Source organism: Callithrix jacchus, chromosome 2 (genome assembly GCF_049354715.1).
Source record: "Callithrix jacchus isolate 240 chromosome 2, calJac240_pri, whole genome shotgun sequence".
Lineage (NCBI taxonomy): Eukaryota > Metazoa > Chordata > Mammalia > Primates > Cebidae > Callithrix > Callithrix jacchus.
Genome location: NC_133503.1, coordinates 87,115,190 through 87,259,368, shown reverse-complemented (window position 1 = coordinate 87,259,368; position 144,179 = coordinate 87,115,190). Strand labels below are relative to the sequence as shown.

The 144,179-nt window shown below is 37.7% G+C and overlaps 3 protein-coding genes and 1 long non-coding RNA gene across 5 annotated transcripts; 2 read left to right on the top strand and 2 right to left on the bottom strand.

Moving 5' to 3' along the window:
• Positions 1–20,973: 20,973 nt before the first annotated feature.
• LOX (lysyl oxidase) lies at positions 20,974–36,701 on the bottom strand. Its single transcript, XM_002744654.6, has 7 exons — positions 35,798–36,701; positions 35,337–35,445; positions 33,858–33,995; positions 32,160–32,316; positions 28,633–28,728; positions 28,177–28,292; positions 20,974–24,606 (listed from the first exon to the last, which is right to left on the bottom strand). Exons 1-7 carry the CDS (start codon positions 36,426–36,428, stop codon positions 24,600–24,602), a joined length of 1,254 nt encoding a protein of 417 aa, XP_002744700.1. The 5' UTR covers positions 36,429–36,701; the 3' UTR covers positions 20,974–24,599.
• Positions 36,702–61,628: 24,927 nt separating this feature from the next.
• LOC108590584 (uncharacterized) lies at positions 61,629–88,509 on the bottom strand. The gene is made up of 2 exons (XR_001910156.4): positions 87,820–88,509; positions 61,629–62,939 (listed from the first exon to the last, which is right to left on the bottom strand). It is a non-coding gene; the product is annotated as an uncharacterized LOC108590584 (long non-coding RNA).
• Positions 88,510–88,582: 73 nt separating this feature from the next.
• Positions 88,583–112,629, top strand: ZNF474 (zinc finger protein 474). Its single transcript, XM_078365828.1, is given in 4 exon segments — positions 88,583–88,721; positions 107,823–108,610; positions 108,612–108,822; positions 108,825–112,629. Coding segments are annotated over 3 exon segments (1,053 nt in total). The 5' UTR covers positions 88,583–88,721; positions 107,823–108,034; the 3' UTR covers positions 109,091–112,629.
• Positions 112,630–116,125: 3,496 nt separating this feature from the next.
• On the top strand, positions 116,126–139,146 carry ZNF475 (zinc finger protein 475). 2 transcript variants are annotated; one of them, XM_054252018.2, is made up of 4 exons: positions 116,126–116,212; positions 131,621–131,730; positions 135,758–135,938; positions 138,979–139,146. In XM_054252018.2, exons 3-4 carry the CDS (start codon positions 135,764–135,766, stop codon positions 139,128–139,130), a joined length of 327 nt encoding a protein of 108 aa, XP_054107993.1. In that variant the 5' UTR covers positions 116,126–116,212; positions 131,621–131,730; positions 135,758–135,763; the 3' UTR covers positions 139,131–139,146. The 2 variants fall into 2 exon arrangements, with proteins under 2 accessions (XP_054107993.1, XP_017825209.3); XM_017969720.4 differs by lacking the exon at positions 131,621–131,730.
• The last annotated feature ends 5,033 nt before the right edge of the window (positions 139,147–144,179 follow it).

The window sequence follows — 144,179 nt, the reverse complement described above, 5'->3', positions numbered from 1 at the left end:
GGTTGTCAGACCCTATCAAGTTTTTAAAGACTTATAAGCACTAAAATTGCACTATTAATATACCTGAAGTGTATGTTCTTGGTGTTCTTGAGTGCGTGGATTTATGCTCTGCACTTTAATACCTGCAAGCCTCCCTCCCTTGATTTTTCAGATCTCTGTTCAAAGGTCAACTTGCTAGAGAGAACTTCTCTGACTTCACTTACAAAGTATCAGCTGGTTCTGTCCTCCTCTTTGCTTTTTTTTCTATGACATTCATCACCTGACATACATAAGTTTGCATAGTTTTCAGCGTCCCCCATCTAGAATATAAAATTTGTGGATTAGGGGCTTATTTTCTTTTCTGCCATGCCCCAATTTTGAACATGGTTGATACATAGTAAGTGCTCAGTTAAATATTTCCTTTCTAAAATATCTATACGTTTTTCAGTTTATCGGCGACTCATATGGTTAAAAGCTGTAGTCACCAGTTAGGAGGCTATTAAAATAACCTAAGTGAGAGATACGGCGGCTTGGGCTTGAGTAGTAGCAGTGGAGAATGAGAATGAGAGAGAGGGTGATGGATATTTGATTATAGAGAAAGGAATGAATCAATGCCCTATAGAAAGTATAGTAGAGTATGTGGAATAAGAAACAGTATGATTACTGGGCAGCATTAGGGTTACATTTGAACTTTACTCTCATTGATTTAAAATGAGAACAATCAGTATAGGCATTTATATTTTTATTTCTGTGACATGCTTTTTTTTTCTGTATCTATTTTGGGCTCTTGATCTTTTTTGTTATTGATTTGTGGGAGCTCATCATATGTTAAAGGAGTTAGCCCTTTGCCTACCATGACTTGCAAAGAGTTTTCATTTTGTAATTTACCTTTTAGCTTTGTTTAATATTCAAACAGAATATTTGATTTAATTTATGTTATAAATGTGATCTGATCTTTTACATGCTAATTGGTAGTATATGTGAAGGTTATGAACTTCTATATACTGATAATTTTCTCAGCCACCTTACAAAACTCTCACTGTTTTTAATAGTTTCTCTGTTGTTTCTCTGCATTTATCCAGATTCAGAATTATGTCATCTAAAAATATTAATAATTTTACTTTTCCTTTCTAATTTTCATAACTCTTTCTCTTTCTTAATTAGAATCGCTAGAAAAACATACAATAATAGCATTAATAGTAGAACACCTTTTTTATTTCTGACTTCTTTTATTTTCTGGGATTTACTGTCACTGCACTGTTGTTTCTTCCATTAGGAGCTCTTTGCTGTGCTGAGATTACAGTATCTAAAGTTGGATTTTTTTTATTGTTATACGTTAAGTTCTGGAGTACATGTGCAGACCTTGCAGGATTGTTACATAGGTACACACATGCCATGACTTTAATGGGAATAATTCTAGTGTTTGACTTGCAATTTAGATAGATATGATGTTAAGATCTATTTCTCTTACTGAAATGTATTTTCTTTAATTCAAGAGTAGACATCGAGCTTTATCGGATACCCTTGAAACATTTATGAAAATGATATGTTTTTTTGTTATTCTTTAAGCATTTCGTGGAATAACTCTGAAAGAACATTTGTGCCTGGTGCATTCTGTCAACTCTGTCTATTTTTTCTATACTACCTGTTTCTTTTTCTATTTTAATTTGAACTCAATTTAAATTTTTCTTTAAAAGTAACCATTTTGTCTCTGTCTTACATATTACTTGCAGAGTGAAACAATGTAACCTCTTGATTTATTTTATTTTATTTTATTTTTATTTTTTGAGATAGAGTCTCACTGTCACCCAGGTGAGTGCTCTAGCACGATCATGGCTCGCTGCAGCCTCCAGCTCCAGAGCTCAAGTGATCCTCCCACCTCAGCCTCCCGAGCAGCTATGACTACAGATACATGCCACCACACCTGGCTTTGTAGAGACAAGGTCTTGCTGTGTTTCCCAGGCTGGTCTTAAACTCCTGACCCCAAGTGATCCTCCCGCCTTGGCTTCCCAAAGTGCTGGAATTACAGGCATGAACTACCGCACTTGGCATCTCTTAATTTTTAAAATGACCTCTACTAGTTTGAACTATTTTGCCCTTTTCCTTATTTTGCATATTTGTGTTTTATACTTCTTTTCTAAATTAGTTAGTTTACAATTTTCCTAAAGAAGGTATACATTTTTTCTCTGTGTGCTCTTTTAGCCATATCCCATGGGTTCCAATGTATTGTGATTTTTAGGGTACTGTTATCTACCTTTTCAAAATTGCATTTCAACTGTTTTCTTAATTTTCCTTCTGTACTATTTTGAAATTTCTTTTGGGATTAACCTTTACAATTAAAGATACGTATTTTCTTAAAATTTAAATGAATCTCAGTTACTCTATAGGCCTACCAAATAATATATAGGCCTCAGAAGTCTTTCATCATTCTTTTATCTTGCATGCATTTATGTCAGATATTTTAATTCTGCATTTTAATTTGATCTCCAAACTAGATATTATTGCTTAAAACAGTCAGTGTTTATGCAGATTTACCCACATGTTTACCAGTTTCTGTGTTCATCAATTTTTCTTTGTCTCTGTCCTTCTTTCTAATAATATTTTTCTACTTTCTTAAGTACATATTTTTCAGCATTGTACAATGATGATTTGTTAGTGGTAAGCCATCTTAGTTTTTGTATGTCAGAATAATGCTTCTATTTTAGACTCATTCTTAAATAATACTCTAATAGGGTAATAATTTTCTTCCATTACTATGAAAATATTGCACTGTCTTACTAGTTTCTTTTTTCTTTTCTTTTCTTTTTTTCTTTTTTTGAGAATAAGTCTCCCTCTATCACCCAAGCTGGTGTGCAGTGGTGCAATTTTGGCTCACTGCAATCTCCAACTCTGGGTTCAAGTGATTCTCCTGCCTCAGCCTCCTGAGTAGCTAGGATTACAGGCACATACCACCACACTCGGCTAATTTTTGTTATTTTAGTAAAGACAGTGTTTCACCATGTTGACCAGGCTGGTCTCAAACTCCTTACCTCAAGTGATCCGCCTACCTCAGCATCTCAAAGTGCTAGGATTAATGGGCATGAGCCACCAGGTCCAACCTATCACTGTTTCCTGACTTTCTTTTGTTCCTGTTAAGTCAGCTCTCTTGGTCACATTGTCATTTTATAGGCAACGTTTGTGTATGCCACTGATTCTTTTACGATATGAAAAAATTTTATTTCTTAACAGAGGCTCTCTTTACAGTTCTAATTTTGTATATTATACTTAATAATACTCCATGGCTTTAGAACAAGGGTTAGCAAACTTTTTTGTGACAGACGAGGTTGTAAATATTCTAGACTTTGCAAGCCATAAGGTCTCTGCAGCAGCTACTCAACTCTGGTGTTGTAGCACAAAAGCAGCTATGGATAATATGAAAACAAATTATTCATTAGATTTTTTTCTTTAACTTTTAAGTTTTGGGATGCATGTGCAGATTTATTAGGTAGGTAATCTGCTTCACAGGAGATTGGTGTGCAGATAGTTTTGTCTCCCTGGTAATAAGCATAGTACCTCATAGGTAGTTTTTCTGATCTTCTCCCTCCACCTGCTCTCTACCCTCAAGTAGGACCCAGTGTCTGCTGTCCCTCTCCTAGTATCTATGTATTCTAATTGTTTAGCTCCCACTTTTAAGTGAGAATGTGCAGTATTTGATTTTCTGTTCCTATGTTTGCTTAGAATAATGGCCTCCAGCTTCATCCACATTGCTGCAAAGGACACAATCTCTCTCTCTCTCTCTCTCTCTTTTTTTAATAGCTTAATAGCCATAGTATTCTGTGGGGCATATGTACCACACTTTCTTTATCCAGTCTACCACTGATGATCAAAATGTTGATTCTATGTCTTTCTATTGTGAATAGGACTGCAATGAACTTCCATGTGCATGAGTCTTTATGGTAGAACAATTAATATTTCTTTGGATATATACCCAATAATGGGATTGCTGGGTTAAATAATAGGTCTCTTTCAGGTTCTTTGAGGAATTGTCACAACTACTTTCCACATGGCTGAACTAATTTACACTTCAACCAGCAATGTATGTGTTCTCTTTTCTCCCCAACCTTGCCAGCATCTATTATTTTTTGACTTTTTAATAATAGCCATTCTCACTGGTGTGAGATGGTGTTGCATTGTGGTTTTGATTTACATTTCTTGAATATTAGTGATGTTGAGCATTTTTTCATATGCTTGTTGGCTACATGTATGTCTTCTTTTGAAAAGTGTCTGTTCATGTCTCTTGCCCATTTTTTAATGGAGTTTTTTTTTTTCTTGTAACTTTAAGTTCCTGGATTCTGGATATTAGATCTTTGTTGGATGCACAGTTTGTAAATATTTTCTCCCATTCCATAGGTTTTCTCGTCATTCTGCTGATAGTTTTTTTTGCTGTGTAGAAGCTCTTTCATTTAACTAGGTCCCACTTGTCAAGTTTTCTTTTTCTTGCAATTGCTTTTGGTGTCTTCATCATGAAACCTTTGCCAAGTCCTATGTTCAATATGGTATTCCCTGGGTTATCTTTCAGAGTTTTTATAGTTTTAGCTTTTACAATTAAGTATTTAATCCATCTTGAGTTGATTTTTGTATCTGGTGTGAGGTAGGGATCTAGTTTTCGTCTTCTGCATATGGTTAGCACATTATCCCAGCACCGTTTATTGAGCAGAGAGTCATATTCACACTGCTTGTTTTTGTCAACTCTGTCAAAGATCAGGTGGTTGTACATCTGTGGCACTATTTCTGGGCTCTCTATTCTGTTCTGGTCTCTGTGTCTGTTTTTGTACCAGTACTATGCTGTTTTGGTTACTGTAGAACTGTAGTATATTTTGAAGTCAGGTAGTGTGATGCCTCCAGCTTTGTTCTTTCTGTTTAAGATATCCTTGGCTATTTGGGCTCTTTTTTGGTTTCATATGAATTTTAAAATAGATTTTTCTAATCCTGTGAAAAATGTAATTGGTAGTTTGATTCTATAAATTGCTTTAGGCAGTATGGCCATTTTAACAATATTAATTCTTTCTATCCATGAGCATAGAATGTTTTTCCATTTGTTTGTGTCATCTCTGATTTAATAGAACAATGTCTTATAATTCTCATTGTAGAGGTCTTTCACCTCCCCAGTTAGCTGTATTACTAGATATTTTTATTTTTGTGGTAATTGTGAATTGGATTGTGTTCCTGATTTGGCTCTTTGGCTTGTATTTCATTGGTGTATAGGAATGCTACTCATTTTTAAACATTGATTTTGTATCCTGAAACTTCCCTGAAGCTCTTTATCATATCAAGAAGCTTTTGGGCAAAGACTGTGGGGTTTTCTAGATATAGAATCATATCATCTGCAGACAAAAATAGTTTAACTTCCTATTTGAAGGCCTTTTATTTCTTATTCTTGCCTGATTGTACTGGCCATGACTTCCAATACTGTGCTGAATAGGAAGGACATCCTATTCAACTGCCAGTCTTTGAGCCCTGATGTGAGAGAGGACATCTTTGTCTTTGCCAGCTTTCAAGGGGAATGCTTCCAGCTTTTGCTCATTCAGTATGATGTTGGCTGTGGTTTTGTCATAGATGGCTCTCATTATTTAAAAAGATGTTCCTGGCTGGGCACAGTGGCTCATGCCTGTAATCCCAGCACTTTGGGAGGCTGAGGCGGGTGGATCACGAGGTCAAGAGATCGAGACCATCCTGGTCAACATGGTGAAACCCCGTCTCTACTAAAATTACAAAAAATTAGCTGGGCATGGTGGTGGAGAATTGCCTGAACCCAGGAGGCAGAGGTTACGGTGAGCTGAGATCACGCCATTGCACTCCAGCCTGGGTAACAAAAGTGAAACTCCGTCTCAAAAAAAAAAGAAAAAAAAAAGATGTTCCTTTAATGCCTAGTTTATTGAGGCTTTTTAACATAAAGGAATGTTGAATTTAGTTGAAAGCCTTTCCTGCATCTATTTAGATAGTCATGTGGTTTTTATTTGTAGTTCTGCTTATATGATTAATCACATTTATTGATTTGCATATGTTCAACCAATCTTGCATCCCAGGGATAAAACCCACTTCATTGTGCTGGATTAGCTTTTTGCTGTGCTGCTGGATTCAGTTTGCTAGTATTTTGTTGAGGATTTTTGCATCTATGCTCATTGAGGATATTGGCCTGAAGTTTTCTTTCTTTGTTGTTTCTCTGCCATGTTTTAATATCAGGATGATCTTGGTTTTATATAATGAGTTGGGGAGGAGTTCCTCATACCCAATATTTTGGAGTAGTTTCAACAGGAATGGCACCAGCTCTCCTTTATATATCTGGTAGAATTTGGCTGTGGATCCATCTGGTCCTGATATTTATTTGGTTGGTTGGCTTTTTATTACTGATTCAGTTTCAGAACTTATTATTGGTCTATTTAGAGAGTCAGCTTCTCCTGATTCAATCTCAGGAGGTTGTATGTGTCCAGGAATTTATTCATTTCTTCTAAATTTTCTAGTTTGGGTGCATACAGGTGTTCATAGTAGTCTCTGATGGGTGTTTTATTTTTAATTTATTTAGGTGGAGTCAATGCTAAAGTCCTCTTTGTTGCTTCTAATTTATTAATCTAGCCAGTGGTCTATTTCTCTTATTAATTTTTTCAAAGAACCAAAACCAGAATTCATTGATCTTTTTGTATGATTTTTGTGTCTCAATTTCCTTCATTTCAGCTCTGATTTTGGTTATTTCTTGTATTAGTTGTGATGTTAGTGGTTAATTTGAGATCTTTCTTACTTTTTGATGTGGGCATTTAGCACTATAAAGTTCCCTGTTAACAGGGTCTTAGCTGTGTCCTAGAGATTCTAGTATGTTGTATCTTTGTTTAAATTAGTTTCTAAGAACTTATTGATTGCTGCCTTCATTTCATTGTTTCCCCTAACATTATTCAGGAGAAGTTTATTTAAATTTCCAGGTTATTGTATGATTTTGAGTGATTTTCTTAGTATTGATTCTTATTTTTATTGCACTGTTATTCTGAGAGTATAGTTAGTATGATTCCAGTTTTTTTAATTTTCTGAGTATTGTTTTATGTTTGATTATATCGTTGATTTCAAAATGAGAAGAATGTGCCAAGTGGCAATAATAAGCATGTATATTCTGTTGTTTGAGGGTAGAGAGTTCTGTCTGTTAGGTCCATTTGGTCAAGTGTTAAGTTCAGGTCCTGAAAATCTTTGTTATTTTCTGCCTCATAATCTGTCTAATACAGTCAGTGGAGTGTTGGAGTCTCCCACTACTATTGTGTGGGAATCTAAGTCTTTGTAGGTCTCTAAGAACTTGCTTTATGAGACTGGGTGGTCCTGTTTTGGCTCCCTATATATTTAAGATAGTTAGGTCTTCTTGTTGAATTGAATCCTTTATCATTATGCAATGCCCTTCTTTATCTTTTTTGATCACCGTTGATTTAAAGTCTGTTTTGTCTGAAATTAGGATTGCAACCCCTGCTCTTTTCTGTTTTTCATTTGCTTGGTAGATTTTTTTTTTATCCCTTTGTTTTGAGCCTATGGATATCATTGCATGTGAGATCAGTCTCTTGAAGGCCCATCTTGGGTCTTGCTTCATTATCCAACTTGCCACTCCATGCCTTTTAACTGAGGCATTTACCCCATTTACATTCAAGATGAGTATTGGTATGTATGGGTTGATCCTGTCATGTTGTTAGCTGGTTATGCAGGATTGTTTGTGTGGTTGCTTTATAGTGTCACTGATCTGTATACTTAAGTGTGATCCTGTAGTAGCTGGTAACAGTCCTTTTCATATTGAGCACTCCTTTTATAAGCTCTTGTAAGGCACATCTGGTGGTAATGAATTCCCTCAGCATTTGGTTGTCTGAAAAGGATCTTATTTCTCCTCCACTCATGAAACCTAGTTTGGCCACATACGAAATTCTTGGTTGGAAATTTTTTTTCTTTAAGAATGCTGAATATAGACTACCAATCTTTTCTGACTTGTAGGGTTTCTGCTGAAATGTCCACTGTTAGCCTCATGGGGTTCCTTTTATAGGTAACCTGCCTCTTCTCTTTAGTTGGCTTCAACATTTTTTTCTTCATTTGGACCTTGTAGAATCTGATGATTATGGTGTCTTGGAGATGGTCTTGTATAATATCTCACAGAAGTTCTCTGCATTTCCTGGATTTGGATGTTGCCCTCTCTGGTGAGGTGGGGGAAGTTTTCATACATGATATTCTGAAATATGTTTTTCAAGTTGCTTACATTCTCCCCATCTCTTTCAGAGATGCCAATGAGTTGTAAATTATGTGTCTTTACAAAATCCCATGTTTCTTGGAGATTTTACTTTTTACTTTTTTATTCTTTTTTCTTATTTTTGTCTGACTTTATTTCAGACTGCCAGTCTTTGAGCCCTGAGATTCCTCCCTCAGCTTGGTCTATTCTGCTGTTAATACTTGTGTTTGCACTCTGCAATTTTTATAATGTATTTTTCAGCTCTATCAGGTCAGTTTAGTTCTTTTTTTATAATGGCTATTTCGTCTGTCAGCTTCTGTATCATTTTACTATGATTCTTAGCTTCCTTGGATTGAGTTTCAACATTCTCCTCCATCTCAATGATCTTCATTACTATCCATATTCTGAATTCAGTTTCCATCATTTCAGTAATTTTGGCTTGGTTAAGAACTTTGCTGGGCAAATAGTGCAGTCATTTGGAAGAAAGAATACACTCTGGCTTTTTGAGTTACCAGAGGTCTTGTGCTGGTTCTTTCTCATTTGTGTAGGCTGATGTTCCTTTAGTCTTCGAAATTGCTATCCTTTGGATGGATTTTTTGCTTTTTTTTTTTTTTATTCCTTTGTGGATTTGATTATGGTATAAGGCGTGTTTGGTTGACTAGCTCTAATTCTAGTCAGCTTCTCGATCTTGGAGGAGCCCCCTCCAGTTGCTGTCTCCATTTTTGTTGGGTGTCCTGATCCATGGGGCTACCTCAGGCAGCGGCCACAGTTGGCAGACAAGCCATGTTCTTGTCCAATCAGCCCTCGTCTGTTGTCCATGTTCTTCCTGAGAAAACACAGGGTTGTGCCTGGTCACAGAGTTCAGTGCAAGCAGGACCATTGGGTTGGAAGGTTTAGCAGGTGTATCATGTCTGGCTATAGGAGGCAGGGGTGGATGGAGTTGCCTGCCTTGCCCTCCAGATGTTTCCAGGGTTTGCCCCTTGGCAAACTCATAACAAAGTAGGACTGCTGAGCCAGTAGCTTTAGCAGGTGTTACCTGCCTGTCTGCCAGTGTCAGGAGTGAGTGGGTTCCTGTGCTCTGCCATTGGAGTATTTCCCAGGGCAACAGTAAGCTGCACCCTCTAGCTGAGTTCACACAAAAGTGGGGTCACTAGGCCAGAAGCTCTAGCAGGCATTGCCTACCTGGCTATCAGTGGCAGGGGTGGGTGGGCTGGCATAATTTGCCATCTGGGTGCTTTCTGAGACAGCAGGAGGCTGCACCCACCATCTGAGTTCACACAGAAGTGGGGCCCCAGGGCTGGAAGCTCTAGCAGGTGTTGCCCACCTGGCCACCACTGGTGAGGGTGGGTGGAGTGTCATACACCCTGCTGTCCAAGTGTTTCCAAGACAACAGGAAACTGTACATTCCAGAGGAGTTCACACAGAAGCAGGAACCCTGGGACAGAAATTCTAGCAAGCATTGTTCTCCTGGCTATCAGTGGCAAGGGTAGGTGGGATCCAACTGTTGCCCTGCCACCCAACTGTTTCCTAGTACATCAGGAAGCTGTACCCTCCAGCTGAGTTCACATAAAAACAGGACCACTGGGCTGGAACCTCTAGCAAGTATTGCCAAATTGACTACCAGTAGCAGGGTAGGTGGAGTGGCCAGCCAAGCTCAGGCTGAATCAGAACTGCTGGGCCAGAAGCTGGCAGCAAGCCCCATCCAGCAACGTGGGATGGAGCAATCTTGCTGCTCCCAGGCACCGCAATTGCAGCTTCTTTTATGGCTATTGTGCCGATGCTGGTCTGCTCCAGGGCCCAAAGCTTGTAGAGGTCCCTTTGGACTCTATTGTTGCCCCCAGAAAACATCTGAGTGGCTCCCTGCCTCAGTCAAGAAGTGTGGCAGAGGTGACTGGGAGACCCAGGGAGAGTCTCCTGTTCCATCTTGCACAGTTCCTGTGGAGAGCATGAATCCCCCTAGGGGCTCTCATTCACTCATCTTTCCTGTACTGGAGAGGTTCTCTTGGCTCCGCACTGAGCCCAGACAGACTGGTGCCCAGCTTCGTTCCTCTTTGCTGTCTGTGTTCCTCTGCTGCCTTACCGGATCCCCAGTGTGGTTTCTCAGATGATCGGCCTGCAGGATCTGTGTTCACTAGCCCTTTTGTTTCCTGTCCATGAGTGTGGCACACTTGAGCTGTTTCTAGGTTGCCATCTTGCCTTGAAACACACTGTAACTGTGTTTCAATGAACTTTATCTACAAAATCAGGTGGTATGCCTGATTTGGCTCATGATTCAAATTTATTGATGCCTGCTGTAGATAGTACCTTTTACTGCCTTTTCTGAGTAATGATTACATTAATATATTTCTTTTTCTGTCAGCTTCTTTTCCTCTACTATTATTAGCTGGCAGCATTATGTTTCTTAGATTTTACCTTTATATTGATAAATCTAATAGGCAGATAAATATATTTATTTGCTTTACATTACATATTTTGACCCCAGCTATAAAAATATGAAGAAACAGCACATACACTTTTATTTTGTTCCCCTCTCAAATTTGTTTGTTATGCCATTTCTACCTTATTAATGCTTATGGCATTTCCATTCTATAATACCACCCAAATCTTTGTGGGTCAGGTGACTTATTGAAGATCACACAGCCAGTAAGTGATGAAGCTAGGATATGAACTTGAATAAACTTTGCTGTCAATAACTGTTATTGTCTTAGCCTGTTCAGGCTGCCCTAACAAAACACCATAGATTGAGTGGCTTATACATGATATACATTTCTTTTTCATGGTTCTGGAGGCTGAGAAGTACAAGATCAAGTTTCTGGCAGATTTAGTGTCTGATAAGGGCCCATTCCTCACTCATGATGCCTTCTTGCTGAGTTCTCACATAGTAGAAGGGGCACACAGGCTCCCCTAGACCTCATTTATAAAGGTACTTACCCAGTCATGAGCACTCCACCTTGCTGTCTAAACACCTCCCACCAGTCTCTTAATACCATCGCCTTGGGAGTTAGGATGTCAACATATAAGCTTGTAGGGGAGAGACACATTCAGACAATAGCAGCCACACTTTTCTGAAGCTAGGATAATCCTGATTCTAAAACCAACAAGGATGGTGTGGGTGGGAGGAGCCCAACCATTTATAAATGTAGATGTGAACATGACAAATAATTTAACAAACCAAATTCTATACAATTTTAAAAGTTGTCAAGCATTATTGTGTTAAGTTTTAGAAAGTAAATTTGATTAAATGTATCATTCCAGTAAAACCAATAAAGATATTTTTTCATCCCAATAAAAAAACTCAAGAGATACTTAGTAAAATATGTTCATTTCTAAGAAAAGCATTAAAAATCTAGGGAAAGGATGATATTTCGACATGAAAATGGATGTCTTAGGCAAACAGCCAATATTGTATTTAACGGCAACATATTGGAAGTTAAGAACACAGTGAAGATGGTTGCTATTATCATCTTCATGTAATGTTGTTGTGAAAGTTGAAACCAGTGAAAGGAAGAAATAAAATTAACATTGGAACTGCCTCTCTTTATTTGTAGGGGATCTTCCTACTAATTTTTTTGTTTCCTGTTTGGTCAAGGAGTAAGAGTTTTGTTTTGTTTATACCTTTATCTTTATTTAAAGTATCCAAATCCCCTAACCACTTTCTTCAGGACTTATTGTTGAAAAGCAGGTATCTCTTAAGTGAAAAATTAGAGAACCTTTCACTCAGCTCCCCAAACCTCTGAAAGTTCTTGTCCATTTTCTTTCTGTCCATTCTTCCTCTCTTCTTTGACTGCCCATTCTATCTTTTCTCTCTCTTTTTCCCAGTTGTAGTTTTATTTGTTCTTTTGAGGCAGAAAAAAACAGCCCTATATATATGTTGTAAGAACTTGTCTGGAAATTTAGGGCGGATGTTTTCTTGAGTGATTATGAACTTAGGGTAGAAAAATGACCAGCTGAATATAAATAAGGAAGAAAAGAGGATGAGAAACAGCTAAAAAACAATCAAATAAATACTAAAACATAGCCCCGCTACATTTGCAAGTAGGATTTTACAGTTAGATCAATTTGCAATCAGTAAATATCAGCCACTGATTCTTGAGAAACTCATCTGGCTGCCAATAAACATTCCTAACCATTATCAATCTTTTAGTCATTTACATAGAATTAAAATTTTAGGGAGAAGGCACCATTCAATTTATCTGGCTTTGGACCTAGAGCGATTTATTGCTTGCTGTGGAACATCATGATTAATAATTCCATGTGTGGGATGTCTTCCCCAAAGGAAATTACGGTGCTAATTTTGTTCTTTCTTTTTTTCTTTTAATTTCAACACTTTATGTTAACCAAGAAGCCAACTTTGTTTAAAAAGTAGGAAGACAAGGTGTTGTCCAAGAAACACTTTGTCTTGTTAGACTTGTAGCTGTTTCTTACAAGTCGGATAAGAGAAGATGCATCTATGTGAATCTATAGAAAGGAATCAAGCACTGTCAGAGATAGAAAGGTAAAGTCCCTGTGTGTCCACAGGGCATTTCCTTTACTCCTGGAGAAATAATAGATCTAAGGGAAATAGTCCGTTGTCTAGAATGGCCAGAGAAAAGAATGCATGAAAAACAGTGGGATATGAAACCAGTGAAGAGGGCAATTGGGACCAGATAAAGGGAGGCCTTAAAAGTCAGTTAGGGTGCTTGAAAGTTAGTTACAGGAAATTGAGAAACCAAATTTAAAATTGAAAAATCTGAGGAAGAAGAATGTTATGTAAAGCATGTAATATAACCACCTTGCCAAGTGTCCTTAGCTTTCTTGTCTTTCCAGTAACCTAACCTCTTTGAAAATGTTCTAGGTCAAAGTTTTCCCATGATATTTCAAGTCAACAGATCATTTGTATAAGGTTAAAATTACCCTTGACCATAATGGGAGAAAAATACACATACACATGACAAAAACAGCTCCGAAAACAATGTTTTGGCTTTTCTCATGAAAGAGCACAGCACCTTGAATATCTTTCATGAAGTTCCAAAACTATCTCAAATTACTATCAGAAGAAAAGATAAGGTTTATTATCATGTTTTCAGATTATTACTTAGTGAAGTTCATTAATGAAAGAAACAAATAGTTCAGTTCAAATGAAAAAGCATATATGCTATTTGGATTGTTCTCAGTTCTGTTTTGTGTGTGTGTGTGTTTGTGTATGTGTGTAGAGATGGGAATCTTCCTATTTTGCCCAGGCTGGTCTTGAACTCCTATCCTCAAGTGATCCTCCCTCCTCAGCCTCCCAAAGTGTTGAGATTGCTGGTGTGTGCCACCACTACTGGCCTGCTCTCAGTTCTTTAAAAAAATTACTGATTTTGATAATGAATCTGACAATGTTCATTAATGGCTGCTAAAATGATGAAGTGAAACTCTGATGGGGAATTTTATAGTAGATGGATCAGACTGACAACATTGAACCCACTGATCATTCTTAACATCACAAAAAGATAGCCAGAGACACCATGGGCTTCCTCACATCATATAATTATGAGGGCACGACACCACACCACCAAGTCTCATTGCATCTTAAAATCAAACCTAACCCCTATCTGGTCAAACCTCTAAATATGACTTTTTAAACTAGTAAACACAGAGAATAGAAGAATGTGTTAAATGACATCACAGGATATAATAGCAAAATCCAGAATGTGGAGAATTCTTTAAGACATAATGCCTACTTTTTTTCCCATGCATTAAGAGCAAGACAAGGAAAAACATTATAAAAGGAAAATATATATTTATATGTTTTAAAGATATTTAAAATACATAGTAACCACATTCAATGTGAAGAACTTGTTTGAGCCTGATTCAAGCAAACAAACTTTTAAAAAAAAGAATTGAGACAATGAGTGAAATTTAAATGCTAACTGGAAATTTAATGATATCAAGGAACTATGACCTTTTATTAGGTGAGATAAGGATATATTAGAAAGATCCCTGCTCTTTTAGAAATACTGACTGAGGAATTTAGATAATTGGATTATCTTTAAAATAATAAAGGATTTGCTTTAAAATAATAGAATGAGCATGGGGTTTGAGAAGTAGCGGATAAAGGAATGCTATGGACATGTGCTGATAACTGCTGATGGAGAGTGATGTGTACGTGAAGTTTCAAAAGAATATTATAATGTTTATATGCTTTAAAATTTCCATTAGAAAATAATGCATGCTATCCAGAGAAAATTCATAATATGCAGAAAAAAATGTAAAGAATAAAATAAAATATTTCATTTTCCAAGGCTTCAAACTTATCCATTACTAAACTTTTGTTGCATTGTCTGTGAGTCTTTTTTTATGTAAATGCATTCAAAACACACATGTAGAAAAATTTAAACGAATGCTACTCTATTTATATTACAGCAGAGCATTTTCTCATACCTCCAAATTTAAAACTGCATCTTTAGAGGCTGCACCATAATTCTTCTTATGGTAGGATCGAAAGTTAACAATTATTTATGTGGGTTTTTCTAATGATTACACTGGTTTGATTCTGCTTCATAAATCTTTAACTGTATAAAGATTATCTATGAATTTGATTATATATTATAAACATACATATATATATATTTTTTTAAATTTGAAAGAGCATCTTGCTCTGTCACCCAGGCTTTAGTGCAGTGGCACAATAACAGCTCACTGCAGCCTCCAACTCCTGGACTTAAGCAATCCTCCCATCTCAGCCTCTTGAGTAGCTGAGACTACAGGCACGCACCACCAATCCTGGCTAATTTTTAAATTTTTTGTAGAGACAGAGTCTTTTCAAAGTTTCCCAGGCTGGTCTCAAACCCCTTGACTCAAGCAATTCTCCCTCCTCAGCCTTCCAAAGTGCTAAGATTACAAATATGAGCCACCGTGCCTGCTGGCCTTGATTATATTCTTAAGAGCAGTTCCTCAAAGTGTAATTATTGCCCAAGAGGAATTACTTAAGGTTCTTGATATATATTGTCAAATTATTTCCATTAAAAAATGATATCCATTTAACCTCAAGCAGTTTATTACAGTGTTATTCTCTCACTTCCTTGATAGCATTATAAGGTAATATTATTTAAATCATATTTATTTGTAATGTTCAGTCTTCTTATAGAATGGCATAGTATACTTCTCTATTTATTCAACAAAGATTTGGGGTTTTCTTCACAAGAGCACCAAGTCAGGATTATTTCTAGTTATAAGCAAAACCTTTTGAAAAGTACAGTTTTTATTTGGTTATTACTGGCTTAGGAAAATTTTTGTATCTTGTACCCAATTAGATTTTTGGGTATATATTAATTCTAAGATATTTGATTTTCTTGAGTTTTCTTTGGAACTGTCATAACTTGAGCTCTGGCTTAGCTTCTTGAAGCCTCCCAGTCATCTGTAAAATGAAGAAAATAATAGCTCCTACTTCATAGCTGTAAGAAGACAATGAGATGATGATGATGATGATGGTGTGTGTGTGTGTGTGTGTGTGTGTGTGTGTGTGTATAAAGCCCTATGTCTAGAACATAGTAACAACTCATTAAATATTTAATACCTATTGTTATATATCTGGGCTGTCTCACAAAAGCTAACACACTTCCCCTTAACTAGCTTCTAAAATTATTAACCATTGTTATTTATATGAGACTGCATTTGTAGAAATTAGGCCTCTCATGTTGTAGGGGCATTTGATTTAACATTCTTTAGATAAGCCCCAAAACAGTGGTAAATTTTGATTCTCTGAACTGACTGTGTTTCTGAAGCACTGGTAGCATGATACGTCAGTGAAATGAGCATTATTATTTATGCCAACCAACTAAAATTATTTCAGTGAAACCAGGATGATCTTCTAGAAAATTCAAATGAGACCAACATTGAGGTTAAAGCACTCCCACTGGCCCCGTGTTGCCAAGTCACTGAAAGAGAAAGAGGATCCCCTTAACTACAGATGATCCCCTGTAGTTAAAACTGTGAAACACTATACATGAAGACAGCAAAAAGAAGAATATGTAGTTTTTTTCCAAATCTCTTTTATGCAGAAGTATTCCCCCAGAGAAAATAGTAGGAGATGGGGCAACAAGACTTTGTGAAACTCACTCCTGACAAGCCTTCTCAAACTCTGAAAGAATAACAGGGTAACTCCCTGTGGACTAAAAGGCATCTCTGGTCAGTCTAGGCCTTGGAGAAGGTTATTTTCTTGAGCTTGGAGGTCTGTTATTTCCCAGAGAATAGGTTGCCTAAATTAGTGAGGAAACTATACCATGTATGTGTTTTTTATTCCATCCCTCTGACCTCATCCCCTTACATCTCTGATCTGCAAGGCAAATTTAATGCAGTCACTGATATTCTTGGACTCAGGTTGAGGAACCTCTGGGACGAGTTGTCACTCCTGTCCGTATCTCCCACCTTACCCCAGCAAAAACTACATGTAAATTTTTATATATCCCCGATTAAAAGGAATGGTGAGAGTTCCAAGAGAGAATACTGGGAGATGGATGGATATAGCTGACTACTTGTCACTCTCATTCAAGCTTCTCATGACCTCTGCAGTTCTTGAAGAACATGGGTATTTTGCTGCACTATTCTCTGAAGTTTTCCCTTCCCCTCTCTCTACCCAGCCATTGGACTGTGCTCTCTCTATAGTGTTTGTAAGTGGGTTAAGAGTACATTGTAACAGAAGTAAAGAGTTCAATGCCCTAATGTTCTTCCAGAGGGAGACTCACACTGGTGGTCGAAGACTAACAACAGGTAGAGGGATGCTGAAGGTAGTCAGTGAGAATGAGTAGCAATTGTAAAAGCAAAAGCTTAAAAGAATGGCTCTCTCTTGTTCTTATCCTTTTTCTCTTTGCCTTGGCCTACCCTTTTGTAACTCCAGCGTGACCTGTTGAATAAGAAAGAATTTGGATATTCTCTCACTTGCAAGAATGGGCTTTCCTCCTAAAATGCCCTATTAAGACTTCATGAAACACAGATGAGGTAAGAATGAGCAGGCTAGTTAGACCTGCCAATAGGGGAGGGAATTACCATGGAAGTGGAGAAGAAGGTGGCATTAGTTCTTTCTGGAGAGAAAGTCAGGCCTTAGATACTAAGAATAAGGGGGTTTTCAACAGAAATCAGGTAGGTGAGCAGCCTGGAAGGAAAGATTTTGAGTTGGATTATGTAGAAGTTGATTTTATTAATCTTTTTCTGGACATAAATATGGTGGCTTGATGGCCCTGGTAATTTACTCACTGGCAATATCCATAATAAGTCACCCACATCTGGGAAACCATTTTTCCTTCCTCCACCTTCCCATCACACTCACACATAAGGCAAAATGTAGTCATGTGAATAGGATTGAAGCATCCTCTTACTTGACCTCACCGTTTTGACCACAGTGATTTAAAAAATAAGAGTAATTGAGTCAATTTGGTTCAGCTGGAGTATCTACGATGACTGGGTCAAGGATTCGTAAATGAGACAAACTGAGCCTGCGAAATGCTTCACCTAGGCTTTTCAAACTGAAGCACAAGTTAATGCCACTTTTTTCTGGTCAACAAGCTGTATAGATATGTACCCTGATCTGCAGGCAACCAGGGTTCCATCTTCATGAAACCTCAGTGAAATCAAGAAAACAAAGTGGATTCACAAAGAAACAGAGAATAGACAGCAAGAATGTGATCTTACTGGTGTTTGATTTCCTGCTTCCATCTGCTCCTGCAGCAAATTTCACCGTTGGGTTACATGAACCTAAAATTCCTCTTTTGACCAGCTAAGCTTAAGATATATGCCTGTCAGCAGGAACCAGAGTCCTAAAACAAAAGTGAAGTGATCACAGCTACCTGACTGCTTTTTATTCGCAAATCTTAGCCCCAGTACCAACCCAATTATAAATCAGTTTAAGAGGTTTTTTTCCCCCCTAATATCATCATTCTAAAAAATAATGTCAAAAATAATAATAGAAAATTGTTGACTTCAATATTAGCTGGATGTCAAGGGTATAGCTCATCAGTTTGCAAATGACTGGCTGGTGATATTAGCTCCAAATTGTTAAGACTCAAAATCTATGCATTAATTCACTAAAGACATATATAATGAAGACGCAACGTTATTTGATTCATTTTTAAAAAATGAATGATCTCTTATCAGGCTCTATCATTAAATTTTTCTTTAGCCCCTATTTATACAATTGTGTCAGGAGCTCTAATTTGACTTGGTATGTAAATTGAGAACTGGCAGTATGGTTTCTAACAGTGACACAGGTATATTCTTGGTAATTGTTGTAATGGTTTTCCTTTTGGTTTTGTAGCTCTATTTTTTTCTCTCTCCAAAGTTGGTGACTACTTCCCATAGTTAAGAAACAAACAGATTACTGGTAGCAAATTTTAAATATATGAATACATCTTCCAAGTCATTTATTTTGAATTGCATTTTTCTCTGCCGATAATGGGAAGTACAAAACTTTACTTGAAGACTACTTAAGTTATGCAATTATGCGTAACGTAATTTTAAATATACAGAATGAATGAGCTGTGAATTAAAGATTGTTTCACCTTAGTGTTATCAACAACTAAGATTTGTGAGGGAAGAGATTTTAATAAGTGATACTTAAAAGCATTCAAGTTATCTAACAAATAGAAAAGACCTATATTTCCTTCTAAAATACAGCATGGTTTAGAGAGTTAAATAATCCTTTCCACTGAAAAGGTCCTATTTAACCATGTTCTGTAGTTTTTAGAAAATGAGGCAGGAGGGCTAGGCATGGTGGCTCATGCCTGTAATTCCAGCACTTTGGAAGGCAGGTGGATCGCAAGGTCAGGAATTTGAGACCAGACTGGCCAACATGGTGAAACCCCATCCCTACTAAAAAATACAAAAATTAGCTGGGCGTGGTGGCAGGCACCTATAGTCCTAGCTACTGCTGAGGCAGGAGAATCGTTTGAATCTGGAAAGCTGAGGTTGCAGTGAGCCAAGATCACGCCATTGCACTCCAGCCTGGGTGACAGTGCGAGACTACGTCTCCAAAAACAAAGAGAAAAACAAAAGAAAGTGAGTGAGGTAGGCAGTAAATTAGTGAATTTCTGTATCCGGTATCCTTGTGTCCTATAGCTCAAATGCTGTCACATTTATTTTAAATATTTTAAATACTTTGTAAATGATCTCATTTCTACAAATTTAAAATTACGTAAGTTGGTTTATCCCAGAGTTTTCCAAGCAAAAATTGTGTATTATGATAATAAGTACTATTAAAAAAAAAAGACTTGTAACAAAACAAATTTAAGATACACTAGATAACAAAGCGTTTCTCTCTCTGGTTTTTTTGTTTGTTTGTTTTTTGTTTTATCGGTATTTAGTAGAGACGGGGTTTCACCATGTTAGGCTTGTTGCAAACTCCCGACCTCAGGTGATCCACCCTCCCTGGACTCCCAAAGTGCTGGGATTACAGGTGTGCACCACTGTGCCCAGCCCAAAGTAGTTTCTTTACTGCAGGATTTCTCAGACACTTATATATGTTCAAAAGTATTGTGAATCTTCCAAAGTATGGAGAAGATAACGTTTCTCATACTTACTTAATATTGGATCCTTTTTTGAATATCTTGTGAAACTGGAACTCTTTAGTACGTGCTTTAGGAAATCAATGTTCTCCTAATTCTATATAAATACTATTTACTCTTCAAATTTAAAAGGAGTATGGGGAAAGGGCTCTGATTTTAAGCTGCAAATTACGATGATGAAAGTGATTTATTCAACCTGTGTGTTAATCCTCTACTAACATCTGTGGTAAAGAGTAGAAATACTAACAAATGCATCACATGAAGGCAGACAGTTTTTCAGACAAAAAGGAAAACTCTACCTAGCCCTATCTTTGGTTACTGAATTAATTAATGAACATTAATAATAAATTAATAAAGTAATGTTAATACTTTTTAACATATATAAGTGTCTGAGAAATCCTGCAGTAAAGAAACTACTTTGGGCTGAGCACAGTGGTGCACACCTGTAATCCCAGCACTTTGGGAGTCCAGGGAGGGTGGATCACCTGAGGTCAGGAGTTTGCAACCAGCCTAACATGGTGAAACCCTGCTCATCAGCTCAAAACACTGTACACTGATGAGACAAAGGAAATCATCTTTTGAATTAATAACAAAAGCATATCCAGATGCTTTGCCTTGAGCAGGAGATAGAAGCAGGAAATATGTGGTGTCAGGTATCACTGATATTCTATAACTCAAATCTGAAAATTGATAGCCCAAGTCTACATCTGTTTTACCTGCAAGACTCCTTAAGGATGAATTGTTTTTGTGGGTTAATTTTGTGAGTTGTTCCTACAACACATTTGCCCAAAGTTTGGGACTATTTGCCCTCTCAGGTAACCAGATTATAGGTTAATCTGGTGTATGTTTAAATAAGGATTACTATGATAGAAATGTGTCTCTTTACATAAATAATTTGTAGCTAGAGGTAGATGTATCCCATAAATGAATGTGTGTCTATGTATGTGTGTTTTTATCTATAGTCAGATATATTTCTTGTAAACCCTAATTAAAGCAATGCGATTGTTCTTGCAATGCCTGCTCTGTGTCCTCATAAGTAGCTGGTAATGGTGAAAAATGTTTATGTATGACAGTGTCTACTTAAAACATCAGCTAGATTTTTATCCATCATAGACAAATTCCTATTCATGTGATCTTATTAACAATTTGTTAATACAAAAGGCAGTTAAGCAAAACCACCAACAGTACCCATGGCTCACAACATTTTAACCTAAAATGAAAATCAGATGATTTATATAACAACAAATGACTACTACAGACACTTGAAATCATTTATTCAAGGCATTTTTATATAATCCTGCAATCATAGTATAGATGTATAATAAAAGAATATGAGAATGCAAAGAAGAATATAAAGCCAATGTCCGAGCATTTAAAATAAGAGTTCTTCCGAAAAGTTACAAATGTCTTACAAATAACATTCCTGAAAATTTGGGGAGAAGCTAAAACTTCATTAAAAACATAACACCAAATGACATGTTACTTAGTTTATAGCAAGCAGTTTTATATTAATTTAACGTTGATACACCACAAGCTAAGACTCAATGCATTTTACATTCAGATTTAAATAACTCGGCACCATTTTAGCTTAGAGGATAAATGAAATGTTTAGTGTTTAAAAGTGGCCCAGGAATTTTGATAGCTAGGAATGAGACTTAACTCACTGATTGAATATATTTATTGTGAATGTGATTTCAAAAGAAAAAAATATATAGAGAAAAAAGGGTACTTTTTAGTTATCCGTTAATACATTGATTGGTATCAAAACAAATTATTTTAAAAACAAAGTATCTCCCTACCAGGAATTCAATATTTTCATGCAATCTGATAAAGATCAACTCTCAGTGCCAGGAAAATTTTAATGAATTGCATTTCTTCTAAAATCTGAATATTGGGAATGTGTATAAGTGTGACTATCCTATGACATTTCAAAGATGAAAAAAAGTTACTACAAATAATGCCTAGTGAGTAACTGGATGATAGAAATTGTAAATAAAGTTATTATATAAAAATATACAGATTTTCTGGAAATAGGCAAGTTTTATACTCACATATGTTATGCTACTGTTGGAAGGCTGAGTTCTAGCCTCAGAGGTCAAATCATCTTTAACCCAGGCTGTGGCCTGAATCATCGTGAGATCCCTAACATGGCATATTGTAAACTCACTCATAAACTCAGAAATTACGTTCCTGTTTAGTTTGTTTTTTCCCATCCTTTTTAGTGTTAAAGCCAAATTCCTCTCAGTACTCAACACTTTTTTTTTTATCATGTCCATTTCCTATTTTTTTTAAATGTATTTAGAGTTTGGTAAGACTGGTCTGTGTTCTTTACTAATCAATAACCTTCACCAACTAGTAATTATCTTTGAGTTTTGGCAGTTATTCAGAGAAGAGAGTCAAAATTTAAAATAGTTCAAAGAAGTTCAAATATATTAAGTGTTAAATCAATACATCAAATTATTTGGGTGTTGTTTAGAGGTGCCAGGAGGGGGGTGCATGTTCACATATGGAATAAGGAAATATTTTTAGCTTCCTAATTGAAAAAAAATTGTCAAAATCAACCAAATAATAGGTGCTATATTTAAAAGGCAGACATTTCAGGGATTAATAATATTTTTAATTATTAGAAATACATACATGCATATAATTAACCTTTAATTTATTTTTAAAAATAAATTATGGTCATGAAAAACAATAGTGCTTAAAAATGAACTTGTATAAACATGTAATATTAGTTCTTGAAAATGAAATAAGATTAACCTTATGGGTAATAATGACATTTTTAATACTTACTGAGGTTATGGACTGTCTTTTTTATGTCCCAATGTGTAGCATGTGAGTACCTGGCATATATTAGGCTTTCAAAAGATGATGGATGGATATATATATAAAAGGCCCAATGAATGATTGTAAATGTGTCTTCTCCTATATATCCATGATGAAATTGCCTAGGTTTTAACACAAGTTTAAGAATCAAAAAAATGATAGATCTGAAATCTGTAGATGCCAGTCTGGCTCAGTACTAATATTGACAGTAGTTTTTTTAGTTTGTTTTTTAAAAAAAAGTATATTAAAATATCTCTATTAGAAAAGATTACAGTTTGAAAGTATCATTCTACAATCTTAGAACTAAAAAGCAATTTAAGGCAAGGAGGTACATCGAAGAAGCTATTCCACAGCTCAGTTACTAGCTCAACAAAAGCTCTGTCTGTATTGTCTACTGGTAAGTGTGTGCCCTGGTGGATAAGGATCATATGTACCGCTATATCCGCCAGCTGATGACTGTCCATCTCTAGCCCCTCTAACCATGCTATGCACCCAGCAAGTGCACAGTGATTACTAGTGATTGACATTAACTTTACAACTCCATGACATGTAATACACGATGTCAATGCACTTTTAAAATTCCACCTAACGTGTTTTGGCACTGGAAAACCTTACTTGAGATTTTAATACTGGTTAATGTAGGAAAAATTCTGCTTAAGCACCACTAACTTAAAAGTGTAATTTCATTTCCTTCTGCACCTTGAATTTAGGAAAAAGCAAAATTCTCAAAATTCTATTATGGCACATGGTTTCACAGTTTAAAATGAAATCACAGCTGTCTCACAATGCAGCACAGTCCTTGGTTTTGCAGAAGTATATTTTTCCTTTATAACCAACCCTCAAGTATGTAATGCTATGTGCTTTGCTAATTCAGACTATATCTCAAACACACAAATACACAAACATGGGTGACTGATTTCCGAATAACCCAGGATGATGTTTCTGTATTGCTCACTTATTATGTCACCTGTTCTAAATAATATACAGTTTTTAGCATTCCTCTCTTTAATAGCTGAACATCTTTTTTAAAAAAATCTAAAAAAGTTGAAAAATCTTAAGATGTTTTTCAGTTTTTTTTAAGTTATTTGAGAGATAGCCGTGGTTTAGAGAGGACTTCTCTGTATGATTTTTATGTCAGCAAAAAAATTATATCTTTGGCAAATACTTTAATATATTTAAATGCATATTATCTCTGGATGTATCACATCAGTCATCAAAATGACTTCCCAGTTTCACGGCTGCCTTATGTATACCAGTCCCCAGAATGGTGATATTAAGAATCCCACTTACAACATCTCTGCCCACAGGAAAGATAAAACAGTAGAGGGCAGCCTCAAGAAATATCAGACAGGAATTGGGCAGTTCCCTTACTTAATTTGCTCCAAAACAAAGTTGACTCAAGTCAAAATGAAATTGTGAACTTGAAAGAAAGAAAGTTATCTTCTTATTTTTTAAATGTAAACATAATTTTTATATAGGGATGTAACTATCTGAATACATGTATTGCCATTTCTCAACTATATGGTAGTATTTCCTGACACCAATGGTAATGTGTTTGTTTCTTTCTCAGCACCAGATATGTCCATATGTATTTAAACAGTAGGAGCAGTGTTTCTAAATTCATCTATGTTATGACATATATAAACCCATTATTATTATGTTTCACTAAAGTTCCAGCACTTTAGAAAAGTTTCAGTTCAAAGTCATTTTGGCTCATTCATTTAAATAATACTGACCTTTTGCACTACAATTTCAAAAGAAGCATAAGAAATTTGGATTTCTTTGAAAGAGACAAATATGCAATTACAGAATTGAAGCACTGTGTTAATTAACAAAGTGATGTGAATAATAAACTTTAAAAACTTCCCACATAATGATGACTTAATTCTTCAAAATCCAGTTATGTGCTTTGTTATTGAAAACAGTCCAAACAAAAATTCTTTTGTTGTTTTCTGTTCTCTTTTTCAAAATACATAAATCCTACTGAAGTTAATCTAGTTTTTCCCACTTCAGAATATCAGGCACCGATTTATCCATTGGGAATTTTGCCTTGCTTTCTAATACCTAGATTAAGAAGACAAAATAAGACAAATTATTAACCTGATAATGTAATGAATGAGTAAAAGAGACAAATTTAAAGTCAACCTTTTAAAAACTTATGCAACAGTTTCCCTCCATCTAAGCAGCGATCATGTTGTGAAATTATGCACTAGTACATCATTTTAATAATGGTTTGAAGATAGCGACTATGTCAACAGAAGAGATGCCTGATGCCTACACTCTTCACATTTAGAGGCAAAGAAACCGCTTCTGAAACACTCAAGAGTACAGCAGGACTTTTGAGACCAGCAGCCCTGGTACAGGTGAGTTCATTCCATGGAACAAGGGTGGCAAGTCCACCAAGAAGCAGAGTCAAGGCCTCTGCTCCATCTTGAATTAGTCCTTCTCCAGTGTGACTTTGGATGTAGAATAATGCATTAATAGGCAGAAACTGGACCAAAACTAATCAATCAAATATTACTGTCTGTAAATGTGATCATAGATCTTCATGTAAGAAACTAAAAATTCACTTATTCCAAATCATGAACTATCAATTTCCAAACAGTAAATTTTGTGAGGAAGCAAAAAAATTACATAGTATCTTATAACTGAAAGGGGCCCCAGAGTCACCTGGTCAGTACATTTTGTTTCAATGAGGAAAATGAAGGAGGGAGGGTACATTAACAGCACACAACTATTTACTGCGTGGCTTTTACACATCAACAGAATGCTCCTAAACATCTAGCAGGAAAAGCAATCAGTGAACTGATAAATGACTCTTCAGAGTCACACTCACTGCTGCTTAGGCAGCCATCCACCAGACTGACCTCATGGCCTTAGTCAAGTTACACTTCCTGCTCAGAAAGCTTCAGCCTCCCACTGCCTCCAGAATAAATTTTAGCCTGCTCTTCAGTGCTCTGTTCGATCTGACCCCAACGTACTTTTCCACCCTTTTGGCCCAACTCGCAACTCCATGAAATTTATGCTTTAGCCAAACTAGAAGACTTTTTTTTTTTTTTCCAAACATGCCATGCAGTTTCCTCCTGCCATGCAAGTTGCCTGTGACGTTGACTCCCCTGGGGTTCCTTTCCTTAACTCTCCCCAGTGTGTTCCTCAGACTTCAAGACCCAATTCAAATGTATCCTAACGTTACTCCTGAAACTCAGCCCAGAGAGACCTCTCCTCTCTCTGAACTCTGATTCCTAGGAAGGGAGGTCTGAGGTGAAAGTCAAAATATAAGAAGCAAGCATTATTCTCCTGAAGATGTGGGTTTGTTATTTTTTTTCCCTCAAGTATTCTATACTTTCCCCAATATTTGCACTCAGAATAAGTATGATATTTTATTATGATCACTAATTATGGGTAATTTCACTTTTTCATATTTTCATCTGATCATATGGATTATAAACATTCCACTTCAACCACTTCTGCAGTTTGTTATAGTCAGTAATAACCAGTTAAAAAATAAATCAACTCCTTTGGCAGGCTGAGGCGGGTGGATCATGAGGTCGAGAGATCAAGACCGTCCTGGTCAGCATGGTGAAACCCCTAAAAATACGAAAAAAATTAGCTGGGCATGGTGGCGCGCACCTGTAGTCCCAGCCACTCGGAGGCTAAGCCAGGAGAATTGCTTGAACCCGGGAGGCGGAGGTTGCAGTGCGCCGAGGTTGCGCCGCTGCACTCCAGCCTGGCACCTGGTGACAGAGTGAGACTCTGTCTCAAAAAAAAAAAAAAAAACAACTCCATATGGATGACCACATCAGGAATCACTCTTGTACAGTCATCTTGCTGGAGCAATACAATAATATTTATTTCCTCTAAATATCTGGCAATATCCAGTCCAATGGATTCTACTGATTAAAAGCAAGAGACATTCTATGCAACAGTGGCCTCACCTTTCCAGGCCTGTTTCTAGTGGAAAGTCAGTAAGACATACTTGGAAGTTACCAAACTTACAGCAAAGGTCCTTATCTCACCACATTTTATTTTACCCCCATGAAACTTTTTATATTGTATCTCTGTTACAGTTATATGTGTATTTCTTCTCTCACTTCCCTACTCAGTGCCTTTACTCAAATTATTTGAGAAAGAACTTCATTAAATGTTGAATGAGAGGCTGCAAAGTGGCACACCTGTACCTAACAATGGGTATACAACAGTGGGCAAGAGACTAGATCCCAGCTATCACTGTGTGGAGCAGGAGACAGACAGTAAACAAAGAGATTCATAAGTAATTAACTGAAAATAGTGTAATAAGTCTACAGCAGTATAGAGATTAGAGTTTAGGAGTCTTATTTATCTTCGCATTATTCAGTAATATCTTTTTTAGGGCATCAACAGACAGTACAAAAATAAGAGTGCAAGTGAAAAATAAATGGAGAATGGATAAATAAATTAAGGAATTATAAAAATTAAGAAAAATTAATTCATTTATTTAAGTGTTAATTATTTTAGCTTAAATTATACTGATGTTCTGGGGGAGGGGGATGGTTAGTTATAACATAACCAACCCTACACAATATGGGCCATAAAACCTGCTACGTTTTCTGTGCTGTAGGCATGTTCAGAAGAATATATGTGATTTTATTTTTTCAGTGCTATCCTTTGCTATCACAGGCTTCATCTATCTCTAATGTTGTGACTTGTAAAGCACAGCCTCTGCTTCTTTACGTATAGAGTCCTCGGTTTTGTATCAGGAAGAAATTTCTATTAATTATGGGTTTCTAGTATATCTCTGCTATTCCTGTCTGTATGATCCAGAGGCACTAGTGGTTTTCCAGTGACAAAGCAAAGCTGATGAGTGTTCAGTATCATTCCAATGGAAATAGTATTCTCATTGTTGGGAAGGGATAACTCAAGTGGCATACATAATTATAATCTAACAGCCAGCACCACTTGGGGAGGCAGTGCTTAAGGAGATGGGGCAGGACAGACAGGTAAGCAGGCAAACCTACCCAACTTTCTTTCATTATTTTTATCGAAGCACCTCCCTGTGAATAGTTATATGCTGGGATTCCTTTCAAGATTTCACTCAAAGAAGAGTCTCAGGAGTAGGAATATTATGAAAAAACCTCCAAACACCTCAGTCGTTTGCAGAGTATTTTCCTAGTATCCATGGTTCTAGAACTCAAATATAAGACATCTTGATTTGTACAGACCGGGGGTCCGATCTCTTCGGTCGCTTACTTTTTGGCAGTGATTTTCATATGTACTTTGAAGAACCCTAGGATTTCCTTCAGGGACTGAGGAAGGGGCAGGAAGCAACTATTGAGCTTCCTACAAGCTCACCCCCTATATGTATTGAGCAATTTGATATATTGGGCCTTCACTAATGCCTTCTGGGTGGACACTGTGGTCTGTTTATGTCTTCTCCTGAAAACTACACTTCTCCTGAAAACTAAAAACCTTAGTACCTTCCCCTTTCCCTTGCATTATTAAAAAAAAAAAATCAGACTCCATACCATTTTCTGTCTTTGGTCTGCTTAAAAGAAAGCTGCTGTAGTAGTAGAAACAGATACATTCCATGTGTAACGTTTGAGCATGAACAAAAATTATTTGTGACAACAATTACTTAGCTAAGCAAATAATACTTACGGTGAAATTGTGCAGCCTGAGGCATACGCATGATGTCCTGTGTAGCGAATGTCGCAGCGCACAACGTTGTTGGTATAGTCAGATTCAGGAACCAGGTAGCTGGGGTTTACACTGACCTAGGCAACACAAAGAGCCTTTCTGTTAGAGTTCCTCAGTATTACTTTTTCCATAGGGCTACAACAAGTAAATTGTTAATGAGGGACTTAGCTAAATCAAGCAGGCAAGGGATTTTAACTTAAGTAAGTGGTTAAACTCTGGAGACGTTATGGAAAGAGACTGCGTATTTTCCCCTGAAGTTCTTTAAAATAAGACATATTATATTACATTGGATTGTTTAGAAATAGTTTGAGGATGTATAATTGCTTCCAATACCATAGTTATTTAACATTTGAATCCAGAGAAGAGGTCCCGTTGATCTGCAACATAAATACAGGACATATTTTCAAAGGTCTCTACCTTTAGGATATAGTTTCCAGGTTTTACATCTGTAATATCAATCCACTGGCAGTCTATGTCTGCACCATAGGTATCATAACAGCCAGGACTCAATCCCTAAAATAAACAAAATAAAAAATTTAAACTGATGGTATGTGGTCAGACTATGTTAAATAATATGCTATTATATGCAAATTAAATTTTAAGTTAGTACTTACAAGAGTATGACATAAAACTATACTTATATTTCATCTCCCTTGAGAAGTATTTATTACTCAGCCTTATAGCACCTCCAGCTAAAAAAGATACAGGACTAAAATAAGTAGTAGTACACCTCACTTCTTAAAAGTGTCATAGATCACCAGAGATAAATGCAATCTGAAGTAGCAAAATAGGCCCTCTAGCAAAATTCTAGAATTTTAATAGTTTAGGAATAAAGGCTAAGTAATAAGCAACTTAGCTCAAATGTCCTCTTAGTGAAATCCTCCCCAACTTCCCCTTTTGGAAATTACCTCTTGTACTTTGAACATCTATGATGTTTTCCATTGTGGATAGCTTTTATAGTGTTTCTCCCATTTTGCTTAGCATTATAATCAGAGGCTAACCAGAGGCTATACGTTCCCTAAAGATGGAGTCTATGTTGCATCTTTGAATAACTAACATTTATTAAATAGTAAGTTGCAGAAACAATTTTAAAAATTATATATATATGTGTGTGTGTGTGTGTGTGTGTGTGTATAGATAAATAAATTCAATTTTAGCACATGGGGTGCTATATTATCTCCATTTCATAGATGAAAAACTGAGGCACACTAAGATCAAATAACTTACAAAGGGTGTCTAGCTAGTAGTGGCTAAGCTGGTTTTGAGTTTAGGCAATCAAGGTCCAGAATCCCTTTTCTTAACTACCACACTACAGTATAGCTCATGCAGTCACTGAAATATGACATATTGTGTTGAATTGAAGGGGTAAATGCATGACTAAATTGATGAATGCCACATCACTCTATTTGATAAAATATTCACCTCAATTAGTAAATGAGCACCTTCTACAGGCTGGGAGGAGAAAAATACTACTAAATACAGTTCCTGCTTTTAAGAATATTATAGTCTGGAGAAGTTTTCTCAGATTGGAGTCTATAGCTATATTCTTGATTCCATTATTTCTTCACAAAAAGTTTTAACTTGTATTTTGATTCTAATAGTAATTTAAATTTGAAAGTACATGCTAGATTTTATTTTAACTCAATACTGCCATTCAATTCTGGCAACCAGTATTGCTTTGCTGTTTAAGATCACTTTGGTCAATGAAGTGACAGTAAAATTACCTTAACATGCTCTACCAATGGTGGTTTAGCTGCAGCTTGATTTGGGAAGAGGAGGGGAGAACTGTGTTGTCATACAGCATACAATAGCACAGACAGGCCAAATTCAAATGGGTCAAGTGTCGCAGCAGTGAGACTCATATTCTATTGTTACCATCTAGATTCCTACCTTGATCCATCTATCACTTAACAGTATGTTGAGTAGTAAACATAAAATGAAGAATTTTTGGTCTGATTCCAGTATACAATTCTGATTCTGGCAAATAATACATACTCAATAAATGTTAGCTATTACTTCTACTACTACCACAATGTTCATGACATTATAAAGGATTCATTGGATTGGATATTCATTTAAGATGGGTTTAAATAATGCTTGAATGCTTATCTTGCCTTCAAATAGATAAAAGAGCTTCAAAAAGGCTGACACTGGCACTCTAGAATTCATCAGCTGGCAGAATTTAAGAATAAGCTTTGATTATTTGAACAGGTAAACAAACACTTGAGTTACTAAGGCTATTAAGCAAATAGGCATTTCATGTAGGCAAAGTCAAAATATAAAACAGATTAAATGTATAATGTTAGCTGAAGCTATCCGAATCAGTAATCTGAGTTTTAGCAATACATGCTATTTGTTACATTAAATTAAGATCAATGCAGCTGTTTTAGTTTTGTATATATTTAATGTAAATTTTTTGTCTCAGAACACGGAGTTATTAATATATAAAAGTGTAAATCTAAAAAAGTTATACTTAGTTTTATGCTTGAATACATTTAAGCAGCATTACAATAAAAGTAATCTAAGTCATTGGGTGACTGAGAGATTATTTTTTCCTTTAAATGAAGTCCACGTGAAAGAGACATTGGTCTAATGAAAAAAAATATGTAAATCACTCAATGCAAGATTTAGTGAATAATGGTTAAAAAGGACATATACAGAAGATGATTAATAAGAAAGCTACCATATAAAATGAAATGGGGTCACCGCAAAGAAGCAGGGAACTAGAAGTGCAATAAATATCTACAATCCCGGATTCAAATTATCGAGGTGAGCTGTCCAGAGTGCCTCTCTTTGTAAATGGAGTGAATAATCTCAAGATCCCTTGTATATGTGGCTCTACAGGACATGCAGATCACAGAAAAGGGAATCTCTGTACTCACACATGAATAATGTGTGGGTAAGTTACATCGCCTCTTTCTTAAATAAGTATTGTCCTGGGGCATGTAGAAGTTAACCTTTCCCCCTCCAATTGCTACGATGGTCTAAGCTCAGAAAAAAAAAGCAATGGTAACATTTAGGTCACCAAACAGCGTTCTGCCACAGCCCTGGAATTTGCTTCCAAGATGCCAGCTGCTGATCCCTTTGTACCCCGAGTTATGTACATTCACTACCCTTCGCCAAGATCTGGGTGGGAGTCAAATTATAATGTCCTTTTACAAATTATGGTTTCATATGGAAATACTGACATAGCTTTTAACTGACACGCATTTTCCAATTATAAAACATACAAACTGCTTAGTTCAGCACTACTTTAAAAAAATCCATCCAAACAACATCTGACATCAATTATACTGTAGATTTAAATATATATGTCTGGAGAAAGAAATGGTGTCCTTCTGCTTTTATTTGCATTATTAAAAGAGACAACTTTTTAAAATGCATATAAAAAATTTATTACCCCTTCATTTGGTAACCCCAACCACTATTCTATTTTCAGCATAAAATAGAAAGAAGGAATGGTTTCACAGGTGAAAAAACATAGGCATCTTTTTTTACAGTTATTTACTAAGCCAGTCAAGGAATAGAGAATGGGTGCATATGTTGTCAACCATCCAGACTTTTTCAGAGAGCGAATTTCTGTTCTTCATTGTGGAACACAACAAGGACCCACACTGACCTGTGATCATGAATATGGGTTACATGCATAACTGAACATACTTTAAAAATAATTTGGATCGTCAAGCCATCATTTGCCTTTTCCCAATTATTTTCCATCTTGACAATATGGCCCCCAAATTGAAACACTTTATAAAAGAGAGGTGAGAGGAAAGAAAATACTAGACTCATGGAGTGTATCATCTACATTTTTCTTTGAGAACAGTCTCTGGAACCTTTTGATAAAATGTGTGTTCTTAAATAGCCTGAATGCTATTTAAAGCTAACAAATGGTAGTTACCTATTTTCTGAGGCCTGAGGTTCCTGATTTCAGGGTGCCAACATACCTGTGTGTGTGCAGTACATGCAAATCGCCTGTGGTAGCCATAGTCACAGGATGTGTCTTCTAGGCAGAAACTTGCTTTGTGACCTTCAGCCACTCTCCTCTGGGTGTTGGCATCAAGCAGGTCATAGTGGCTAAACTCATCCATACTGTGGTAATGTCTAATGTCCCACAAAACAAAAAGATGGTGGTCAGTTACATACAGAGAAAACAATGAAGATACTAAATGACTTCTCTCATGGCTTCACAAATTTGTTTTCACATAAAATTAGACCAAGTTTATCTTCTAGAAGAGAAATTCATGCTAGGTTTTTTTTTTTTTTGCCCCGCCCCCTAGGACATAAATCTATCAAAATTATAAGGTTTAACTTTGCTACTAGGACAAAAGACTTAGTTCGGTATTTTGCTTTCTTATTACACCCTGTTTTGTCTTTGAATATTAACTAGAAATAAGACAATAAATTATCTGTGCTTAAGTGAAACTTGCCATATGTTCTCTAGTATACTTCTCTTGGCTGCCACTACTGATGATGTTTCATTCCAAAAAAAAAGGCACACATGACTTGTGAGGTTTCTATGAGATTTTTAAAAATTGAGTTCTTACATATTTAAAATCATTAGTGAAAAGGAAAGGAGATATCATGGCATGTTTTATTCACCATTATTACTGAAATAGTATATACACTTTTATTTAGAAATAAAATATTTCCATTTTATTAAGAAATTAGGTGACTTATATCTACTTTTGTCATTTCATTAAATAGAAGGTGCTCAGCTGTTCATCTTCTCACATAAGGAAAAAACAATGAGGACTGGCTTGGATTTCAGGAAGAAAGCTTAAGGCCACACATCAGGATTTCCTGACACTAAACACCCAGGCAAGTTACTAAGGCAAATGTAGAATGGCCTTATGTGAAAATCCTTTATTTTATTTATTTTTTTGAAACCCAGACTGAAGTGCAGTGGTACAATCTTAGCTCACTGCAACCTCCACCTCCCAGGTTCAAGCAATTCTCCTGCCTCAGCCTCTCGAGTAGCTGGGACTACAGGTGCATGCCACCATGCCTGGCTAATTTTTGTATTTTTAGTAGAGACAGGATTTCACCATATTGGCCAGGCTGGTCTCGAACTCCTGACCTCGTGATCTGCCTGTCTTGGCCTCCCAAAGTGCTGGGATTATAGGCGTGAACCACTGAACCCGGCCAAAAATCCTTAAATTTAGGATAGAACAGGCAAGTACCTTGGGTTTGATACAGGATCTTTTAAAAGATGGAAGAAGATTCTTCTGAGCTCATGAGGTATATCATCTACATCTTTCTTTGAGAATTGTTTCTGAATTCTTGTGATAAAAAACGTGTGGTCCTTATGCAATGCTCTTTAATGCTAACTAACTGTAGATGATCTTGGCTGTAATGGACTTTAAAAGAAATCCTATCTGCAATGTATTGAAGTAAATTCTATTGAAGTCAATTGCTGTATTCTGTCAACACCTTTAATAAGCTGGACTTCAGAGTTTCCATTTCAAAAGATAACAGGATCTTGTGGTTGATGGGTTATGTTAAATTACAAAGAGAAAAATTTTAAACATAAATAATAGCAATTTTCTTTCTTTAGGTAAGAAATAAGACTTGCATTTGTGATATCAAAAATCACCTGAAAATGAAAAAGCAACACAAAGTACCCAGGAGGCCCATTTACTTACTGGTGACAACTGTGCCATTCCCAGGAATATCTTGGTCGGCTAGGTAAGAAATCTGATGTCCCTTGGTTTTTCACTCTTTGGGGAAATCTTAGCAGCACCCTGTGGTCATAATCTCTGACATCTGCCCTGTATGCTGTACTGTGATTTTGAAAAAAGGAAATTATTATATTCATAGAAAATTAAAGACAAAACTACAAATAAAACTCCATTATATAGTAGTGACAATCCTCCTTCCCCAATTAGACTATCAGTTCCAAGAGGCTAGGGCATTTTGTTTATTTTGTTCATTGCTGAATCCCAAGCTCCTGGAACAGTCCTGGAGTAGTCGGAGATCAATGAGTATTTGGTGAATAAGTAAATAAATAACCACTATGGAAATCCACAGATTTTAACAGTAAAAACATAATCAATTAGCATTAAAAATCTACATGTCAGAGGTAAACCGTGTATCTAAAATCAATTTAAGTATGATCATAGGAATGAGTGAAACCAAAGTAGAAAAAAAAAAAATCACAGATACGAACTTCAACCTTAACAAAACTTTTTAAATAGTTAATACGCTGCAAATTGAGGAAATAACTCTAAAAGAGCATACCCAGATTTGAAGGAATAATTTTGTAACTTCACTATCCCTAAACAATGGCAGTAGTGTTAAAACATCATAGGGAGTTCAATGGTGTGAGTGATGCAAGACTCAGGAATGAAAATGACCTTGGATTTCTTCACTTCCTTTAGCCTGACAATTATAAAGGGTCAAAATGGAAGAAATGTACAAATAAACATCACTGTGTTCCCACTAATATATTTAGTGTGGATATATGTTTACATGGTATTGATGACCTTATTTTACACCTTAAAACTTTTGATTACATTTTTATTAAAACATCTTTTGCTCCCTCTGCTGTTTCTCTGCAGTAAACGCATAGAACCCCAATCCCATAGTTACTATTTTATTTTAGAATAGTGGAAAAACGAAGCTTTGCTCACAGTCTTATTCTGGCTGAAGTAATACCAAAACAACCAAGTTTATTGTGGTCTCAAACAAAAGAGGAAAATTTAGTCTTTATCAAAGAGGCTACGATGGCAAATTTGCCCCCAGTCTTTTGAGGGGGTATTAGCACACTGTTGCATTACAATAAATTTTTTGAATTACTGTATAGTTGTTTTATGAAAAGTGATTCGAAACAATTGACTCCAAAGTTTAAGTATCTTGGAAAAAGAACATAAGACTTTCAGTCTCCAGGATAAAGGTTTGCTCCACCTCTCTGATTTGTGCTGCAGTTTGAGACAGAACCCACAGATATCTTCAAAATATTAACTCTCCATCCAGGTCAGCACGCCCAGGAGGTCGCGTCCCACTTCCCAGCTCTTGACCCACTTCCTAACACTTGTCTGCGGGGAACAGCAATCAGAACCAGGCACCAGAGCGCCCCCTGAAGGACAACCGGGGAGCGGGGTCTCAGACAACTCAGCCCGTACCTGGCCAGACAGTTTTCCTCCGCGGCGCATCTCAGGTTGTACATGGACATCTTCTGCACGTACGTGGACGCCTGGATGTAGTAGGGGTCGGCCACCAGATCTGGGAGACCTAAACGTCAGCAGGCGATGGGCGCAGAAGTGAGACACCCCGGCGCCCCCCGCTGCAACTCCCAACCCTTCTAGGTTGCTTACTCCTCACCCTTCGCTCACTGGGACTGCAGAGTGGGGCTGAGGGCAGCAAGAGAACCGGGGACGCCCGGGGCTGCAAAGCAATGTGAAAAGGAAGCAGGAGGGGCAAGACGCGAGGTTTGCACTAGATTCCAGGGCTGCCTCTGCAGGAGCGGGGGGAGGGATCGGATCTGCGAGGACCGGGGCCCGCCGCGCCCAGGCAGCCACGTCGAGAAGCCACACAGTCGGGGACCAGGTGCACGGGTGCTTCCAGCGGCCTTGGGGGAGCTTACCGTACTGGAAGTAGCCGGTGCCGTATCCGGGCCGGTACCTGCCACCGGGCCTGGGCCTTTCATAAGTATCGTAGTAGTTGTAATAAGGGTTGTCGTCAGAGTACTTGTAGGGGTTGTACGGGTCGTCGCCCACCATGCCGTCCACGCGGCTGAGCGGCTGCAGGGTACTGAGCGCAGGGACATCTCCCGGCGCGGTCTCGTTCTCTGCGCGCGAGGCACCGGCGTCGCGGGCTCCAGAGGACGAGTATCCAGGTTGGAACCAGTGGCGGGCGGCGGGCCTGGGGCGGCCGGCGGTGACTCCAGATGAGCCGGCCGTCCGCGCCCGCGCCGCGGCGGTGCGGTTGTCGCGGATCAGCAGGATCGGAGTGCGGGGCTGCTGGGCGGAGGCGCCGGCGGCGCCTGGGACCGCGGCGCCCGGATCCCGGCGGCGCTGAGGCTGATATTGTGAGCCCAGGCTCAGCAAGCTGAACACCTGCCCATTGTTCTCCCATTGGATCTTCTGGCGCCAGGCGCCGGGAGCCACCGGCTGCTCGCGCGGGGGCTGCCGTTGGCCGGCGGCGGGCGGGGCGCAGCGCACGAGCGCGCAGAGCTGCAAAGGCCCGAGCAGGAGCACGGTCCAGGCGAAGCGCATCGCTCCTTATGCCGGATTGGCCCCACTCGAGGAGGACGTGGCTCAGAGAAAATAAAAACGGGGCTCAAATCACGTGAGGGAGGGAGAAATCTTCAAACAAGGAGTCGAGCAGCGCACGGTTTTCTCAGTCTTCCCCAAGCAATGCCAAGGGTGGGATTAGACCCTTCCCCAGTCAAGGCGGCTGCTCGGACGTGGCACCCTTCTCTTTCCCCTTTCCCAGTCCTGGAAGGCAACGGGGAGCGGCACAGCAGTCCTGGAGAGCGGGCAGTGTCTGGAGTGAAGGAAGGAGGAGAGATTTTAAACTTTCTGGCACGTTTGCAAAGTTACACAAGCCGTTCTGGCCCGGCCGCCCCTCAGCTATTTGTTCACGTAATGCGATTGGAAACGTGCAAGGCGGACAGCTCCTCGCCACTGCCCCTCCCTCCTTCCCCTCCCTCCCCTCCCTCCCCTCCTCCCCACAGACACGTTGCACAGGGAGCGTTAAGGGGAAAGAACAAAACGGAACACACATCCTGAGACACACTGCCTTAATCTGGGGCGAACATGCAGGAATTTCAAAAAACTCAGACAGGCGAAGGCAGCCAGGCCGTGGGGCGACGCCAAAATATGCACGAAGAAAAATGCTATTAGGTCACCAGCCCTTGAGAGGCGGGAAGTCGGGAGGTTGGAAGGGTGCTGGGGGGCGAGAGGGGGGCGGGGGAGGATTGTGACTAAAGTTTATCCATAAGGGAGTTAACCAGACACATTTCCCAGTGCACACTCACTCGCTTTTATGGGAAGCGCCCTCAGCAAATAAACCCCAGGATATCAAATTTTGTTTTTCTGTGTGTAGGTAATATGAGAAATGGGTTACAAATTTGTTTCCTACAATGAATATTTTAATAACCAAAAGTGAAATTTTACAGGGAACAAAGCCAGCTAACGCTGCAGCGATGAACAAACCTGTCTCTTTTTCAAAATGCAGGCGCGATGAATAAACCTGTCTCTTTTTCAAAATGCAGGCCTGATTTGTACTTTGAGTGGAAGTGGAGAACGATCTTTCATCTCCACGGTGTCTACAAGAAAGATTCATTAAAGACTAGACCAAGTCTGCAGGAGAGAGCACTCAGAAGGCATGTTCACATATGCATTTTATGAGACTTTTTTCTTTCTTCTTCATCTTATAAGGAGGTTTGACTTTGGATTTTAAAAAAAAATCAAATCACCCCTGTTAAATACTGAAAGTCAGTAAAACACCCCATACTGTTTGATTTATCTTCCAATTTAAACAAAGGAGTTGCTGAAGAAACAGATTTTGGTAAAGAGAAGGAAGTAGGAGTGGTCAGAAGAGAATATAGGTAGGGGGATAAATTATGCTGAATGGAAGGAGATGCTTAATGGACCAGTTATTCATATACCACTTAGGATTTGGGCAGTGCTAGAAACCTGGCAATGAAAAACAGCTACTAAACGGTCTGATTGAACACTACGACTCAAAACCAGATTTTGGTGACCATTTTATTGGTCTCATCATTTGGGCTGTTGTCCAGACATACTGCAATATTCACATACCTCTTTAGTCTCTGTCTCCCTATATTTAATCACCATATTTTGGTGGTGTGGTGGACCTCTGCTGACTTGACTGCCTCACATCCATTTCCTTTTATTTCTAGTAAGAACAACCAGATTTTCCTTTAACAGGCTTCCTGCCCACCCCCTTCAGTTGCATAGTAGAAGGACTGAGCATTTATGAGACTTACCCACTTCAAGTAGTAGTGATCATGAGATCCAAGTTTGGCTAATCAAACCATCTCTCTAGATGGTCTGATTTTATCTGGGATTTGAATCTTGAGCAGAAGGACACTGTAAAAAATGTTGCTCCTTAACCTACTAAAGGAAGTGCCCAGACCAGGTGCAGTGGCTCAAGCCTATAATCCTAGCACTTGGACAGGCTCAGGCGGACAGATTATTATCATTGGTGGTCAGGAGTTTGAGACCAGCCTGGTCAACATGGTGAAACCCCATCTCTATTAAAAATACAAAACAACAACAACAACAAAATAGCTGGGTCTGGTGGCACATGCCTGTAATCCCAGCTACTTTGGAGGCTGAGGCCAGAGAATTGCTAGAACCCAGGAGGTGGAGGTTGCAGTGAGCCAAGATCAGGCCACTGCACTCCAGCCTGGGAGACAGAGTGAGACTCCATCTAAAAAAAAAAAAGTATCCACTATATCTTGCCACAGGGATCCCCCTCTCCAGGCTACTTTAGGCAAGCACATTCTGGGACCTGGTTCTTCAGCATTTCCTTTTTTCTTTCTTTCTTCCTCCCACCCCTCTTTCCTTTGTGACTGAACATGGTCAGACTCAATTTCTGTTGTTTTCCGCCTAAGAACCCTGACTTGACACTGAACAGGGTGTGGCTGCTTCTGTCAGCTAATCAGATCACATGATTCTCAGTCCAGGGTGATGGGTTTGGTTCAATTTGAGTCTAGTTAGATTTCCCCTGCCCATGACCACACAGCATCCTTAGCCACAGGGAAATATCACATGGAAGCTTGCCAATGGGTTGGCAAATCTGTTTATATGATGATTTGCATTTGATGATGAATATTCAAGTGCAGTTCCCTCTGATGGCAAGTCAACAGTGATATCTCACTCACCTTATAAGGGTCAGAGTCATCCCTAGCTGTCATTTTACAGACTTGCTGCAGTGCTTAAAATTAAACTGTTCAACTCCTCCAAACCCACTAAGAAGGATGGAGTTAAAAAAAAAAAAAAAAAAAACAGGTGTATAGATTATAATTCTGATGGACAGGCCAAATTACAGGAGAAGCAGGAAGGGAAAGAGTGTAATTATCCCTCATCTGAAAAAGGCTCTGCATGTGCCCATGAACAGCTTATTCCATAGATGAGAGAAGCCTGAAACTGCTATTACTTGACCACAGGTTCCTGAGGGAAGACCTCTGCTACACCAGACATAGTGTCAGAATGGCAGACCAAAGCAGCACTCCTAATGTGAGGGTAGAAAGTTTACACTGGATCCCAGATAAAATACCCTTGTTTCCAATCCTAGTGCTCTAATTTAAAAAAAAGGCTGTGTGTCTTTGGACAGTTGATTTATTCTCTCTGGCTTTTGTTATCTTTAGGATTCAAGGATTACCCAAATTCTAAAGTATCGTTCCTAGTTTTAAAATCACTGATTTTTGTGAATATCCAAGTTACTTTCAATTCATTAATTATAATGTGTTCAATATAATTATTAATATTTAATCAAATATTTTTTTATTTGGACTTTAAAACATTGGATGCATTTTGTGTGAGTTAGAATCTGCAGACTGCAACTTTCTCCTTCTACATATTTCTCATTAGTGAAATTCAATATATATATTTATTTTTTTTACAAACATTTTTGAACACATATATGTTCTGAAGTGTACTACATCGTAACTGTGGCTTACACACATGAGCACTAAAAATTTAGAGCTGAATGGAGTTGATCTTTTTTTCAATTTTGTTGCAACAGACTTTAAAATTCTTATCAGAGTATCAGTAAGTGACTAGAGCAGTAATGATGTGCAGTATTTAATTTTTTAAAACATTTACACACTAGTAAGAGAAAAACACATTACCCTTTGTCACACATGCTAATGAAAAGCTTAGTTGATTTTCACTCTCCTTCATTTCCTCTAAACTCTCTCCGGCTTAGGACTCTGCCAACTAAAAAACAAACATGTGGCTACCACATTTGGGGACAATACAGTGTTTGCAAGCCCTGCGGGAGATAATCTAGCCACACATTGTGTTCCCTGTTCAATAACAAAACTATTATTCACAAAATTGGAGAAACCATAGTTCCTTTCCACTCAGAACTGAGATGACAATAATGATGACAATGGGAATAATAATAAATCACAGCTACATCAAGATAAAAACAGCTTTTTTGCTTTGATAAGATCTGCAGCTGATTGCACTTTTGACCAGGATATTTTCTTCTTGGGAACAATTCTGCAGTGTGTGCCATAAGAGGAGAGAAGGAATGTTTCTCTTTTTTTTCTTTCTTTTTTTCTTTTAGTTTCTAGCCCATCAATATCAAATCTAATGTCTGGCCCACTGGCCAAGAAATGAAAGTTGTTGTAATGCTATGGTCCTGGTATTTGTTAAATGCATTTATTTTTGTGGGACATTTTATATAAATGGAAAACAGAAAGCCCAAACCATAAAGCAGGACCTCTGAATTGCAAAAGCCAGAACAGTAATGCCATAGTCAAAGGAATCAGGTTCAAGTTTAAATTCTTTTGTGTGGGGCTCAAGAAGCGCATACAAAACTTGTTCTTTGGTAAAGATTAATGGTTGTATGTGCTTTGCTTCTATGTGGTTTGAAAACAAAACATCACAGAGGATAAAATTTAAAAAGTGGAAAGTTGGAGATGTGTAAGGGGAAATTGATTGAGAAAACAGAATGCCATCTAACACAAAGGAGAATACACTGAGTGTTGAATAAGGACATTGAGGATACTTAAAAAGTAATTAAGAAATGTGACAGAATGAAATACAGAACCAGAAATCTTTTTACTTGGAATGAAATGCAGGAGAGGAGTAAGTTAGCCTTAAAGTTAACAGTGTGCTTGTGTTCCCTTCTACTACTCATCCTTGCCTTCTGCCACATACCACTTCCAGGTATTCACCCAAATATAAAAAGTAGACGGTTGAGTACACACTTGTCTGTGTGTCAAGACCGAACTGAAAAAAAAATGTATAAACAAACTGAGTAAAAGAATTCCAGAAATAATAACTTTTAAATGTATCTGGCTTGGTTACCCATTCCTTTGGGGCACCTAAGAAATGGAAAAGTGGAATTTAACTCTAAGGAATAGAAAAGTATTTCATTCAGATGTCTTTAATGCATGTTCATATGTGATGAGGTAAAGAATGTTAGTTATTATAACAAAATGGAAAAATGAGAAGAGCTGATATGATAGGAGAATGGGTCTTTTAACTATAGGGAATCAGAGTTCAAGTAATTTAGTTCTGCTAACAATAAAAATAAGAGCTCAGCCTTTTGGCAAAATTGCTTACAAGTAAAGTCCATATGATTTTATTGGGTCTGGTGGATCGTTCAATAGCAAAATGACAGTGTTCTTTATATTGTAGGCTATATAGGGTTATTTTTGTTATTAATTGATAGAATGAGGTGTGCTTCCAGTTCTAACTCTTGGCTTATTTTCTGCTCCTCAGATCTTGCTAGATTCAGTTTCAGCATCCCAGCACCCTAAAAGTTATTTATTATAACCTAAGCATGATCCTCCAAAATGGATGGGATATAAATCAGGTGGATCTTGACTTACAATTCTTTGTCTGCCTATCACATGCAATTATTAGACAGTCATCCCTCTGCTGTAACTTAACTCAATGTGCATTGCCTTCTAAGGCCCAGGGAAAATGAGATGACAGATGACTAACAACCTAATGGGAATTATCTGAGGTTTAATTTTTCCCCCCTTTCTCTTGTAAAATGATAGATCTCAGAATATTTGAGGGTGTTATGTGTGTTTGGAGTGAAGGCAGAATGGACGGAAAATGTTGATGAGGCTGTGAAAGTAAAAACCTGTTTCACAATTGTGCTTGAGGTCAACTTTGAGAATCCGTTTTCTTTCTGTTATGATTAGAATGCTACTCTTGATTACATAGCACCTAATCAAGAGAATTTTTTTTTTTTTTTTTGAGGCAGAGTCTTGCTGTGTCGCTCAGGTTGGAGTGCAGTGGTATCATCTCAGCTCACTGCAACCTCCACCTCCCAGGTTCAAGTGATTATCCTGCCTCAGCCTCCCCAGGCTGGGATTATAGGTGCGCACCACCACACCTGGCTAATTTTTTTTATTTTTTATTTTTAGTAGAGACGGGGTTTCGCCATGTTGGGCAGACTGGTCTTCAACTCCTGACCTCAAATGATCTGCCTGCCTCAGCCTCCCAAAGTGCTGTGATTACAGGCATGAGCCACTGCCCCCGACCCAATTTTTTTTTCATATAACGGCTCTTGAAGCCGTAAGTGTTTTAAACAGGCTGTTAGTTATAATTAGTCCTATAACTATATTGCAGTAAACATGGGTTTCACTGGCTTTTATTTATTTTCTAATATTTTAACGGTTTTATGGATCACACTTATCTCTTTCAGAAGGCACAGAGAAAAAGAGAAAAATTTAAGGGCTGCGTCATAAAGTTTGTGAGAACTGTGTCTCCCACAGGTCACATAATGGCACTGGACCCTTTAAGCACTATTCTAGGCTACTTATGGGAACAAGACAGGCTTGTCTGCCAGTGAGATATCTTTTGTACTTTATTCTCAATGGTCTGTATAAGTTTTGAAATAGTTAACATAAGAGCCTATAGTACAATGGCATATTGAAAAATACTAAATGCATCGATTAAATGGAATTATTAAGTGAAAATATCAAAATGAATTTCTACAGCCTTAAGTAATCTGTGGTCAAGGAGTTTCCAATGCCTGAATAATTTGACTTGAATACACAGGGTCTTTTCAAATTTGCCAAATAGATCCCTAGTCAAGGAAAGTATTAATTTAAAGAATAAGCAAAAACAAGCAATTATAAAAACTCCCTCAATGTGATCTCCCTAACAGGACAATACCTGTCCTCTCATTACTAATAATCATTTCTGTTTCTTGCCATTTACTATTCTCCTGGAACTAGACAAAGTGCTTGAATGTCACTTCTTTCTTCACAATAACCCTATGAGCTGGTTATTAATACTTTATTTTATAAATAAGGAATGTATCCATAAAGCTTAGAGAGATAAAGCATCACACTCAGTTAAAACCTGGCAGAGCTGGATCTTGAACCCAGGTCTAGCCTGTTGTAAGCACCGTGTTAAACTCTCGTCATGAGAAGTAGAAAGAAGGTAAGTAGTTGTTTCTTTCATTTTTCTTTCTTTAATTACTGGAAAAAATAAGCTTCTGGACTCATTAAAGTTTACATCACAAAAAGATTGTGGCCAGGCCAATTAAATAATTAGACTTGCAGTGACTGTTACTCTAGTGCCTATGACATGTAATAAGTGTGACGTACAAGTTAGCTGGGAAGGTGACAAGTAGTAGAAGGAACATTGACAATGGAGACAGTCCTTGGATAACTCTTACCTCTACTATTTACTAACAGTAAGTACTTGGATGAATTACTTAACTGTTATGGGACTTGGGTTTCAGCACCAAAGCTGTTGTGAGGATGAAATGTTTGTAAGTACATGCCAGAGTATCTAGCTTTTATTAGACAATGAATAAATGGTAGTTACTGCTACTTGGTATCTGGACATTAGAATTTAAAAGTTGACAAAGACAGTTGTATGCAATCATGCAAAAAGGTATTTTCTATAAACAAAGAAAAGGGAACATTTTTTACTTTTTAAAGTACCTATTTTGCTACTTTGAGGCAGGCGGGGTTTAAAAAAAATCAGTAACAAATTATTGAGATATGATTTATACAAAACAAAATGTACAACCTTCAAGTGTGAAGTTTGATGAACTTTTAAAAATGTATACATCCTTGTAACCAGTACCACTAGCAAGATACAGAATCTTTGCATTATTTTACAAAGTCTTCTTGAGCCAACTCTACCCCTGCCCCACATAACCACAGTTCTGATGTTTTATTTGCTCTAAAACTTCAAGTTAGTGGGAATTTTACAGCAGCTCTTCTCTTGTGTCTATTATTTTGCTCAGCATACTGTCTGTAAGATTCACCCATGTTGTTGCTCAATCTTGATGGGTAGTATTTCATACTATGAACATATTGTAATCGATTTATTTGTTCATTTTATGGAGGGAGGGGAGTTTCCTCCCAGATAGGGGCCGAATAAAGCTGCTATGAACATTCATCTACAAATTATCCTATGGATGTATGTTTTCATTTCTTTTTTGTAAATGGAGATAGAATTGCTGCATCTTTAGAGAAGGTACATGTTTAATTTTATACAAAACTGTCAAATGTTTTATAGTTAGTTGTATTATTTTTACATTCACACCAGCCACATATAAAGTTCCAGGTGTCTGACGTTCTTATCAATCTCTGGTATTAGTGTTTTCCACTTTAGCCATTGAGTGTGAAGTGGTATTTCATTGTCATTTTAATTTGTATTTCTTTAATGACTAAAGATTTTAAGCATTTTTGTCATATGCTTTACATTTATGGAATACCTGTTCAAATTTTTCACAATTTTAAAAATTTTTTGTATTCTTATTGAGATGTAAAAGTTTTTTATACATTCAGGATATCAGACTTATATAAGATAAATGCATTACAAATAATTTCACTCAGTCTGTGGGCTTAACTTTTCATTTTCTTAATGATGTCCTTTGAAGACTAGAGTTTGTAATTTTGATAAATCTGACATCAATTTGCACTCTTTCACTATTAGTGTTCTTTGTATCCTAAGAAATCTTTTTTTTTAGCCCAAGTCCACAAGATTTCCTTCTGTATTTTTCTCTAAATTTTTCTAATTTTGACTTTATGTTTAGGTCTATGATCCATTTCAAAATACTTTGTATATGGTATGAGGTAAGAGTTGTGGTTTATTTTTTCCACATGAATATCCAGTTGATTCCTAACTATTTTTTTGAAAGGATTACTGTTTCTCTAAGGTATTCTTTAGCACCTTTGTCAAAAGTCAATTTATATGTGTAGGTCTATTTGTGAACTTTCTATTCTGTTTCACTGAGCCGATTATCTATATGTATACTAATACCATATTGTCTTGTTTATTGTAGCTTTCTAGTAAGTCTTGAAATCAGGTAGTGAACATCTTCCAACTTCATTTTTTTCCAAAAGTATTTTAATTGTTTTAGATCCTTTGCATTTCTATGTACATTTTAATAATAACCTGTCAATTTCCATTTAAAAGACTGCTAGAATTCTGACCGAGGCTATGTTAAATCTATAGGTAAATTTGGAGAGAATTTACATCTTAACAATATGAATATCCCAATCCATGAACATGGTCTATTGCTCCTCTTATTCAGGTCTTCTTTAACTTCTTTTAGCAATATCTTAGAGTATTTAGTCTAGAAAGCTTACATCTCTTTTGTTAATTTATTTCTAAGTATTTTATGTGTTTTAAAATTATTGTAGAGGAAAATGTTTAAAGTTTATCATTGTTTGTTACTAGTTTATGGAAAGACAATTTATTTTATATATTGACTTTATATCCTCTTATCAACTTTCTCTCATCAAAATGTAAGGTGGACAATAATAAGAGACTGCAAAAGAGAACTGAAGGATATAAATAAGAGAACAAGATCAAGAAACACAAGAAATGATTCCATATAAAAACTTTTTTAAAAAATACAATTAAAAAAACCATGTCATATCAGTTAACTACTGCTATGTAACAAATCATCTCAAAATTTAGTGCCTTAAAATAAAACACAACATTATTTCACAATCCTGTAGGCTAGCTGAGTGTCCTTCTGCTATTATCACACGGACTCCCTCATATAGCTACATTCAGCTAATCTTTGTTTCAGAATTATATGTGATACATGTTTTATCTATTTATGAGTAGACCAGTTTATTGGGGAAAATAATTTTGACCACAAAAATGTCTATTGAATAGAACATGAGTAATTTCCTTTACATACTAACAATATTAGAAATAACTGGATACTTCCAAAATATTGTTGCTATTTAATCTAAAAGATTAATACTTTTCCATCAATTATGGTGACTCCTAAAAATTTGAAAGCTAAAGTGATGGCATATTATATTTGCATTTTTAATAAAGCTAACCTGTCATGGAATCAGTAACAGAGATACTTCATAGAAGACAGAAGTATTTGTGTATAATAAAGCATTGTTCATTTAATAATGGACAAAAGAGAGATAATTTTAAATAAAATATTATAATGCATTCATACATACATATAGGTCTGTGTGTGTGTGTTTTAAAACTCTGAATATGCAACATTACATGTCCAAAGTGATTGTCTGCACCAAGATTTTTTCTTTGTTGTTCTCTATTTTAGTAACCATAACCCCAGCTGACTATCCCAGAAACCTGAGATTCATCACTCAGGTCACTCTGTCTTTTACACCAACATCCAATCCATTTTCAAATATGGTTCATTGCACCTCCTTTATATTTCTTGGACATTTCTGCTCTGCCCTATCTCCATTTCAAATGCCCCTGTGCAAGTCTCCAGCCATCTCTCCGTCAGGCAATAACCTCCTAACCAGTTTCCCCACATTCACTCAGGTACACCCACCCCTGAATACTCCATATTGCACCCAGGATGATCTTTTCATAATTACAAATCTGACCGTGCCATTTCTGTCATCAAAGCAATTTAGGAATCTCACTACCTTTGAGTAAAGTAAACAATCTATACTATGGTCTAATGCTCCCTACTCTTGACTACTTCTGCAGGTTCAGTATCACCAGCACCCTCATCTCCCTACACAGCCTTACCTCCTTTAACACTACTACTAATTGCAGGTTCCAGAACAAACTGTCATGTTCTTTCAGAGCCTCAGGGCCTTTCCTTTGCTGTTCCCTTTGCACGAACTACTTTTTCCTCCACTCTTTTGCTAACCAACCTCATCTCATTCTTCAAGTCTCAGTTTAAATGTCATTGCCTCCTGGAGACAAAGTCAGCTCCTTCTCTTTGCACCTTTTTAGCATACTGCAATTCTTTGTAAAGCTGCCCTCACCTGTAATTACATATTCAATGTCTATCTTCCCAACTAAATTGTAATTTCCATAAGGATATAAATTTCATCAGTAACATATTTATCCAAGCTGTTTATTTCCATCTGTAGGAAAGATGACTTCCTTTATGTATTGTGTGTAGACCAAATACAATAGCTGTTCTTAATACATGTTAATAAGTAGTAATCATAAAAACACTTTGTTCCAACTCAGCATGGTTTCAACAAACATGCATTACACTCTCAGAATCGGTGTGCCAAACGAAAATTCATGTCAGCTCTCTCAGCATGGCAACTTAAGTATTTACTCATTTTGGAGAGAAATGGGCATAATTTAACCAGAATAGCAGTGCGTGTGCTCCAGAGAGGTCTTGGGCTGAAGAAATTGAAACCTTAATCTCATTAAAATGACAGAGTCTTGGCAGAAGTGAATGGGGAATCTTGCCCAATGCTTGACCACACCAATTTGGCTTTAGTCAGGCCCTCACATTTACATGCACCAAAAATCTACATTTCTTAATTTTAAAGGGGTTAAGGTAACTTCATTATAAACAAAACAGTTTTGTGGTACATAAATTTAGGGCTATCCCTTTTAAATTTTCATTTTTAAATTAAATAATTCATGTAACTAAGCAGTTTTTTTTACATCTTGTTGGGACTCTGTTATTTTATGAACTACCCTGTGTTGAGAATGGTGTTTAGGTATTTCCACAATGACTGCATGGCAAATTGTGAATAAGATGAGGAGAAATACTTTAAGATGATCTAACACTAAATTCTAAGGTTTATATGGTGGAATGCATGCATGAGCATTGAGATCGCGTTCCTCAAAATGCTGTGACTTAGTTCGGGAGATAACAGGGCCCCAGCTAAAAGCAGCTCCAGCTGCAGTCCAAATGGTGATATTTTAATATGTGAAGTGCTAATGAGCAGTTAGTAATCTTTCAAGCAAACCACAAAGGAAATCCACAAATTAGTACAGCACACTTAAGTTATGTTAACGCTTGTGCACACAGTCAAATAAGCTTTTTATCCTAACTGTCTCCATTAGAGGTTTTCAGAAAAAGAAAAAAAACAACTTATGACTAGCTATAGGAACAGCAACAACAAAAAACAGAAACGGAAGTTACAGTCTACTTAACACACTTTTGTTATGCTATAACCATGTACTAATAGTCAGTTATATAAGCAAGTGATTGGTGAGAGCAAAGCTGATGCAATCCAATCATTTCCTTATTACTAACAAATATTATCAAGTTGATATTTCTGGAAGTAAATAATATATTTTCCTAATAATGCTAAGTGACTACAAAATAAAATGATGCTATCTATAATATATTACATAATTGCCAGCATCTTTTTTTAAAGATGTTTTTCATTATGGCCCCCATGTTAATTTCTCAGAGTCTAAGCCATAACACTTTGTAAGAAAATGATGACCTGTTTTAAATATTCAATGTTTATTTTGCATTAGATAGAAATTCATACTGAGGATTATGTCTAAAGACTTTTTTAATGAAGACAGGCTTAAGTATGTGCTCTCTATTTTGGCATTTTTCTTGGAGACTGAGTGAAGTTTCTAGTTGCTTAATTACTATTAGGATGATTGTCTATTGTTTATCGCAGCAGTCCCCCACGTTTGGCACCAGAGACCAGTTTCATGGAAGACAATTTTTCCATGGACCAGGGTTGGGGTGGGGGAATGGTTTCAGGATGAGTCAAGTACGTTAAATTTACTGTGTGCTTTATTTTTATTATTATTACATTGTAATATATAGTGAAATAATTATACAACTCACCATAATGTAAAATCAGTGGGAGCCCTGGGCTTGTTTTCCTGCAACTAGACAGTCCCATCTGGGGGTGATGGGAGACAGTGACAAATCATCAGGCACTAGATCATCATAAGGAGCAGGAAACCTAAATCCCTCATATGCACAGTTCACCATAAGGTTCATGCTCCTATGATAATCTAATGCCATGACTGATCCGATAGGAAGCGGAGCTCAGGCAGTATGTGAGTGTCTGGGAGTGGCTGTAAATACAGATGGAGCTTTGCTTGCTTGCCCACTGCTCACCTCCTGCTGTACAGCCCAGGTCCTAACAGAGATGGTATTGGTCCATGGCCTGGGGTTTGGGAACTGTTGATTTATTGAGTAGACATTCTGCTTGGTTGGTTTGGAGCCCAAATTATATTTGCGTTACACATTAGGGACTACTTCTTGGAATTTTGAGCCTAAATTATAATAAATGCTAGATATAAACACTTATCCTATGCCTACCAGAATAGTAATGAAGGGGCAAATGGCCCCCAACACAAGTGGCAATGGTTTTTAGAATAATACCAAAAGCCAGTGAAATGTGATGGGACTGCACTGAAGCAAAACGTTAATTTTGGAGACAGGATGTTCTCCATGTAGGCCTAGATGTATGCAGTGTTGTGTGAGGCTATCTGTTATCGAAGTCTAAAAAATTCACTTGTGATATGGAGTCATGAAGTTGGTTTTTAATCCATTCTCAACAGACTCTCAATTTTTTTTAATTTTTGTCAACATTTTATAATGATTTCCAGGAGAAAAGAGGATCTTAGTAGACATGCTATTATAAGTTTAATGTCTCTACTCCCCTTCCGAGAACCCCATGTCTCCAAGACATGGCTTTTACTGGAAAACTTTAAGTTGCATGGTTTTAGGATTTACTGATAGAGGTTACTTAATATTGTGAATTTGAGAGATTCATGGGAGATGGCTCACCAGGAACGCAAAAAAATGGAATTTTTGATGTGGGTAGTGAATGACTTAAAACTGCATTGGGATATATCCTTGGAGATAGAAAAATATTCCTTTTAGGTCTGGTGAACTCAAAACCACAAAATACTTTCCTTTCATGGTGGACTTCCTCCGTTCTCTAGAATGAATGTATAGTAGGATGGAGACTTGCTGGAATTCATATGTCAAGTCCATAACTGAGTGGGTAGAAACTCTACTTTTGTAATTCCTACAGTAAACCACGAAAATGAGTCATCCTCTAGGGGGCAATAGAGTATGACTTAGGCTCAGAATTGCTGGGATCAAGATCCTGAGGGAAGGATTGGTCATGAAGGATTCTTAAAGTGTCTTATACTTGAAACATTCAGCAGGTTCAACTTTATTACAGCCCCTCAAGAATCTCCCTGATTTTTTGTGGTAAGACTAAACAGCACTGAGGTTGACCAAGGGGTGAGTGTAACTGCCCTGCTGGTGCATTACAAATGAATGGAGCCTGAACCCCAGAACTAGGGAAGATGAGAGGAGGAAGGGGTGAGGCCAGGCTGACTCAAGCTCTTGAAGTGGGATGCTCTCCAGAGAGGCTTCTGACCCTGAGGAGCCCGTCTTGCCAAGCGTTTTATTTGGTACTGTGTGCTTTTATTTGATTTCAGTGTGATTTCTTAGCTGTTCAATTCTCTACATTTGATAGTACCCAGGATGGGAGAAAACTTTTCCTAGGCCACTTTGGATTTCCCAAAACTTTGGTGGTTTGGCCTGTATCATGCTGCTTTAGTTTTGTTGGTGCAGGTCATCTAGTGGTCAACTGCTCAGGTAATAGAAAGAACTCTTTGAAGTTACCTTTATTCTCATGTTATGGAAATAAAGACCCTGGGTATGGGGAGTAAAATCCCGATGCTGATATAGTCAGCCCTCCCTGTTCATGGGTTCTGCATCCATGGATTAAACAACCACTGATGGAGGAAAATGTTCAGGAAAAAAAAATGTGTCTGTACTGAACATACAGACTTTTTTTTTATTTAGGTAGCGTTGACAGTGTATTCGATGTTATAAAGAATCTAAAAATGATTTAAAGTATACAGGGAGATATGCACAGGTTATATACCAATACTATGCCATTTTATATCAGAGACATTAGTATCCACTGATTTTGTTAACTGTGAGAGGTCCTGGAATGAGTCCCTCATAAGTACCAAGCGATGACTATATTGTCTCTCCAATGTTCTAGTGGAAACTTGGACTGACATAGGTGTGGTGGCTTTCCAGGGTACCTGTTGGTGAGCCTACCTAACCTAGATGAAGAAGAGGAAACACATGTTAGAGAGATGAAAGGAAGGAGTGTGGTGTCTGAACACACACAGCATTTTCTTCTTGGTAGAGCTGCATGAAGAACTAATGGGGGAATACGGTGACAGAGGACAGAGTATTAATTTGCAAACATTTATAGTCTCCCTTACCCCTTGTTTTCTTCCAAGGAGAAAAAAATTTTTACTGGCTAGATTTCATTTACTATGAAGAATGTGGGGTGCTGGGATAGTTCGTATGAGAAAAACAATCAAAGCATAGAAGGAGAATAAACTTGACAGAAGGCTGCATACAGCAGGGAAAGTCACTGTGGGCAGCTGGAGCTTTGGGAAAGAAGTGGTCTTAGTAAAAGGACAGTTCTGGAAGGAAGAAGATGAGAGGGAAATGGTACCAGTGATTGGATTATTTTAGAGGACTGAGTTGAGTTTGTAAAAGAGATGAGGAATAAGAAAACTATCCAGCAAAGAATGTTAAGTCATGTGGCTTATATTAACAATATGCTGTCTGTTTTCAGGCATTTTCCCCATCAAGAGACTTAGTAAAGATTCCAAATGCTTTTATTTACTATAGAGGAATGAGCCATTTGGGGCCAGGAACTCAATTATCTTTAGAATACAATTATCTAGTATAACTACTTGGAATGTTATTATCTGTTAACCTAAATTACTTCTTTTACCTCTTTGTTCACTTTATATTTTAATAATACACTTTCCTAAGTAGCAATAAATCTGAAAAAATTTTAGAAATGTATTTTTAATTCAACAAAAAAATAAAGTTCTAGCTGGGTATTACCAGGCTTTCTGCCAAGTACAGTAATTGTTACTTGTGGAATTTTCTTAGAATGGCCAAGGCATTTGACTGAATAACTATAACTCTGGAATGAGTAGCTGGGTGGAGACACCAGTCTGTTGGAAAGTTGGTGGGTTAGTTCAAGACTGTATGCTAGAATAAGAGATTTATAGGTGGATTCACTCGGCAGATCTGAGAAACCTAAGTTGTATGCTTTCTTCAAGTTGAACATTGAATTTCATTAAGCTATGCTATTTGTTTCCCCTTTCTCATAACCAATTGTTTGTTTCTTTTTTCTTCTCTTTTCGTTGTTTTTCTTTCTTTTTCTTTTGTGACAGGGTCTCACTGTTGCCCAGGCTGGAGTGGGGTGGCATGATCTCGGCTCAATGTAACCTCCACCTTCAGGGTTCAAGCAATTCTCCTGCCTCAGATTCCCAAGTAGTTGGAATTACAGGTGTCCACCCCCACACCCAGCTAATTTTTGTATTTTTTAGTAGAGTCGGGGTTTACCATGTTGGCCAGGCTGATCTCAAACTTCTAACCTAGGATGATCCACCCACCTTGGCCTCCCAAAGTGCTGGGATTACAGGCATGAGCCACCGTGCCCAGCCCATCTGATTCTTTTTTCCCTTTCTCTTCATGCTTTTTAAAACACCATGGTGATAAGCCATCTATTAAATCACACTCTTTAGAATATATAAATGCAAAGGCCACATTCAAGTCAGGTTAGGAAGTGGGCAAGAGTTGTCAGTTATTTGAGAACACACATATACTGGAAACAACCACAAAGCTATGAGGAACTGAGGCAAATGTAGGGAGCAGAGGGCCACAGGATCACTGCTCAGGCAAGCAACACACGTCCTACCCAATATGATGGAACTAGTCTTTCTTACTTCAAAAACCTGTAGTGACCTATGCTCATGTAGTTACCTTATCAGGGATGCTACTTGCCTCATGTTTCACCCCACCTATCCCATTTCCTCTAGACCCACAGGTGGAATCTGATCCTACATGCCAGAGAGGCCCAATTACAAAGCCACACCTGGAAGGAAAATGCTTTGCACTTCAAAATATTGAAAATTTAATGTGTTGATGCTCACAGAATCTGTAGAGCTTACCATGTACCTCACTGCACAGAAGCAGTTGGTCTTTTAGAAGAGTGGAATGGCCTATTGAAGGTGGCACTTATGATGCTAGCAGGAAGTTAACTCCTTGTGAGTCAAGATCCACATAGGAAACGAAATAAGCCTCAACCAGAGACCACTGTGTGAGTCTGGGCAGACAAAGGTGCAATCGGGTTAGGACTGTTTATAATACGTTGAAAATAACCATGCAAAATTCTTGCTTTCTACTCCACTATGACCAGAGGATGCAGACCTTTGATTGGCCAGGTCTTGTTTCCATGTCAATCCCTGATGCTAATCATCAGATCCACTCAAAACGAATGTTTTGAGAATTGGGAAGATGGTAATTTTACAAAAGCATATTTGATGGTAGTTACCAGAAAAAGAGAGACAATTGGCAAAAACAACTGTCATGTCATCTAGGAAGACATTGCCTCAAGTATCCCAGATACCATCATAATGCCTGAAACTCTACCACATTACTGTTGTTTAAGATTTGTCCTTTTAAAAGTGGCAAACTCTTTCTATTTATTGCATTACCCTCATTATAAAGATGAGAAGTTATCTGTCTAGAGTGGTAGAAATGGGACTGTTTGACTGAAAAGCCTCTATTCTTAAAAAAAAAAAAAAAAAAAAAAAGCAAATACAGGCACATGACATAAATTCAAAAGGCACAGTAAAGAGAGATATAGTGAAAAATGTTTCCCGTTTACTCCTGCCATTCAGATGCTAGTTAACCCCGGGGTATCTATTATTAATTTCTTGTGTTTATTTCGTGTGTAAATACTTATCCTATATACAAGCATATGTATAGAGAGATACATGTAAATATTTATCTTAAAAACACCAAAAATAGTCCTGTAACATTGTCTTTTATGCTTTTTCCTATAACCATTTGCTTGTCTTGATGGTCATTATATATTAGTACAGGCACAATAGTTTTGTTAATATCTATAGTGTTCATTGTCTGTATAGAGCTTTATTTGTTTAATTAGTCTTATATATGCTTAAATTCTTTCCAAAATTTTTGCTATTACAAGCAATGCTGCAATGAATAACCTTGTGTTGTAGGAGTTATTAAGAAATTATTTTATGCAGAGAGGAAAAGGGGGTCTTTGGGAAGTTTTCGTTTTCAAAGCTGCTCCAGAAATTTCTTATAAAGCTCGGCTCTTAGAGCCAGGTCAGCAACCTTTGATGTACAAAAGCCGGCCATTAGAGACTGGGTCCACCCAAATACGGTGATTCCTACCCTCTTCTTCCTGCCCTTGCCCCACATGTGCCTGCCAACATAGCCGCCTCCACACGTCCCCACTTGTGTAGAACACCATGGAGCCCTGTATTTGCGTATTAAAAGGCTAGGGTGGGAGAGCCAGTTTCCCTCCCCCACTATGTGAATGACATGCCCGGTTCTATCAATCCCCTAAGCCCTATGCAAATCAGATACCGCCTCCCCCAGTCTCCATATTTAGCTGGCTGGTTTCCCCCACTTGGGGTCCCTTCTTTCAGCTTTGGAGCCCCTCCCTCTGTCTCTGTAGAGGGGAGCCTCTTCCTTCTGCTTTTTCTTTTCTATTTTGCCTATTAAACTCTCCGCTCCTTTAAAAACACTCCACGTGTGTCTTCTTGTTATCTAAACCAGCATGAGTACCTAGAACCCTGGTGTTCCTCCACTCATCGGAGCCGTACCGCTTGTATATGTAGCTTTGAGTTCGTACTCATCTAAGCACGAAACACTCTTTGAGAAAGAGAATTTTTTGTAAAAAGATATGTGCACTTTTAATTTGCTAGTTACTGCCAAATTGCCCTCCAAAAGAATTATTTGCACACCTATCCACAGCGTACTAAAGCACCGATTTTCTGTATCCTCCTCAACTCAGGGGTTTGTCAGACATTTTGATCTTCATCAACCTGATAAATAAAAATCGATGTTTCATCACAGTTTTAATTTGCATTTTTATTATGGGTTATTTTGAGCATACTTTAACTGTGAAAGTATTTTGTATATTTATTCCTGTCAGGTGTTGATATCCTTTGTTACCAAGTATCCGTTGTCAGCCCTTTCCATTTGATTTACGTTAGTTGATTGTATATCAATGGAATAACCTTTTTTGATTATCTGTGTGTTGAAATATTGCCCTCACTTGGTTATAGTACTTTTATTCTAGCCAGGAAGTAAAGTTTACTTAACTTTTATGTGAGTGACTTAATTTTATTATTTTTGATTTTTTAATGATCCTTCACTTTTCTGACAGCTTTAAGAAAGCCTTTCCTATTTTAAGAGTGCAAAAATATTCTCCCATAATTTTTTTTCTAGTTTCCAGAGATGTTTGTATGTTTCTGGTTTCCGTTGTTGTATTTAAAAGTATGGCATTCTTTTTTGTGTAAAGCATTAGATTAGAATCTCTTTTTGTTTTCCCATCCAGATGACAAAACCCACAAGTATTCAAGACTGCCTTCTTGAAAAGGTTCTCACAGATGACATCTTACCAGTTCTATTAGCCATGTGCCCCGCAGGGTCTAGTCATTCCTAAGTGCCTTTCAGGCTGCTCCCTCACAGTTGGGATTTGTTTTATTTTTTATTACATCTTGTAATTGAGAGACAGTGAAGCTCGCACATCATGTAGAGACAGGAAGACCACCGAGAGAAACTTATCTTTTTACCAAGCCTCATGCTGCCCTCAATCTGATGGGGCATAGGGCTACTCACACGTGCAGCATTGCTGCTTCAGTATGAGGTGGTCTCCCATGTAGGTAATAGTGGTATAGATTGCCACACTTAATTATCTTAGCAACAGTATTCTTTTAATGTAATTCAGTTGATCAAAAAAAAAAAAAAAACCTTTTTTATATGTAAAAAAAAAGTTAAAAATAATAGTTATTATTTTAACTGCCTTCATTTTTGAACCCAAAATAATAAACTTTAAAACAGTCGTTTAAAAATTTTATTTTTATTTTGTTTATTTATTTATTTTGAGACAAAGTTTCACTCTTATTGCCCAGGCTGGAGTGCAATGGTGTGATCTTGGCTCACTGCAACTTCCACCTCCCAGATTCAAGGGTTCTCTCGCCTCAGCCTCCAGAGTAGCTGAGATTATAGGCATGCACCACCCATACCTGGCTAATTTTTTGTACTTTTAGTAGAGATGGGGTTCCAACATGTTGGCCAGGCTGGTCTCAAACCCCTAACCTCAAGTGATCCACTCATCTCAGCTCCTCAAAGTGCTGGGATTATAGGCATGAGTCACCACACCGACCTATTTTTTTTTTTTTTTTAAAGACAGAATCTTGCTCTGTCACCTAGCCTGGACTGCAGTGGCATGATCACAGCTCACTGCAGCCTCAACCTCCTGGGGTCAAGTGATCCTCCCACCTCAGCCTCCAAAGTACCTAGGACCACAGGTGCACACAACCATGCTCGGCTAATTTTTATTTTTTTCTGTAGAGATGAGTTCTCACTATGTTGCCCAGACTGCTCTTGAACTCCTGAGTGCAAGCAGTCCTTCTGTGAGCCACCAGGCCTAGCCTAAAAATATTTTGTATTAGTAAATATATTGCTATTTATTTTATTTTAGAAATCTCAGTATGTTGTTGAGTCAATAAAAAATGGGCTGCTTTCTGAGACCAATTCTCCCAAAAAATCGGTATTATCAAGTCTGTCTATAAATTACTCATGAATGCTTCCTGCAGGTTAAAGTGTTAGTGGTTTTTATGTGATAGACAATACTATGCAAGAATCCACGATCATGTGAAGACCATGCATGGCTGATCACTAGGAAGCAAAAGAAGTCATTTTTTAAAAACTAAATTGGAAATAATAGGAGGAGGTTAAACTAAACATTGATTGAAAACTCTTTTTTTGCCAAGGACTATGGTAAGTGCTACACATGCAGTACCTTATATAATCACCAACCCAAGAAGGTAGGAACTACTATTCTTCTGTTTATAAATGAGAAAACAGCCTCAGAGGTGAACTGATTTCCAGTGTCACACAGCCAGTAAGAGCAGAAGCGGGGACTGGAGCAACTGTTAGAAAAGGCAAAGACTGGAGGCTTCAGAGGTCAGAGGCCTCAGGTCTGAGAAAGCTGGAATGGAAGAAGAATGAGAGGACAAGGAGAACTCTGCTGCTCAGGTGACCTGGACCCCATCTCCCCACAGCCAGCTATCTTTCTTGCTCCCATTTGTAAGGCAACCCCAGTGTACAGCAGTGCTAGGGAGGGGTGCGGCAGGATAAGATGTGGTAGATTCTGTCTCCTAATGGCATTGGGGTAGCTCATTGGGAAAGGACAAGTAGGCTAACTGGTAAGAGGGAATGCAAGATCCCACTATTGTCACCAGTGAAGCAGCCTTTGGACCAGGCCCTAGCTGAAAGACCAGGATTTCATCCAGGTTACAAGAAGGCAGGGAGACATACAGGGAATGCCTGGCCCCTGCATCTGCTGGGACACACTAGCACTCCGACCACACAGTAGCCCCTACACAGACTTACAGACATAGAGATCAGGCTGGAACTCACTGATACAAACCAGGGGAGAAGGAAAGAGCCAGAGGCAGGAGCTAGTTTGAGGTGGCTTAAAGTCCCCAGAATTTTATCCTCTATCTATTCATCTTCTGTATATTTCTCCCAAGATTCAACTGCTCTTGAACACTCCTGCCAAGCAATGCGTCAGGCAGTCAGTAACCACATGAACAATTCTTCCTGATGTTTCGACACTGATGGCTCTCAGAAAGTTGGCAACTGTTTGGAAAATTGTATTTGTTTCTGAGATTTTAGGTGTCTAATCTTTAAAAAAAAAACTGAAGTCCTAGAATTTCTAAAGTCTTATATTACCTAGTTTGAACTTGAGAAATTGTATGAAAGCAGTTTTAAAACTTATGTGAGACTCTGAGTAGGATATGGACATATTTTCAGAAGCTACCTAAACTTGCTAAAATTGATGTTTTATCACAGATAACTTTATATTGCTGTCTCAAGAAATTGATTATTAGATCATTTTGTTTCTAACAACTAGATTTTTACCTGGGTTTAAAACAAAGTATGTGAGTAAATAGGAAAAACATGACAAAATTTTGTTAATAACAAGATCTCTGAAAATATATATTATACCCTGTACTCAGCCTAGTAATTCGTGTGTTTTACATGATAAAATTCATAGTACTTTCTTATTAAGGGAATTAAAAATTAATTTGCTTCATAACTTTTTTCTCCTCCAAATTGAAAAACAGAAAAGTGGGAAAGCAGTTACCATGGCTATTAAAAGGAAATGGGATTTGCATTTCAGGTTGGTAAAATAATTAAGTAGTGAGGTTTGGTGGAGACCATATAGGTTTAGAAGCCAGACATGTCAATTCTGCTTTTGCCCCTAATTACTCTGTACTGAGGGATAGTTCATTAAGTTCTTCGAGCCTCCTCAATTTCAGGAAAACAGGAATAACAAAAAAGATCTTAAAAGGATTAACAAGACAATGGCACATAGCAGTCATTCAATAATGATATTGATTATTATTATTAATGAATTGTAAGTGCCTTGTCCGCCAAAAGCAAAATGTAATTCATTTGAATGAGAAGTAGTTAGGTTCCTGGACTAAAGTTGATTATAATTACTACAATGTAAATTAAACCATAGTCTGTTGAATTGCAGGGATTCTTTATCCCTATAACCTGTTCTAGTAGGACAGAAACAGTTTGGTATTTTTAGGTGACTGTAGAGTGTGAGATCAATGCCTCCTGAATGGAACTATTACACCTAAACTGAAAACATTGTGCAACACCCTCCAAGGAAGTCCCTTAACCGCTCTCAAAAATGCTGGAGCTGGGAAGCCACTTTCATGCTAAATTTAAGAGACATTCTGATTTTGTTTTGGAAAAATCAGTTCATCAATATGTTTTCTTTCATGGCTATAAAAAGCATTTTAAAATGAAACAAAATAAAGTAGTAAAAAATCCTGGTATGTATTTTTCCCTTGGGGAATGAGGTACTCATTCAAGTACTCTTGGAAAAGATTATTTTGTGCTCTGGTCAAGGTGGCCTACTTTCTTTTTGTGTTAAAAGGATTTGAAATTAGAAGTTATTTGTATTTTCCCAGGGAGTGTCCACTTTAGGAAGAAAGAAAATTATACGCCTGAAGCACATGGTTGGCCAATTTATTGTTGTTTATGTCTGCGAGGTCAGAAAGGAAATACGTAGAATTCAAGTTTCTTTTTTGTTGTTGTTCCGGGAAGTATAGTGTTCCTTTTTGTTTTATGACAGACTAATATTTTTCCCATGTTTGAGAGCGTATGAAGATAATTTTTTGAGCATACCTTGCAATCTAGACCAAACCACATACATGCATAAGAAATGGAGGAAAGAAAAGTGTCTTTCCTGACAAGGTTTCAATAAACATATGAGTTTCTCCTCTTCTGAAAGATTGCTTAAACATATTTTAATCCCTCTAGAGCACTAATTCTTGAAAATTGTCTACAAAAATAAATGTTTCTTCTCTGTAGTTGTTTCAATTTCATATGAACTTGCTCTTGCATCTCAGCCACCTCGATTGCACCTCCTATTGCAGGAGATGTCATCAGGAAGAATGTGTAATCAAAATTATCCTTAGATCAAAAACAGTTTGCAGTGAACACATAAAATAAATTGGTTTGTAAAATGCAAATGGTAGAGTCAAACCTGGTGTTGACTTAATTATTTTATTCATTTGTGCTAGGTGCCCTCTCCTGGTCATAGCAAGTAACGTTTAGTAGCTTACTCTTTTCTAGATTGCGCTTTGCCAAGAAATGTATGTGCAGCTGTATGTATACTCCATGCTAGGCTTTAAACGGGAGAGAGAAAAATCTGAAGACCAGTGGCTTTTAACTTTACCAGAGTAGGCTCTTACTTTCCTCCTACGCATCGATGCTTTCAGTCATCAAGCAATGTTTGATCAGCCTGGTGTGGTGGAGGTAATACTTTAACTGATGTACTCCTGTTTTTCTTTATGACTTCACTATCAATCCAAAAATGTCCTGCAAATGGCCTGTATGTACATGACAGAAATAACATGTGAAACAAGAATGCAGCCTGGAACCTGAGCAGCAGAGAGTGAACATCTTCCTTTTCTCCCCATCCTCAATCTCACCATTGCAGCATTAGTTTATCTAAGTCTCAGGAGCATCAAACAACAGAGAAAGGGTTGCACCAACATCATTGAGAGTTGAAACTGAAATAGATGTGAAATCACTGAATTTTACTCATTTTATCTTAAGTATTTAGCATAAAGTAGAATGGGGGTCCGAGAAGAAGAAATTTATTACTGAAAAATTGTATCTTGGCAAATCTGTTTAAAAACTGTGATTGAGGCCAGGCACAGTGGCTCACACCTGTAATCCCAGCACTTTCAGAGGATGAGGCAAGAGGATTTGTTGAGGCTAGGAGTGCAAGGCTGCAGTGAGCTATGATCATGCCACTGTATTTCAGCCTGGACTACAGAGCAAAACCCTGTAACAACAACAACAAAAAGCAACAAATATTTCTGAATGATTGACTTAGGGACTCTCATGTCTAATTCATGTCTAATGGGCAACAGAAAAACACGATTGCAGAACACAGCTTACTGCTTTGCATGTCAGAGTTGGAGGTGACTAGAGATGTCCTCTAGCCCAGTTCCTTGCCTGGGATAATCTGCTTTGATAGATGAGATAAACATATTCCCCCAATTGAAAAAAAAATGAGCTCACTTTTTGTTATCTATAAAAGCAGTAGATTCCCCAAGTTCAGTGTTTCTTAGCTGCGATGCAAACCCACTGTGTGTCTCAAACATCTAAACACATTGAGTCATGCTGGTGGGACTTGAGCAGGAAGAACCTCACGCTGCTTGCTGTGTTATGCTTAATAAAGTCCTGTGTTTCTGATCCAAGAGTCTACATTTTCATGTGAAATCATAACTGGCTGGCTCATTAGTTTCTAAGTAAAGTAAAATTCCAGACCTGACAATAGCCTCTCACAAGGTTGTAAGTATTTTTTTTTTTACTATACCATTCTATAATTAGTATTTTTACCTTCTTTACATGTTAGATACTAGGCCAATTCCAAAAGGTAATTAATTTATCTTATTGATCTATCCCACTTTGAAGATGGGCTATTTATAGAAATCAATACATTTAAAAATACTCAGAATATAAAAACACATTATTTCTAAAAACAGCAAATTTCTTAGCACAAAGCAAAACTCAGCAATATTTTCATAAGGGATGCTGTATGCTTTGAGCTGCTAACCAAGAAAATAAATAAAATCTGGCACAGATTTGATAATCGTCTGTTGGAGGGGAATGACAATAATATGCATTTTCACTCAGTGCAGATAACCCTCCCGCACTGTCTCTGGTACAGAGGAGGTGCTTGATATTTGTTAAATGAATTAACAAACAGAAATTCCCTAAACTTTATTAACTCTATGATGATAAACCCAAAGTAATTTCTCCAATACCCTTAAACAAGATGATCATGATTAAAAGACAAATACTTGGATGGCTATGAAAAAGGGCTCATTATTTTCAGATTTATTTTAATTTTAACTGGATACATACGATCTTAATGATCTTTTATTTTACATTTTAAAATATGAGTTTGACACACAAGTATAATTATGGCTAAAGTAAAAAATAGAAAATGGAGAGAAAAGGGCTTTGTACTGTGGAAAATTTCAAGCATACATAAAAATAGAATCATATAATGAATCCCCGATTACCCACCACCAGGTTCAATAATTATCAAACACAGCCAATCTCATTTTATCCATACTTCCAACTCCTCCACCCATCCACTGAATTCTTTTGAAAAAAATTCATGACAGCATATTAGTTAATCTATAAATACTTGAGTAATAAACACATTTTTAATAAAAATAAAATTTCACACTAAGGATGGATGATTGTCATAAACTTAACATTTCTCATCCAATAGAAACATGACCAGAAATGTCATTTCACACTAAAAAGTACTTTTATGTCTTTGGTATGGTCAGCTTTAACCTGAGCTCAAAGCAGAGAGATATTTTAAAGTGTAATAAAGCTTCCTCCTTTTTGCAGCTTGCTTTACTTCAAATTTTTGTCATTGAATTTAGAATGTGTTAATGACTTAATGAGATCCAGGCTATTAATGGAAACAGCACCATTTCAACTTTAAAGTTTTCCATAAGAAGTGAGAATATTTTCTGATTACCACCACTTTTATGGTAAAATTATTAATATTTGACTCCTAGTGATGGAAATTCTAAGAATAATTAGTATTATGTACTAAATTAGTCATACTGATTTTTTACAATTCATTATGATTTGTCAGTGGAAATCATTTCTGGGAGTTATGTTAGTGTGCATATGCATTTTTGCACACATATATATACACATAAAATGCCTTAGAATTATAAGAAAATTCTATAGTTTGTTGTCACACACAGATATAGCTATACTTGCTAAAATGTTAAGATACATGAGGACAAATAGCTGCTGTTCTAAGCCTTTGACTGTTTCTGCTACCCAGGCCATCTAGACCGCTCCATGGTCAGGCAACTAAAAGGTTGAAATTCAGCACAGTAGAGATGGATGGCTCACTTCCAGCATTAGGCCAATCTGATTGAAAGGTGCATGTATTAGTCGAGATCTCCAGAGAAACAGAACCAATAGGAGGATACGTGTGTGTGTGTGTGTGTGTGTGTGTGTGTGTGTGTGTGTAGGAGAGAGAGAGAGATTGCGATTTATCATAAGGAATTAGTTCATGCAATTGTGGAGGCTGAGAAGTCCTGAAATCTTTCCTCTGCAAGCTGGAGACCCAGAAGAGCAGGGGGATGTAGTTCCAGTCCAAGTCTGAAGGCCTAGAAAACAGGAGAAACAATCATGTAAGTTCCAGTCTGAGTGTAGGAGAAGGTTGATGTCTCAGCTTGAAAACAGATTGAGCTAGCCAACTCTTCTTACTGGAGACATTGTGCTCTATTCAAGCCCCCAACAGATTAGATGAGGCCAACTCACCTCGGGATGGGAAATCTGCTTTACTTAGTGTGATTCAAATGGTAATCTTTTCTGGAAACTCAGAAATAATAATAACTCAGACAAACACACTCAGAAATAATGTTTAACAAAATATCTGGGCATGTTATGGCCCAGTCAACTTGACACATAAAATTAACCATCACATTGTCCCTGCTTTATTGATTAGTAAACATTTTGAAAAACTGCTTATTTAAAACACAGTATAAAACTAATCTTTTGAGTTGATAAAAGTTGGGTTAAATGGTGGCAGGAAAATAAGGAATAGACGCAGAAAAGCAGAATAGAACTAATTAAAAACCAGGCTAAAAGCTCTCTATGTGCATTAAAAAAACAGGACAACTCTATCTTTCAAAGCTAGAGAACCAGGTGGGAAACAAATAGACAACAAGTTGAATATCTCTTATTCAAAATGCTTAGGAGCAGAAGTGTTTCATATTTCAGATTTGTTCAGATTTTGGAATATTTGCATATATATATAATAAGACGTCTTGAGGATGAGACCCTTCTTAACATGAAATTCATTTGTTATTTAAGTTATTCATTTATGAAATTCATTTCATATTCATTATGAAATTCATATACCCTTTATTATATACATGGCCTTATCTATTGTGGTTTTATACAATATTTAAGTAATATTGAGTGAAACAAAGCTTGTATTAAATACTTAAGTGTAAAATTGTCCACTTGAGAAATCATGTCAGTGCTCAAAAAGTTTCGGATTTTTGATTTTCAGATGAGGGGTGCTCACCCTGTATAGAGACAAAAGTAACAAATCACATATGAAGAGTGCCTCATGAACACCACAAAATGGGCGCATGAAAACTGAATGACTTTGTTAATAAAGGGTTCTTCTGGTGAGCTTTATAAAAACTTGCTGTATAATGTAATGTGAATTTGCTGGGAATGGTTTTGTAATAAACTCTATTACCTTATGATCAATTCATCAACTTTCTGTAGCAACCAATATTTTCCATTCCAGCACACTGGTGCGCATGGCTTGCCGAATGTTCACTGTTGGCAGATTTTCTCCAGTCCGGCAAGCACCTACTAATTCAGATATATGTTGACCAATACCATAGTCAGCTGTGTTTGTTTCCACATCAATTTATGCCGGTTGTACTTACTTGAAATATGTAAACTGAAAATACATTACATAAATCAATAAACCATGAATTAAAAATTTTTTAAAGTTGCTTCTATGAATTAAGTGGAAAACTTATTCAAAATTAGATAGAGATGAGTAACTAAAAATTACCACTGAATTGCCATGGATAATTAGTGTAAAAAATAGAGTGGAGAATCATCTTACTCTAGAATGACTTTACACCCAAATTACTTCACAAGTATCTCCAAGAGCTCAATCCACCTTAAATAAGTGGATTAAATAAAAATTATAATTTATAAATAATACACAATGAAGTAGTTCATTAAGAATAACAGCATGTGTTCAATCATTTGACCTAATGGCGTTAAATCAAAAGATTGGTAAACAAATGTTCATTCATTTGTATAATTTGTATAATGATGAATAAATGCATATTTTAGTTAAAATTAAAAAGGGAGACGTGCATTAAATTTTTTAAAGTAAATGTCTTAACTGATTTTTAATTAATAATTAAATTATTTATTAATAAATAAATAATTAATTAATCAGGAATTAACTATAATTCCTGATTGTGTCAAGATTTCTACCTTATGTAATTTTAGAATCAATTAGAAGTTAAAAGTTAAGTATTACTTCTGTTATTTTTATATGTTCTTTAAAGACCTATATATAAGGCTAACAGAATAGAATAAGGGACTTGTATAAACCTGCTTTGCGTCTCCTTTTCATGTACACTATCCATGTTTGAAGTGAAGTCTAAACAAGGGTCTAATTCTCTTGTCCTCCCCTCTATGAAAGAAAGGGTGAGATGACCTGAATCAACAAAGCATTATTATCTGTGTTTATTTATTCCAGGAGATTCATATTCTACCCAAGGCAACAGCATCATTTCCCAAGAGAAAGGAGTAGCCTTGGTGCTCTAGGCTGGGACTCAGGGAGATCAGAGGCATTCGCATGAGGCTGAGGGACCAGGTTGTCCCCGGAGAATTATGCCTGGGGTGACTGCTGACACATAAGAATATGTGTTGCAGTGGTTGCTGGGGGCTTGGGTGAGGTGAGCTGGTAAAAAGTGTACAGCACAATTCAAATCTGCAAAAAAATAGTTTCTTTGTATCTGGAAACTGATCTCATCTTATCTTGGAAACCCCTTTCCTGTTGATAATAGCAGAAAAATAATAATTGCACTTGCCAATTAAAGGTAAATTATTCTCTTAGTTTTAATTTCTTAAGAGGATTAATTTTCACTTTCAAAATTTCTACTCCCTTTCTTTCTGTCCAAACTGGCCTCTGGAAGAAGCAAATGCATTTTTATAGTATTTGGGGAGGCCAATCTCTTCCTCATGCCATCCTGTGGTCTTCAACATTTGTTGAGATGCACTATCTTTCGTCCTTACTGGGTGAGATATGCAGATGTCTGCTGAGTTGTGGCTGGTCTTGTATGGACTAGTGCTGTGCAATTGTGCTGAATTTCACAGATCACTAACCATGGACTTCATCATTGCCTTTTTATGCATTAACTCCAGTACCACAGGTTTCTTTGTGGGGCTGGTCTGGTACCTCAGTGCCCCACAGGGAAGCCCAGAACATTTGCCTGCTACCCCACACTTTGATGCAGTGTGCAGGATTCTGTGAGAGCTCAAGGCCTCTATGTCAGTGATTGCTATGCTCTTCAGACACCAAGACCAAACAGACCATAGAGCTTTGCTAATGAGTGTAGTCTCACGGACTGGTTCTGTGGACACAGTCCATTAGCTCCAATGCCACTGAATTGTTCCTATTTTGTATCTTCCTACTCATCGTCACAGAGAATTTGGCACTAAGAGAAGAGCTAGGACACTTGCATATGACCTCTTACCAAACCTTTACCCTGTCTTGGCTCTGCTCCACATCCATTAGAAAAATCTTTTTGGAAGGAAACGGTGGCTCACACCTGTAATCCCAGCACTTTGGGAGGCCGAGGTGGGTGGATCATGAGGTCAGGAGTTCAAGATCAGCCTGACCAATGTGGTGAAACCCGGTCTCTACTAAAAATACAAAAATTAGCCGGGCGTGGTGGCATAGGCCTGCAGTTCCAGCTACTAGGGAAGCTGAGGCAGGAGAACCGCTTGAACCTGGGAGGTGGAGGTTGTAGTGAGCAGAGATCATGCCTCTGCACTCCAGCCTGGTGACAGAGTGAGACTCAGTCAAAAATATATATATATTTTTTTTAATTTCTGTTAGATAAAGTATTTCCTTACAGCCTATCTTCACTTCTTTCTTTACTGTGGCTTATACTACTTATGTTCACACTCCCATGTTTTGTTCTTAATATATAAAGAAAAGTTTGGAATTTTTTTTTAAGTTTTTGTTTCAACAGGGTCTGAATTTTAAAACTGTTGTTTCACAAAAGATTCAAAAAATCTGATTTTAGACTTACATCTGAGGAGTGGCATTTGTGATCCAGGGAATACACTATTTTCCTGAAATAATAAAACTCTGAGTCTAGCCTTAATTGTTGAAAAGAAATACTGGGAAGAGGAAAACTGGATTACTGTAAGGGAAAATGTATCAAATATTAAAATTCCCATTAGATACATTCTTCCCTGGTGAGATACAACCCACTGCCTTTTTCAAACCCTGTTGTTTCTATTTGGCTACACACTTGCCCAAAGATCTGCCTTGTTCTTATCCAAGGTATAGCAATAAAAAGTCCCTGGGAAATGGGGTTCCTGAATGAACTAGAAGGAAACTGAAAAAGTGAGTAATAACACCAGAAGGTAGAGTCTATCCAATATGGGATATGACTGATGAATTCTGAAAGTATTACGTCTTGCACAAACGCTCTCATTCAAGGACTGGGAAAACAGGGCAGTTGGCCCTTTATGCTCAGTTCATCCCCTTCCTGATCCTACACATCTCTTTTAGGTGTCAAACATAAAGTAGCTTTAAGAACCTCTTCTTTGCTCATAAATCACAGACCTAAAGAAAGCAGTACCACAGAGGGGTGTTTTCTCATATAATATGTTAGCCATTTCACTGGGTCTTTTCCAAAGACAAATTGACAGGTGCACTGGTGATCCAGCCTTCCCTCAAGTACAAATACCATGAAGCCAACAAGATGATGAAGAGCTTCTGCTCAGATATTGATTGCCTTATGGTTTTGAATCCTACCAGGACCCTATGGTCAGTGACACTGTGTCTATTACTGGTTTAAAAAACACAGTTAGTCGAGAATATCATTCTGTACATTGGCATTTGTAATATATAAGCTGAGTATAAAAAACTGCAAAACTTTACTACACACCTAGTAGAATAACTAGAATTAAAGGTATAATCACATCAATGTTGGCAAGGAAGTAGAGGGAATTTAGTTCTCATATACTGCTGTTGGGAATATAAAATGGAAACCACTTTGGAAAGCAATTTGGTAGCTTCTTATAAAGATTAACATACACCTACTATATGATTCTGCCTTTCCACTCCTAGGTATTTACCCAAGAGAAATATAAGCATATGCCAAAACACAGACTTATATACAAATATTAGCCGCCTCATTGGTAATAGGCAGTAATGGGAAGCAACCCCAAAATCTATCGAAGGTGAATGGATTAACCAATTTTGGTATACCCATACAATGGCATGCTATTCAACAATAAAAGGTACTAAAAAGTACTGAGCATAACATGGATGAATCTTAAAATCACTATGCTGAGTGAAAGAGGCCAAACAAAAAAGGTTACATAATATATTTTTCTAATTATATAAAATTCTGGAAAATACAGACTATAGTGTCAGAAGGTTATCAGTGTCCCTCTGGGGATGATGAGGTCAGGTTGGGGGACAGGCAAGAGAGATAAAAAGGGCACAAGGAAACTTTCAGAGGTAAGTTTCAGAGGTAATCAATATGTTCACAATCATGATTATGGTAATGGTTTCGTGGGCATATACATTTGATGCATCATTAAGATAACAAAGCCTGATGCTGGTTTAATAAAAACAGACACACCGCCCACTCTCAAAGATGAAAGTAAAGAAAAATCCCCTCTTGGCAGGGCATGGCTCACCCCTGTAATCCCAGCACTTTGGGAGGCCGATATGGTGGATCATGAGATCAGGAGTTCAAGACCAGCCTGGCCAACATAGTAAAACCCCATCTCTACTAAAAATGCACAGCTGTAGCCAGGTGTAGTGATGGGCACCTGTAATCCCAGCTACTCGGAAGGCTGAGGCGGGAGAATCGCTTGAACCCGGGTGGCAGAGGTTGCAGCGAGCCGTGATCGAGCCATTGCACTCCAGCCTGGGTGAGAGTGAGACTCCATATCAATTTAAAAAAAATCCTCCCTTGCTACACATGATTAAAGGCATTTTATTTATGTATATCTTCTTAGTCTGTCTTTTGATAAGGTTGAGAACAGCTAACTCTTTCTCAAAATGTTCTGTCTTTTGGACAGGCCAAATAATTCCACTTTTCTAGGATTTTTTTTAAAAAGTATTCAAGAATAATGGTTTTTATTCACTTCTCACAGGTCTTTCAAGTAAAATGTCATTTGCAAAAAGAATTTGTTAGCTAACATTGAATTCTAAAACCACTGACTTGCTAAACACATGTTTTAGCTGATGTATCCAATATGTGAGTATACAAAGTGTCATTTATAGGGAAAATCCAGATACGATGTGTCTACAATCAGAACAAGATCACTATTATAAAATAACCAGCCTCCATGCAGTGGGTGTTAGGAAGCAGAGAAGAGCATTTGATTTTTATCTGGATAATTCTAGAGACAGGCAGTATGCATTTGAGTAGTTCATTGATTCCACAGATTTCCTTCTGCTAGTACATCGAATAATGCCTCTGGATCTTCTGAGCCTTAGAGTATCTGTTCTGCCTTTCCTTTTCACACACTCACCAATCGCCAACTTCAATAAAAGAGAATTAATTTCTCTTTCTCTGACGCTACTAGAATGCTAGATAAATGGTATTTTGCTACCAAAACAATTTTATAAGGGGTTAAGAGTTTATGCTTATTTCTAAATTCCAATGTTAAAAATCTATTTCAAATTCACAAAAATAGATTAAGACTTATTAGACATAAGCAGTCACACTTAATACAAATCAAATAAAACGTTTTAAAAATGTCTTTACCGCAAAACACACTGCCCTGTGTGTACCTATGCAACTGTCTTGCATGTTCTGCACATGTACCCCAAAACCTAAAATGCAATAAAAAATTTAAAAAAAAAATGTCTTTACCATCAAAAAGTATGAAATATAGTTAAGGGTGTCAAAGAACAAAATTTCAGCAAGCTGCGTTTCAAAGATCAAATTGGTTTTTATTAGTGTTTTGTGAATCAGGCAGCATTCCATCTACAAAACAGGGAGGCACTGGAATGAGCTGAGCAGAGGGAGTAGGCTTAAGGGCAGAAAGGCTGAGGAACATCTAACAAGAAACAAAACATGAATTCATTGTTTAAAAGCTACTTTTCCTTATAGGGTTAAGGAAGAGGGAGCTTCCTTAATATGCCAGCTTAGGGTGACTGGACCTGTTTGGATTGGTTGCTGAAATCCGGTTTGTTTTTGTTGTTGTTGTTTAAACTGGCTTTTTAAAAAGCCATGATCAGTTTGATTATGTGGCACCTAGCGTGCATGATTCCATTCCAGTTTGGCCTGGTGTCTTGGGGCCTTATGTACAAGCTCAGTGCAATACAATGCATAAATTTAATTTAACAGAGGTGAACCGCAAACAGTTTAAATGAAAAAAAGAAATTCTTTTCATTTAAAGCTCAGTGCAATGAAAAAAAAAATGTCTTTTCATTTAAAGCCCAGTGCGATACAATCCATAAATTTAATTTAACAGAGGTAAACCGCAAACATTTTAAATGAAAAAAAAATTTTTTTTATTACAAGTGGAACAAGTACCTCTCACAAAGCAGTACATGATTAAGTATCCGATGAACATCCCTGAAAATGGTCGCTGTGGGAGAACAGAGGTTCATTATAATTTGAACTAGTAGGGGACAGCTTTTCTTCAGAGTCACACTGAAGCTTGGTCTTAGAGGGTTGTGTAACCTGCACCAAATGTTTGGCTAGACCCAGGAAACACACAATTGCTTTTGATAAATCGCTGGGCTGCCGTTCTTTGTTGGGAGAGTCAATATGTTCAGGAAAGGCACTCTGCCAGTAAAGTCCGTCCCCTGGGCTGGTGATGCTGACGGCCCTGCCAGTGGGTCACCCTGCTCCCAGGCCAATCACACAGTGTGACTGGAAGTCTCAAAGGATCAGTCAGAAATAGCTCACTTGTCAGAACTGGGATGTGTTTGTGGAATGGTTTGTTGAAGCACCTGTGCCCACCCGTGTCTGGACATAATTAGTCCCTCGTTTTCCCGAGTGGTAAACTTGTTCACAGATGTTACCGGAGGGAAAGAAAATGTTCAGTGTTTATGCAGTGAGTCTGCTCTGAAGAAGCCATTATGCTTAACTAAGGAAATGCCATAGTTATTTTTGGTATTTTTTAATTTTAGACGTCTTTATTATTTGCAGGGCTGACCAAAAGACTTAAAAAAAAATCCACAAGTAAACAGCAAATCCTTGTTTAATATGGTGAATGTTACTGGTTTCTGGAAAACAAAAGGACAGTCAGTTACTCTTGCAGCCACCCAAGAAGCCAAACGTCTTCCTGCTATTGACCAAGAAATCTGGTGACATAAACATTTACCTTATTTTGAGCTAGAACATCTAACTCACAAAATAGGCTCTGCCAGAATTTCTCTCTATTCCTAACATATCTGAAAGCAGTAGCAAATAGAGAGCAGAGATAAAAGAAGGGTAAGAGAAAGTTTTCCATCAATCTCTCATTGTCAATCAAGGAATTTCCACCTCATAAAAATTATCTCTAGGTCTTTTAGAGATAGATAACTTAAGTCTTTTCTGAGCTGGATAAATAGAGGAGAAGGCATTCGGGTTCTTAATGCCTAAGAAAATGTTTATTGTCTATCAGGAAATAAAGACAAAGGAATAACAATTTATGATTTTTTTCACATGTGTGAAACTTGTATCAATTGGAGAATTAAAGCAATTCTACAATCAACTGAAGTCACCTTTAATTAGTTTAAATAAAAGTTGCTTTAGACAGCTCTCTGGGAATCCTTTCCTTTTTTCTTTCTTTTGAGATAGTTTCACTTTGTCGACCAGGCTGGAGTGCAGTGGTGCCATCTCGGCTCACTGCAGCCTCTGCCTCTCAGGTTCAAGCAATTCTCATGCCTCAGCCTCCATGGTAGCTGGGATTATAGGCACCTGCCACCACACCTGGTTAATTTTTGTATTTTTAGTAGAGATGAGGTTTCACCATGTTGGCCAGGCTGGTCTCGAACTCCTGACCTCAGGTGATCCACCTGCTTCACACTCCCAAAGTGCTGGGATCATAGGCATTAGCCACTGCGCCCAGTCTGGGGATCCTTACTTATGGCTACGTTGGTGTACTGAGGAGGGGCGGGTGTCTTATTTTTCTTTCCTCGTTATCTCTGACCTTAAGTTGCTATATCTATTGAATTTCTAATTTCCATGCTTCATTCCAAATGCCGAATATGACACTGACGAATACTGCCACAGATACCATTGACTCATGGCTATGTGTGGAGGAGAGTTGTTTTGAGAGCTCCTCGCTAAATCATGGTTCCAGTGCCAGAGAGGCTAACCATCCTGCCCTAACAGGAAATGAAGAGGAGCTGAACGTGGCATGTCTTTCACAGGACACTTCTTTCACCTAGCAGATGGCTTAATGCCTAGCTGTCTGACCTGAGACCAGGATGTCCCTCACATGGAGAACCTGGTTATATTGGCAGACATCCTTGAGACTTGCCTGACCTGTGTCCAGTTTATGCATACCTGACCATGGCTTTAGCACTGGGAGCCTGGTCTTGTGTTTGTCCTGGCCTTCCTTGGAAAACCCAGTCTAGGGTATTCCCTCATTCTTCAGAGGGAAGGTGAAAATTCAATGCACCACCAGAAAAAGAAAGATAGTCAAAGCTTTTTACTCACAGACCGTGGGCAAGGAAGTACAATGAAACGAGGGGGCAACACTCCATCCCTGGGGTGTGCAAGGCAAGAATGAAAGGTCAGGCAGAGAGAATATGGGTCACTTTAAGTTCATGGGCAAATGCCTGAATGGTTTATTTAAAGGAAGTGGTGAGAAAACAGGGGGCCCAGTCTGCTAGGCAGGAGAGATGCCTCTAAGTTCTTATCTCTAGCCACCAGCTTTAGCCATTGGGTGCGGTGTTCTATTTCTAATGCCCAGGCAGCAGCCCTTGCTGTGTTGTTCCATTCTAGGTTTCCTGAAGATTTGTAACAAAAGGTGTCGGTGGGAGAAGGTGGAGCAGTTCCCATTTAGTAGTAGGTATTCATTCTTGAAAAAACACTTCAGACGTTTCTGTAGCCAACAGGCTATCTTTTCTAACAAGATTCTATCTTCTCTCCACACCACAACTTTCTGCTCTCTGTCCAGATCTCCTTGCCATTTTGTGAACGTCTTACTCAACCCTAAATTCAGGATTCTTGTAGAGTAGTTTCTCTGTCTCCCAAACTTTACCCAGACTATTTCTATACAATAGAACTTTCTATGATGACGGAAATGTTCTATAATCTGCACTACACAATATGGTAGCCACTAATCACATATGTATGTTAACCACTTAAATGAATTAAACGTGACATTAACTTTTAATTTATTTACCATGTACATTTCAATAGCTCTAAGTGCCTATTGCTTATTTGATTGGATAGAACAGCTCGACATCATCCAATGTTGACCAAGAGGGGCAGCTTCTTCTGAACCAGACAGACCTATTAATGTGTGTTTCTCAATAGACATAATTCTTTCCCTGACAGAAAGCAGGTTTTCCCCCCACTTGCTAAATATCTAATATGGTTTGTGTTCCTGTGCATAAAGCAGCTATAAAATACTGAAACAACCCTTGGATTAGACATTCGTATTCTATTACCTTCAACCTTGCTTTCTCAGATGCCTCCTTTTAAATATATGCTTTTAAATATATACATTCATTTAATGCCAGTATACTAATAAAAATTAGTATATCTTGATTCTATATTGAAGTACATGACAAATAATTTCTTAATGTAGCCAAAAGTTTTAGTATATCTAAGTCATGATTTTAAAATACATCATGTCTGTCTCTAAATTTTAAGGTACACTTCGGCTATATAATTTTGCTTTGGTCAGTTGCATTCAAGGAAGTTTGGCATTCTATAATATGGGAGCATGTGCTCAATTTTCAGCTTAATATTCTTTCCTCTCAAAGAGCAGAATATGCCTCTACTATTGTGGTGTCATGCAATGAATTGTTATTGCTTTTGGTATAAAGAATAAGCTTTGGAGTACTACAGTTCTTCCAGAGGAAGTTTTACTTATCCCAAGAGTGTACATTTTGTTACACAATACATATTTGCCTTCTACATTCCTTTCTTTAAAATGCTTATTACAAATGTTAATATTAAACAGATGGGTTTTGTTTTTGTGATTGGGTATGTATTTAATAGACGCTGTGAACACTTCCCTTCATGAAAAGACTGTTTTGCTCTTGAGCCAAGAGTTGACATATTTCTTCTCAGAAACACTCCCTTGTTTAGCTATTTGCTTGTTCTACCTTTAAATTTCTTCTGCGTTTGGAATCGACTCATTTAGGTGTTTCACACAGAAAGTTAGTATTTCTTTTTACAAAGACCAGAGAAGAACGGTACACACTGGCGCATTTCCCACCACGCCTAGCATCACCACCTTCCAGGTGCGCCTTCCTTCCCACTGATGAAGCAGTTCTGCTGTCCACATTCTGTTGGGCAAAAAGAGTTCTGTGAAAGAAACTATTTTTATTGAATTACCAATTTATTCCCTATTAATTAATCACATGAAGTAAAATCTCTTTTTTATCCAGTCAATACAAGTTTTCATTCTTCACATTTATCACTTCAACTTTGAATCACAAAGATTAGGCAAACTCTTATTTTGTCACCCATAATGCAGATTTGTTGCTTTTAAAGTCACAAATATCGTTATTACATACTTCAATTATAAAAGTAACATAATTGCATAAATAGAAACATAAACCCAAAACCCCGCAATTCTTCGATTAACGGCAACCATTATTTCTTTTCATGTAAATATTCTCACATAGTTGTAATAATGATGGTCACACGATTTATTATCTTACTTTGTAATCGACGAACATTTTATTATAAGGCGTTTCCATGTTATGACATACTCTCCTCAACCCTCCATTTTTATCACCATCATTACAATGGCTACATATTATTCCATTCAAGCATAACACTATAATTAATTTAAACATTCCCCTATTTGGGAACATTTGGAATATGCTTGATATTTGATAAGATAAAGAAGACTGCTGGAGGCATCTTTGTGCTTACAGCTATTTACATATTTTGTTTCACCTAATAGTGAGATTGTTCACTTATTTCTAGATAACATGTTAGTCTACATAGATCTATATTTAATAGAGTAGATCTCTCTGTATCTATTATTGCTTTCCTACAACAGTTAAATCTTGAAACCCTAACATCAGGCAAGGGTAAAACAAATAGGTATATTAGAAAGAGACAATCTTCTACAATGTTAAATATATTAACTAATGTATTCAACGTATGCTTTTTAAGCAGTATTTCAGATACTACACCTGATGTACTAAGAAGGCAACAATGACCAAGTAGCTTGGCACATTGGGCTGCTCTAGCAAAATACCATAGACTGGATGGCCCAAGATTCGGGTGCCAGAACATTTAGGTTCTGGTGAGGGACCTCTTCTGGGTGGTAGACTGCTTTCTTATTGTGTTCTCACAGAGTAGAAGGAGCAAACAAGCTTTTTAAAGCCTATTTTATAATACATGGACAATAATCACATTCCTGAGAGCTCTGCCCTCATGACCTAATCACCTCCCCAAAGGCTCCAAACCTCCTAATACTGTGGAGCTTAAGATTTCAATATATAAATTTGTAGGTTAAGGAGGAGGTGGGGCACACAAACATTCAGACCATACACCGTGGGAGCCACCGTCTCTGTCTTGATGGGGTTTTCCTTAATTTGGGTAGTGCAGACTGGTTTACAGAGTGGCTAGTGCTTTGAGAAAGTAGAAGTCCCATGGAAACACATAGAAGGGACTGAATCCCCTCCTCATAAAGCCTTGAATGGCTTCTTAAAGAAAGTAGCATTGAAATAATGCATAATAAATGAGGAATTCATCAGCAAAACTGTAAGATGGGATAGGAAAAGGGGGATGAGTGCGTTTCAGTAAATCTAATGGCACGTGAAAGTGAAGGGGCATATATATATTAGAGGAACTCAGAGAAGATAGTACTCCAGGAGAGGAGACTGTGAGGAGGACCATTGAATGTTTCTTTTGCATTTTACCTAACATTCAGCAGCAATCACACTTAATGCATAATCTTTGATTAATAAATTGAGTTTATCATCAAAACTGACTTTCCAACAAAAGCCATCTCATTACAATACAAGGCAACATATTAGAGGTCAGTTAAACTGCATCCTCGCCAGCATTAGATGATATCATTTAGGTCACTTAAATTGCAGGATAATCAAAAAGACATATTATTCATGTTTATACCAATCATTTCAAGGTCTATGGAGCGATTTAAGGGAAACCCCTAGAGAAGATCTGTTCAGAGAGATATTCCATAATTCTTTTCCTGAATACTGAGATTCCTATTCCCTCTCCTTTGGCTTAAGGTATTGAAAGCCTTCGTAAATTTGCAAATTTATTACTTAGAATAACTACATATTCAATTCCTTTTGGCTATGAACACTTTGTAATAAGTTGTGTTTTTTTTTTAAGTGGAATGAAATAGATAGAATAGATCACAGTGGAGTTAAAGTTTGATTGTAAATTTTGAGATGGAAATGATCCTGAATAAGAATTGCTCCTTGGAAAGTGAAAACTTAGGTATTGGTATCGGACTTAAAAAATACTTGGAAAACAGAGATAGAGAGTAGAAAGGAGATATTACCCTCAAAATATTATAAAATGTCTCTAAATCATACCCTATTCACAAATTTTTCTAATCCCAGTGCTGTTCAAATTAGCAATTTTAGAAGAAAATGAAAAATATCTTTGAAAGGTAACTCTTTTTAAACATCAAATATGACACCTTTTAGTTGCATGGCCAATTTCTCTATACAATATAGACCAACAGGATCATGGTTTCCTTTATACTCTCGCTATTAGGCCACACATTGGTAGGTATGGCCCATATCTGAGAAAGCCATAAAAAACTGCACAAAGTAGGGAGGATGGTGGTTAATTCAGGTGTTGACAGCAAAATTGGGGGAGTAATTAAATTTTGGTTTCGTTTATAGCAATCATTATAACTACTATTTCTAGTCTTATCATGTGACATTTGCAATTCACTGTTTAAATACTGTGGCAATTATTTGGCTCTCTAAAAATGTTCTGATTCTCCTCCTTCTGGGCATGTGGTAATTATTGTGATTTCCTAACTTCCACAAAGTCGAAACCTGCTTTGGCCAATGGGAAGAAAAGGATATGATGAGTGTCTCTTCCAAGTGGAAACACTAGCCAGTGGGAGATGAAATCCAATGGATTTGCTTTGAACCATACCCATTCAACAGTCGATGGAGAATGTGGAAATGTGAGGAGCTGACCATGAAGCTGCCTATCTGTATTTGGGTGTTTACACTCAGGCCATTAGATGAGGCATACATAATTCTGTACCTAATTTAAACTACAATTGTTTGTTTTTCACAGCAGCTAAGATTGTAACCTAACTAATGCAATGAGAAAATTGAGGTGTTAGAAAGAAAGCTATGAAAGAGTTGGACAGAATTGGAAAGACCAGAGCTTTGGCGGTAAAATATTCTTAAAAATAGAGCAAGTAAATTGAAAATGCATTGTTAACAAAGTTACATTCACCTTGTATGTGTTTAGTATTAGGAGAAGCAAGTGTTATGCTTTTTCAAAATAATATACATTAGTTAATTTGCTATAATTCTGCAACCCATATCTTCAGTATTAGATAACAAAGAATGCCTTTGCATACCAATGAGTTTCAGCAGCAAACTTCACTTTATGAGCTCACTCATAGGAAGCCACTTGTTCTATCATTCCTCAGAATAGTGTAATTAGAGAATAAGAAAATATAAGAATCACTTCCAAATCTTATGCCTCTTTCCAAGCAGCACATGAATGAATGTTCTCTGCTCCTTGGCAGCCAAAGAATTACCATTTTCCAGGCCCAGTGACTTTCTGTAGGCTACTGAGTATAAGAAATGGAATTTGCCTTAGGGCTGATAGATTATTAACCTAGCTCTGAATGTACCAGGTTAGATTGTGTAAATAAATAAGAACTGTTAGGCTGCATATAATAGAAAACATTACAAGTAGTGACTTATATTATAATGATACTTCTTATTCCATTTTTCAAAAAGTCTAGAGGTAGAAGGTACCAAGAGTAGTTGACTATAGCGGCATAATGACATCAGTCAAAGTCCTAGATATGTTCTATTCTTCTATTCTGCTATTCTCAGCATGTTAGCTTCCACTCCTCTTGGATATAAGACGGCTCACCACACTCCACATTTATGTCCTTCTTCAATCCTATTAGAAAGCAGGAAGCCAGAAGGGAGAACAAGAGAAGTTTTATCCCTGCTGTCCAAATGAAGAAGGAAAATCCTTGCCAGAAGCCCATTAAGACTTCGCTACTCAAATTGTGGTCCTCAGATCATTGCATCACCCGACACTTGTGGACTTATTAAAATGCAATGTCCCTGGCCCTGCTTGATTCAGATTCAGCATTTTGACAAGATCCCTGGGTGATACCTATACACAGTAGAGTTTGAGAGGCACTGCTCTAATAGATGTTTTCCTATGTCTTTTTAGCCAGAAGTTGTGACAAGACTATCCCCAAGTGGAAGGGAAGATGGGAAAGTAATCTTTCTTCAGCCCTTTAGTGGAAACAGGAAAGAGCCAGTGAGGTAAGAAATAGATGTTGGGTAGATAATTCCCAGAGTCTGCCATGGTATTTTTCCAGGGACATGGTGGTACAGAATGCCATGCTCCCTACAGTTCACTGTGACTCTCTGAGTTCACATAGCCTATGAAAGCTGCCCAGAGAATGAAGCACTGGCCTCACCAGTAGTGTTTTTAACAGCAGGTTGAGACTTTAACCGTGTGATTTTGGAAAGGTTTCTTGTTTTTTTAACCTTGGCTTAAGAGAACCATCTGACCCAGGGAAATTCAAAGGAAACATAGTAAAGCTGATATAATTGAAGGGAAGGTGAAGGTAAAATAACAGGTTACTTTTGAGTTTTGGTTTGCATGAAACATAAAATCTATTCCCATGTACCCTTTTTTCTCTGCTATGCATTACTTTTCTGGCCTTACTTAAAAATTTACTTAGAGGATTGTTTATAAATATGAAATAACTGGCTTAGAGAAGTCTAGTTTAATTTATTAAATGAGAACTGTGCTGTTTCTAAATTAAGCCATTAATAAACTTAGTCTTCTTAAGTGTTTCATAAAGTAAAACTGTAATAGGCTTTCCAATTATACAAAGTAATGAAACATGAGAACAAAATGGCAAATAGAAAAAAATAATAAAATAAAGGAAAAATGTGGGACACAACTTAATCTTGAGCCAAGAACCTTGTAAACTCTAATTTAAGCCAATCTCAGTTTGACTTCCTGGTGATTACATGATGATTTACATGTGGTTACATAAATACATCTGCACACTCATTTAGAAGCCTCCTAAATGAGTGATTTTTTTCCTGCTGGTTATTAAAAGGCACGTTGAGAGTTAACTCTTGGGCAACATTTTCACCTTCTCCTAACCAAATCCTCTTTTTGCCTCCTTTATAGAAAAGATATATTCCCAATGAACCTGTATCATTGTTGCCTTACCAGTTTGATATGACAGAATAAATTGGATCTAATCTGAGAGAAACAGACATGTCTGCAGGGAAAAAGCAGAGGAAGCTTCAATATAGAAATGGTTGTTTGACTTCAGAAATACTGCACATACTCAATAGTGTGTCCTTAAAGTGAGAGCAAATATGTCTCAGTGGTCACAAACAGGAGAGCAAAGAACTGGGGGCAAGTCACTTCTTACATCACTTGGCATGTTTTAGGTGCATATAGTTCTCATTGAACTGGCTGGGAGGCTCCCACAGAGATCTGCTGGCAAACTGGCGCTCACTAAAACAACTGACTTTCCATAAAAATCCATGCCATGGGTGCCAAAGCAAACTTGTAAAAATTGTCCACTTTCAGGCAACCTGGACAAAAACCTTAGGAGGGCTGGAGTCATTATCAAAAGGACTCTATACGAGCCAAGAGAAATGTATTCCTGGTTTATTCAAATGCAGGTTCTTGTAAATGGCACTGCCACAGTGAGCCAAATCTGCATTTCATGCCAGGAGCTTGGATTAAGCTCAGCCTAATCTGGCCAGTTAAAACAATGAGATCCTTTTGGTTCTTTTACCTGAGATGCTAAAGGAAGATTTTGGAAATGTGATGATTCTGGGCCTTAAATTTAAAGATTTAGGTATTCATGGGCGATTTTGGAGAAATCCTATTTTTAGCTATTCAGATACATTGCAACCATTGAACTAAAAGAAAAATAATTTTCTCAACAAAGCAAAAAAACAAGTTTGATTATGAAACTCAAAACTTGAAGACAATTTTTTTTTCTTTTTGGTATCTGAATTTCATATTCTCATCAAATGTAAGTTACATCCAGTCAGTTTGGTGCTAAATCAGAATTTCACCACTTGACCTTGGCACAGTTACCTGGTAATGAGGATGAAAGGTACATGGAACAATTTGTGTCTATCTGAGTCACTAAATTTTCCTTCAACAGCACAAATGTGTCATCTGTTTTGTCATGACTTGTCTTGAGTAATAGAAGCTGTGGTGGCCGCAAAGAGGAATGGGAAGGACACTGGTTGCAGATCAGGAGGCAATATTTACACGTAGATGTACATCTGTAAATGCATAGTCTTTCTGGGAGGATACACAAGAAATTGGTCATGAAAGCTGTTGCTGCAGTAGGGTACTGGAGTGGGGATCTGGTGAGTCAGGGATGGAAACAGAACTTATTTTTTATTTTCCAATTTTATTTTGTATGTGTGTGTATGTGTGTGTGTATGTATGTTGTATGTGTGTGTATATGTGTGTATGTGTGCATGTGTGTGTGTGTGTGTGCACACCTGCACATGTACATATTGCCCATCCAAGAAAATAAACAATAATAACAAAAGACAGAGTGAGAAAGGCCGTATTTTCATTGGCTCTACTTTAACTGGGTGGATAACTTTTTCCCCTCTGGACTTCAGATGCCTCTTTTCCAAAATAAGATGGAATAGAGTTTCGTCTGCAAAAATAGCTAATATTTCTCAAAGCATTGACTTTACAATAGTATAAATAAAATTTTCCATTCTGAGTCTGATGTTAGAGAGATAATATATTGTTAATAATAACAATGTGAAGCATAAGCACTATCTTACCAGCCAAAATTTGAAAATTCACGGTTGTTTATTGAAGAGCTGCTCTGAGAAGGAGCTTTAGAGGAGAACAAATGGAAAGGAGAAGTGACTTGGCATGGAAGCTGGGGAGGACAGGAGAGCTGGGTGATTCCAGGCCTAGAGGATATAACAAATAGGGCATATGCAAGAGAGAATCTGGTGAAGACCAGGTTCACCTGGCTGGGATCATCACCTTCTCAAGAGCCTTTGCCAGTCTTTGCTTTTTCTAGATGCGAGCTGACCTCATCTTATTTTCCTATAATTTGGCTCTGATCTCACACCTCAGAGTCTCTACTTGCCCACATATCAGACAAACCCTAGCTTCATTCTGTCCTACTATAATTCCATTACAAATTTCACAGGAACACTTGGTCTCAGTTCTCTGTCTTTGTACTTTCTCTAGCTAATTTTTGCGTTGCAGAAGTGATTTTGCCCTTAGTCACATACAACTGAATGTCTTCAGCTAAGCTGCTTGGAGCAGGTGATATGGAAAAAAGCATGGGCTGTGAAGTGAGTCAGGCAGGGCCTGCATGCACATTTCCAAGGTGTCCTCACTTATTAGCTGTAGAAATATGAACAAGCTACAGAGACTCTCTGTGCCTGCTGCTTCGTTTGCAGTGGAACCCCTTAGTTATGTACTGTGAATCTGGAAAGAGTCTGTTGACTCAGCCTATTCTACAAAGAAAGCATTGTCACTCAGAGTTCCCCCTACACCCAGAGTTCAGACCACAAACCTTAGCCTTAACACTTACCAATGTTTTGGACCAGATAATTTTTTTGTGGATGACTTAGTTGTGCTTTTTAGGATGTTTGGCAGCATCTTGTCCTCTACCCACTAGCAGCACTCCCCTTCATTCTATATGCGACAAGCAAAAATGTCTGTGGACATTGCAAAATGTTCCTGGGGTGGAGGAATTATCACCATTTAAGAAACTGATCCAGAGGATGTTTTCCTATTAAGTTTCATTTTGGTTCATGGGAAGTCAGCCTAGGGTGGGTGTCTGTACAATAGCATCCTCATTCCTTACCACGTGTCCTCAATTCAGCCTCTTTTTCCAGCATCCTTATCCCTTACGATGGGCCCTCAATTCAGCCTCATTAGGTAGTCAGCAAGGACTAGACAGGTACGGTACAGGTCTTTACCTGAATTGGCTTAGGGCTTTCAGGGTTCAAGGAGAGCCTCTAAAAGGTAAATACACTTAATCTTGCTGATAATGACCATTTCTTGGTAAAACCTTCATGTGTGATTCCTCTAACAAAGTTTCTACTTTAGCAAAGGTCTGCAGGAAATCAGGAAAGGAAAAGAGACAGAAAACTCTACCTGTTATAGCAAAGGGAAATCCCAATAACAAATTGCCCGGCACAAGACTTGACTTGCAACAAGAATAATCTCCACGTCTCAGAATACAGTGCTCCGTACTAACCAGCTGTCATCTCTCTCTTCACTCACTCATGGTGTTGACAAACAGTGTCAGCACCAGGCACTGTCACTATGACTTAGGTTTTGAACTCCTTACTTCTTGGCTGGATGATGTTCATACTAATCAGGTCTTGAAGTCAGTCTAAAAACTTGGTACATTTCTTTGCCTGTAAAATCAATGAAGTGTTTAATGGAGAAGAGATTTCTAGTGGGTGGGAAGGCAATAGTTAAATGTATCAAAGTCATGGTGGGTGATGAAAACAAGGAAAAAGTCTTGGCTGAGCCAATTGGGAGAACACCAGTGATGTTCTCAGAAGATGCTTCAGTGAGAGAAGGAAATAGAAACCAAATGATGGGGTAGAGAAGTGATTAAATCTGTGTGTGTGTGTGTGTGTGTGTGTGTGTGTGTGTGTGTGTGTAGAATAGAACCAGGGGCTTGGATCACTCATACTCAAGAAGTGGATGGCAACACACAGTAAATGCAGATTCTTTTCTTTCAACATAGAGGACAGCTGAGTCTGTTTAAAAGTTGAGGGTAAGATGCTAACAGAATAGAAGAAATTAAAGGTGCGAGAGAGGAGAGGCCTACTAGGGGAGCAAATTACCAAAGAGAAATATATCCCTTTCTCTGAGACTGGTGGAAAGAAGGACAATTAGAAGTAATTTCCTCATAACTTACTATCTTTAATTAAGGAGTTGAAAAGCACTTTATAAAATATACATTACAAAGTCGAATATTAGACTCTTATCAGCCCTGAACACTAATTTAAATCGTCTTTAGAAACCTTTGGGTGATAAACTACTGATTAAATATTTATTTTTCACATGCCATAAGGCTTTGGACTTCTGCCAAATCTATGAAAAGATGCAAAATTATTTCAAAATGTTAACATTCTAAGGTAAAAAAACTTTAAACATGAATCTAGCCTTCACATTTTCTAACTTTGGTTATCTTCAACCAACTGGTCACTATGATCTCTTTTAACAAAATAAGGTGTGTGCACTCAGTGGACCTATTTTACCAGACTTCACAAACATCCTGTTTGGATCCCTGCTGCTGCCATTGCAATTTTCTTTTTCTCACAGAATGTAGTCCCTGCCAAGTTTAAACAAACTCCAGCATAGTAGGCAAATACTCACTGAGAACCTACTATGTAAAGGTGCTCTGAGTCCTGATTTAGGGTTGTTGGGAAAGTTAGGAAAAGAGGTCAAAGACCAGGGTAGAGGAGTGAGCCAGGGCAGCCTGGAGAGCCAGGATTGCAATGAGTTGCCCAGACTCACAGCAAACATTTAAAACCTAGACTCTCATGTCCCTGAAATAGGAGGCCTTACAACACAGTATATACAAAATATTTTTATTATCTGTGGAACACTAGATACAACACTGAGAAAACATCCCCTATCCATAGGAAGGGTGATTGAAAGAAAGACATCTTTCTATCTGTCCTGGCAATGTTTTTATTATGGCAAAGATAAAGCAAAAGCATTGTCTGACAATTTTTTTTTCTGTGGTGTCAGAATTTATATCTGTATCACATAAACAAATAACTTAAAATCATCTACTTAAATGCTTCATCAATTTAAAAATCAGACCAAAAATACGTATTTGCCTGAAGACAATTGGCTGGACTAGATGCAATTTTGAAGTCCACTTGAGCTCCAAGAGTTCTATTTCTATAATAAAACCACTCAAACACATAAAAAATATCATAAATGTATTGCCCCTTTTCAAAAAGTCCGTTTTTCTCCTGAACACACTTAAAGGAAAATATGCTGCTCTTTTTTGTTTGGGCAATCTGTGGAGGATTACCACGGTTTCTGTGGCCTCCTGGCCGCTTTCTGTACATTAGCTTGTCCATGATATCATCAGAAGTCAATACTGTGAGCTCTCTGTATGTATGACCCTCAGCATGCATTCCCCACAGAAGCAGTGAAAATTGTTTTCAAGGGTGACATAATCTTAGATATTGCATTTGTTTGTGGAAGGCCAAAGAACCATAGCACATAAACAGATATAAGGTATGTCCGTGATATTAATGAGGGAAGATTAGGAAAATAAACCTTAAAATTCTTTGTGTAAGATGGGCAATAACACAAAAAGGTTGAGAAACACTGTCTTAGGGCAAGAATTCCTTGAGGATTTAAGATCTGATGGACAGGACTCCGATGCATCAAATACAATACGTTTTTAAATTTTTTTTTTTTTTGAGACAGAGTCTTACTCTGTGGCCAGATGCCAGGCTGGAGTGCAGTGGCGCGATCTCGGCTCACTGCAACCTTTGCCTCCCAGGTTCAAGCAATTCTCCTGCCTCAGCCTCCCAAGTAGCTGGGACCACAGGTGTTTGCCACCATGCCCAGCTAATTTTTGTATTTTTTTAGTAGAGACAGGGTTTCACCATGTTGGCCAGAATGGTCTCAATCTCTTGACCTCATGATCCACCTGCTTCAGCCTCCCAAAGTAAGTTTTAAAGTATTTAAAGTGTAACATCTCCTCCTTTCCTTTTAATCTACCACAGGACACTTTTTGCATTATTTTAAATTTAGACATTTTAAAGTTCAATATAGTACAGTATATAAAACTCAATTTATATGAAGACTGCTCTTGTGAAGAAAAGCATATTTGAAAAATGACTCTCTCTTTTGAGGTAAGACTTATAATGCAAACATTGCCAGGACAGGATTTCTGTCTTTTGCTCTCCCTTCCTATGGTCAGGGGAAAATATTTTGTATATACTGTGTTGTAAAGCCTCCTGAAACAGGGACAAGAGAGTTTCGTTTTTAAATGTTTACTGAGTCTGGGCAATTCATAGAAGATGTTATTTGATGGCAATATGGCAGCAAGAATTAGCAGAAGGCAGTGGAAGGAAAGCCACTGGGCACCAGAAAGACACACATGTCCATCCCAGACTTGCTTTAGAATATCCTCGCCAAGGGGGCAAGTTGCTTAATGCCCTTCAGCCCCAGTTTTCTAATCTGTCAAACAAGGATATAAATGCCTACCTTGTAAGATGGTTAAAAGTTTTGAGATAACGGATGTCAGGTGACTGTAGCTTGCTGTTTCTGAGTTAGGTGATAAGAATGAAGTAAACAGCAATTGGGTAGAAGAGAACAAGGCACTCGGTGGACCTATTTTGCCAGACTTCACAAACATCCTGTTCGGATCCCTGCTGCTGCCATTGCAATTTTCTTTTTCTCACAGAACGTAGTCCCTGCCAAGTTTAAACAAACTCCAAAGGATTATTGGTAGCTTGCAAAGTAAGATTTGAGCTTTTCATCAATGAAGAGTCTTGAGATACAGGCAGAGATACAAGCAAGAAGCATTTCTCCTGCTCCATGAAAATATGATGTATACCTTTAATGAAAAAGTCAGGGGCTTGTGCAGGCACAACAGCTGTGATTTTATGAAGGGAAAATAATCCAGAATTCCATGTGGTGGGGCTGCTGCCACAAGGGGTCAGATCTGGATTATTGATGGAGGCTGGCATCATCCCACAGTGACACAAGCATAATTGGATATCACATAACTTGAAATAACTGGCAATTGTTTTAGGTGAGAAAAGCTCAAGCAAGAGCAAACCAGACCAACTTTAGTAAAGGCTTCATCGTCTTTGATCTGAGGCTGACTTATTGAATGCCTGGAGCCGGAACAGAAGAAGGAATATGGTTATCTTTGAAGCTCACGCTGGTTGCTGGTTGCCCACTCAACAGATGTGAGCAGTTTAGCTGTCACCATAAATCAAGGGCTCCCCGACGATGTTATAAATAGGGATGGGTGAATATTTTGGATTCATTAGCCTCCAAGTATTCTTCAGATGTTTTGGGTTCAACTAAACAGAGTACATCATGCAGAACACATACCCTTCATGATTTTTAGGACCTTTTGTGATTTATGGAAAATAGAATCCATATGTTTCTGCTTCATTTACACTTAAATCATCAAAAGGTTGTGTGTTGTAAGAGCTATCTGACGTCCAAGATGCCTCTGCGCATGCTTTAAAAAAATACAAGCAGCTTAAAAGTTTTGGTCCTTCGAAAAGACCAGAGAGAGAAAGAGAGACAGGGAGAAGGGGGCGGGGGGCAGAGAGAGAAGGGGGAGAGAGAGAGAGAGAGAGAGAGAGAGAGGGAGAGCGCGCCTAGGAACGCCTGTTTTGCTAAGATGAAATACATTTGAACACTAGGAAGTTCAATTTAGGCTGAAACTACAAACCCATGAATTAAAAATGAGTCCAGAATTTGGAAAGAAACGAAGTCTCCACTCCAGCCAGTTTTAGAAGCCGCTTCGATGAATGCAGAAAAGCAGCTGGCACCTCAGCCACCACACCAGGGAAGAGAGGGCCGAGAGTGCACCATTAGCTGCAGCTAAGAGTGCTTGCAAGCCTGAGTTATTCTTGGGCCTCCTAAGAGTTGCTCCAGCCGGAATAGAGACTATCCTGCTTTAGCTCAGAAATATCCACTCTCGTGATGTTTTCCTGTGGTTGTTCTGCTGTAGGCCAGCACTTCCTGTCTCTTCTTCCACCATCTAGCCCAAATAGCCAACCACTGGACTGAATACTGGGTGTGTATTTGGGATGTTTATTGGGCCCTTTCTTTAAAGAATGATCACATTAAGCTCACAATAGGGCAGATAAAACATGCAGTTTGTGTAAAGTGAAAAGTGTGATAACTAAGGGCTACAGTTAGTAAAAGGCAACATGTAAAACAAAGTTTTCTTGCCCCCATCTCAATATTTACTTGCTGATATTACATCAGCTCTATGTTATTGTACGCATGTATTATTATTTTTATATCTTACCTTATAATTTTGGAAGCATCTAAATTAGAAATATTTTATATTATCTCATAAATTAGATATCTAGAAAAGTTCAATTCAACAGGTAGGATCTAGATTAGACGTCTAGAATAGTTAGATTAGATATCCAGAATAGTTAGAATAGTTAGGATGTGAAACTTTACCGTCTCTTGGGATCTCTTGCTTGTGTGGCCTGAAGAGTCACTTCAGCAGAATTAAGAGTCCTGTGAATTACCTCCATATCCCAATTACATTATATGGGACAAGCGGGAGGGCTTTGCAATGTTAGAGGTGAAGTTTGTTGTTGTTGTTGTTGTTGTTGCTAACCCCTAAGAAACATTCAGTAAAATATTCCTTAATCTCACCACCCATACGTAACCACTGTTAATGTTGGGGCATATATTCTTTGAGTCAAATTGTGTGTTTGTGTGCACATGAGCACACACAAAGAATGTGATGAGATTATACTATCTATTCTATTTTGTAGCTTCTCTTTTTCATTTAGCAATATATTGTAAACTTTTTCCTAGGCCGATAAACTGTTGCCTCATAAGCTTTAATGCTTGCAGAGCATTTCACTGTGGAATTGTACTACAACAATCTTAATATCTCAGAGTATTTTTAAATATGAAGCTTGAAAAAATTATTTCAGATATATTTTTAAACACTGACATTAGTTTTTTAAAATGTTATATATGTCTTATGACATCTTAAAAAAATAGACTAAGCATACCTTCTACATCTCGTAGTTTCTTGCATTTCAGACCAAAGCATAGAACATCCATAATATATATATGACAGGGAGTTTATTAAGATATATTGACTCACATGTCACATGATCACAAGGTGAAGTTTCACAATAGGCCATCTGCAAGCTGAGGAGTAGGAAAGTCAAAGCCTCAAAAGTAGGGGAGCCAACAGTCCAGCCTTCAGTCTGTGGCCAAAGGCCTCAGAGCCCCTGGCAAACCACTGATGTAAGTTCAAGAGTCCAAAAGCTGAAGACATGGATTCCAATGTTCCACAGCAGGAAGGATCCGGCATGGGAGAAAGCTGAAGACCAGAAGACTCGGCAAGTCAAGTCCTTTCACCCTTTGCCTGCTTTATTCTGGCCACACTGGCAGCTGATTAGATGGTGTCCACCCAGAGTGAAGATGGGTCTGCCTTTCCCAATCCATTTCCTCAAATGTTAATTTCCTTTGGCAACACCCTCACAGACACACCCAGGATCAACACTCTGCATCTTTCAAGTCAATCAACTTGATACTCAATATTAACTGTCACAGAATTGTTTAGTCTCTAGAAAAGATCAATATGATAATCAGTAAATATTGTTCTCTTTACTTCCTTAAAAAATAAAAATAAAAAGCTGTTTCTACACCAAGAAGAGCCTTGTGATTTAAATTTATCTGTCCCTGTTGGTTGCTCAGTCCATCGGTAAAGTTCCTGGAGTCAATTTAGAAGAAAACTGACAACCATACCTGCTTTGCTCTCTGTTTCCCATCAGTTACTAGAGAACTCAGTCCTGTCCCTTTTGTTGACAGGTTGCCAGGATACATCCAGGCGACAAATGCTGTGGTTCCTGTTACTCAGCAGCCTCACAAACACACCAACTCCTGCAAGAAGGGATATGAATCTTGGAGCTCCTAGCTATTCTGTTCCTGTTTCCATCAGCCCCTTCCCTGAAAACTCAGAGGTACTCAGAATGCCACGCTAAAAGCCAAAATAAAAAGGTAAAGAACAAATGTCACAAGGTGAGGTTCTCACAGGGTGTGTGCATTCTATGTTGTCTGGTAGGTCTTAAATCTCAAACCTTTCAACTAATAACAACTGCCTCTGTTAGATATTCTTGGTCTCTTCCATTGGCCTTTCACCAGTATTTAGTAAATATTTCCTTGCTATAGAAAAGAATCCAAATGATAATAATAATTAGTTCTTAAGTGAAAAATATCAAATACTACTAAACAAAACAATAAATATCATTTACTTCTTTAGATGCTGGCAATGGTGAGTGAACGATGGATTAAATGTTCTGATACCTAAAAGATAATAAAATTGTATTTGAAAGAATGATATTTAAAATAATTTTTTTCAAAGAACAGTAGATAAGGTAGGGTTTTAACATAATTCAAAACTATATGTTTATTAGCCAGATTATCCATGAAAGAAAAGGGGTGTTAAAGGCTATAATTGCTCAATTGGCTTGGCTGGTATTCTTTAATTATTTGAGATAAAATCTATCTGGAGCAAATCTTGAACCAATCTTGAGTTCTTAAATTCAAGTTTCTAAAATCATTGAGTTTAACAGGTATACACAACCATGTCATGGTTACCTCAGTCAGGGCACAGGACATTTCTTTCACACCAGAATGTTTCCTCACATCCTTTCCAGCCGATCTTTCCTCCATAGATGGCCACTGTTTTGACTTCTGTCCCTAAATAATAGTTGGCCATTCATGAACTTTATATGAACAGAATGATACCTTATATATTATATTGTTGGACTGATATCTTTGGCTTAGCAGAATGTTTTTCAAACATTTCAATGTGGCTTTTTAAATCAGTAGTACAATTCTTTTCAAAGGTAAGTATAATTGAATTATATGCTTATTTTACATTTGTTTATCTATTGATTGGTATTTGGTTTGCTTCTAATTTGGGCCTCTTATAGCTAAAGCAGCTATAAGCATTCTTGCACAAATCACTTTTCTCCTAATTTTATTGTGTCTAATTTTTTTCCAGCTTTATTGAGGTATGATTGACAAAAATCGCATATGTTTGGGGTGTATCAAGAAATGTATTGATATATGTAGACATCGTGAAATAATTACCATAATCAAGCTAATTAAAATACTCATTAGATCACATAGTTATCTTTTTTGGGTGTGGTGAGAATGTTTGGGATCTACTATCTTAGCACATTTTAGTTATCATTAATTATAACAATTATTTATTATAGTAATAATGCTGTATGTTAGGTTTCCAGAATTTACTCATCTTATAGCTGAAGGTTTGTACACTTTGCCTGTCTTCCCTTCACCTAATCCCCCTCCCATGGTAACTACTATTGTACTCAACAGGTAGGTATATGAAGATGCTCACCATCACTAATCATCAGGGAAATGCAAATAAAAATCACAATGAGATATTTCCTTACATTTGTGAGAATGGCTGTTATCAAGAAGACAAAAGACAACAAGTGTTGGCAAGAATGTGGAGAAAAGGGAACCCTTATACACTGTCGGTGGGAATGTAATTTAATACAGCCATTATGGAAAACAGTATGGAAGTTCCTCAAAAATTTAAAAATAGAACTACCATCTGATCTAGCAATCCCACTGCTGGGTAGATATCCAAAGAAAATGAAATTAGTATATTAAAGATATATCTGCACTCCCTTGTTCATTGCAGCTTTATTCACAACAGTCAAGATATGCAAACAAATTACCAATCAACAGATAAATGGTTAGAGAACATGTGATATAACATACAATAGAATATTACTGAACGTTAAAAGAGAAGAAAATCCTGCTATTTTCAACAACATTATATGAAGTGACATAAGCCAGATAAGGAAAGATAAACACTATGTGATCTCACTTATATGTGGGGAAAGAAAAGAAGCCCATGCAAGTCTTATTAGATGTATGTTTTTATTTATTCTGGATTCAGACCCAGGAGTGAAATTAATGGGTGATAGGGTAGATACTTGTAATAAGTATGGAATAATATGTCACAATGGTCATAATTTGCATATTTCTGGTGACTAATGGAGTACTTTTACATGAGCTTCTAGGAGATTTGTATCTTTTAAAAAATGATCTATTCACACCTTTTACCTCTTTAAAATCGTTTTTTTTCTTTTCAATGCTTTCTTTATTGATATATAACTCACATACAATAAAATGTACCCATTTTAAGGACACAATTTGATGAGTTTTGACAAATAATTACATCTATGGAACCAACAAAGCTATAAGTATAGAAAATGTCCATTAACCTTTGTAGTCAATTTTCCATTCATGCACCTACCCACCAAGAAATCACTGATATACTTTCTGTCACTAGAGATTAGCTTTGCCTATTCTAGGGTTTTATTTAAATGGAATCATTCAGCACCTATACTTCCTTTGCATTTGAATTTTTCAGCAGCACAATTTTCAAAGGTATCCATGTAGTGTGTATTAGTACTTTGTTCATTTGTATTGTGAAACAATATTCTATTGTATGAATATGCCATAATTTTGTATCCATTTATCTGTTGATGTATATTTATGTTATTTCCAGTTTTTTACTACTATGAGTAAAGCTACTGTAAACATTTGTATATGACTTTGGTGAACATATGCTTTCATTTTTCTTAGGTAATTATCTAAAATGTCAATAGTTTTGGGTAGGTATAGGTTTAACTTAATAAAGTTAAAATTTTAGACATTCCAATTTTTCAATAGATGTCTTACAAACATTTCTCCCCAATCTATATCTTGCCTTGTAATTTTCTTAATTTTTTTTAATTTGCAGAAGTTTATAACTAAAAGAAAGTGTGAATTGTCATATTTTGCTTTCATACTTAGTTCTTTTTGTTCTTTGGCATTTTGTCTAACACAAAATATTTTCAAATATTAGGATCATTAATATTTTTCTCTTCTTAAAGCCTTATCATTTTTGCTTTTATATTTAGTTCCATGATCCATCTTTAGTTAATTTTTGTGTGTAGTGAAAGTAGGGAGTTGCCGGGCGCGGTGGCTCACGCCTGTAATCCCAGCACTTTGGGAGGCCGAGGCAGGCGGATCACGAGGTCAAGAGATCGAGACTATCCTGGCCAACATGGTGAAACCTTGTCTCTATTAAAAATACAAAAATTAGCAGGGTGTGGTGGCATGCGCCTGTGGTCCCAGCTACTCAGGAGGCTGAGGCAGAAGAATCATTTGAATCCAGGAGGTGGAGGTTGCAGTGAGCTGAGGTTGAGCCACTGCACTCCAGCCTGGCAACAGAGCAAGACTCTGTCTCAAAAAAAAAAAAAAAAAAGTAAGGAGTTGATGGTTTATCCCTACATGCATCCAGTTGTCAGTTGTTCCACTCTCATTTGTTAAAAAGATTTTCTTCTCTCCATTGAATTGTCTTGGCATTTTCATCAAAAATGAATTGACCAATGACCATGTATGTAAATTGACCATATGTTTCTGGACTATCTATTCTGTTACATGAATCTGTTTGTCTATCCTTATTGGCATATTAATTTTAAGAGGGCAACTTACATTATTTGAATACTTGAAGCAAGTATTCAAAATAAATATGGAAGTTGAGTCCTTCTATGACTGCTTGCCAGTGAACCATACACAAGAATTAGAATCAGGTTGGGCAGTCCTTGCATGTTGCCCAAATGTTTCCTGAGGCAATAACCTGATTTTAAGTGATTCTGTAATAAGCAAAAGCCAAAAATACAGTTAAAGTTATAAACATTCAGAAATCATAATCCCAGTGAAAAAATATGTATTTTTCAAGTGCATTAATAATGTAACTTAAACTTAATTTTTATTTATTAATTTATTCAATAATTTAAGAGTGTCTACTATATAGACACTATTCTAGACAGAAAAAAAGGAGGAGGAGAATATTTATTTGTTCATAATTTCTGCAAGAAAACATTATTTATAACATCTACTCTATTGACTGTTTAACACTATATTTCTCACAATTACAGAGAAAAATCTATACCTGGTAAAATAAGTATCAGATTAAATGTCATCGCATATTCCTACAAATTGACAGAAAATTATAACATACAAATGTTAACTAAGAAAAAATATTTTCCAGCCTTTCCAAATCTTGCTGTCACTTCACCTATTTCTTCTGGGTCCAACATGTAAACTATTATTTCTATCAGCTACATTTTCCAGCTTATTTTATTTATTCATTCACTGATTCATTCATTTCTTTGAGAAAGGGTCTTGCTCTGTCACCCAGACTGGAGTGCAGCAGCACAATCACAGATCACTGCAGCCTTGACCTCCTGGGCTCAAGTGATCTGCCTACCCCAGTCCTCCAAGTAGCTAGGACTACAGCCATACACAACCATGTCTGGCTAATATTTTTTACATTTGTAGAGATGAGATCTTACTGTATTACCCAGGCTGATCTTGAACTCCTGAGCTTAAGCAGTCCTCCCACCCTGACTCCCAAAGTACTGAGATTACAGGCATGAGCCATAGCACCAAGCTCCAGCTTATTTTAGAATTTGAATCTTGTCTACTCTTTCAAAGAGAATTTTCTTTTTTTTAACCAACTAGACCTTCGTATGGTTGTTTCTTCTCTGGTTCTACATAATTCAGATAAATATGTAATACTATTTTAACTCAATTTTCCCAGACTATCTGGTGAATGATACATTTTCAGGATTATATGCGATTCTTGAAGTAAGTTGTAAATGGTGAAGAATGTGAACAATTCCAGAACACCCTTCCTGAGGGATCAGTGATGATTTCTGTGGAGTCTTACAAACATGGAGAAGCAATTTCTAAATATCATAGTAGACAAATATGGTAATAGGAATATACTATGTTGGGAGCAGCAGAGAAGGAGAATATAAAGAGGCAAGTTACTAACCAGTTAAAAGGAATGGCAAACTGCAAATAGAATGTCCAGAGTACAACACAGCCAAGCATTTGTTTGAAAGGAGACTCTAATCGAAGCCTTATGGAGTACTGTGCAGACAGCACTTAGTAGGATTCTGGTTGCATTGAGTGCTAAAAGTTCACTTTGATTAATAACTCGATGTCTTAATGTTAAAATGAAATCTAATTTGAATGCTCTAATGGAAGCATTAGAAAACTTTCTTACCTTTGCCCAAATAGTAAATAGTTAAGGCCTTGTAGGCCATACACTCTGCCATTGTAGGGCAAAAGCAGTCAAAGACAAACTTAAATGAATAAACATGGCTGTGTTTTAATAAAACCTTATTTACAAAAGAGCTGATCAATGGCCAGATTTATCTTGTGCGTCATAGTTTGTCAGCCCTTCTAATGAGATACCTTCCAAAAATAGTACATTGATGTTGAAAGGCCTGTAGTCTTGAAATGTTCTTCTTGCAATGGCAAGAGCATGTGGAAAGCCTCTTTCCAGTCCCTTTACCAATTTCCCCCAGAGTGAGAGAGTGTTTGACTTGTCTGAGGAACTGAGAGGTGAGCATGGATGGAGCATGGTGCAGAAATGGGGGAGCAAAAGGAGATAGGCAGAGACTGAGGGAGGTACCGGGTTACAAAGGGCATTCAAGTTCAAGAGGTTGGATTTTATTCTGAGAGTAGTGTGACAACCATGGGGCAGCAGTTAGTCAGCAGAGGTTTAAGTTGTGACTGCCCTGGAAAAGATAAATGGGCATGATAGTGGAGGTGGCTCTTCACTTACATGGTTGAAACAGCCCAGATGATGAGTTACACCCATTCACCTGCCTGGCATTAGACTTATGAGTGCAGGCAAAACAGCCAAAAGAAATAACCAACCACTTCAATACTAGATGTGGAAATGCTTTTACATGCATTGATGTAATATCACAAGAAGTTATTCCACATCAAATGGGTAGAATGAAGACAGGAGTAAAAAAACATGGGAAAGGAGATATATTAAAATGCAAAGGCAGAAAATACTAAGATGAAAAGGGGAGCAGAAGGAAAATGTAAGAAGATGATGGAATATGCCAAGATGTTTTCTTTCTGTTAGATTATTAATGGGCAATCAAATAGGAAACAAAAGCATGCTAAAAATTGTTTAGAGTGCCTGTTAGTGCCGTTCCCATTTTCCCCCGATGTCTAATTTTTTACCTTGTGTTTCACATGCAAACCCACAATAAGAGGGGGAATCTACTTGAAGAACTGAGGTAAAGGCAAACATCCTCAAGATCTTCTCAGCCTGGCTTTGCCAGCAAGGTGACTTTTCCCAAGTTCAAATATATGGTAAAAACATTATTTTAGTAAAATTATTGTGAAATGAACAAATAACAAAATAAAGAGTGGTGAGGACTGGAAATAGAAGAAAAAGGCAATTGGGCAAAGACTCAAATCTTGAGTTTCAGTTAGACTCTCAGCCAACAATTGTCCTTATTACTACCATATGACCTAGTTACAATCCAGCATATCATCACCAAATAAGTGTCAGATGGACTGGCATTGTGGCATGGATTAATCACTAAATGACTATTACAGCAATGATTATGAGTACATCCTCTTGACCCAGAAGACATATGGAGAGGAATGCATAAGGTGTGTGATGTATGTGTGTGTGTATGTGTGTACATGTTTGTGTATTCACGTGTGTGACCAATTGAAAGCAGAGTCCTCAGTGATGTGATAATAAATATAACTGATAAAATTTTATTTTCTTGACAAGTATACATATCCATTGAAAGAATGGAAAAATATATAAAGTTACATTATGGTTCATTTAAAAATTATAAATTTGTAATAAAAGTTAATATTTACATTCCTTGAATCATTTCATGGCATTTTCACTAAAAAATACTGAATGATTGTGAAACATTAAAATCAGATAAATCTGGGATTGCTTTATCTGTTCAGTCACAAGTGAACCATCTTATATATGAAACATATGACATTTCAATCAACAAAAATTAAAACCGCATTTTCCCCTTCAGTTAACCTGTTTCTGATGTAAAACACCATGTCAAACAAAGTTTAATTATTTGAACTATTGGGGCATTTATGGGTGATAAGCAGTTTCCAAGTAGAGTTTTCAACAGAGATTCCCAGAAGTAGCACAGGAATGCTGTTTTAGCTAAAATTACTTAAATCAACACTATCCATTCCTTGCCTATATAAAATAGGCTTGATTGTCATTCCCTAAAAATGTAATGATCTTTCACGTAACTACATTTATTTTATTGTCAATTTTCTAACTGAAATTTTGCAATCAACTCAAAAAAAATCAAGATTTGTGACCTGAAAAATTGTCATTATTTCAAGATATTTACAGGACAAGTCCTAAATGTATGCATTTTCAAATATTGATTTCATAATGTCTTCAGGTAGTTCAGCCTATTCTATGTATTTTTTCCATATTATTGTGGTACCATAAGATCCTGGTATTTGAAACACTGGAAAACAGGGAACATGATGATGTGAACAAGTAAATGAAAAGCAGCTTATAACACTTAAATTGGGAAGAAAGAATAGTAACTGAACAAAAGTGAAATATTAAGAAATTGTTAATGCCTACTGAAAGGAAAGAAAGACCTGGCATCACATCTGCATGTTTCCACCCTGGGAGCCAGAGTCAACTCATTTCTGAAAATACAGAGAAAAAAACCTTTTAAGGCAGCTTAGGAGTTATTTGCCATATTTGCATTTAATGGAGCAGTCTTTGTAGAGAGGACTTATAAGCAAATATGGACAAGAAAGGTAAAGGAGAAGAGTAATAAAAGAGGATAGTCCTGATATCTATTATTGGTGTCCCATGAACATAGGCAAATGGAATTCTCTGAAAAGTTTACCGAGAAGCTAGGCTAACCACAAACCATCATGGAAAACCTTCACAGGTGAAGAGCTCTTCTAGACCCTGGCATTGGAAACCCTAGGGGTTATGGTTGAATGTTTGTCCCTTCTAAAATGCATGTTGAAATTTAATTCCAACCAAAATTCTGATGCCATCAATGTGATAAATTGTCATTAAAAACAAAAGTAGCAGATACTTATTAAACAGTTGATAAAATGACATAGAGCTTAATACACACACACAAGAACACAAATAAAACTGAGGATTGTGACTTCACTCCATAGATTGTATCAACATCAATATCTTGGTTGAGGTACTATTATAGTATAATATCTATACTATAGTTCTGCAAAATGTTACCTTTGAAGGAACTGGGCAAGTTTACAAGGGATCTCTGTATTATTTCTTTCAACGATGTGTGAATCTACAATTATCTTAGTAAGAACTGCAATTAAAAATACAATTATAGGCCGGGCACAGTGGCTCACGCCTGTAATCCCAGCACTTTGGGAGGCCGAGGCGGGTGGATCACGAGGTCAACAGATCGAGACCATCCTGGTCAACAAGGTGAAACCCCGTCTCTACTAAAAATTCAAAAATCAGCTGCGCCTGTAGTCCCAGCTACTCGGGAGGCTGAGGCAGGAGAATTGCTTTAACCCAGAAGGCTGAGGTTGCAGTGAGCCGAGATCATACCATTGCACTCCAGTCTGGGTAACAACAGTGAAACTCCATCTCAAAAAAAAAAAAAAATACAATTATAATGTCCTCAAAACTAAAAATTAACTTTAATTCTTAACATCTGAGTGGCAAGATGTATTTTAAAAGATCATAATATGATAAAACAATGAAATATATCTAGGAAACTAATAAACTGCAATTAAATCCAAACTACCATGTATGTCTTTCTTCATTAGGGAGCATGCAGGCGGAAAAGAGTAAGGGACGTCCCATCTTTGGATAGCTACATCATGTTAATGCTATCATTTGTCCTTGCTTGACCCTCTTCTGTCTGTGGGGAATTTCCAAAACTGGCTCAATTATAGGCAAAATATTCAGTCTTACTCCTGTATTAAAATGAAATCTACTTCTTTCTGGGAACCACAGGCAGCATCTCCAATGTTCTTGTGCTATTTTATGGTATATTCCAAATTTTATCTTTGCTTTGCTCATGTTTATGTAGAGCATACGGAATAAGTATGAGCTGGATAAACAACAATGCCCATGACCTACCTACTGATGCCAAGGGGACATTTAATGGAGCCACACATAAGTGTCACGGCACAGCATGATGGGGGATCCATTTTAAGATAGGATTCCATATAGAAAATAACACCACAAAATGGAAATTTGTTTTCAGCTTTTATTTCCATTTATTTATTTTTGAGACAGTGGGTTACTCAGGCTGGAGTGCTATGGCACAATCTCAGCTCAATGAAGCCTCCAACTCTCAGGTTCAAGGTATTCTCATGCTTTAGCCACCAGAGTAGCTGGGATTACAGGTGTGTGCCGCCATGCCTGGCTAAGTTTTGGCAGATATGAGGTTTCACTATGTTGGTCAGGCTAGTCTTGAACGCCTAACCTCAAGTGATCCTTCCACCTTGGCCTCCCAAAGTGCTGGGATCACAGGCATGAAACATCACAACCAGCTCACAGCAAGATCATCTTTCTTTTGGGGACAGTAGGAGAAAATCTGTTTCCTTGGTCTTCCTGGCTTCAAGAAGTACCTGCATTTTTTGGCTCTTAGACCCCTCCTTTGGAACAACTAATTGAGGACCTTTTACACTTCAGATTTCTCCTATTGCTATCTCTTTCCCACTGGGGAAGACGTTCTCCACATTTGATGACTCATGAGATTAAACTGGGCACATCACTTCTAATACTCCTTTCTCCAGAATAAAATGAAGTTAAAATATAAACCACATTTTTCTTGTAGTGAGCTGGAATTGTTGGCATTGCCTTTATCTCTCCAGCCAAATGGAAAATCCAGAGGACATTAACAGTGGTGACAACGATGGGGTGCTATATCCTTCACTCTCTTTCTAATGGCATCTTGTCCTTATTCGATATTCTTGTTGGGTTGTCCTAAACTTAAAGCTCAGATAGAGAGTGGAAACAATGAAACAAAATGAAATAGAAGAAGGTGGGGAAAAAGAGCCTGTTGAAAACACAAGAAAGCTAGGAAACATCAGCATCCACAAAGTTGATTTTAAATTAGACTCTTCCCATCAAATATTCTAATATTTCCAATCTTATGTGTGACTTAAAATATACACATGATCTTTTTGTTTACTAAAGACAAACAGAACAAGGCAGTTGAGAGTTATAGGGCATAGGGTGAAAGGAGGCTTTCAATAAATGTTGAACCACAAAAAATTTAAATGATAAGCTGAAAAGGTTTTTAAATGAACCATCACCACGTTGCATGTTTTGTTTGGTATGGATCTGGGGAAACAAAGAATGAACAATTTCTCTCTAGACAACAGGAGACTCATTCTGGTGGTTTTCTCCAGCAGGGGACATCTCATACAAGCTTTCCTGAGAAATGAGAATTTGCAGGGCTGAGGATTCTGAATCATTAGTGAGCTCTAATCATGTGGCCAATGAAAGTGTCTTGTTGCCAAGATCAGCGATGTCAAATGGTATGACAATAGTATTTTGATAACTTATTCATACAGAAGGATAAGAGGCATGAGGAGAACAGTAACAAAAAGCCCATGTTCAGAAACAGCCTTCAGCCTGAGGGCACATGCAAACTACCAGATCTCCAGAGTCACCACCAGGAAAGTCATGGCGAGGATATCAGAAAATAGAGGCGCATTTATTCTTGCAGACGGGAGAAGCCCAGCCTGCCTTTTGGACTCTGCTGATTTTGACTTCCTTCCCAGGCATTTTCCTTAGAAACAGCTTTGGGTGGAGACCACATTATTAACAAAGGGTGTTGAGGTGTTGATGTCTGTAACGCATGGTATTGATAATCAGTTTAGTGTTAGCCAGGCTCCAGGAGGCACTGACCTCCTGGAGGTGAATAGAACTAAGGCACAACTTTGATACTGTTTTGAGGTAAGTGGGTGATACGTTAGAAAGGTTCCTCCAGGATTCAGTGAGCCCATCTCTCTTATGCTAATTTATGCTGGCCAAGCAGCTCCCTTCATGTGCAACTGTATTCTTCAACGTGTTTGTTTCCACCTGGACACACTAAATTTAGTGATCACACTTCTGATACTAATACACTGTGGCTCAGAAGCCTGTGCCGAAAGTGTTGCACTGAGTTCAACTAAATCAAGAGTATAAAGAAAGTGGGAACTCTGTGCAAGCATATCATATAGTGGGGGCTGGCAAACACATGCATCTATTTAAAACTCTTTTAAAATGTAGATACTAAAATATGGGTTTTCTCCACCCAATTTTTTAAAATAATAATATACTGATTTTAGACACTTGATGGCTGTAGATCTCATTCTAGGTTGAGAAGGGGCTGCTGTACTGTTCTTATACATTTTCAGTTGAAACTAATTTAGAGGTACTTCTCAACAAAATGGACAGCTTGGCAGAAAAAAAAAAGTGTACCAAATCCTGTAATCCCCATGAGGAAGCATAATTCTCTTATAATGTTATTTCCAGAGCAAATTGTTACAATCCAACTATGGTCTATATTGCTGATAGCTTATTTATGGTTATTTTAGTTGGCTGATTCTTCCTTTAAATGAATAATATAAGACATTTGACAGTCCTCATCTGGGGAGTCATTTAATGGTAAAGCAAAGTCCATTGGCTTAAAGAGAAGAGTAGTTCTTAAGATATCAACTGATGAATAAATAATTATTGGAATGCCTCCAAAAATTTAGATGACTCACTAAACACAATTTCGTCTGTGTTTCCCTGTTTTCTTTTTATTTCTTCTATGATCCCACCTGTAGCTGTTCTAAACACTGGCTGCTTTACTTTGTCTCTCTGAAGTTAGGTATATATCATCTTCTATAACCCTTCCACAGCTTATAGCAATTCCTTCTTAAGTCACTGATTCTGTCTTTTCTTCTTTGATTTTACCCTCCCTCCTAGACCCAAGCATTTCAGCCCTAATGCTGTTGGGTTTATAACAATTATATCCTATAAAAAAGACTTCAGTTGGATTCTCAATTCCTTGCAGTGATTTTCAATAGTTAATTAAGAAAAAAAATGTCCCCACAGGACACTTTCAAGCAAGAGTCACAAAGGGTCATAAGCTGAAATGCCACTGAGGCTGAAGCATGAATTATAAATTAGTGAATCAGGTAGTGAGCAGCTTTGGAAGAGTAAAGGCTGGCTCTCTGAGCCACAGGTACAGCTCTTACTCAGCATCAGCTTAGGTTGGATATTGTCACACAGGAATGTGGGCTCTGTTTGGTCAGCTCTTCTACTTTTCAAGAGAAACCAAAAATCCTTATTTTATGTAACATCTCCCCATTTTAAAATACTGGGGACTAAGTCAAGCAGTTTTGACTTTCTGCAGGCTAAAAGGAACGTACCTACGTGCCAGATGTGCCTACGAGCCAATGCTTAAAAATCTTGAAAAAGACATGTTGGTATAGAGCTACTCTATTGGAATAAACTTATCTGTGAGAAAATATAGCATGTGAAATTCCTTTGAAGACTTGTAATTTGACAGCCTGACTCTTCCACTTTTTTCTTTTTTGGCCTATCCTTTTAATTTCTATATATTATAGGCCTCTAATGTGATTATACTGATGGCTTGTATAACCAGTGCTCCGCCACAGCAAATGTCCATATTACAATTATACGATCATACCTGTGTGGCATTCATGACTCTTGGGTACTCTGTGATTTGGATACTCAATATAGAGTGAAAATTACAGGCTTGATCTAACAATAGTTTTCATAGGGTGGTATTATAAGCCTCAACACCATAAAATGCCTTGGCAGAGGGCTCTAGTTAGAAGCACAAAAAGTGCATTTCTCCCATTTTTTTCATAGATTTTCTGACACCATAGACTATTATGTTCATACCTGACAATTAAATTGAATGAAAGTGAAATAACTTATTTCTTGGCTTAAAATTATTCACAGTGAAGGAGAGACAAAGAAAAGGGAATTTTTCATTATTTATAATCAGTCTAGAAAAGCCAAAATTTTCTCAAAGCCATGACTCAGGCTAAATGGCTCTTGTGAAAATGGTTTCCACTTTTTACCTTTCACATGCTGCTCCTATATTTCTTATGCCATACGGCCTCTAGGTCCCAGCTGCTCTCACATGGCCTTTCCTACTTACATCAGATTGGCTAAGGTCTGCAGATGCCACTGGACCAGATGCGGCCTAGAAGAGAGTGTGCAGAACCAGAGTGAGCCAGATCAGCTGCCCAGCTGCCCTTGACACTCCTGGTCGTCCTCGGTCTATGAGTTGGGTCACTTTGCTGTGGCTCCCTCTGTGGCAGTGATGGCCTTGTGGCTGAGGGGTCAGCAGATGAAGAGTGTCATATAAACTTCAGCAAAATACAAGCATACTTAAAACAGCAGGTTTCCCTTATGAATTTGTTCAGTTACTGGAAAATCGAAGAACAATACTTTCTAGCTTTTAAAGCATGGTGATAGTGTAAAAGTTACAAAAATGTATTTTCAGTGGTCTGAATGAGTTGAGGATTAAATGTTCAGATAAGCATCTTATTTTGTAAGATGCTATGAAAGAATTAATTTGCAGTTATATTTATTGTAATATTTAACTAGTATGCAGCCTGAATATCACAGATTATTATTACTTATATTTTGAGGGTTGTTACATCCATTTGAATTTTTAAAAGTTTAGAAACATAGAAGAGACACCCTATGGAGTTAAAAACCAGATCTCCAAGGAGAAGGTACAGACTGGCTGGTGACTGCATCTGGTGGGGAAGGGTCAGTTCGCCTTGTTTTACAAACTTGGGTGGATTCAGCTGCTGCTACTGAAAAAACCGCTGCTGCAGGAGCAGAGAAGTGTTGCTGGAATAAGGCTCACAGCGACCACACACACACTGGAAGCCTTTAAAAGGATTAAATGCCCTCATGCTCCCCAATTCTTGCATTCTTCTTCCATTATTCCTGTTGGCAGAGCATAACACAGAGCCAGCTTGCAAAGAGCCAGAAATGGGCAGTGCAGAGTCCCAGTACCTGTGTCATAAAGCTAAATATAGAAAAGAAGGTTGGAAGTATAGAGAAAATAAGTTAATAACTGGCTAAATATTGCTAACTTCTAGCTTTTTAAGAAGCTTGTGGGAAAAATTGGCTGTTGTTTTTTGATAAAAAAGTCATTAAATTTTTTTCTTAAAAAAAATCTCTAAAAAAGGAAATGCTGTGAATCAATTTCATAAGAAAAACTGATATGGTATTACAGTATCAATTTTTTAAATTTCTGATTTTTAAGAAAAAGTGTATATTTAATAAGTCAATTTTGTACCCAAACCTCTACTCCCTCAAAAAAAATTCCTTCATTGAAAAATCCCGAATTTTGAAATAATATTACTAGAATTAAGTAGCACTAATCATCACTATTAAAATACAGATATCTCTCAATTAGTATTAGGTTTTTATGTGAATAACAGACTCTTAAAAATGGCTAAAATAAAAATAAAAATTTACTTTTCTTATGTAAATAAAGTCCAATGAAGGCATTCCAGGTCTTCTGTGATGGTTCCAGCACTATCAGGGACCCAAGTCCACCCAGGTCTCTGCTCTGTCCTATCAAGGGTTACATAAATGAAATCTGTTCTCATCTGGCTGCTAGAGCACTAGTCCTTTCCATCAGTAAGAAGGAAAGCAAGAGAAGCAGTCGTGCTCTTCTTTCTTTTCAAGAATTGTTCTTACAAGTTCCACACACAATATTTTCACTAACTACAAAGGAGCTTGTAGATGTGCACAGCTGAAAACTGGGGTCTATTAATTGAGGGAGTTGAGTGGAATGGCTATTGCTAAGGAACTGTCTCTGCCAGACACTGGAAGGGACATTACCTGATCGATTATTAGCTTTGGTGTGAATGAGTCCATCAGCTCCTTTTTGAAAGCAAGATTTCATAGCTAAGAAGGATTGGTGAGCCTAAAAGGATACTAAGCTAGAGAGTGGAGGCTGCTGAATGGGGCAGATAAAGAATGTTGAAGATTAATCTCCTCTATTTTAGAATCTTGCTCAGAGCCACCATTAGCCCCAACTCCATCTTTTTTATTTACATTTTTGTCCATTTAAAGAATTTGAATTCAATGCTAATACAGAAGGGGTCATATCATGTATCAACTATATTTCTTTTGTTTCAAAGGACGAAATGATCTTTTAAAAGATATGATCACATTTTTCATTGTGTTCTATTCCTTCTTTTTTAAAGAGACACCTTCTAATGCCAAGATGGTTTTTGGATTTCCAGTTATTACATTAATCTTCGTGTGTTTGCCTCTCCCTTCCCATGAACCCTGAAGAGAATGGAAAAATGGCATCATGTTGATAAAAAGTGATGCCTTCCAAGACAGTCTTTAAATGTCCTATGTGCAGATATGGTCAAAACGAATAATTCAGGCCAACTGCGTGAACATTTCCCCATAGATGCTTGAAGTAAAACTGGCTGGCTTTGCAAAGTGGTTCTCTTTATAACCTAGCAACTGCTTGATGACGTTTTGGGTGACAGGCCAATTTCTTAGGTGATTTAAGTATATGCATTTAGTGTTTCCCAGCACTTTTGCTTTTAGAGCTAACTTATAAAGGGAGAGCAACAAACACTGCTGTGCCATGGTATGTGTCCTTTGCACAGTCACTGGCAGAAACATGATGCATTTCTCCATAAGACACCTCCCTTCCCAAAAATGTCACTGGCTTCCAGCTACCTCATCTTCCAAATTTTGTTACCTTTACTGATGAGAAGAGAAAAATTTCAGGAAAACACTGGAGGAGGAAAGGGATGGTAGAAAAAGAAAAGTTGAAGATTCAAATGAACACTTTGTAATGTTTCATTGTGTTTGCTGCAGAGAAAATGTTTGCAGTACACAAATGCTTCTGTGCAGTAAGCTCTAACCCTATTCAAAAGGGTGACATGGCTTCAAACTGAGCACTTCCTGGCCTCTCGGGGAAGCCTTCACTTTTACCCTGTGCCCACGATAAAGACAGACAAGACATATCATTCATTGCTGATCTGCCCCGTGCCCACAACTGGTCCCTACCTCTGCCGGTTACGTAGATTTTTCTGAAGATATTGAGAAATTAAGAAAAGAATCTGCACTGCACATCACTCAGGAAAAACTACATCTAAAACACAACTATATATGGTAAAATAAAGTGATTCTTAATGCAGAAACAGAAAACGAAATACCACATGTTCTCACTTATAAGTGGGAGGTAACCATCAAATACACATGGGCATAAAGATGAGAACAACAGACATGAGGCAATGCAAGCAGAGGAAGGGCTGAGAAACTACCTATTAGGTACTATGCTTACTACCTGTGGATGGACTCGTGTACTCCAAACCTCAGCATTATGCAATATGCCCATAGACCAAATCTGCACATGTACTCCTGAACCTATAAAAAAATGGCCCCTGTCACTCAACATTAAAAACATTGTGTTCGGTAATCCCAGCCTCCCTCTTCTGTTTTTTCCCTTTCAGGGGTTTCTCCTCTGTGCCTTACCTGCCCTCCTCCCTCTTACCTCTTCCTTCTCCTAAAAGGAAGCATAATGGCTGGTGAGAGCTTAGTTACCTTCCCTTGAGTCATATGGATAGTACATTAAAACAGAGATAAAACTAAAGGGAAGAAGCTCTGCTGGAGGAATTTAGGCCAAATGAATAATGGAAAGAGCCACGTATTGGAGCCAAAGAGAGCTGGAATTGATTCACAGTTCTGTCATTTAGAAGCTGACAGCCTTGGGCAAATCACTTGTCTTTCTTAAGTTGGTTTCTTTACTTACAAAATTGAAATAATAATACCTTCTTCATAGTGATTTGAGAATTAACTAAAATTATGTTTACAAAAAATCATTGCAATATTTTGCACATAATTGTCATTCAATAAATATTACTTCTCTTACCTTATAAAAAGGGAGATGGAGGGGTTGTTGGGGAAAGTCATTGGGACTTCTCAGTATTCTAGTCTGATGGGAATAGGAGTGTGTGTGTGTGTGTGTGTGTGTGTGTGTGTGTGTGTGTGACAGAGAGAGAGATTGAGAGAGATTGAAAGAAAGAGTGACAGAGCCAGAGAAAATTTAGGGGAAGTCGATTTATTTGATTGCATTGATTTTTCTAATCTATCTTCTTAAGTCATATTAGTGTCTGCAATTTCCTGGTATCAAGGAAAATGATAAACTGAAATTCCTTGGTGAACAGAGCCAATGAAGCAGAGTGGTTTGTGGAAATAACCCATGGGCTGGTTTAAAAACCTAATGAAATAATTTTACCCTATTTCTATGTTCCATAGATCTACTTTCTCTTTTAGATGGTACTGATCAAGTGATAAATTTCCCTGTTTTATTTCTTGTGCTGGCCGCTCTGGGGCCAACACATACTTTTGCCACATCTGTTAATATTACTGTCTTGGAATATGTCAAAATGAAGAATAACTTCCTTCTCCATGCGAGACCTGATTTGATACTCTTAAAGGCAAGGATTCAGACCTTTCTTGGCACCAAAATACAGGAGCTGGGCACAGATCTTATAGCTCTTTTTTGTTCCTTATCAAACGGAATGAATGCCCAGGGTTTCCATATTACCAGGACTGCTGGTCTTACACTGCCTGAACTGGAGTGTTTGCCATGATGTACAGGAGCCAGCTTCACACCAGGGGCTGCTCCTTCTGTGGTTAAGAATGGATGCTTTAGAGGCTATCACCCTGATCTGGGTCATCCTTCAGGAAATGAATAAGGTCCTGTGGCTTCTTAAAGTCATCTTTTTGGGGAGCCAGATTATAAACTCCTGGTAAAATTTACTTATGACTTCCCTTAATATAAAAATGTAGGCTTCTTCCCATTAATGGATTTCTAAGCAGCCACTTCTTCTGGTTTGGGGAATCCAGTGTCTTTGTTTTATATTTTAAAAAATATTTAGAAGTCATACATATATAAAACAAGAAAGTAGGTATGATACTTAAAAAAAAAAAAAAAGAGCCCCAAACAGCTTCTGTGTATCATCATCCCATGAAAGATCTGCAGATATCCCACCAGAATGGGTGCTGGCCTAGGCTGTACTCTTTGCTGGAGAATTATAGTTACACGTAATTAATACCCTATGCCAATAATAAACAAAAGTGAATACATGACGTGTTACAAGACTTTTCTGTCCTTCTGAGGGCTATCCTGATAATCCTTATAAGATTCATCTTGAATTACTTCTTCTGTAAAAGTTCTTAACTTCAGGTCTATGGACACTCAAGAAGTCTGTGACAAAACTTTATCTTAATTAAAATGCATATAACAACTAGAAATATTTGACAAATTACTTCAGTAAAACTGATTTCACCCATGATACCAACCATTTTTATTTTTTGCTTACAAAAATATTATTCTGAGACATGCATAGGCCTCACAGAATTATCAAAGGAATCCATGTCACTAACAAGTTAAGAATCTCTGACGTAAGGGAAGTTTTTGTGGGGCCCAGGGGGTCTTTTTGTATGACCTGCTGATTTCATTAATTTTCACAGTTCAGTTTTCTCTTCTATGGTCTCAGCACACTGGTCTCAGCCTCTGTTGGTTTGTGTCATCTGTATCTACGATGTGCTGTAATTGTCAAGTTAACTTTTTGGGCAGAGCGCTATTTTTTTTAATTTTCTTTATCTTTTTGAGACGGAGTCTTGCTCTGTCACCCAGGCTAGAGTGCAGTGGTGCGATCTCGGCTCACTACAACTTCTGCCTCCTGGGTCCAAGCGATTCTTTTGCTTCAGCCTCCTGAGTAGCTGGGATTACAGCCATGCACCGCTAAGCCCAGATAATTTTTGTATTTTTAGTAGAGACAGAGTTTCACCATGTTGGTCAGGCTGGTCTTAAACTCTTGACCTTGTGATCCACCTGCTTCAGCCTCCCAAAGTGCTGGAATTACAGGCGTGAGCCACCGCACCTGGCCTGGGCAGAACACTATTTCCAACACAGTGATAATGCAATCCATGATGGAAGATTTCTTCAGATTTATTTCAGTTTACTGACCAAATCCCATATGCTGGTTACTATGCTAGTCAAAAAGTATACAAGGTCAATATTTAAAACAAGCAAAAAACCACAAAAAATACTCATTGCCCTTTATCAGTTTACAATCCAAACGTGTGTGTGTGTGTGTGTGTGTGTGTGTGTGTGTGTGTACGTAATAACTTCTTCTGTCTCTCACCCCCCTACACAGATCTTGGAAACATCTCAAATTTAATGAGGACTTTCCAACATTCCAGACTGCTGCCCTGCAATGAAGCTCTGAGTCATGGTCTGTGGGAATAAGGTACTGGCAACAGTGTGAACCCCAGGACAACCAACCTCACTAACCTCCACTCTAAGCAGAAGCCCAAAGTGAGTCTGGCCTGAAATCAGAGCAAGCACTGCAGAAAGGCATCTTTGTTAATGGAAAGAGGAAAGAAGAAAAGAATTTCCAATAAGTTACAACAAACTTTCCACCATTCTAAAGAACCCACCTTCCTTCTCAACCAAGCTGGGCTTCTCTCTAATGACTCTTATTCTAGCCTTTCGCCAGAAACAGAGAGAGTTAATCCTGGTGAAAAGATAAAGATAGACACTCAGAAAAAGAGACCTGGAACTGTGATACTATCAAAACCATCAAGTAGAATAATTATGTCAGAAAGCCAGCTTAGCCTCCCTGTGATCCCTGCTCGCAGGCCTGGATTGCGGGTATGCTATATCTGTGGTCGAGAATTTGGGTCCCAGTCAATTGCCATTCATGAACCCCAGTGCTTACAGAAGTGGCATATCGAAAACGGCAAATTGCCCAAGCACTTGAGGAGGCCAGAACCCTCCAAACCACAGTCTCTCGGTGGCAGTGGGTCCTCCAGTCTTCAGGCAACGAATGAGGCTGCATTTCAGAGTGCCCAGGCTCAGCTGCTGCCCTGTGAATCCTGTGGCCACACATTCTTGCCAGATCGTCTTCTTGTTCATCAGAGAAGCTGCAAGCCAAAGGGAGACGGGTCCCAGAGCACCACACTCTAATAGTTCTGATCACCTTACTGGCCTCAGGAAAGCTCCTGGTGGAACCCCAGCCCGACCAAGGACCATTATCTGCTACATTTGTGGTAGGGAATTTGGCACCCTATCCCTTCCTATACATGAGCCCAAATGCCTGGAAAAGTGGAAAATGGAAAATGACCGGCTTCCCATGGAGCTCCAGCGGCCACTCCCACAAAGCCTCAACTCCTTCTGACTGTGCAGTCCAGCCACGTGCGACCAAGTCAAGCTCAGCTTGTGCCCTGCCCAAATTGTAACCTAACCTTTGCCTCAGACTGCCTTCTGGTACACCAGAGAAGTTGTAAAACTCAACCTCATGGGCCAAAAGATCAGAATTTGACCTTATGGAGTAAAGGAGTCCTAAAAGAGTCCACCAATTCCAAACAGCAAAGGAATATGGCAGGACCCAGTGTAACTGTTAAGATCATTCAGGCCACATAAGCTGCATTAGGTGAACCTGGTGGCGCCCTCTGCCTGTAAGGGAATGAGAGAAAACTATCCCCAGAATCAGCCATCTCAGCCTCTAGTATTTTTTCTACTAATGCCTTATGTCAGCCTCAATGCAGCCTGTTCAAGTTAACTCCCTGTTGGACTCCAGGGCCTGTATCTCTCTTGGCTAAATAGATAAAAGAACATCCTTGCCTGATGGGTTCATATTCCTCTTCAATTCTGCTGTCTAAAAGAAGGAGAAACTAACTACTTTCTTCTCTGATCCCTGATACAAATAATCCCTGGGAGAGACTGTAATTTGAAAATGAGTCATTAATGCTGTGTCTAAATTACAAAGATATAATATAATTCCCTTCCAACAGCCAATATTTATTGCTGGTTTATTTTAGTCATCTACCTTAGGAATTCATTTTTGGCAATGCTGGGTTATGCTGAGTTTATCTTACTAAAATAGAATCTATGTCAAAAACCCCAAATGACTTTAGCAACAATTAAACACTGAAGCACTCCCAAAAATACACATGCTCTGTAAATACAGCATATTTGTTTCTTTTGACATTTATATGGTTGTAGTAAGAAGGAAATTAACCCCAGCATAGGCACGGAAGCAACTAGGTTGTGTTCTGGGAGGTGCTTAGTTCCTGCTGCTTCTCTGTGTCTTGTGTTCAGGTTGAATATAGGGCCCTGACCCCCAACTTGGGCCATTCTTAATAAGCATGACCCCAGGAATCCCCAGCTTGCATAGCAAAGAGTTTTCAGGGATTTTTTCTAAAGTTTCACTGTAGACAAGGATTGGAGAGAGATGCTTACAAGAGTGGCTACCCACAAGATAGGGCCTGGTCCAGGTTCTTTGTCCTGCCATTAAACCAGATGGTGGATGTACTATCTCGTGTCAGCCTTACAGCATATCAAATCATGAGGAACAAGAAGTGGCAAAAGTCTTTTTTCCATGGCTTGCTACTTAAAAGCCCAGCCTGTAGGGATAATGGATTCTTAAGAAAATTAAGATTAGGCTGGTGAGGTGCCTCACGCGTATAATTCCAGCACTTTAGGAGGGCAAGGCAGGTGAATCACCTGAGATCAGGAGTTCAAGATCAGCCTGACCAATATATCTCTACTAAAAAACAAAAAAATTAGCTGGACATGGTGGCGTGTGACTGTAGTCCCACCTACTCAGGAGGCTGAGACAGTGAGAATTGCTGGAACCCAGGAGGTGAAGGTTGGAATGAGCTGAGATCACACCATTGCACTCCAGCCTGGGCAACAGAGCAAGACTCTGTAAAAAAAAAAAAAAAAAAAGAATAGACAAAAAGAAAAGAAAACTTAGATTACACAAGCTATTGTAAAAGATTAAACCAAAGGAATTAGTTGGGGAGGGGCATCCCTTATTTCTAATTTGATTTTTCTTTCTTTTTTATTTTATTACTTTAAGGACTATCTAGACCTTTTCTCCTAAATTCCTTGTTTAAAATAAAATGAGTATTGGTTTAGAAGATTCCAAGACAATGATTCGAAAGCTGAAGAGTCACTCACAGCTGCTGGGCAAGTTTTCCGATGAATACTGAAGAAAAAACAGCTAGTTTCTTTGCCGAATGAAAAACCAAACTCCTCAGTGTGGCATGGTCTTCAAGCTGCTTTCGTAAACATGACCTGTTTTTCCCACCTTCTGTCTGTTGCTTTTCTTCTATAATGTGTGGGGTCTGGATTCAGAGAGTACAAGAATCTGTGTCTCAGGGCCACAAATCAGAAACTCTGTTCGCTTTCTGCCTTACAGCCCTGTTTCTTGATTGTATGCATTTACTTCAAATGTTCTCATTACAGATCTAGAGATAGGGAAGCCTGTGGTCAGGATTCTTGTGCTTGTTGTTGTTACACATACTTTGTGCTCAAGAGTGGAGCCAACAGGCTGAGCACAGCATGTTCTTACTCAGTCACGATGGCTGAAAATGGTTGGCTTGGGCCTCCAGCTTCCCGAGGAGACACCTTCCTGACTCACCCGGTTGTCTGGAGGGAAGAATGTCAGGAGAGGCCAGCGATGGCCCTTCAGTGACTAGACTCATGGATTTAGATGAGAGTAGGGGGAGGCAATCTAGAGGACATGCCTATATCAGAGCACACCCAACCCTGCTCTCAGGCCTGAGAACACATATGTGAGTGGGAAACTGGCCCCGACCACTGTCAGATGTGTGCTGGCCTGTTTGGGGACCACACAAGCTTCAGTAGAGGGTATAGAGAGGTCATCCAGCATAGGGTCCATTTGGCTGCCAGACATAAAACAAGCTTGGGTTAGTTACAAAGGAGAAAACTCAGGCTGCCAGGGAACATAAGATCTTTCAAAGCAGTGGGCTTTAGCCCTTCCTTTGAGAAGACATTTACCATTTCATAGTGCTTTCAGTAGAAAGCCTTTTCTCCACAGTGTAGATTAATTATTATTTGATCCTGCCTATAGATGTTTTTTCTTTTTATCATTTAAATTTTTAATAGGGCTATGAATTACTCATTTTCCATAAAGAACATAACTCTGATGATTATTAGATTTCAGAATTCAATCTGTCTGTGACAGCTGACTTTTGGCAGCCTGTGACACTCATACATTCCTTCTTACAATTCAGATGATTTCTCTCCGGAATGCTTGGTGTGATCTCAGATTAGAATCAACTATTTTGCCTTGCATTCTCACAGGGTTCTATCTTGTAAGGGATTCAGGTGAGACAAATAGTTTCAGAACCATGATTATAGTACTTGGAAAACAACTCACTCCAGTGATGCCACAGTCACTGTTTCATTGGCAGAAAGAATTGCCTTTCCCTCAGAATGTTTCTCCAACATATATTGGCTCAGGTCCCTCATGACACAGATGCTCCTGCCATCCTTCTATCAAATCTAAACACAAACACTGATTAGACAAGTCCTGCTCCAATATCTCAATGGGCATTTTGCATTGCCTTCTAACCAATATATTGGCTCGAACTGTCTCATTGTTTCTCATCCAAAGTGTAGGGCTGAACTCATTCTTTGTGATCTCACAGGAAAGTTGTGAAGGACACTAAACAGTATTTAAGAGGAATAAAACCTTCAGTGTGGATTTTTATTTAAAAGGTGAACAGTCCCGGGACAGTGTATATGTATTTCATGGTGTAATGAGCAGTATCACACTTCCTTTCTTTCCTCTAAAAGCCTGGAAGGGCAATACCCAATTTAGCAAAAATGTAAAAGTAGTGTCAATTCCAGATGAAACTTTGATTCATTATATGGACCAAATCATATGTTAACATTTTAAATTTTAATATCACATATTTAATGAGATTCTTTTATGTCTATTTTAGTAAATGATTTTCTAAGCTATGCTGAAGAATATAATAATAGAAGTAATTATTTCTTATTTTAATATGAATAATTTTAATATTTGCATTTAATAGTTGATAAAATTTTGCCTGTTTTTAGAAGCTGATTGTAACTCATTCTTTAGCTTTAGGCTCTTTCAAGCCAACTGGAACAGAGCTAATTAAATATAACTTAAGCCAAAATGACACTTTTGCCTAATAACTTTTTATTAGGTAAGGCTTGGGGTTATTTTCTTAGGATTTCACTTGTAACATGTGAAACACTGTTCCTAAAAACCTTGTTCTATGTTGCAAAATATATGTTATCTTTCTTAAGGGGAACTATCTTTTCTATAAATGCTTGTCTCTCTGAAAGCAGTTTTAAGCTACTTTTGGCATCCTCAATGCTCGGGTTGGAGTTAAAGCCCCATCAGACACATCTCCAGTATCTGGTGCTGCCATCTGGTGTTTCCTTTTAAAGCAATCTTCTGTGCTATCAAATTTTATTATTGACAGATTTTCCTGCTTTGTGTTATCACCAAATGTATTTGAGAAGGTGTCCTTATTAGATAAACTCCAGTTATTTAGTGCTAGAGTTAAATGTTTGATTTAAAGCTATAAATGTTCTCTGGCTAAGTATCTTATTCTTTACAGGCAAAACTCATAATGGGAATAGCATAATCAGAAAAACTCAGGAGGGCAGGATAGATATTCTCATACTATCAAATTTTGCATGTGTGCATGTGTATCTGTTGGGTAAGAAGAATTTGGAGTTTAGGGGAAGGTGTGGAAGACAGGGGAGTTTTACTGAATACCTTTATGTCTTAGTCCATTTGTGCTGCTATAACCAAAAATCAAAGACTGGGTAATCTATAAAGAACAGAAATTTATATCTCATGGTTCTGGAGGCTGGGAAGTCCAATATCAAGGTATCAGCAGGATTTTTATGAACTTGTGAGGAAGGCTCTACTTCCAAGATGGTAATTAGTTGCTATATCCTCCAGAGCGGAGTAATGCTCTGTTGTCATGTGGTGGAAGGGATGGAGATTCGAGAAGGGTGCTCTCTCTTCTAACCTCGAGCCCTTTCATAAGGCTGTTAAGCCCATTCATGAAGGTGGTGCCCTCACAACTTAATCACCTCACAAAGGCCACACCTCTTAACAATCCTGCATTGGGAAGTAAGATCTACCATGAATTTTGGAGGGACACCACCATCAAAACCGCAGCACTTTATGTTAGCACTTTATATACATGATGTCATTTGAATCCTCATTATATTACTATAAGATAAAACATTATTTTCCTACTTCCCAGGTTGGGAGACATTGGTTAAGCCACTTGCTCAAAGTCATACAGTGGGTTCACAAGTAGCTGTCAGAGCCGGTCTGTCTAATTCCAAAGATTCATATATTTTCATGTCACTATGAGAAGAGCATAGAAGTGTATAAAAAACAGGTATTGCTACCCTGCCAAGCTTTGAGTGTTAGGCAGGACAAAGAGGACAGAATGCCATTAATTCACTAATACTTATCATTAGGCATTGGACTAAGTACTAAATATAGGGTCATAAAAAAATAAACACATTTCCTGACCTCATGGAGTTTTTAGTCTTATTGAGGAAATGATATGAAATTTAAATATATATATAAACCTAATTTAAAATTGTGTTATGACAATGTACAATTGTGGAAGACGACATTCAGGATTTTGGTTAGAGAAAACCTGTGGGAGGAAGACATTTCAGCTAAGACATAAAAGCTGTGAAAGCGCTAGCCAAGAAGAAACATGTGGAGAAAGAGAATGGTTAGAGAAAAAGACATTTTGATCAAGGGCAGCATGTAAGAAGGTCCTGAGGTAAGGAAGATCTCATAACGAAATGAAAAAGCACGCGTGTGGCCAGTGCCAAATGAGGAAGGAAACAGGCACACGGAGGAGGCTGAAGAGGTCGTATAGTTTCCTCCAGTTGCTCTGTGAACACAGGGACAACAGTTGTTTGGTTACTTCAGGAACCCAGGTGAGAGCTGGTGACAGCTCGGCCCATCATGTTGGTAGCAGAGATCAAGATAAGGTACAATGGGCAGATCTTGGTGATAGTTGAGATGTGGAAGGGTAAGAAAGAGGGTCAAGGATGACTCCCAGATTTCTAGCTTGAGCAACTGCACCAGTAGTGCCATTTTCTAAGATGAAGAAGACTTGAGAAAGGGTTCGATTTAGGGAAGTAAGAGCTATAGTTAAATTCTGGCCATATCAAATTCAAAATGCTTATGAGATATTTGAGTTAAGCTGGATCTATGAGACGGAATTCAGAATGGAGGACTGGGCTATACATTTGTGAATTATTCACATATATGTAACGCAATCAGAATGAATATTCAGATAGAAAAACAGGCCTGGGGCAGAGCCCTGAGATACAATATTTTGGGACTAGAGGGAAAGAAGCTAGAGAATGAAGGCCTGGAGACGGAAATGAAGGGCCTGGGGTATGGTGTCATGAAAGCTGAGATCAGACAAATATTGTAAATAAGGGTATGGAAAACAGTATTTTATGCTGAGAGGTTGAGTAGAATGAGGACGAAGAAATATTTAATTTGGCAGTGTTGAAGCAGTTGCTAACCTTGGAAAGAATATAATGTAGTGATGAGAGTTGCAGAGTGTATGGCTAATAAGGATGGGATGTGTTTTGAGAAGTACAGCTTTGAAGACCAGAAGAGAAATAGGTAAGCTAGGAATAGAGATATTGAGATGAGAAGTTTTTTTGAAAAGATGGGAGCCTCTAAATTATGTTTTAATGCTTAGATTAATGATCCAGTGGAGAAAAGAAGATTGAAGAAGCAAGAGAGGTAATCAGAGAAAGAGCAAAACCTGTCGGAAAAAATGGGCACCAGGAGATGGGATCACCAGTGTGTGTGAAAAGAAGGTCTTTGATTGGAGAGGGCACTTCTTTGTTTCAGGAGAACGATGAACACAGATGAAGGCAAGCCTGTAGGTTACTAGTGAGGAGCTAAAGGAGCTACAATCTGTTAGCTTGTCTCTCATATTTTCTCAATTAAATGTCAGGCAATCTTATCAAGCCTATCAGATGAGAAAGAGAGAGGTATAAAGAGAGAAAAAGGTTAATGTTAAGAACCTTAGTCCTGTAATCCCAGCACTTTGGGAGGCCGAGGCGGGTGGATCACGAGGTCAAGAGATCGAGACCATGCTGGTCAACATGGTGAAACCCCATCTCTACTAAAATTACAAAAAATTAGCTGGGCACAGTGGCACGTGCCTGTAATCCCAGCTGCTCGGGAGGCTGAGGCAGGAGAATTGCCTGAACCCAGGAGGCGGAGATTGCGGTGAGCTGAGATCGTGCCATTGCACTCCAGCCTGGGTACCAAGAGCAAAAAAACTCCGTCTCAAAAAAAAAAAAAAAAAAGAACCTTAGTCCTTTGTCTCTTCATGCCTTCTGTTAAACTGAGCTCCTAAAATCAAGACTAAATCTTCTCAAGTATTTCCCTTTATAATCTCCACTTCTTTGGAGGGGGTAGATGAAACATTCAGTGAGGTCCTACTTGTAAATCTTACCTTTTCAATAATCTTTAGTGGGCCTAGTTCAACTCCTCAGCTGTGCTGATGTCATGAAAACCAGCCTTGACCTCACAAACTACCCCTTGATGATGCTGACAGCTGGACTACTAATATCCAACTCCCTGCACAATTCTTCATCTTTCCTTGGTGCCAACCATGCCTGCATATCAGAGCAGCATTCTATGATCCCATCACTCTCAGGTCGACAAACCAGAACATTAAGGTAACAGGACTGGTTCTCTTCTACACTGTTGGCTCCAGAAGCCAACCCAAGGGAATTTGTGTATATATATTACATGTGTGGAATATGTGGGCATTGAAGGTGGGGGGAATTACACATTCTAGAGCAACAGCTTCATCAGTGAAATTAGATTAAATCCTAATCTAAAAATTTAAAGGATAATACTCACCTGTACAAATCACAGTCTAATATAATTATTTAAAAACTCATCCTTGACTTATAATAATATATCACATATTACTGGGTAGAGAGACTGTGATAGATACAACTCCATCTCCCAGAGCCCAAAGCTCAAAGCAAAACCAGGTATTCTTTCTTTGCATTGGGGCTTCTATATGTGGTGTTCTGCTTCTCTAGGAAGAAAAATACTGACTGTAACTTCTGTGAGAGGAGAAGATGACATATTATAAATTCAAAGATTATTTAGGCCTAAAATGAACAAAAACCATAACATAGTTATACTCCCAAAAAGTTAATCTAGCTTAATTTCATATGTTTGCAAAGTCTTCTTCCTGTCACTTGCTTCCAGCCCAAAAACACATACATCCACATTTCCTAGTGATCATGCATACTGAACAATCTTTACATAATGAGTGGATGGAAATAGCTTTAGTACTTAAAAATCCAAATTCCAAGGTCAACAACTACAGTCTCTTCCAAAATTCTTAGAACTCCACCAAAGGCAGTGCAATGCAACCTATAAGGATTCCTTATTAAAATAGAGGTGACTGTCCCATGAACAGAATCTCACTGCTCAATGTGAGGCACAAGTTCAGCCATATGGGAGGTGGGGAATTGAGAGAACTTTACTTAGGACTCTGTCTTCTTCTCTCCCCTTATATTGTGTAATGCTTCTCTTCCTTACATCTCTTGTCTAACATTTACTTTATGAGGTTGTCTTATACATAGAAAGAAATGACCTACAAGTTGAAGAAAGGGCTAGTGAATCTAGAAAATCAATATTCTCAGCCCAAGCACCTGCTCTGATGCCGCAATGCCATCTTTTTTTTTTTTTTTTTTGAGACGTTGTCTCTGTCACAAGGCTGGAGTACAATGGCATGATCTTGGCTCACTGCAATCTCTGCCTCCCGATTTCAAGTGATTCTCCTGTCTCAGCCTCCCGAGTAGCTGGGATTACAGGCATGCACCACCATGCCCAGCTAATTTTTGTATTTTTAGTAGAGACAGGGTTTCACCATGTTGGCTAGGAGGGTCTCGAACTCCTGACCTCATTATCTGCCTGCCTCAGCCTCCCAAAATGCTGGGATTATAGGTGTGAGCCACCATGCCCAGCCGATCCCATCTTTAAAGTCTCCCATGCTGCGCTCACATCCCAGCTTACCTTTAATCAGAGAACGTGGGAACATAAAGGTATCTCTGCTCCCATGTTAAAGCTTCAAGAAATTGGAGGCAGAGAGTAGAAGCGAAGGATAGGGAGACATCAGGGTCAACTCTGATAGAAAAGGTTTTTTTTAAATCTCTTAAAGTTAGAATTCTTTCTGTCCTATCCAAGGTGATAGTTTTCTTTTTATAGGAAAACTCCTTTTCTTGGCCTTCACCCCTAAGTGGTGTGCTCTCTACCATGTAAGCTGTAGACATATCAGGCACTAGAAATAATCCAATCCAAGATCAGTTCAGAGGGTTTGCTTTCCTTTTATCTCTCTAATTATATGAACTGGACAAATTGAGTGTCTGCTGCAGCCTATGGGTTTTTCTTGTCTTCCCCTCATTGTCCCTTGTTTCTCCGTTTTACCCTGTGACCTAGAAGCCAACTGGCATGAGAGTCAGGCCTGTATCCAAACTGATGAGCACCAGAACAAAACACCAAGAACATCCTCCAACCATTTTCTTCAAGGAAAGTCTTTTCAGACAAGAATCTAGCAAGACATTTAATCAATACCTCAAACATTTCACTTTCCAGCCAATATCCTAAGGAATCAGAAAAACAAAAACAAAAATGGTTCTTATCTCAAATGAGAAAATAAAATAAAATAAAAACCTTCAGCTAGGAAATTGTATTCCTTTCAAAAAACGTAGACCAAATCAGAGTCTAATTTGGAATTTGGTTTTTGACCTATATTTTCCAGCTTTGTAGCTCAAGATTAACAATTAAATAACTAAAATGTCAAGCATGCATTTGAAATACCAATAGTTCTTTTTTAAAAACCAAATACGTAAAGATAGTTTAATAAAAACAACATTTCCAAATGAATGCCAAATCTTTCTTACATTAAAAGAGCAAAACAAAACTCCAAATCACAAGTAACAGACTCTCTTATAGTTGGCCAATAGACAGGCCGGATTGGGAAATTCTTTTACAAGGCATCCAGTGATTTCCAAAAACAATTTAATTTCAAACAACGATCCTTCCAGATGTGATATTTGGGGAGAATTGTTTAAAAACACCAGAAGTAAATGTAAAATACCAGTGGTTTCTAGACAGTCAAGCTCTGCAATTGGGACTGAACTATGCAGTTACTCCTATATATTAAAATGCTATTTATACTTTGTCTGCATGTGTAAGATGTGGCTAAGGGAGTAGAAACTTAATTATATACATTCAGTCTCAGTCAAGTTGGTTGAAATTATGTTTTAAATGGTTGAAGGCAAAATTCTGATTTGAAGAAATGATTCTCTGGTGGCCCAGCCTCATATCCTAATCTCCTTTGCCTTTTAGCACCTTCTGCACTCTCCCTGCCTCTGCCACCCCAACCCTTGGAATTGATGGAAGGGGATCAGATAATTTTATAAACTTAACAGAAAACTATCTTTCACAGGACTGTTCTCTGCATTCTGAAAATCTGTCTAGGAGAAGGCAGTGTTTGACCCAAAGGAATAAACTTTTGAAGTAGCTGGGAGAGCAAGGGCAAGAGTTTTGCTAGTTTTTCCCCAGTCCCATCCAAGGGCTGACTCTGGACATGTAAGGCAGGGCATGATATCCCACTGACCACTGATGACTGTATCTCCCATGTTTCTAGAAGCAACTGAAATCAGACAGACCTGGATTCAGATCATAGATGCACAATTAAATCAAATATTTTTGAACAAGCTACTTAACCTCCCCAAGCCTCAGTTTCCACCATGAGATGTGGAATGAGAGGATGCCTCCAAAGGGACCTGGGATGGTGCCTGACAAAATTTCATCTGTCAGCTTCTCCCTGCCCCCTTCACAGAAGACCCAACTCTCTGCAGTAAAAACTAGATTTTCCACTTAATAATCACTGTGTGCCTCAGTTTCCTGGTTTATAAAATAGGGGCATTGAGTCCTGCCCAGAGGGTTATTATGAGGATAAATGAGATAAAGCATGTACATTGTTTAGTACAGGGCCTATTATTTAGTAATTTGCTGTCATTATGCCATCTGGTTAGACATGTTTAATATTGCAATATACACAAGGATTTATAAAAGATGTTTGCCTTTTTTATCAAGTATAAAGGGAGGGGAACTCATTACTTCCTCCATCCAAATTTCCTGTATTCTATGGTATGTCCCATGCACTTACCACAGAAATCTCAATTATTTGGCTTAATGGAAGGGATCAAGAGTGTGGAAAATCTAAAACAGAAGCTAAGGTCCAAATTCTTGGTTTAATTTTATTATGGGAGAAAGAGAAACACTCATTGATGGAATGACACACATTCAAATGGCTACACAATCACATTGGCAAAATGTGCCCTGGTTTTGACAGCCTGGGATCCATCTGGGAGCAGGGAAAGCAAAAATCCTTCAGAGAGTAAATGACTAGAGGAAGACCCATGCTTACTGTGTGCACAGCGTCTTGGAAATCAGTCTCATGCCTTAAAGTGCAGCTTCTTTTGCTTAAGAATAGGCTTCAAGCTTCCTATCCAGTTCTGTTGTAATTATCATCATACTTAACATCAAAACGAGCAAGAAATCTTCAACGTGACAATCTCTAACGTGTCACTGTGCTTTTTTTTTTTGGCTCTAAAATGCCTCTCCTACTACCTGGCATGTTTTGTTTTAATTCCTCAGTCAATGATTCAGTGTTTTGAGTGAAAACACTGACTCTATAGGAGATCTCAGGTAAAACGCAAAGATTCCCTTGATAGGTGACAAACCCTTTTTAGTCATTGGCACATTAATGAGAATTAACAAAATAAGGATAGTTCATTTCTTAGAAATGAGATATAAGGAAAATACCTTTTACTGGGGACATGAGAGAGGATAGGGATGGGAAAAATAGGCAGCTCAGAGTCACAAGCTCAAATGCTTTCAGGAGCAGAACCGGCTGTGTAGAGGGCAATAGGGAGTGGTAGAGTTTGCGGTATCCTAGAGAGTAAGCCTTACCTAAAGATATTCACACTTAAAACTTTCAAGATCATTGTGCTGGCCCAGAAAAATAGGCCTGTTGGTTAAAATGGCTGTTGGTCCATCAGCTTGCAACTGAGACCAAGAGTATAAAGCCAAGAGGAGGCTGTACCATTGGGTAGTCCAGGTGAGATGCTGTAAAGACCCATGCCTGGGTCAGGAGAAGTTAGCTGCAGATGCTGAAGAAGCCACATGTTTGTGTGATAGCTATGTGCAGGGACCAGGGGCATACACACCTCATACCTGAGCATAGGGTTACTCACCCCAGCGGCCAACCACCATTTGGATCACCTGTGGGAGTCCCTGGAACATGAGACCATTATTCTGGGTCAGACACCTGGGAGCCAAACCTTCTGGGAATATTTAAGGCTACCAAAAAGTTCAGGATCCTAGAGAGAGTTCACATCCAGAGAGTAGTTTTCAACACTAACCAGTCTGAGTTCAAACATGTTAGTGGATAGAGAAGTCAGGAAAATGCTTCTTCCTCTCAGCAGGTCCCTTCTCACCCTGCCCCTGTACCTTGAGTAATTTCAGGTGAATGGGCTTAGCATGTGCCAAATAGGGACCTGTCAATCTGATACTATCTCAGAGATAGAGCTTTGGACAAAGCTAAAAAAATATTTTCTAAATAAACAGATTGGACTGAGATGAAAGGGACAACAAGAAAAGAAAGTAAATAAAGTGGTGAGTTTGATAGGGTCATTCCCACTGTTAGGGCCAGCTTCAGTTCTGTACCCAGTGCAGTCCCCGGAACATTGTCAGTAATCAGAAAATACTTCTGGGCAACAATATCTGAGCTTCAATTAAATCACCTATTGAGAGACAGCACTTTCCTCTAGATGCGTTTCCATTTAGTGTGGGTCTCAGGTGAATCAGTCTCAGCTGGGTTTCCAGCAGATGTCTCTGATTTATTTCTGCTCACAATAGAACTGCAGTATTAAAATCTAGAGTCTTATTGTTTTATTGGCTTTTGACATTAAAAAATATCTGATTCATCTCAGATATTTATGGACTAGCATACTGTACTGGTTACCAGTCATGCTCCATCTGAGAAACAAAGTACACAGTGACATACACGGCCAGCTCTAGGCCCAGTTGTGAGACAGGGTAAGGATTGTCATGTCTATCTTCCCCGTGGTCACCATTTGTTAATTTTACATGTTGTGACTTGTCTTATTACAGATTAATGATTACAACCATATGGTTAGAAAGTGTCTGAAGGTAGGAGTGCCGTTTTCTGATTTGCTCCAAGTCACATTTCAGGCTTACAGGGGCTATTTCCCTTGCAGGACATTCTCTTACCTCTGGGTTCCCTGAGTTCTCTTTGACTCTTAGGTTAATGAATAACCTCAAATGAACACAGGGAATATGGCTGTTTTGATGTAGGGATGATGCAACCTATAAAATGTAGGTTTGATGTAGGTATGATACAATCTACAAAAACAAAAAAGAGCACTGAACTTTCAGCATTTAAAAAAAATTTCCAAATAATGTGCAAAGCATGTTACCTAGGAAAATGACACAGGCATTTCATTTGCATACATATTTAGTAATAACATAGTTTACATTTTGATGTGGCTCTTTGGCAAAGGCTCACCAAAATGGTCTCATCAAAAAGAACAGGCCTACTGCTGTTGTAATGGTTACAAATAAATCTAGCAAATTATTGCTTTCCAATGTGTGAATGCAGTAGGCTTACTCTATTCCCTGGTAGCAGATGGGTAATTGTTTTTGTGCCCTTCTAGAGCCAAAGTCCTCAGCTCTTTCTTCATGAGCGAAATGACCCTAAGGAAGATACTTGTAGGCTGGAGGGTAGACAAGGACAAGCACACGGAAAATATAAAGGAATAAATAGTGTGATACAAGGGGAGCCTTTCAGTATCCCTAAAATCAACTGTAGATGAGCACTAACTGAATGTATGTGTATTTTGGAAGATAAGAAACCCGTCAGTTATGGTTCAAACAGACAAGATGCCATGCAAATGGGTGCAGAGGGGAGAGTCCTGATTTTATGCTATTCATCTCTGGCTACAGGACTTAGGTCCTGAAACTCTAGAGTTGAGGTTTTCTTGATGAAATTTTATGTAAATGGGGTTACTTCCCAATGTACTTTCTCCAACAAAAAATTTAATGTCCTGAAAGAAAAAAAAGCCTTTTTTTTAGACCCCTTTTTTTAGAGAAAATTTAGACCCAATTTTCTCTAGGTCTTTTTGTTTGTTTTCTTTTGTGCTTGTATGTTTTGTTTTTTGAACTAGGAAAACTTCTTGAGAGACAAATTAAAGGGTTTAGAATGGAGAGCATTTGAAATATTCTCTAGGTACTGCCAAAAATATCTAAAATACATTACTTGATTCTGGAATTTCTTTTACAATGTGTACTGCTGACTTTGAACTGACCGCATTGCATGAGCATGGCAATGCAAAAATACTCCACTAAACTGTAAGTGCATGAGTGTTTTAAAATCAGCCTTATTAAGAAATAATTTACAAACAATAAACTGCATCCATTAAACATATGCAATTAAATAAATTCTGACAGTTTTAGAAACCTGTTATACCACCACCATAACCAAGACACAGAACATTTTCATTACCTTCCAAAATGTCTTATACTCCTTTATCCCAATTTCCACCTCTAACCTCCAGGCAACCACTAATCTACAGATTAGTTAGGATCTTATATAAATGCAATTATGCAGTGTGTAGTCTTGTATTTGGCTTCTTTTAGTATAATGATTCTGAGTTTCATCTACTGGTGCAAGCAGCAGTTCTTTTTTATTGTCTAGTAATAGACCGTTGAACAACTGTATTCAACTTTGTTGCTTTATTTATGAATGTTTCCAGTTGCATTTATGTTGTTTTGTTTTGTTTTTTTGTTATTGTTTTGAGATGCAGTCTTGCTCTGTCACCCAGGCTGGAGTGAAATGGCACAATCTTGGCTCAGTGCAACCTCTGTCTCCCAGGTTCAAGTGATTCTCCTGCCTAATCTCAGTAGCTGAGATTACAGGAACCTGCCATTATGCCCAGCTAATTTTTGCACTTTTGTGGGATGCGGTTTCACCATGTTAGCCAGGCTGGTCTTGAACTTCTTACCTCAGGTGATCTGCCTGCCTCGGCCTTCCAAAGTGCTGGGATTACGGGCATGAGTCAATATGCCCAGCCACATTCATGTTTTTTGTTGGGACTTCAGAGTGTTGTCTACTTTAGTGCAGGCAGAACCAATTTGCCTCTCTCCAATATGGGATAACCAAGATGGTTTAGTATATAAAAATTATAAATTGTCCCATCTAGCCCATTTCTTAATCTGTTTATGTCTCAAAGATATGAAGTCCTCATCCTTGCATTCAGGGCTCAACACAATCCCCAAAATTGCCCTCTCTCTACTTTCCAAAATAGCATAACACCTTAACTTGGCTGATGCAGCTCTCTTATCATAGAAAGACATTTCATGGTGGAAGCACAGAAGAGCTCATATAGCCAAGACAATCCTGAGCAAAAATAACAAAGCTGTAGACATCGTGCTATCTTACTTCAAACTATACTACAAGGCTACAGTAACCAAAACAGCATGGTACTGGTACCAAAACAGACATATAGACCAATGGAATAGAACAGAGGCCTCAGAAATAATACCACACATCTACAGCCATCTGATCTTTGACAAACTTGACATAAACAAGCAATGGGGAAAGGTTTCCCTATTTAAGAAATGGTGTTGGGAAAACTGCTAGTCATATGCAGAAAATTGAAACCAGGCCCCTTCCTTACACCTTATACAAAAAATTAACTCAAGATGGATTAAAGACTTAAATGTAAGACCTAAAACCATAAAAACTCTAGAAGAAAACCTAAACAATACCATTCAGGTATTGGGCATGGGCAAAGACTTCATGATTAAAACACCAAAAGGAATGGCAACAAAAGCCAAAATTGACAAGTGGAATCTAATTATACTAAAGAGCTTCTGCACAGCAAAAGAAACTATCATCAGAGTAAACAGGCAACCTACAGAATAGGAGACAATTTTTGCAGTCTATCCATCTGACAAAGGGCTAGTATCCAGAATCTACAAAGAACTTAAAGAAATTTGCAATAAATAAACAACCCTATCAAAAAGTGGGTAAAGGACATAAACAGACACTTCTCAAAAGAGGACTTTTATGCAGCCAACAAACATATGAAAAGAAGCTCATCATTACTAGTCATCAGAGAAATGCAAATAAAAATCACAATGAGATGCCATCTATGCCAGTTAGAATGGTGATCATTAAAAAGCCAGGAGACAACAGATGCTGGAGAGGATGCGGAGAAATAGAAATGCTTTTACACCATTCATGGGAGTGTAAATTTGTCCAACTATTGTGGAAAGACAGTGTGGTGATTCCTCAAGGATCTAGAACCAGAAATACCATTTGACCTGGCAACCCCATTACTGGATATATACCCAAAGAATTATAAATCATTCTACTATAAAGATACATGTACACATATGTTTATTGCAGCATTGTTCACAATAGCAAAGACTTGGAACCCACCCAAATGCCCATCAATGATAGACTGGATAAAGAAAATGTGGCACATATACACCATGGAATACTATGCAGCCATAAAAAGGATGAGTTCATGTCCTTTGCAGGGACATTAATGAAGCTGGAAACCATCATTCTCAGCAAACTAACACAGGAACAAAAACCCAAACACTGCATGTTCTCACTCAAGTGGGAGTTGAACAATGAGAACACATGGACATAGGGAGGGGAATATCACACACTGGGGTTTGTTGGGGTTTGGGAGGCTTGTGAGGGATAGCATTAGGAGAAATACCTAACGTAGATTATGTTGATGGGAGCAGCCAACCACCATGGCATGTGCATACCTATGTAACAAACCTACACGTTCTGCACATGTATCCCAGAACCTAAAGTATAATTTGAAAAAAGGAACCCCTTCCTTTTAGTATTATTTGTCAAATCTCTACTCCATTATTCTGACGGGAGGATGAAGTCTGGGATCTGGACCAAGGTGGAAAGGCAGGGGGTCAGGGGAAACACTTAGAAAAGGTGGCAACCTTCAACTACTTTCTCAAGGTCTGACTACTTATGTTTCCATCCTATGTCAAACAGATTGATCCTTACTTATACATTTCCTCTAAGCAATCTTCTTGTTTTCATTATGGGCATTACAGCTATCATACTCACATACTACAGTAATATTAAACAGTTGTTGAAAAGGTTGCATTGTTTAGCAGTTTGTCTGAGGGAGTTCTCTCTCCAGTACAGTTCTGCCATTCAATATACTCACTTCAGATATCATCTACTTCATTGGCTTCTGATCAAAATGCTTCCTTCTTCCTGCTTCAGGCTCCTATGGCACTATGTCTCCCTATCATGACACTTGCACATTTTGTCTTGTAAATTAATAGTTTATATGTTTGTCTCCATAAGTAAGGAGAGTTAAGGATTGGGATTCACCACAACCTTCAGCTTGGTGCTGGAGAGTAGATGAACAAAGGCATGGAGGCAGCAAGTTGAGGACTGTGGCCTCTAGCTTGAGAATAGTGTCCAGTTTGGTGTGGCTCAAAGATGTGTTTCATAGGGCTAAGACTGGCCATGGCTTAAGTCAGCATGAAGTGTTATACTTGACTCTGCAGCCACAGAGAACCATAAAATTACTGAGATCATGTTAGATAGGCCAAGTTTGCATAAAACAGTCAAGTCGGGGAGGGAGATAGTTGAGAAGATGAAAATTATATATCAATCCAGCTAGAATGGGCAATACAGCATCCAAGGGATGGTCCGGTTCATCCATCACCAAATTATCCTTTTGACCTTCACTTTTCAAGATGAGATGGCTAGTACTATACAGTCCCACTTAGTTACTTGTGAGTTCATTTCTTAACTAATGTGTTCAAGGCCAGGAAACAGCTTAGACAAAATTAAAATATCTGGAAGAGCTGTATTTAGGATTATCTTATGGTGGAAATGAATTCACACTAAATCTTTTCCTCAGATTATTTTTCCAGACATTTTTTCCTGCTTTTTAAACTAATGGAGAAGAATTCTAGGATTTCAATTATGTTTCATCATGCAATTATTTAACTGATATGTATTCAACTATAAACAATTAGCAAAATAAAATGTCTTGGAATAATGTAACTTAAAGTACTACATCTATTTTACTTTGTGTTTAAAAGAACAATGTTCTCTATTGACAACACTTCTGACACCAAATGAGTGGATTTTTCCCCCCACAGCAACCACCAGTTCTCCGATTCTCTAGACAACTGAGTGCTGTCCTATGGTTCCAATCTGACACTAACCACCCAGATTCAGAAGCTGATCACAACTACTGGGTCACCAGGTTACTCATACTTCTGTCAGCTTGGCTAGAAATTGGATTTCCCAGGAATTCTATGGAAATCCCATGGATTTCCTCCCTTCATGTTTAATAATTTGCTATAACAGGTCACAAAACTCAGGGAAACACTTGATGGTGTTATTTATGTTACCAGTTTACTATAAGTCAGACAGATGAACAGCCAGATGAAGAGGTACATAGGGCAAGGTATGGGGTTCGGATGGCGTGGAGCTTCTGTGACCTCTCTTGGTGTGCCATCCTCCCAGAACCTCAAGGAGTTTGCCAATCTGGAGGCTCATTGAACCCTTTCATTTGGAATTTCTATGGAGATTCCATTACATAGGGATAATTTATTAAATCGTTGAACATTAGTGATTAGCTCAATCCCCAGCCCTTCTTCCCTCCTCGGAGGTCAGTGAGTAGAGCTGAAATTTCCAGACTGCTGATCAGGCCTTGGTCTTTCTGGCAACCAACTGGAATCTGAATCCTTAAGCTGTCTGGGGATCCCAGCTACCAGTCATTCTTTAGCATACAAAAAGGCACTCATCACTTCCAGGGATTCCAAGAGTCTTAGAAGCTCTTGTTTCAGAAACAGAGGGAAAGGACCAAATATCATTTTGAAAGCTCCTATATCATTCAAGAAGTTATAAGGGTTTTGAGAGCTCTGTGTCAGGAAGTAGGTGCAGAGACCAAGTATACATTTCTTATTATGCCATAGCATTGTAATTTTATGCTATGTGAAGGAAAGCCGTATTCATCCCTAATATTAATGCTAATTCCAACTACTAGTTCATTATAATACTAAACTGTATTTTATACATAAGCTTTGAATAACTTTTATGAGTTATTTAAGGAATTTTCAGAAAGTAATTTAGTCTGCACTATTTTACCTTTATAGCTGATTTTATTACCTAATCTAGATTAAGTTTTGACTCTTGAGCTGGTATTCTTTTTTATTGCTTTTTATTATAAAAATGACACAAATTCATTACAAAATTCAAGCCATTAAAAAAGTATAGAAGTTACTGCAGAATCTCCTAATTTGCCCTTAGTGATTATCATTCCAGGCATCCATGTACACAGACATGCATAAGTAGACATGTATACGTTTTCATAGAAGTGAGATAATTTTATGCAAGTTGTTATTTGTAGAGATACATTTAATTTACTTGGATTTGACAAAAAGACACCAAAGTGAAACCAATAATTTTGCTGAACTTCAGGATAATATTTCTTTACTAAAAGTTTAGTTTTTAAAAGGAACCACTAACGTTTTTTTAAAAAGGTAATTATTAAAGGATTTGCAAAACATTAACTTCGTATTTTAATTTTACACTGCTTCATTTGACTGTTTCACATGAAAGGTAAGGAACTCACTGTCATTAACTTCTTTGTACTGCTCCTTCCCCTGCCAATTTTGATAATTAATTTTATATTCTCTTCTCTATAACTTTTTTTTGAGACAGGGTCTCACTCTGATGCTCACACTGGAGTGTGGTGGTGCAAACACAGCTCACTGCAGCCTCAACTTCCTGGGCTCAGATGATCCTCCTACTTCAGCCTCCTAGTAGCTGGGAACTGTAGGCATGTGCCACCATGCCCAGCTAATTTTTAGATTTTTTGTAGAGATGGGGTCTCACTATATTGCTCAGGCTCAAGCTGGTCTCAAACTCTTGGACTCAAGCAATCTACCCACCTTGGCTTCCCAAAGTGCTGGGATTAAAGAAGTGAGCCACTGGGCACAGCCGCTATAATTTCTATAGTTATTTTGCTTCCTATGATGTAAGTAGATTAATTGCCAATCTTTCAGTACAACCTTGATATTTTTTAGTTTTTTCATTGTTGTCTCATTCCTTGATTGCTTATATTAGCTAATGCTTTTCAAACAGGATCAGAGGTAGAGTGGCTATATCATGTATTTACTAAACAGAGTTATTTTAGGAAGTAAAAGAAGAGCTATTAATATTAGCCAAGACAATAGGTATATAATAGGACTATTCTACGCAAAGCAGTGCTTAGAATCACTCTAACGCCAGATATGGTATATTTCATAAGTTCTTGGATGCTTCAACTCAGAACTTTCTGAGCCATTTAAATGGTGCCAAATGGTCCCCATTAGCAACAAATCATCTATTTGAAGAAAAAGTTTGGCTCTGGCTAAAGGCCCAGTAGCTCCCTTTTTTGGGCTAACAGTGTACATACACATTTTTCTGTGGAGATCACCATTACGCTAATCAGATTTTCAAAGACTACTGCGCCATAAACATTTCTTACCAATTTCTATTTAACAAGGTGATTCTTGTATCAAATTCTCTGAACTCCCCTATAAATAACATCACAAAACTATACTTTCACACTACAAGTTACCACTTCATATCTTCTGTAGAATTAGTATAAGAAATGAACAAATGTGGAGTGTGTCTGATATTTTGTAAAACTACTAGTAATGACTTCCATTTTAGTTTCCATTATATCTTTTATTAAAATTCATGCAATAATTTTAGTGCTAGGAATATTTTTTCCATCTGACCACCTGTCATACTTCCTTCTATAAACTCTGTTAGTTATTGAGTTGTATATTTCACAGTGGTTTCCTTTTAGTCTGGACTATCAGAGAGGTCATCTAGAGATACTTTAACCTATCTGAAATATAGATATTCCAGTCTTGGTTTTCTGAAACAACTATGTCCATTTCTCTTTTAGCCAAACCTCACTTAAGGTTCTCCAACAAATCAGCCTCTTTCCTTGGTCCTTACTCTTTCTCCCCTGCTTTAATAGTGATATTATGACTATTTACTTTAAACAGTAACAATGAACGGATGGATGCAGGTTATATGCAATAATTAGGATAAAAGTTGTTAAATATCCACTTCCCTTTGTGTTACACAAACCTGGCCTAAAACACTGAACATGAAGTGTTCCTGACAGAGAAAAGACATTAACAGAAGAAAAAGATGCTGTGTGGAAAATAATATAATTCCAATAGTGGCCAGAAAAATAATTGAAAACATATGAAAAATTGGTGGATTCAAGTTAAAAGCTTTCCCTAAAGTCTTCAAGTGCCTGTCTATATCTAGCCTAAATCAACTTTCCCAGGAAACTGAGAGGACAAAAAAAAAATTGTGATGAGCCCTGATAGACTTTTATGTGCACTTACACAGATTTAGTGATTAGCTTTTTATAAAAAATGTCTTTTACCTTGATGTTAGAAAAGTAATGCTATACCAGCAAAATATTATCTGAAATGTTAAATGAAAACTGTTGATCTAATTCTATGCTCTTCAGCAACCTCACACTTATCAACTTCCTCTTTGCCTTCCTTTGATAGCACTTTCCTGGAGTTGGCTGGTCCTGGCCAGGCCCTCCACAGACACGGCCTCCAGCCTTCACATAACCCCCTTGGGTATACTTCCACTGCCCTCCTTGCTGTTATGCCATGCCACTGAAAGCTACAGACTACACATATGCTAAGGGGGTTGCGGGGGGGCCTTCTGCTGTTTCTGCCAGAGCTACAGTCTCTTCTTTCTGTTCCTTCTCTCCATCCCCCACATATCCACTTCTATTTGAAAAAGGCCAAATAGGAAAACCCTGGACTGCAGAAAAAGGCCAAATAGGAAAACCTTGGCAGCTGGGGCAGTAGCAATAACCACAAGTTGGAGGTTGCTCAGCTTTCCCTGGAAGTTTCAGACTGACAATTGTAAAATCAGCAAAAAGTAAAATAGGTCTTCTTATCTTTGTTCAGACCCATGTGGATGTACTTTCTGCTTCTGCTGTGGCTAGGTTGTATGTGCTTCACTAGAGCATGGCTTAGGAGTACGACGCTCAAAACCTAAGAATACGAAGTATATTGCAGGTTCAACTGAAGTTCATCCACAAATACAGAGCATGGAGGAAGCTTTGGAAAATATAATATAGAACATCTTTGCCTTTTTATGGTATTAATTTTCTCCCACATCCCTTTCAGTTGTTCTGTTCATGTCTTCTGGCCTCTGGGTCTGCCTATTTTCTTCCAGGGTTTTCCAAAGGAAACCTTCGGACAGGGTGACACGAATGTCTTCATTTATGACCCATGCCATTTATTTTGCTTATATGCTTGGTTAAATACTGGATTTGGCTCATACTTTCTGTATGGAATTTTATTAAATTCACTATTTTCAAAGTAAAAAGAATAACTCCTCATTTTAAACTAAAAATCTGCATTTAATTAAACTTTCAAGTATAAATAAACACATAAAAATTAGTAAGGAACATTTAAATGTCTTGAAAATTGTTGCTTATGCTTTGTACTTTCTCTTAAGTCTTTCTTGAATTTCCCAAATATTTTTAAAGTCACTTTTCAATTGTTAGAACCTACCATATGGCTGAGAAAAAGAAGGATCAACTACTTAGTTATTTTGATCAATGTAGACAGTTTATTGGCATAAAATAGTATAGAATAATAGAATAAAATATTCCACTTCCAATAATACCCTTTTATAAAAACTTCAGTCACCCAGGGAGTCTCTATTTTCCCTTTTTGCTTGATCTATGTTAAGTGTGGATTTACTCATCTAAAATCTCTTTTGTTTCTGGTAGGTAGAAATCATAAATGTGTTTTCTTCTGGTTTTGATATTGCTTTATGCAAGGTGAAAGTCCCAATAGTTATAGTAAAAAGTAGGCTGATTCTAAGACATGTACACTTACCAAGTTTTCTTTCCCCAAAGGAGACCACACAGTCAGCTTCATTTGTTTCTGTTTGCGTGCCACCTGGTGCTACTAAAGAGCATATTGAAAAAAGGTCATTTAATTCCAACAAAATTTCTTGCAGCTTCAGGTAACTAGGACTTTTCCATTATTCAGTGAATATTCTTCCCTAATTGAATCATTTGTAATTCCCCAGAGTGCCTAATCCCAGCATCTTTCACTATTCAATTTCCAAGAATCCAAATCTCTTCATTCTGTGAAGATCACTTTGCCTCATACTTAGAAGACTGAGTCCATGTATGAGCTCTACCGATTCCTCATTTCTCTACAAACACCTTTCCCTTTCTCTAACTTTTCTTTCTTCCCTTTTCTCAGAGGCTAACACCTCCAATTATACCCTTAATCTCATCTTCTACTGCCTCCTCTGTGATTTTTAGTTATCCCATTTTGTTGTGGGCCTATAATCTTTTCCCCTCTGCCTAAGACCTCTCTATCCTATAAACAACAAAACAACCTTTCTTCCACTTTGCTTATCTCTCAAGTTTCTTTTCTGTAAGTTTTTTGGAAGTGTATTGTTCTTTTCCTTGACATAATTTTTAACTCCTAACAATTTAACGTTTACCCTTACTATTCCTTTGGAACTAACCTCTCAAAAGTCACTGGTATGGAATCCACTGATAACTCAATTCAATAGCATTTTCTCTTTGTAGCATCTGACAAGGTTGATGACACCATATTTCTGGAAACCAGAAATGTTTCCAGATTCTGAATGGAATCTTTTGTCTGCATGCCCTGTTTCTTTAACTGCAAATTTGAACCTTTCTCTATGTTTTTTAGCTATAATTTCGCTTGTCCAATATCTTTACTATAAATATTCTCCCCCCATTTTTCCCCACATATTTTTACATACTCCCTTTTAATAGAATTTTCCTGGTTTAAAATTTTTTTCTGTGTAAATAGCTCTGAAATGAATGAATATTGAATTTTTGGGCCTATATTGCCTGTTTTGGCTAGACATATTTATTTAAATTCTACAATTATGTCAAACTCAACAGATCCAGAACAGAATCAGTGTTTTTCTCCTTCCCTAAATAGCCTTTTTGTATTTATCTATATGTATACATATACATAAATATTATGAATTTATATTTACACATAAATTCTTTTTTTTTTTCCTTTTTGAGAAGACTTCTCACTCTGTCACCCAAGCTGGAGTGCAATGGCACGATCTCGGCTCACTGCAACCTCTGCCTCCCAGGTTTAAGCAATTCTTCTGCCTTCGCTTCCTGAATAGCTAGAACTACAGGCACGTGGCACCGTGCCTGGCTAATTTTTGTATTTTTAGTACAGATGGGGTTTCACTATGTTAGCCAGGCTGGTCTCAACTCCTGATCTCACTATCTACCTGCCTTGGCCTATATTTTTATTTTTTAAAAAGCCATGATCTAAAAGATTTAGTAATATATAGGTACAAAAATTGGGAATATTATCTAAAAGATTATTTTAATTTATTGACCTATTTTTATTTTATGGTATTCCAATTCCTTCTTATAGAACCAGATTTCTAGCTAATATTTTGCTTTCAGCACTTAGAACTTCTTTTAACATTTTTTTGTAGAGAAAGCCTGCCAAAGATGAAAGATAAATTATTTCACCTTTTGTCTAGCCAAAGATATCTTCATTTCATCTTCAGTTTTGAAGGATATTTTTACTGGATATAGAAATCTAAATTGACACAGTAGTGTTTTTATTCCTCCTTTCAACATTTAAAAATGTCATTCCATTGTTTCCTGGCCTCCACTTCTTTCTGAGGAGAAATCATCTGAAATTCTTATCATTCTCCCTTTTATTGTTTGCTTCTATATATGTTTTCTGTTTTCACTTTCAAGTTGATCTTTGACAGTTTTTCACACTCACTCTGATGTTTGTCTAGCTCCATTTAACAAAAAAGACCTTCTGCTTAGATTTTTCTTAGATTTTTGGATATATTTGTTATCTCATTAATGTTAGAAAATTCTCAGCTGTCATCTCTTTACCTATTTCTTTCCTCCATTCTTTCTCTTGCTTTTGCACTCCAATTATATACACATATTAGGCCATTCAGTGTGTTTCCTCTTTTTTTCTTCATCCATTTTTCTCTCTGTGTAACAGTTTGGATCATCTTCTCTTGAGATTGATTCTTTCTTTGGTGTGGGCTTTGGCTGAAAAGTTTATTAAATTAATATTTCATCTCTGATATTATGTTTTTCATTTTAGGATTTCCTATTGGATTTTTAAAATAATTTTCTCTCTACTGGGATTTTTCATATATTTACCTATGCTATTTTCCTTTTCCTATAGATCCTTTAACTTATTTAGTACAGTTATTTTTAAATAATTTTTTATATATATTCAGTATTATATCTAGGACTGCTTGGTCTGGCTATATATTTAGTATTTAGTATTACACTAATGATGAGAAATCCTATTTTCCATGTATGTGTATGTGTATGTGCCTGCACTTTGTATAATTTTGATTAAATGTTGGATATTGTGCTTAAGAGGACAGTATATTCTGAGGTAAATTATACACATAGTCAGAAATAAGCATGCTGCCCCTTCTGTCAGACTGTTAGTATAAGTGGTTGTGCCAGTGTCGTTTGTCATGTAACAGGGTTTGAACTTTGTTTTTGCTTTAGTTATGTTCAGTGCACTACAGGCTTTAAATTTCCCCGTGGGAAACTGCCCTCACCTGTACTTGGTATAAGGCCTGGATACAAGAGATCGTCTCAGTTTTCCTGTTGCATTTTTCTATAGACCTACATGCCCAAAACACAGAAGGAGTCTCTTTTAGTGCTTCTACCCCTCAGTCAGCATTAGACTGTTTTATCTGGTACTCTGTGCAAGGCCTTTCTACAGCTCTATCCTCAGATTTAGACAGGCTCAGGGTTCCTAAAATGATGGAGGCTTCCATCAATGCCCTTCCTCTCCCCTGTGTCAGATTGTCACCTCCTATCACTGGGTGTAAGAACCGGTGAGTAGGAGAGTGTACACAGACAGTCCCTGAATGCCTGCACCTTAGAGGGATTTACACTCACCTACTCTGCCCTTGTCTTGTGGCAGACAATTATGTCTCATATAAAGTTTGGAGTTTGGAGGATTTTTCTTGGTACTATTGATCTATCTTTAAACTTAGGTAGACTTTTTGTTCATTGATTTATTTTGCAACTTTGAGTCTCTAATGGGCTCAAAAATTATGATTCTGTAAGCTATTCAATTTGTTGTCATTGTTTAGGTGGAAGCAATGATTCTTGCACTTTTCTATATCCTTGACAGAAGCCGAATTTCTTTATTGCATCTTATCTTTAACTCTCCCTTAGATTTGGTTCTCCTAGGAACAAGAAAACTAAGAAAATAATTTGAGTTCAGGTACTTTATTTGGGAGGTGATCTCAGGATACCCCAGTAACCGAGTAGGAAGAGAGACAGGTAAAAGAATGAAGACTAGACAGTGTGTTAACAAGTGACTGTGGTTCAATCCCTCTGGGGAGTTCTGGAAGACTGTATGAAATCAAATTTGGTGAGTAAGCTGGGTATTTATTCACTAACTCTCATCTGCAATTAATGAGCTGCTCTGCGTGGGCAGAGCCTACTCTAGATCAAAAAAGGCAAAGAATCACAAGTGCTCCCAGTAGAAAGTTGTTGACATGATCAGTGTGGACAGGCATAATAATGTTAACAATGTCTGTTATAAACTTTCCATTGACATTTATTATTTTTCTTCTCAAATGTATGGGTGTACTAGAGTCTGATGTTATTGAGAGGAGGAATTATGCCTGATTTATCTTTGTATTCTCCCAGCATAGTAACTTGTATATAATATTCAGAAGGTACTCAATCAATATTTATTAAATGAGAAAATATAATTTATATAGTACCAATATGAAGAATTCTGGTTAACTCTTCTTTATTTCCTCCCAAACCCATCTACTCACCCCAATCCCAATTACTCAAATAATATAATTTAATATTTTAATTGCCAGAAAGATAAAGTCACCAGACTGGTGGAGATATTTTTTTAGTCAAGTTGATTTTCCAGAAAACTTAAGTGTATTATAATTTTAAAATATGATTTCCAATTCTAAGCTTTGTGTAACAGATATTTTATATTACTTGCAGCCAACAATGATACGGCGTCCACCAACCGTTGTTTGCTACATTTGTGGTCGTGAATATGGAACAAAATCTATTAGCATTCATGAGCCACAATGTCTGAGAAAATGGCATAATGAAAACAACTTGTTGCCTAAAGAGTTAAGGAGACCAGTACCTAAAAAACCAGAAGTCAGAACCATTACTGGTAAGTTCCTAGAAAAAAGATTTGAGTGCATAAGGGGAGACTTCTCTCTAAAGAGTAAGAGCAGAAGTATTGTTTTCTACTTGTTCAAACAACCAAAATCAGCAACATTTACTGCCTTGGTTACAGCCAAACAAGAAAAACAGTTCTGGGATGCCTGTCTGAAGTATTGTCTTCTGATGCTGAGACATAAAGAAACTATGTCCTGGCAATACTGTGCATGAGTGGGATCTATGGGAATTTACTGTATTTCCCAAAGTTACTTTCACATATCATCAAACCCTTTGTAAAATAAATAATAAAATACTTAAAAACAAATTAAACTTTTAAAAATACATGAAACTTAGGCCGGGTGCAGTGTCTCACGCCTATAATCCCAGAACTTTGGGAGGTCAAGGTAGGTGGATCACGAGGTCAAGAGATCGAGACCATCCTGGTCAACATGGTGAAATCCCATCTCTACTAAAAATATTTAAAAAATTAGCTGGACATGGTGGCGCAGCCTGTAGTTCCAGCTACTCAGGGCGCTGAGGCAGGAGAATTACTTGAACCCAGGAGGCGGAGGTTGCAGTGGGCCGAGTTCACACCATTGCACTCCAGTCTGGGAAACAAGAGCAAAACTCCATCTCAAAAAAAAAAAAATATATATATATATGAAACTTAAAAAAATAAAACCTTTGGAAACACCCCAAGTCATGTTTCCAAATATGAATGTGTCTTATTGTTCACAGAACAGAGATACCAGACTTGAATTTTCACCAGGTCCACTAGTCAGTCTACTGGTCTGTGCGTGCAACAAAGGGGAGGCAGGAGCTATGATGAGCTGTGGAGCATCAGCTCACTGTAAAGGAGGCAAGCAGCTTCCCAGTTCCCACTGGTGTTATCATTATGAAATTTAGTCCAATGTGCTCATATCTTTCAATAACACAAAATAAACTAGAAATCTAGATATCTGTATAAAATGTCTAGTTTTTTTTTTTTTTTTGCAGTTAATTATTTGTAAAGCATGGTGCAAACCAAATGAAACTGAAGCTATGCTGCCGTGTTTGACCTCATCACAAAGCCTGTTGCTTTGTGTAAGGGTGTAAGGATAGTTAAGGGAATATTTTTGCCATGCAAGCTCAGACTTGCTTATCACATTTTGACCATTGTCATTTTCTCAGGGGATTCCCTAAACCATCTCATAGGACAAGGCTGGTTTTAAAAAGAATATCTTTCAATTCATCCATTCTTCCACGTAACCGTAGATTTGCAATGCTGAAAAGTACCTTGGGGGTAATTTAGTGTCAATTAGTCCAAAGCACTTGTGTCAGCGATGTGACACAAGGAGACTTTTGTAAAAACCCACTAAGTAGAGCCCAGATTGTATGATAAATTCTAGATGCTGCTGGATCCCAGCTATTCACAGTCCTTGCCAAAAAGAGGACTTTACATACAGGGGGGAAAACAGCTGAAGATGAAAACAACCAGCTACTGGAATTAAAGCATTTTCTACAAACAGATTGTTTCCCTCATTGAAACTTTCTTCCCAGCAATTCTCATGTGGTGTCAAAATCTGTTTCCTTCCCTTCCGATCTTTATTACTTTCTCTGCTTGTCCATAACTACCAGAAGGCTAGAATTAAGAGGAATGATTGGTCTGAAAGCCCGTGTGGGTTCACTGTTCCTTTACGGCCTACAGATGAAAAAGATAGGTCCTGTAACTGCACCTCCCTGAAGTCTTCCTCTCAGTCCCATGTTATGTCTATCTCTGTAGATGCCCTTCCTCTCTCGGTAAAAAGAATTCACATTACCATTTTTGTCCCGTGAACTCACTGTTCAAGGGTTCAAATAACCCTTCTTCTTGGTCTGAAGTCAAAGCCCTATGCAAAAACACTTAGAAATTGATGAATCACCTCCAAGTGAGAGTCAGTGACTACTCTGGAATTTTTGAGTTCATATTAAAACTCATATGAGTAACGCCAAAGTCAGTGTCATCCTTTTCTTATTTTTCAAAGCACTCAAAATACACATTCATATCCTACACAGACAGTGACATTTGTTTTATCCAAAGAAGAAATACTAGACTTTGCTGGGATTTAAATTCCCATGGAGCAAAAAAGTGAGCATTAGGAGCAGACATGTTAAAAATTTAAGGTTCACTGTGGTTGTGTGAATCATTAGATAGAAATCACATGAGAATTGCCTAGGCTTTAACAAAGTAATCTATGCTGTGCCAAAGATAAAAACTAAGTAATATGTTTTTGAGTGCCTTGTTACATTTTGGGGGCCTGTTTTCAGTGATTCTAAGACATAGTCAATTTAATGTACTAAAGTCATTTTATTTAACTAAGGTTTATTAAAGCTAAATCCCACGTTGTTGCTCTAAAATAAATCCATATGCTTTTTTTCCCTATGTTCTGCCAATGAAGATTATACACTTCTCATCTGTCTTTGTTATTTTCTTAAAGATGCATCTTTTTGTCAGATCATTCTCTTTGAATTCTCCACTTTGATTACTTAAAGAATCTCTGAGTTTATGACCATGAAGAGATAAGTTTGAGAGCTATAATTCATCTTAATTCACTCTCAGCTGTCACTGTTGGCTTCTAAAAAATTTCCACTGAAGGAGTACAGAAAAGGAAAATACGAGTACATGTTAATTCCCCTTCGTAAGCTTATATTTAGAGTCAACTGAAAGAAGGCCAAAAGTTATATTTGCAAGATAATAATGTGTGTGCAAGGATGTGAATAATTAGTGAAGAATGCATATCATGTCACATAAAACAATGTCTTTCCCTTTTTAAAACCCAAAGAGTGAAAAGCCTCTGTTTGGTTCCTAGCCAACTTGACTCAACCTTTGAAAGAGTGAGCAGCACGTTCTTTTTTGGAGGCAAAAGTAATATGATTTGTTTAAAATACTCAGTCAACAGGTATTTCCTGAAAATATTTTCCATAGAAAGTAGAATATGGTTCTCCTGAACAAAAACTGATCCGTTTTACTTTTTTCTTTCCCTTTTCTTTTTTTTTTTATCTTTTTTCTTTTTTTTCCTTTAACTTTCCAGCCAAAGGCTTCTATGATCTTGATGCTTTAAATGAAGCTGCTTGGACAAGTGCCCAGAGCCAGTTGGTTCCCTGTAATGTTTGTGGGCGTACCTTCCTGCCAGACAGACTGATTGTTCACCAACGATCTTGTAAACCCAAAGCCACCAAGTAAAGCCTTTTTCTCTCTACTGAAGTGTTACAGGAGTTAATCCCTTTGAAAGAGATTGGGATAGAGTGGGAGGGAGAAAAAGGAGGTGATGAGGGGAAAGGAAGAAAACTAGAATTGACCAAGGGCTGGTCTAGCAGGGGAGGCTCTTTGGTGTTGCAAGCATTGCTCACTATTATGCAGTTGGGCAAATGCTCTGGTTTTAACAAGCAGCTGCATATGCATAGGCACGCTGGGGACCATTTCACACTTTTGTCAGGCAGATTTACAAGCAGGCTGCTTCTCATCAGAGCTGGGATTTTTGTCTAAAAGAAATTTTGGAGCCATTGGTCCCCATTTTTCTTCCATTTTCTTTCCTCAGCAAGATTTTGAACTTCACAATTAGGACTCTTACTCAACACACAAGGGCTTTGGGGGCAACTTCAGGCAACTCCATCCCAGGAAGAACTGGTTTTCTTCCCATCCCTGTGCTTTCTGAAATAACCTGTCACTCGCATATTCTTTTATCCAGGAACATTTTATGAGTTATTGACTGAGGGGGGACTTCTTTTCTCAATAAGATTGTTCAACAGCAGAGACATTCAAAACATCACTGAGAACTCAAAGTACTGGAACCGTATCTAACTCATTCTCTCTTTCAAATGGCAAGAAATGCTACAAGATATTTCAGAGCCAGTGCCAGCCTCCTGTGTCAGGAGACTACTGCAATATAATTCAGAATAGGTGGAGGCCTAGCTCCTTCCTTCTTTAGGAGAAGTTCAGCGTTAATTCTTTACGCTGTCGTAGGGGTTTATAGGTGTTTTATTGTTGTGGTCTAAATGCCTGCCAGAAGGTTCTGTGCCTCCCCACCCAAGACTCATGCACAGTAAGGGGTTTGTGAAACTGCTTAAGTGTTTTAGAATCCTTGAATGTGTATTCATCGAGGTGGGGCTCTCCTGGGAGGACGCCAGGATCAGGAAGGGGCTCTGCCCAGGAAATTCTGCTCCCCCAGGCTGTGCTGCTTTGCCTGGACTCCCAGCGGTTTTGCTTGAGATCTTTGTTCATTTTATGGCTGAATTCCAGGGCCATTCTGGATCCACTGGGTTCCTGCAAGCCTCACATTCATGACTTTACACGGCATAATCAGATCCAAATTACACAGGCAAATTTATTCTACCTAATACTTTGGTCATACTTCTACTTATTATTACAGGGTTAGGTTAGGATAACTGCAAATCATTCTGTTTTTTCCTGCCTGCTCCAAAGGAGGCAAGAGATGAACTTTTTAAAAGTCTTTACATACCCTCAAATAAAAGTCTTGTGAAAAAACATGGCACTTAATGACCTCAGTTGATGATTGAGTTTTTTTACCTTATTAACCAAAATGACAAAAACATCAAATAGATGTTGAGTGTACTGTGGGTCAGGCACTGTGCTAAGTGCTTCATATATATTACGTTACATACATATCATGTCAAGCTTACAGATAGATACCATTATTTTTATTTTACAGATCAGAAAACTGACATTTAGTCTAAATAGCTAACTCAAGGCAACACTGAACTTGAGTTAAGGAATAGTAAAGGAAGCAAACCCAGGACTGCTGGACCTCCAATCCCAAACTCATCCACTGCTATTTGTATGCTAGATTTCATCACTAATAAGATTATCCATACTAACACAAATGATCTGACAAATCTGAAACATTTTGTACATTATTTAAGTAACTAAGCATTTCTGCTGCTGGTTTGGGTTTAACTCAGACTGAGATGAAAACAAGCTTGAAGTGCACAGTGTTTGGGTTTTGAAAAGACACTGCTGCATTTTGCTGATGTTCAGAAATCAAATAGCAGGGAATATAAAAATTTTGACCTCAACTATGAAATGAGTTGCCACTCAGGTAATAATAAGTGACTTTTGAGCATGACAAAAATAAAAATGAAAAACCCAACATCTTTATGTGTATAAAGCATTAAGTCTGTGAATTCTTGAAGTGACTGAAAAAGGATGAGCTCTTGTAGAAAGCATCACATCCAAGGGAACTATAAGCCAGCTTAAGACGCATCAAGGTGCTAAGTATGGAGATTCTGCAATGGCTCCACCTCAGCTGGCGTACAGATGTTCCGTGGTGTTAAATCTGGAGCAAGCTCAGTTGTAATGACATTAACCCAAGAGTTCTGGTCTATTATTAAGGCAAGTCATTAAAATCTCTCCATTATTAGGAAAGAGGTCACCTTCTCTGCCAATGGCCCTTCCGCAATGAGTTCACATCTGCACAGCTCTTTGTAACTCTCAAAATAAAATAATTTCTTTAACAATGCTTGGCACCTCCATGAATTATGAATTTGAACTTTGCAATAGTTCCCATAGATACTGTTTTAGAATATAAAGAGCAGATACTAGATGAAGATACTTGGAAGTCTACACTAACCCAGGCCATTATTGGTGTGGGATATAACGCTGTTATAGGCATCAACAACAATGCAATTTCCTCTCCATTCTGTTACTTGGCACTGCACAAAGTTTAACTGAATTCCCCTCTAGTTGAAGTTACAGGAAGAATTCCAGGATCTCCTGATGCTCAGTTGCACATTCAATTAACACCAAACTTTTAGGGTCCGTCCTACCAGATGGGAGCTGAACAAGCATGTCCTAGTCAGGGCATGGACTGGGGAAATCTCTTACTCTGAGTGAGCATGTCAATCTCTCAGATTCATTATGGGGCCTCTTTAGACAGCTTCATTATAGTATTTTCTTTTTTAAAACTTTTATTCTAGGTTTAGGGATACATCTGCAAATTTGTCTTATAGGTAAACTGTTACGTCACAGGGGTTTAGTGTACAGATTATTTCATCGCCCAGGTAATAAGCATAGTAGCTGATAGGCAGTTGTTTTTTTTTTTTATCTTCTCCCTCCTGCCTCCCTTCACCTCTACCTTAAAATAGGTCCCGTTGTCTATTATTTGCCTTTTTGTGTCTCTTTTGTTTTTCTTGTTTAGCTCCCAGTTAAAAGTGAGAACATGGAGTATTTGGTTTTCTGTTCCTTCATTAGTTTGTTTAAGATAATGGCCTCTAGCTCCATCCATGTTGCTGAAAAAAACATAACCTCATTCTTTTATATGGCTGTGAGGTATTCTGTGGTGTGTATGTACCACATATTCTTTATCCATTTTATTGTTGATGGGCATTTATGTTTATTTTTAGTCTTTGCTTTTGTGAATAGTGCTATAATGAACATACATGTGCATATGTCTTCATGGCAGAATGATTTTTACCGAATAATTGGATTGCTGGGTAGAATGGTAATTCTGTTTTAAGTTTTTTGAGAAATCACCATACTTCTTTCCACAATGGCTGAACTAGTTTATATTCCCACCAAAAGTGTATAAGCATTTTCTTTTCTTTCAACCTCTTCAGCATCTGTTATTTTTTGACTTTTTAATAATAGCAGCTCTTAATGGTGTGAGATGGTGTCTCACTGTGGTTTTGATTTGCATTTCTCTAATGATAAATGATGTTGAGCATTTTTGCATATGCTTATCGGGCACAGGTATGCTTTTTTTTTTTTTGAGCATCTTTTCATGTGTTTATTGAGATTAGAATTGCCTTCTATTCCTGTTTCCTAATCTTTTTCCAATTATATTTTTGGTCATTTTCTCTTGGATTTATAATAATTTTATAGTGTGGCCAATTGTCCCCTTTCAGTTACATGTTTTTCTCTTATCCTTTCCAAACTGGTGGCTTCTGTCTCAGCATCTTTTTTTTTTTTTTTTTTTTTTTTTGTTGTGGTGGGAAAGAAGCCAAATTATTTTTAGGGAAAGAATACAAAAGTGGAAAAAAGAATAGAAAACAGGAAGAGGAGTCTTTCTGTTTAACAGGTATAGAGAGTCAACCAAAAATTTCTTTTTTTTTTTTTTTAATGGATTGGAGGTTTCAGTGGGACGGGAGAATCACAAGGAATCAGGTGTTCAGAGGAATGTATTGAGTAGAGGTGAGGAACTAGGATATTGAAAAGTAAAAAAAGAAGAGAAGGAGAGGAAGAAAAGGAGGGAGCGAGAACAGGAATATTGCTTCATTCTAAAAATGGGTATTAATAATGGCTGATCAATATTTTGTGTATTTAAAATGGAGAACTCTATAAATATTTATTGAGTTTACTTGTTCCGGATCTGAGTTGAAGTCCTGGATATCCTTATGAATTTTCTGTCTTGTTGAGTCTAAATCTCGTTATGGGTCTTATGTATCTGGGTATTAAGATCTCTTATTGTTGCATTGATCCTTTTACCACTGTATCTTTGTTGCTTTGTATCAGCACCTTTTTAATAGCATTATTAAGTTCTAATTAACATATCCTAAAATTCAACCATGCTAAAGGTATAATTCAATGATTCTTTTTTTTTTTTTTGAAAGAAGGTGGCCCATTTTATTTGCTGGTTACCTTCCTGAGAATGGCTGGCACAGACAGAGAAGATGTTTTTCTGTTCAGATCTAATCTGATTTCATTCTCTTTTTTTGTTTTGTTTTGTTTTTTTTTTGAAGGAAAGAAAAAAAAAGGAGTGAAGGAGTGGAAGAAAGAGGAAGAAAAAGAGGGAGAGAGAACAGAAATGTTGCTTTATTCTAAAACATGGGTATTAATAATGGCCAATCAATATTTCATTTAAACCTATGAGTAGGTGTGATGTGGTATTGACAAGAATGTATATTTTGTGTATTTAAAAGTGGAGAGCTCTATAAATATTTATTCAGTTTACTTGTTCCAGATCTGAGTTCGAGTCCTGGATATCCTTATTAATTTTCTGTCTCACTGAGTCTAAGTCTCTATGTATCTGAGTGTTAGGATTGTTAGCTCTTATTGTTGCATTGATCCTTTTATCACTATATCTTTGTTGCTTTAAAATCTATTTTATCAGATGTGAGAATTGCAACTCCTACTTTTTATTTATTTATTTTTGCTCTCCATTTGGTTGGTAAATCTTTCTCCATCCCTTTGTTTTGAGTCTTTGTGTATTCTTGCATGTGAAATGGGTCTGGATGTAGCATACCGTTGAGTTTTGGCTGTATCTTTTGATTGGGGGAT

Bases quoted from the DNA above. Each gene is read 5' to 3' on its own strand.
- LOX (XM_002744654.6), bottom strand. From the start codon at position 36,428: ATGCGCTTCGCCTGGACCGTGCTCCTGCTCGGGCCTTTGCAGCTCTGC. The intron at 35,446-35,797 runs GTAAGCTCCCCC...GCTGACGTTTAG, and splicing joins CACCGGCTACTTCCAGTACG to GTCTCCCAGATCTGGTGGCC. The intron at 33,996-35,336 runs GTACGGGCTGAG...TCAAAATCACAG, and splicing joins GAGGAAAACTGTCTGGCCAG to TACAGCATACAGGGCAGATG.
- ZNF475 (XM_017969720.4), top strand. From the start codon at position 135,764: ATGATACGGCGTCCACCAACCGTTGTTTGCTACATTTGTGGTCGTGAA. The intron at 135,939-138,978 runs GTAAGTTCCTAG...TTAACTTTCCAG, and splicing joins AGAAGTCAGAACCATTACTG to CCAAAGGCTTCTATGATCTT.